The sequence below is a fragment of the Entelurus aequoreus genome, linkage group LG26 (genome assembly GCF_033978785.1).
Source record: "Entelurus aequoreus isolate RoL-2023_Sb linkage group LG26, RoL_Eaeq_v1.1, whole genome shotgun sequence".
Classification (NCBI taxonomy): domain Eukaryota; kingdom Metazoa; phylum Chordata; class Actinopteri; order Syngnathiformes; family Syngnathidae; genus Entelurus; species Entelurus aequoreus.
The window spans coordinates 14,315,346-14,422,845 of NC_084756.1; the positions used below are offsets into that span (position 1 = coordinate 14,315,346).

A 107,500-nucleotide genomic window follows, 5' to 3' on the forward strand; every position below is an offset into this window, starting at 1 on the left:
CCTTTAATACGCACCCTAATGCTTACAATCATTATTGACAAATATCAAAAAGACACCCGCATGCTTTCATTATTGATAATTTATATGCACAAGCATCTACATCTAAATAATTTGTGGTTCTCTTCTCCAACTTCACTTGTTTGGAGTTCCAAGTGTGCTCTGATTGGACGGCTGCTTTCCTTCACCTGGTTCGGGGGGGCCGGCGACAAACAAAAAGCTGTGGCGATGAATGAACGATTTCAAGCAAAAACGGAGAGAAGAACTTACCAAAACGTAAGCGGCTTTGACATTTAGCAAGAGTTGTGGATTTGTTTAATCACATTCGCTGGAGAGAGCAGCTAAAATATTTACTGCTCTGCTTCAGTGTTGTGAAGACAGCTCATGTCGCCCGAGCTCCTTGAGTCACTTCCGAATGTGATGAACTGTATTTCTTTCCTGGGGGGGTGACAGATTCTGCTCTCCCCCAGGAATTGTTCTAGAACAGTGTTTTTTAACCACTGTATTGTCTGGTGTGCCGTGGTAAATTATGTAACTTCACCTAATTGGTCCAAAATATATTTTTTTGCAAATCAATAATTATAATCTGCAAATAATGTGGTGTTGCTTAGAGTCTGTGCTGTGTAGAACTCGGCAGGGTAACCACGTACTACTCCATGTCAGTAGGTGGCAGCAGGTAGTTCATTGCTTTGTAAAAGTCGGAATGTGTCGAGTGAGACGAGGATGGATTGTCAGCACAGAGGGAGGCACGGTGCAGGTAAAAAGGTATGTAACGCTTCAACCAAAAATGAACACAAGGGAAAGGGAAAGGAAAAGGGAATGGCTATGCAAAGCGAAAGTAAAACTGAACTGGCTACAGAGTAAAAAGAAACAGAATGCTGGACGACAGCAAAAACTTACGGCGTCCACAAAGTGCATCCGTACATGACGTGACCATCGACAATGTCCACACAAAGAAGGATAGCAACAACGTAAATAGCCTTGCTTGCTAACACAAAGCAGGTGCGGGGAATAGCTGTCAAAGGAAGACATGAAAGTGCTACAGGAAAACACCAACAAAACAGGAAGGGCCACCAAAATAAGAGCGCAAGACAAGAACTAAAGCACTACACACAGGAAAACACCAACAAACTCAAAATAAAGCACGTTTTCTGCTGGTGGTGTGCCTCCGGATTTTTTAATGAAACAAATGTGCCTTGCCTCAAAAAGGTTGAAAAACACTTTACTAGAAGGCCCTGTTGGTTCCCAAGGAAACTTGAGAAGCGGCAGTACTTTTTTTCCCCCAAAATCACTTAATCTCATCAGATGTTATTTAACGGGTAATCAAACAGGCGCTGACTGAATGTACGTAGTCGTTTTACATTGGAATCCATGTCAGTTGTCGATCTTTTGTGTGTACTCAATTTAGTTAAGAAATGTTCATTCTTAAAAACATTTAACACTGAGTGGTGTTGTTCACTTCTGTGTCTCATTTGCAAGTACTTTACCGTATTATAAAACAGACTTTGCATACCTACAAAGTGTTTAAACTAGGTATGGGAATCAAAAAAAGGTTCTTGTTCGGAACCGGTTCTAACTGCATCAATTAGGGGTGTCAGAAAAACATTTTCAAATGAATCGCGATTCTTATTTGTAACGATTCCATTTTTTTTTTTTTTTTTTTTTGCAGGTTATTATTTATTTTATTTGATTAATCAATCCAACAAAATAATACAGAATAATACCAAATCAATACATTTCCAATTCCAAAGCCAAACCCGGCTCAGCAACATTCAGAATAGCAATCAACGGAGCAATTGAGAGGAAACACAAACATGACACAAAACAATCCAAAAGTAGTCAAACAAAAAATGTATAATATCAACAACAGTATCAATATTAATAAGAATTCCAACATAGCAGTGATTAGAAATCCCTCATTTATATTGTAACAATTCTTAATCGATTCAAAAATATATATTTTTTACTTATTTATTATTATTTTTTTTGTATCTGTCCTGTTCAGCCACAAATCATATTGTTGATGTAGATGATCTATATATCTGCTGTGCAGATTTACTTTAAAAAATAACAAGTATTAACAATTTGTTCGACGCAGAAGATGTAAAACGGTAGGTTACTCGTTTTAGTTATGTCGAGGGAGAGGAGCCGCAGTCACGCTTTATTGTGTACCTCTTGCTGGGCCCCAATTATAAACCGTTTTCTTGCCTAACATAATTGCTATTGTGACATCCAGAGGACACAATTAGAACAGCTACTCTGACTTTATCAGTGAATTTTCAGACTTTGTCGCTGATCCAGTGACGCACGCAGATAATATAATTATAATGGGGGATTTTAATATCCATATGAATACAAACTATCCAGCGGACACAATTAGAACAGCTATTCTAAATTTATCAGTGAAATTTCAGACTTTGTCGCTGATCCAGTGACGTACGCAGATAATATAATTATAATGGCGGATTTTAATATCCATATGAAGACAAACTATCCAGTGGACACAATTAGAACAGCAGCTTCTTTCATGAAAATTTGCGGCTCATTTTTAGCAAACACATCTCGCAGACCGGATCAGGTTTAATCCGCACGCTTGACACCCCTGCTTTAGAAGCTCATTGAGCTGAAGTCTCACAGTTTCAATGCCACACATTTTGCTCAAGTGATCAACCGTCCAAAAAAAGAAAAGCTCATCTGGTCCCACCCCTGTGCCGTAAGCAGCAAATATCAAAAGAAAGCGGTGGTGATAAATAAAAGTTTTCATATTACTTTGAGTACATAAATAGTTCATGATGGCCCAGAAAAGACCTTAGAAGTTAGATACAATTTCGCATATGAGCTAAAAATGTAGCTTTGCTTCGATAACAGAGCGGCAGCATGTCAAACATTCTAGCAGACAATCTAGGAAAAAGTCAAGAATATGGAAGTCGTGAAGTGTCTACAGAAAGTCCACAGGAAGTTTCGACTGATTGACGACGGGGGACATCAGGAACGATGCCAGCCTTTTTGATTTTGCTCAGGCCAGATTTTGAACATAATAAGTAGGACGCCAAGGCCCGCTGTCAGTCTGCATTTATTCAGTTGCTACAGCAAAAAGGAGTGTCCCTTCTCCGCTAATTGATACTCTGTAGAACCACCCTAATTTCCCAGATACGGACTCTGGTCGGTAAGTTTCCTGGCACACGGGGAAGTGAACACGCCTCCAAAGCAACACCGGACTCAGCAACAACTCAAGGGGAACAGACGGTGAAGCCAACGTCGGTTGGAGAAGAATCACACTCAGGTAGACCTACAGATGATTGCCTGATTACGTTTTGCCAAATTCAAAGTTTCAACCTGGATTCTTGCTCTCATCCCGTGGTGGAATGTCTGATTCTCAGAGATCAGGCTGCTTTTCCGTGGAAGAACTCCGCCAACGTTTCACCTTTGAAGTGTTCATTGGAAATGGTGGGAGCCATCTTTGTTTGTGGTTTAGCAATAAAAAAACAGGGGGGCTTTGTACGTTCATCTCCTGGATAACAGATCAAAACAAGTACGTTCCCCCTAAAAGTTGACTGTTGTGTTCTTCATTCAATTCCTTCTTTGATCGCATAAATATAAACACTGCCATTGTTTAGTCTTTTCAAAATAAAGACAATTGATATGATGAATGGAGCGTTGTTGGCAGTTTTTGGATGTTTTTTTCTTCCTGAGAGTGAAAAGCAGTGGTGGTCAACCAAGTCAAGATGGATTGTTTGACCAAGCAAGCAGCGCGTGAACTATCTGAGTACAAACACGTCTTGAATCTTCCTGCAAAAAGCAAATACGAGCAATAAAATCAAACTATGCAAGGGTCCCTATACTTTATTAAAAACATATTTTTCGAGTAATATCAAGGGTGCGGGGATCAGACCGTGGTGAGACAGGTGAGTTGTTGCAAGAGTGATCTGGGAACTGTCGCATTCCCAGACATGTCAACTATTGTGCTCCACACATCATTCTACACAACAAAACAGATGAATCTTGTAAAAGCATGGAGGTCTACAACTTCTTTGTGTGTCTGGGTCAAGGACACTGGTATCAACACTCTCCTGGATACATACGTAAGTATCGTTTTTGTAAAGGTATGGTTGTATTTTATGATTTCACTTTGTGTATACTGCCATATTTGTTGTTGTTGTTGCATGCGTCGTTTACCAGTAGCTTGTTTTCCCGTCTTTATCAAAATATAACATTGTGTATGTGCTGAAAGATTCATTTATGATTGTTTATCAAAATAAAACTATCGATTTCAACATTGTGTATGTGCTGAAAGATCCATTTATGATTGTTTATCAAAATATAACTATAGATGTCAACATTGTGTACGTGCTGAAAGATTCATTTATGATTGTTTATCAAAATATAACTATAGATGTCTACATTGTGTACGTGCTGAAAGATTCATTTATGATTGTTGTCTTTGGTAAAAACTTAACTCTTTTAGGTTCTGCTCACCTTGGATTTATTTTATTTAGACTTGCTGAGTTGGTGCTTTTCGAAACACTCGTAGGAAACATGTGTTTAAGAATTACAAATAATATCAAGATAGAACTTCAATGTTAAATAGTAAAGGTTAAAAGTATATCAAACAAACCTTTAACAAAGTGATCACTGCAAACTCATGCATTCTTTAACTCTGCTCCCTTGGACTGGAGTGTCAGCTACTTTTCTCGTCTTCTTTCATAAAATCTTGCACTCTTTCTCCTTTTTTGATTACCTCTCGAGGAACTCTGAAGAAACGTTTATCCTTTTTGTGATTTGAACGAGTCGTACAGCCGAACACGACGCAAGCATAGGGAATTTTTTCTTCGAGAGAGGAAAAATGGCCCCGAGTACCAATTGAGAACAGAGCTAGCTTGACCACCAGGCGTATTTAATGGGCGGGATATCAGCAAAATCTCGGCAAGAGGCGAAAAAGATGAAGCCCCATTTACCTGCGTTCCATTATGCCTTTTCGTTCATGAAATGTAAGAGTGTAACATTGTAACCGTGCATGTTCAACATGAAATGATACCACAACCATTGTTAGCCGCCAAAGACGTATGTTTTTATCTCACATTGAGGTTGTAAAATTTTTTTTTTAAAGTGCATTTTGTGTTGACTGTGGCGGCAGGCGGTGCCAGGAATTGACCCGTCAGTTAACAATCTGCACAACCGCAACAACATTCGGTGGCATTGAATTAGAACCGCCCTTGCTCTGAAGGCAGAGACTGTTAGGAGAACATGGGTATAAGAAGTAAACCAAGCCTACCTAACGTGACCTCGGTCTGCATGGGCATGGAGAGCGCCGGGTGCTTGACCTCGCAGCTGAACAGGGCGTCGTTATCCAGCTGGGGGTTGAGGGTCCAGGTGAGTCGGGCCTGCACCACCACCGAGCCGTCACTTTGCGGGATGTGAGTGTGACTGAAGTAGTAGAGAGGGTCCGTGCTGTGGACCCATCGGGGGAACTCTCGGCTCACCACCGTCTCGGGGATAACCTCGGTGGCGGGGCTGGGCTCGGAGGCCTGCTGGCCCTGAGTGTGCACGCGCTGGGGCCCCTCGGTGTACAAGCGTGCCGAGCGGCTCTCGGGATCCAGCAGGGAGAGGGAGCGCTGCATCTTGGTCTCGTCGAGGTCCCGGCTGATGAGCGGCCTGGCGCCTCGAAACCCCGCCGAAGCGCCGCCTTGCTGCTCGCCGGAGGAGGGTTGACTGTAGGAGATGACCTCGATCAGCTCGCCATCGCGCTTGAAGTACACCTGAGGCAGCGCAGAACAGAAGACCTTCATTGAGCTTTTTCAACTTGCTAACATTCAAACTGTGAAAGCAACATTCATTTTGGGCTCCGGACTGAGGAAAGCATTTTCCCACAAAGTAACGCTGCTTTGGACTTTCTGGCCCCTGACAAACATCTGTGCATCCAACAATGAAGGGAGGGACAGCATGTCTTGTTTGGGACCCGACTGGGAGTTGATACCAATTTGGATCACACCTGTGTGGAAATGCAATGTGGCTGTGTTGGAACCATCACATTGTGGCTGTGTTGGAACCATCACATTGTGGCTGTGTTGGAACCATCACATAGTGGCTGTGTTGGAACCATCACATAGTGGCTGTGTTGGAACCATCACATGGTGGCTGTGTTGGAACCATCACATAGTGGCTGTGTTGGAACCATCACATTGTGGCTGTGTTGGAACCATCACATAGTGGCTGTGTTGGAACCATCACATAGTGGCTGTGTTGGAACCATCACATGGTGGCTGTGTTGGAACCATCACATAGTGGCTGTGTTGGAACCATCACATTGTGGCTGTGTTGGAACCATCACATTGTGGCTGTGTTGGAACCATCACATTATGGCTGTGTTGGAACCATCACATGGTGGCTGTGTTGGAACCATCACATTGTGGCTGTGTTGGAACCATCGCATTGTGGCTGTGTTGGAACCATCACATTGTGGCTGTGTTGGAACCATCACATTGTGGCTGTGTTGGAACCATCACATTGTGGCTGTGTTGGAACCATCACATGGTGGCTGTGTTGGAACCATCACATAGTGGCTGTGTTGGAACCATCACATTGTGGCTGTGTTGGAACCATCACATAGTGGCTGTGTTGGAACCATCACATTGTGGCTGTGTTGGAACCATCACATAGTGGCTGTGTTGGAACCATCACATAGTGGCTTTGTTGGAACCATCACATAGTGGCTGTGTTGGAACCACACATAGTGGCTGTGTTGGAACCATCACGTTGTGGCTGTGTTGGAACCATCACATAGTGGCTGTGTTGGAACCATCACATGGTGGCTGTGTTGGAACCATCACATTGTGGCTGTGTTGGAACCGTCACATTGTGGCTGTGTTGGAACCGTCACATTGTGGCTGTGTTGGAACCATCACATTGTGGCTGTGTTGGAACCATCACATTGTGGCTGTGTTGGAACCATCACATGGTGTCTGTGTTGGAACCATCACATAGTGGCTGTGTTGGAACCATCACATAGTGGCTGTGTTGGAACCATCACATTGTGGCTGTGTTGGAACCATCACATTGTGGCTGTGTTGGAACGATCACATTATGGCTGTGTTGGAACCATCACATGGTGGCTGTGTTGGAACCATCACATGGTGGCTGTGTTGGAACCATCACATGGTGGCTGTGTTGGAACCATCACATTGTGGCTGTGTTGGAACCATCACATTGTGGCTGTGTTGGAACCATCACATTGTGGCTGTGTTGGAACCATCACATTGTGGCTGTGTTGGAACCATCACATTGTGGCTGTGTTGGAACCATCACATTGTGGCTGTGTTGGAACCATCACATGGTGGCTGTGTTGGAACCATCACATAGTGGCTGTGTTGGAACCATCACTAGTGGCTGTGTTGGAACCATCACATGGTGGCTGTGTTGGAACCATCACATGGTGGCTGTGTTGGAACCATCACATTGTGGCTGTGTTGGAACCATCACATTGTGGCTGTGTTGGAACCATCACGTTGTGGCTGTGTTGGAACCATCACATAGTGGCTGTGTTGGAACCATCACATGGTGGCTGTGTTGGAACCATCACATAGTGGCTGTGTTGGAACCATCACATGGTGGCTGTGTTGGAACCATCACATAGTGGCTGTGTTGCATCATTTCCCATGATGCATTGTTGACTAACCCTACAGCTTGTTACATTTCCCATGATGCATTGTTGACTAACCCTACAGCTTGTTACATTTCCCATGATGCATTGTTGACTAACCCTCCAGCTTGTTACATTTCCCATGATGCATTGTTGACTAACCCTACAGCTTGTTACATTTCCCATGATGCATTGTTGACTAACCCTACAGCCTGTTACATTTCCCATGATGCATTGTTGACTAACCCTACAGCTTGTTACATTTCCCATGATGCATTGTTGACTAACCCTACAGCTTGTTACATTTCCCATGATGCATTGTTGACTAACCCTACAGCCTGTTACATTTCCCATGATGCATTGTTGACTAACCCTACAGCTTGTTACATTTCCCATGATGCATTGTTGACTAACCCTACAGCTTGTTACATTTCCCATGATGCATTGTTGACTAACCCTACAGCCTGTTACATTTCCCATGATGCATTGTTGACTAACCCTCCAGCTTGTTACATCTCATAATGTTGGAGTGTTTGCACGTAAGCAAAGTCACGTTGCCAGTCGGCAACTTTAGGGCCGCTACCTTGAGTGTGAGAACATCCACGGGTGTAAATAAATGTGAATCCATGTGTGCTCCTCCATGTCCAGGGAGTGCACAAGAAGTCCCTGGACCACAATAGCAGCTGACATTGTGGGGAATGAGTCTTCTTTATTGTGCTCCGCTAGCATAAACGTCATCACACTCCAAGCATCGGGATGAAGACTCGCTCTCACCAGAGCACTCGTCTCTCCGCCCGCTTTTGTTTGGCGGTCTCGTCGCCGAGGTCGTTTGCCGCGGCATCATTATTTTGCACATGTGCACCAGCTCGGAGACGCTCAGCACTAGAGGGCCTATTGAGAGTCAGTGGCCATGTTGCCATGGATACGATAACCCCGCTGTTATTTGTACATCAGAGCATGTGTGAATTGTCGTGTTAACAGGACCGGCTTCTGGAGTGTTCCATAACTATTAACTGTGGCTTTGTGGGCGTACGAATGGCGTTTTATGAACGGGAGTTTGTGGAGACCATTACCTCACCATAACATCACAGTGTGGCTTTTACCAGCTTCCCTCCAGCTCTTTTACCATGTCATAGTTTCACTTTGCTGTCACTCTTCAAGATATATTGCTCTTTTCTTCCATTTGCTCTTTTGTGACCTTTTCCAGGCTTGTGACGATGGCAAGAAATGATGGCCCTGTGGACAAACCCTGTTTCCATATGAGCTGGGAAATGGTGTTAGATGTAAATATAAACGGAATACAATGATTTGCAAATCCTTTTCAAGCCATATTCAGTTGAATATGCTACAAAGACAACATATTTCATGTTCAAACTCATAAACTTTATTTATTTTTGCAAATAATAATTAAGTTATAATTTCATGGCTGCAACACGTGCCAAAGTAGTTGGGAAAGGGCATGTTCACCACTGTGTTACATGGCCTTTCCTTTTAACAACACTCAGTAAAGGTTTGGGAAGTGAGGAGACACATTTTTGAAGTGGAATTCTTTCCCATTCTTGCTTGATGTACAGCTTAAGTTGTTCAACAGTCTCCCTTCTCATATTTTAGCCTTCACACATTTTCAATGTCTGGACTACAGGCAGGCCAGTCTAGTACCCGCACTCTTTTACTATGAAGCCACGTTGATGTAACACGTGGCTTGGCATTGTCTTGCTGAAATAAGCAGGGGCGTCCATGGTAACGTTGCTTGGATGGCAACATATGTTGCTCCAAAAGCTGCATGTACCTTTCAGCATTAATGGTGCCTTCACAGATGTGTAAGTTACCCATGTCTTGGCCACTAATACACCCCCATACCATCACACATGCTGCCTTTTACACTTTCACCCAAGAACAATCCGGATGGTTCTTTTCCTCTTTGGTCCGGAGGACACGACGTCCACAGTTTCCAAAAACAATTTGAAATGTGGACTCGTCAGACCACAGAACACTTTTCCTCTTTGCATCAGTCCATCTTAGATGAGCTCAGGCCCAGCGAAGCTGACGGCGTTTCTGGGTGTTGTTGATAAACGGTTTTGGCCTTGCATAGGAGAGTTTTAACTTGCACTTACAGATGTAGCGACCAAATGTAGTTACTGACAGTGAGTTTCTGAAGTGTTCCTGAGCCCATGTGGTGATATCCTTTACACACACTTGTTGATGCAGTACAACCTGAGGGATGGAAGGTCACGGGCTTAGCTTTTTACGTGCAGTGATTTCTCCACATTCTCTGAACCCTTTGATGATATTACGGAGCGTAGATGGTGAAATCCCTCAATTCCTTGCAATAGCTGCTTGAGAAAGGTTGTTCTTAAACTGTTCAACAATTTGCTCAGGCATTTGTTGACAAAGTGGTGACCCTCGCCCCATCCTTGTTTGTGAATGACTGAGCATTTCATGGAATCTACTTTTATACCCAATCATGGCACCCACCTGTTCCCAATTAGCCTGCACACCTGTGGGATGTTCCAAATAAGTGTTTGATGAGCATTCCTCAACTTTATCAGTATTTATTGCCACCTTTCACAACTTCTTTGTCACGTGTTGCTGCCATCAAATTCTAAAGTCAATGATTATTTGCAAAAATAAAGTTTATGAGTTTAAACATGAAATATGTTGTCTTTGTAGCATATTCAACTGAATATGGCTTGAAAAGGATTTGCAAATCATTGTATTCCGTTTATATTTACATCTAACACCATTTCCCAACTCATATGGAAACGGGGTTTGTACACTGCACACCACATCGGATTTTTTTTTTGCCCTCAAGTTGTCTGTGATTATGTTTTGTTTTAGTCATGTTCGGTTTTGTTTTTGGACTTTTTGTGCACTTTTATTTGTCACCATAGCAACCATTAGTGTCACCTGGTTGACATTGTCATGTCACGCACCTGTTTTCACTGATCATGTCACTATTTAAACTTGTCATTTTCTGTTGTTCTTTGTGGTGACATCACATTCCCACTCCTGCCACTCAGTTCACGCTCATACTTATGAGCCATGCTGCTCTTTTTTATGCCCCTCTTCTCATGCCAAGTAAGTTTCTGTTTAATCGTTGTTGTGCCCTTGTGCAAGTCTTTTGTTTTGTCACAGTCAAGTTTTTACCTCCGCTGTGAGCGCTTTTTGTTTGTACTTTTTTTTTAGTTTGAATTAAAATGTACTTAAATCCACGTCTCGCACGCGCCAATTTTCCGTTGCCTTCAGGGAGAACAAACCACGCCAAGGACCAAGTCCTGACACAAGTGACACACATCGTGTATTTCTTGCTGGTTCAAACGCTCCAAATCAGATTTTTTCACAACAGGTCCAGTATGAAACGTGGCTATGAAAATAAAAGACTTGCTCAAAGGCAAAAAACAATGAACAAGAAACAAAAACTTACTTGGCATGGAACTGTGAACATGGCATGAAGAAGAGTGATCATAAAGTGTGATGTCGCCAGGCAGACTAACGGGAAACGATGGACTCGAATAATACAGACATGATTGACAACAGGTGAGTGAGTCAGAACGTGAAAACAGGTGCGTGACATGACAGGTGAAAACTAATGGGTTGCTATGGTGACAAAACAAACAAAAGTGCACAAAGGGTCCAAAAACAAAACAGCACATGGCCAAACAAAAACATGATCAACACAAACATGACAGAAAAGGTTCAGAGAATGTGGAGAAATCCCTGCAGGTAAGCCATGATATTACACACCTTGGATCCCTCAGGTGGTACTGCAGCAAAAAGAGACATCAGTGTGTAAAGGATATCACCACACTTCAGAAACCCACTGTCAGTAACTACAGTTGGTCGCTACATCTGTAAGTGCAAGTTAAAACTCTCCTATGCAAAGCCAAAGCCATTTATCAACAACACCCAGAAACGCTTCGCTGGGCCTGAGCTCATCTAAGATGGACTGATACAAAGTGGAAAAGTGTTCTGTGGTCTGACGAGTCCACATTTCAAATTGTTTTTGGAAACTGTGGACGTCGTGTCCTCCGGACCAAAGAGGAAAAGAACCATCCGGATTGTTCTAGGGTGAAAGTGTAACAGGCAGCATGTGTGATGGTATGGGGGTGTATTAGTGGCCAAGACATGTTCTAGGGTGAAAGTGTAAAAGGCAGCATGTGTGATGGTATGGGGGTGTATTAGTGGCCAAGACATGGGTAACTTACACATCTGTGAAGGCACCATTAATGCTGAAAGGTACATACAGCTTTTGGAGCAACATATGTTGTTACCATGGACGCCCCTGCTTATTTCAGCAAGACAATACCAAGCCAGGTGTTACAACAGCGTGGCTTCATAGTAAAAGAGTGCGGGTACTAGACTGGCCTGCCTGTAGTCCAGACATTGAAAATGTTTGAAGGCTAAAATATGAGAAGGGAGACTGTTGAACAACTTAAGCTGTACATCAAGCAAGAATGGGAAAGAATTCCACTTCAAAAATGTGTCTCCTCACTTCCCAAACCTTTACTGAGTGTTGTTCAAAGGAAAGGCCATGTAACACACTGGTAAAAATGCCTTTTTTGCAATGTGTTGCTGCCATTAAATTCTAACTTCATGATTATTTGCAAAAAAGAAGAAAGTTTCTCAGTGTGAACATGAAATATCTTGTCTTTGCAGTCTATTCAATTGAATATAAGTTAAGTTAAAGTTAAGTTAAAGTACCAATGATTGTCACTTGAAAAGGATTTGTTGTCTTCTCTTTTTATTTACCATTTACACAACTTCACTGCTTTTGTACATGTGGACAGTAGTACTAGTCATAGTTAAGCATGGGGAGTACATATCCTTAACCAAGTCATTTAACAGAATCAATGGGGTAGTCTTTAGGGATGTCCGATAATGGCTTTTTGCCGATATCCGTTATTCCGATATTGTCCAACTCTTTAATTACCGATACCGATATCAACCGATACCGATATCAACCGATATATACAGTCGTGGAATTAACACATTATTATGCCTAATTTGGACAACCAGGTATGGTGAAGATAAGGTCCTTTTAAAAAAAAAATTATAAAATAAAATAAGATAAATAAATTAAAAACATTTTCTTGAATAAAAAAGAAAGTACAACAATATAAAAACAGTTACATAGAAACTAGTAATGAATGAAAATTTGTCAAATGAAGTGTTAAAGGTTAGTACTATTAGTGGAGCAGCAGCACGCACAATCATGTGTGCTTACGGACTGTATCCCTTGCAGACTGTATTGATATATATTGATATATTGTTAATATTAATAACTGTATCCCTTGCAGACTGTATTGATATATATTGATATATAATGTAGGAAGCAGAATATTAATAACAGAAAGAAACAACCCTTTTGTGTGAATGAGGAGGGAGGTTTTTTGGGTTGGTGCATTAATTGTAAGTGTATCTTGTGTTTTTTATGTTGATTTAATTAAAAAAAAAAAAAAAAAAAAAAAAAAAAAAAAACGATACCGATAATAAAAAAAACGATACCGATAATTTCCGATATTACATTTTAACGCATTTATCGTCCGATAATATCGGCAGGCCGATATTATCGGACATCCCTAGTAGTCTTTGTTATTTTAGGTTGATAATAATGCTAGTTGCTAAATAATCTGTCTTTCTCATCAACATAAGTTTAATGTCAACCATCTTGGCCTTACTATAGCTTTATATTCAATTATTTATTATTTTCTTCCTCTGGTGCAATGCCAACTCGTACAATAGCTGTCGTAGTACAGTGTAGTACAGTGTAGTACAGTGTAGTACGGTGTAGTACAGTGTAGTACGGTGTAGTACAGTGTAGTACAGTGTAGTACAGTGTAGTACGGTGTAGTACAGTGTAGTACGGTGTAGTACCGTGCAGTACGGTGTAGTACAGTGTAGTACAGTGTAGTACAGTGTAGTACAGTGTAGTACCGTGTAGTACGGTGTAGTACCGTGTAGTACGGTGTAGTACAGTGTAGTACGGTGTAGTACAGTGTAGTACAGTGTAGTACAGTGTAGTACGGTGTAGTACGGTGTAGTACCGTGTAGTACGGTGTAGTACAGTGTAGTACGGTGTAGTACAGTGTAGTACGGTGTAGTACAGTGTAGTACGGTGTAGTACCGTGTAGTACGGTGTAGTACAGTGTAGTACGGTGTAGTACAGTGTAGTACAGTGTAGTACAGTGTAGTACGGTGTAGTACAGTGTAGTACAGTGTAGTACAGTGTAGTACGGTGTAGTACAGTGTAGTACGGTGTAGTACAGTGTAGTACAGTGTAGTACAGTGTAGTACAGTGTAGTACAGTGTAGTAAAGTGTAGTACGGTGTAGTACGGTGTAGTACCGTGTAGTACGCTGCTATGAAGTAGAAGCACAAGTACAATAGCGAGATCACAATGTTGTGTGTGTGATTACTGCTAAGTTGTAATTGAAGCTGAGCTTCCTTGTCGGGAGTGTCTTATTTACACAGCTGCTTTAATCAGGTCTCCCAGTATTGATCTCCATGGAAATGTGGCCCACAAATATATGTAGTGCTGCTTCCAACACTGGTCCTGGGTGGCTTTGTACTTTTAGTGCACGCCACTTTATCTTTAAAACTTCAACACAATTCAGGGTGTTTGCTTAATGCGATGGTGCCGGAACATTCAATAGCCATCACTGTTTTATCGACTCGGCCCTCGGGTGGAGAGTCCATCCACGAGCAAGAAGCTGCACACTCAGAGAGGAGACACCAGCTCACTGCTTTCATGGAAATGTGTCCAATAGCTTCTTCTATTATTTCTTCTGTTTGTACATTCATGAACCAGCTCGTAAAAAAAACTCTATAGTCAAACACCAGTGGCTGATTTTGACACAAGATTTTGGGGGAAATAAGTCTCTAAAGGGACATAAAAAAGTACAACAGCCAAAAGCAGTGAAGTTGTGTAAATGGTAAATAAAAAGAGAATACAACAAATCTTTTTCAACTTATATTCAATTGAATAGACTGCAAAGACAAGATATTTCATGTTCACACTGAGAAACGTTCTTCTTTTTTGCAAATATTAGCTCATTTGGAATTTGATGGCTGCAACATGTTTCAAAAAAGCTGGCACAAGTGGCAAAAAAGAGTGATACAGTTGAGGAATGCTCGTCAAAGACTTATTTGGAACATCCCACAGGTGGACAGGCTAATTGGGAACAGGTGGGTGCCATGATTGGCTATAAAAGTAGATTCCATGAAATGCTCAGTCGTTCACAAACAAGGACGGGGCGAGGGTCACCACTTTGTCAACAAATGCCTGAGCAAATTCTTTAAGAACAACATTTCTCAACAAGGAATTTAGGGATTTCACCATCTACGCTCCGTAATATCATCAAAAGGTTCAGAGAATCTGGAGAAATCACTGCAGGTAAGCCATGATATTACACACCTTGGATCCCTCAGGCGGTAATGCATCAAAAAGCCACATCAGTGTGTAAAGGATATCACCACATGGGCTCAGGAACACTTCAGAAACCCACTGTCAGTAACTACAGTTGGTCGCTACATCTGTAAGTGCAAGTTAAAACTCTCCCATGCAAAGCCAAAGCCATTTATCAACAACACCCAGAAACACCGCCGGCTTCGCTGGGCCTGAGCTCATCTAAGATGGACTGATACAAAGTGGAAAAGTGTTCTGTGGTCTGACGAGTCCACATTTCAACTTGTTTTTGGAAACTGTGGACGTCGTGTCCTCCGGACCAAAGAGGAATAGAACCATCCGGATTGTTCTAGGGTCAAAGTGTAAAAGGCAGCATGTGTGATGGTATGGGGGTGTATTAGTGGCCAAGACATGGGTAACTTACACATCTGTGAAGGCACCATTAATGCTGAAATGTACATACAGCTTTTGGAGCAACATATGTTGTTATCATGGACGCCCCTGCTTATTTCAGCAAGACAATGCCAAGCCACATGTTACAACAGCGTGGCTTCATAGTAAAAGAGTGTGGGTACTAGACTGGCCTGCCTGTAGTCCAGACCTGTCTCCCATTGAAAATAAATAGCACAAGGGAGACCCCCAGACTGTTGAACAACTTAAAAGTACCAATGATTGTCACACACACACTAGGTGTGGTGAGATTATCCTCTGCATCAAGCAAGAATGGGAATTAATTCCCCCTGAAAAGCTTCAAAAATGTGTCCCCTTCAGTTCCCAAACCTTTACTGAGTGTTGTTAAAAGGAAAGGCCATGTAACACACTGGTAAAAATGCCTTTTTTGCAATGTGTTGCTGCCATTACATTATAAGTTCATGATTATTTGCAAAAAATAAGAAAGTTTCTCAGTGTGAACATGAAATATCTTGTCTTTGCAGTCTATTCCATTGAATATAAATTGAAAATGATTTGTTGTATTCTCTTTTTATTTACCATTTACACAACGTGACAACTTCACTGCTTTTGGCTTTTGAATAATTCATGTCTGCAGTTGTTTCAGTAGTGTGAAGTTCATATTTTGTCTCGTTATTTGCCTGTTAAACAACACCAATTTGACAAGTAATTTATAGTATTACAAATGTGATGTAATATCATTGAGTTTTGCAGTGTGTGTGCGTTCTAGAAAAGAAGGTAACTGGAGCCAAACGTTACGTGGAAATGACTTGTTTTCATCATGTTGCATTTATCCATGTGTAAAACTAGTTTTCTTCTGAGAAACAAACAAGAATGTAAACGGGTAATTGCATTCATTTGAAATATGAGCCGCTGAAGAAGTGAGCAATCAAACAGATGAGGAAAGCTAACGTCCCCGACCAAACCAGCCAGCAGCGCCATACTGTGTGTTTGAAATATTGGCATCCCTCTCGGAGCATTTAATGACCTGTGCACGTTGTTTTGCTTCTTTTTTTTTTGAGCTGTTCAAATGTCAATTTGCAGATATCTCACTTTGACAGGCCACGGTGACACAGATTTAAAAAAAAGAGAGAGAACACTCGGAGTGTGAGAGCAAACACTGATTCATTCTCCTGGAGTGATTATGAAGCTGCCAGAGGATGTCGCTTATTGTGATACGTGTCAAAAATAAACAGTTACATCTCCCACGTGACACGGCCGAGCTGATGAGCGCCGCCTCGCATGAGTCGGCCCCTCGCGTGATCTCGCCGCGTTCAGCGTGTAATTTGTCACCAGTGGAGAAAACACACACAAAGGGAAGAAGCTTCGGTCTCATTAAGTCGCTGCTGAAAATAGAAAAACGTGTAAATAACAAAGAGGCTTCCTTCTCTGGCTGTGGCATACACACTTTGTTGTTGTATTGCGAGACTTGTAATCAACATTATTGTCAACACAATCTCACAGTATTGTGGAAAGTGCTCAAAAAGTGATTTTTTTATAATACCGTATTTTTTGGAGTATAAGTCGCACCGGAGTATAAGTCGCACCGGCTGGAAATGCATAATAAAGAAAGAACAAAACATATATAAGTCGCACTGGAGTATAAGTCGCACCGGAGTATAAGTCGCACTGGCCGGAAATGCATGATAAAGAAACAACAAAACATATATAAGTCGCACTGGAGTATAAGTCGCACCGGCTGGAAATGCGTAATAAAGAAAGAACAAAACATATATAAGTCGCACTGGAGTATAAGTCGCACCGGAGTATAAGTCGCACCGGCTGGAAATGCATAATAAAGAAAGAACAAAACATATATAAGTCGCACTGGAGTATAAGTCGCACCGGAGTATAAGTCGCACCGGATGGAAATGCATAATAAAGAAAGAACAAAACATATATAAGTCGCACTGGAGTATAAGTCGCACCGGAGTATAAGTCGCACCGGCTGGAAATGCATAATAAAGAAAGAACAAAACATATATAAGTCGCACCGGAGTATAAGTCGCACTGGCTGGAAATGCATAATAAAGAAACAACAAAACATATATAAGTCGCACCGGAGTATAAGTCGCACCGGCCGGAAATGCATAATAAAGAAAGAACAAAACATGTATAAGTCGCACTGGAGTATAAGTCGCACCGGAGTATAAGTCGCACCGGCTGGAAATGCATAATAAAGAAAGAACAAAACATGTATAAGTCGCACCGGAGTATAAGTCGCACCGGAGTATAAGTCGCACCGGAGTATAAGTTGCACCGGAGTATAAGTCGCACCGGCTGGAAATGCATAATAAAGAAAGAACAAAACATATATAAGTCGCACCAGAGTATAAGTCGCACCGGAGTATAAGTCGCACCGGCTGGAAATGCATAATAAAGAAAGAACAAAACATATATAAGTCGCAACCGGAGTATAAGTCGCACCGGAGTATAAGTCGCACCGGCTGGAAATGCATAATAAAGAAAGAACAAAACATATATAAGTCGCACTGGAGTATAAGTCGCACCGGAGTATAAGTCGCACCGGCCGGAAATGCATAATAAAGAAAGAACAAAACATATATAAGTCGCACTGGAGTATAAGTCGCACCGGAGTATAAGTCGCACCGGCTGGAAATGCATAATAAAGAAAGAACAAAACATATATAAGTCGCACTGGAGTATAAGTCGCACCGGAGCATAAGTCGCACTGGCCGGAAATGCATGATAAAGAAACAACAAAACATATATAAGTCGCACTGGAGTATAAGTCGCACCGGAGTATAAGTCGCACTGGCCGGAAATGCATGATAAAGAAACAACAAAACATATATAAGTCGCACTGGAGTATAAGTCGCACCGGAGTATAAGTCGCACCGGCCGGAAATGCACAATAAAGAAAGAACAAAACATATATAAGTCGCACTGGAGTATAAGTCGCACCGGAGTATAAGTCGCACCGGAGTATAAGTCGCACCGGCCGGAAATGCACAATAAAGAAAGAACAAAACATATATAAGTCGCACTGGAGTATAAGTCGCACCGGAGTATAAGTCGCACCGGCCGGAAATGCATAATAAAGAAAGAACAAAACATATATAAGTCGCACTGGAGTATAAGTCGCACCGGAGTATAAGTCGCACCGGCCGGAAATGCATAATAAAGAAAGAACAAAACATATATAAGTCGCACTGGAGTATAAGTCGCACCGGAGTATAAGTCGCACCGGTCGGAAATGCATAATAAAGAAAGAACAAAACATATATAAGTCGCACTGGAGTATAAGTTGCACCGGAGTATAAGTCGCACCGGCCGGAAATGCATAATAAAGAAAGAACAAAACATATAGAAGTCGCACTGGAGTATAAGTCGCACCGGAGTATAAGTCGCACCGGAGTATAAGTCGCACCGGCCGGAAATGCATAATAAAGAAAGAACAAAACATATATAAGTCGCACTGGAGTATGAGTCGCACCGGCCGGAAATGCATAATAAAGAAAGAACAAAACATATATAAGTCGCACTGGAGTATAAGTCGCACCGGAGTATAAGTCGCACCGGCTGGAAATGCATAATAAAGAAAGAACAAAACATACATAAGTCGCACTGGAGTATAAGTCGCACCGGAGTATAAGTCGCACTGGCCGGAAATGCACGATAAAGAAACAACAAAACATATATAAGTCGCACTGGAGTATAAGTCGCACCGGAGTATAAGTCGCACTGGCCGGAAATGCATGATAAAGAAACAACAAAACATATATAAGTCGCACTGGAGTATAAGTCGCACCGGAGTATAAGTCGCACCGGCCGGAAATGCATAATAAAGAAAGAACAAAACATATATAAGTCGCACTGGAGTATAAGTCGCACCGGCCGGAAATGCATAATAAAGAAAGAACAAAACATACATAAGTCGCACTGGAGTATAAGTCGCACCGGAGTATAAGTCGCACCGGTCGGAAATGCATAATAAAGAAAGAACAAAACATATATAAGTCGCACTAGAGTATAAGTCGCACCGGAGTATAAGTCGCACCGGCCGGAAATGCATAATAAAGAAAGAACAAAACATATAGAAGTCGCACTGGAGTATAAGTCGCACCGGAGTATAAGTCGCACCGGAGTATAAGTCGCACCGGCCGGAAATGCATAATAAAGAAAGAACAAAACATATATAAGTCGCACTGGAGTATAAGTCGCACCGGCCGGAAATGCATAATAAAGAAAGAACAAAACATATATAAGCCGCACTGGAGTATAAGTCGCACCGGAGTATAAGTCGCACCGGCTGGAAATGCATAATAAAGAAAGAACAAAACATACATAAGTCGCACTGGAGTATAAGCCGCACCGGAGTATAAGTCGCACTGGCCGGAAATGCATGATAAAGAAACAACAAAACATATATAAGTCGCACTGGAGTATAAGCCGCACCGGAGTATAAGTCGCACTGGCCGGAAATGCATGATAAAGAAACAACAAAACATATATAAGTCGCACTGGAGTATAAGTCGCACCGGAGTATAAGTCGCACTGGCCGGAAATGCATGATAAAGAAACAAAAAAACATATATAAGTTGCACCGGAGTATAAGTCGCACCAGAGTATAAGTCGCACCGGCTGGAAATGCATAATAAAGAAAGAACAAAACATATTTAAGTCGCACTGGAGTATAAGTCGCACCGGAGTATAAGTCGCACCGGCTGGAAATGCATAATAAAGAAAGAACAAAACATATATAAGTCGCACCGGAGTATAAGTCGCACCGGCTGGAAATGCATAATAAAGAAAAAACAAAACATGTATAAGTCGCACCGGAGTATAAGTCGCACCGCCGGAAATGCATAATAAAGAAAGAACAAAACATGTACAAGTCGCACTGGAGTATAAGTCGCACCGGAGTATAAGTCGCACCGGCCGGAAATGCATAATAAAGAAAGAACAAAACATATATAAGTCGCACTGGAGTATAAGTCGCACCGGAGTATAAGTTGCACCGGCCGGAAATGCACAATAAAGAAAGAACAAAACATATATAAGTCGCACTGGAGTATAAGTCGCACCGGAGTATAAGTCGCACCGGCCGAAAATGCATAATAAAGAAAGAACAAAACATAAATAAGTCGCACTGGAGTATAAGTCGCACCGGAGTATAAGTCGCACCGGCTGGAAATGCATAATAAAGAAAGAACAAAACATATGTAAGTCGCACTGGAGTATAAGTCGCACCGGAGTATAAGTCGCACCGGAGTATAAGTCGCACCGGCCGGAAATGCATAATAAAGAAAGAACAAAACATATATAAGTCGCACTGGAGTATAAAGTCGCACCGGAATAAGTCGCAACCGCAGTATAAGTCGCACCGGCCGGAAATGCATAATAAAGAAAGAACAAAACATTATAAGTCGCACTGGAGTATAAGTCGCACCGGAGTATAAGTCGCACCGGCCGGAAATGCATAATAAAGAAAGAACAAAACATATATAAGTCGCACTGGAGTATAAATCGCATTTTTTGTGGAAATGTATTTGATAAAAGCCAACAGCAAGAATAGACATTTGAAAGGCAATTTAAAATGTGTAAAGAATAGTGAACAACAGGCTGAATAAGTGTACGTTATATCTGAGGCATAAATAACCAACTGCTATGTTAACGTAACATATTATGGTAAGAGTCATTCAAATAACTATAACATATACAACATGCTATACGTTTACCAAACAATCTGTCACTCCTAATCGCTAAATCCCATGAAATCAATATTATTTTTGATATATACCGTAAAATAAATAATAATAATAATAATAATAATGTAGCCGAGTATTCTGGGTTCGGCATATTATGTGTACTGATATAATATAATATAAAATAATAAATGGGAGTCATAAGAGCAGGTCCGGTCTCCACCACTTCTTTAATGTTAACTCTCCTTTTTCTCTCTCTCTCCACACCTTCTTGCACAACCACCTTTATAGACCTCTTACGTCACAGCCCTACGGCAACTCTGGAGGGACAAAACTCCTCCTTACCTAACATTATCTGCTAATTTGGGACATCCTGAAAAGTTTGTTACATACGTTCCCCTCAGTTAGAAACGTCCCCGTTTCGTCACAAACAAAATAGGTAACAAACAAGGGGAAATAGAAACTGAGAAAAAAAAAAATCACAATCTTAATGCACACAACAAATCAACAATATTTTAACTGATCCACAAAGTATTGCATAAGATAGCACCCTGGCCCCTCAAAACATGCAAAAACGTGCAGATGTGAAGGAGGTCGGTCCAATCGCCCCCTGCGAGATAGTTCAGTTGTGCGCAGAGTCGCCCCAATCGCCCCCTGCGAGATAGTTTCAGGTTGTGCGCAGGAGTCGCCCCAGTCGCCCACTGCGAGATAGTTCAGTTGTGCGCAGGAGGTCGCCCCAATCGCCCCCTGCGAGATAGTTCAGTTTGTGCGCAGGAGTCGCCCCAGTCGCCCACTGCGAGATAGTTCAGTTGTGCGCAGGGAGGTCGGTCCAATCTCCCCCTGCGAGATAGTTCAGTTGTGCGCAGGAGGTCGGTCCCAATCGCCCACTGCGAGATAGTTCAGTTGTGCGCAGGAGGTCGGTCCAATCGGCCCCCTGCGAGATAGTTCAGTTGTGCGCAGGAGGTCGGTCCAATCGCCCACTGCGAGATAGTCAGTTGTGCGCAGGGAGGTCGTCCAATCGCCCCCTGCGAGATAGTTCAGTTTGTGCGCAGGAGGTCGCCCCAGTCGCTCTCCCTGCGAGATAGTTCAGTTGTGCGCAGGAGGTCGGTCCAGTCGCCCCTGCGAGATAGTTCAGTTGTGCGCAGGAGGTCGGTCCAATCGCCCCTGCGAGATAGTTCAGTTGTGCGCAGGAGGTCGCCCCAGTCGCCCCCTGCGAGATAGTTCAGTTGTGCGCAGGGTCGGTCCAGTCCGCCCCCTGCGAGATAGTTCAGTTGTGCGCAGGAGGTCGGTCCAATCGCCCCCTGCGAGATAGTTCAGTTGTGCGCAGGAGGCTCGCCCCAGTCGCCCCCTGCGAGATAGTTCAGTTGTGCGCAGGAGGTCGCCCCAGTCGCCCCCTGCGAGATAGTTCAGTTGTGCGCAGGGAGGTCGCCCAGTCGCCCACTGCGAGATAGTTCAGTTGTGCGCAGAGAGGTCGGTCCAATCGCCCCCTGCGAGATAGTTCAGTTGTGCCGCAGGAGGTCGCCCCAGTCGCCCCCTGCGAGATAGTTCGATTGTGACGCGCCATCATGCCATCAGACTTGGGTTGTAGGCAGTGAAGGAATCAATAAAGTACCATCTGGTGGTGCTGGCAGAGTCTCTGGAAGGGACACCCACCCCGGGAACCCCTTCCCCCCCCACATGGACTTACGGGCCACTCCAAAATGTCCATGACCACCCTCCTGAGGGGCGACAAACCTGTGACCACCCCATGGGAACTTCTGGCCACTCCAGAATATCCATGGTTACCCCTCTGGAAGGGGGCAACAATTCTGGGACCCGCCCACGGGGACTTATGGGCAACTCCAGAATGTCCATGGCCACCCTCTGGAGGGGCCGGCAAATCTGGGACCCACCCACGGGGATGTCAAGGGCACCGGCGGGTCCGACACGCTCCGCACTGCTCACACCACCGTCGGATGTCTCCCAGCATGAAGAGCCAGCAGCAAGACCGCCGGGAACGCCTCCGTAACCAGCCGGCTCACATCCGCAGCACACACCTCCAAGCTCTCCCCCGGAGCACGCACATGCGCCAATAGGCGGGCCCCGAAGCGGTCCATCAATTGTCTCTGCCCAGCTGAGAAATTCTGGCACCGTCGCTGGTGAAGGGAGCTGTTAAGTCCATTTTTGACATTCATGCCGTGTGAGTGTCTGTCAAACAGCGTCTTGCCGAGCTTAAAAGATAGATAGTACTTTATTGATTCCTTCAGGAGAGTTCCCTCAGGGTCGTCGTCACCACACCACGTGTCCGCAAAATAGCCAGGAAGCTTAGCAGCTAACTGAAAACTCACGAGTCCCGTGTAACACTTTCTTCTTTTCTTTTTTTGTTTTCAACACAGCAGTTAAAATCCCACCGCTGCCACCAATGTAGCCGAGTATTCTGGGTTCGCATATTATGTGTACTGATATAATATAATAATAAAATAATAAATGGGAGTCATAAGAGCAGGTCCGGTCTCCACCACTTCTTTAATGTTAACTCTCCTTTTTCTCTCTCTCCACACCTTCTTCCACAACCACCTTTATAGACCTCTTACGTCACAGCCCTACGGCAACTCTGGAGGGACAAAACTCCTCCTTACCTAACATTATCTGCTAATTTGGGACATCCTGAAAAGTTTGTTACAATAATAATACTTTCATTTAACCTAACTTAACTTTATACCAAAAGCACTGCTTTGGAAATCATTTGTCCCCCTTTCAGAGATCACATTTAGTTCCCCTTAAACATCCTCATGTTGCACAATGAAATGTAAGCATAGGATGAAGTGTGCATTCCTGGAACTTTCTCTAGTAACAGCATTCCAGGATTAATATCAATAAATTAACATTAATAATACATGACAGTAGAATAAGCACACGTATGACTGAGGAGTCATAGTGTAACTTTGTGTGGTGTTTGAGTTGTCCAACTTTTTGTGTGGCCATAAAAGCACCAGTGGTTTAGTGGTATGCGTGTTGGTGACGGATGACAAGTTGGTTTGTACGGCAGAAAATGACTAGTTTTTCGAGATAGAAGTGTTTTACTCATGTTTTTGGTGTGGTTATGGCCGAATATAAACAGTTTTGCTCAATAAAGTGATGGATATAATTCCTGGCCTTGAAGCATCTCGATAGACGTTACAATAATTGAACGGTGTTGACGAACACCGTTAGGGCCGCTTGTTGTCACTGTCACTCAGAGTTGCATTGCAAAATTACACAGAATAAATGTGTTTATTTTGTTTAGAATTCAGATGGGATTTGATTTGGTGCGCGGCATATATTTGCTGCGCGCAGCGGACGCTTGAGCAGTGCGCAATTGCACAGGCGCGCACCTTAGAGGGAACGTGGCTTGGCAGTCCATGTCTTGTTGAAAACACGCCATTCCTCATCAACTTTTCTCTTTTAGCGTCTCGGGTGTAAAGCGTGCATCACTTGTCGCTGTGCACCTTCACTCACAGGCTACACACGGACTTACGCACATAAATAACACTTTTCAAAATAAAAGCAGCACAGTTGTATTGCGTGCACGACATAGATGTTTTTTCAACTTTATTTTGTAATTTGTGATTGCTGCTGTTCACATTCACTCACAATCACGCACACGCATACGTCCACACGGAAGTAATACAAATAACGCTTTTCAAAACAAAAGCAGCACCGTTGTATTGCACACTCGACATAGATACTTTTTTAAATGTATTTTGTAATTTATGATAGGCCTCACGCGGGCCGGACAAGGACGTACAAAGGGCCGGATGTGGCCCGCGGGCCGCAGAATGCCCAGGTCTGGTCTAGTCTCTTACGTGAATGAGATAAATAATACTATTTGATATTTTACGCTAATGTGTTCATAATTTCACACATAAGTCGCTCCTGAGTATGAGTCGCACCCTCGGCCAAACTATGAAAAAAACTGTGACTTATAGTCCGAAAAATACAGTACTAATAATGAATAATAATAACACACAACATACTTTACAATGGCAGACGAAACACACTTAAGAGACATTGTTATTTAAGAGTTCAAATTAGGGCTGAAAAATGGTTGAGATATCTAATCGCGATTAATCACATTTTGTTCATAGTTAACTCAAAATGAATCGCAGATAGATATCATTTTTCATCTTTAATAAGTGAACCCCAGACGGATCATTTTCAGGTTTTAACCTCGTGAACGGACAATTAATTTGCTTCGATGAAACGTGTTTTAAACATTATATTCTTTTAAACAGAAGAGAACATTTTAAAAAATTGCCGGGACTGCGTTGGTGTCTTGCCAGATTTTGTATTTTGTAGAAATACATCATTTGTATTCCTGCTGTAGGAGCACTTGCATTGTTTGATATACTTTTAACGCTTAATATTTCCCATTGAAGTATTATCTTGATATTATTTGTATTTCTTAAACACACGTTTGCTACGAGTGTTTCGAAAAGCAACCAACTTGGCGAGTCTAAATATAAGAAATCAAATTTGAGCAAAACCTAAAAGAGTTCAGTTTTTACCAAAAGACAACAATCATAAATAAATCATTCAGCACGTACACAATGTTGACATCTATAGTTATATTTTGATAAACAATCATAAATGAATCTTTCAGCACGTACACAATGTTGACATCTATAGTAATATTTTGATAAACAATCATAAATGAATCTTTCAGCACGTACACAATGTTGACATCTATAGTTATATTTTGATAAACAATCATAAATGAATCTTTCAGCACGTACACAATGTTAACATCTACAGTTATATTTTTGATAATGTAGGCCACTTAATATCTCTTAAGACCAAGTGATGCAACATGTCGATCATGTCGCCAATTATCATCGTACAAACTCTATAGTTTATACCAAAAAAAGATAATTGCTATCATCTGGAAAGGTAAATAAGTTTGTTTGTTTAAAGCAACTGTTTAAACTAAGGTAGAATAAATGCAGATATGAAAGGTGCACTATTTAAATGTATTTATGAGTGTCTTATTAATATACTGTACATAATGTGCAGTCTACTCGGAGTCTCAGTGTGGTTTTGGTGCCAAGAGATCTACCATAGTTATGGTGTTCACTTTGAGAACAACTACAAGAGAAGTGCAGAGAACAACATGTCCCCCTGTACATCGCCTTCATCCACCTCACCAAAGCATTTGACCTGGTCGGTAGGGATGGACTTTTCAAGGCTTGGCTTCTTCATTGGCTGCCCACCCAAAGTCAAGAGTCCTTCCACACAGATATGAAGGGGGCAGGACATTTCAACGACAACTCATCCGAACCTTTTCAGCATCAATAGCGACGTCAAACAAGCCCCCCCCCCGTCTCTGGGCCAAGACCAAAACTTGCGACGTTCTTGTCAGAGACATGCTATTTGCCGACTATGTGGTCATAGCAACACGCACAGAGCAACATTACAGTCCCTGGTGATCCACTTCTCCCAGGCCTGCAAGGACTTTGGCTTAACAATCAACCTCAAGAAGACCAAGGTCCTTGCACAGGAGTCAGAGTCACAGCCAGCCATCTACATCGACGACTACCAACTCGACGTCGTCCAGCAGTTCACATACCTCGGCTCCACAGTCACCGACAACCTCTCCCTTGACGCTGAGGTTGACAAAAGAATCGGGAAGGCAGCCACCACACTTGCTTTGGACGAACCCCGAGCTGACTGTTGTGACCAAGATGGTAATGTACAACACCTGTGTCGTCAGCGAAACCTGGACCACTTATGCAAGACAGGAGAAACCTCTCAACACTTTCCACATGAGAAGCCTACCACGCAAACTAGGCATAACTTGGCAGGACAGGGTGACCAAAGCTGAAGTCCTATCCCGATTACTCGATTACTGTAACGTATTATTTTCATGTCTCCCTATGTCTAGCATTAAAAGATTACAGTTGGTACAAAATGCGGCTGCTAGACTTTTGACAAAAACAAGAAAGTTTGATCATATTACGCCTATACTGGCTCACCTGCACTGGCTTCCTGTGCACTTAAGATGCGGCTTTAAGGTTTTACTACTTACGTATAAAATACTACACGGTTTAGCTCCAGCCTATCTTGCCGATTGTATTGTACCATATGTCCCGGCAAGAAATCTGCGTTCAAAGAACTCCGGTTTATTAGTGATTCCCAGAGCCAAAAAAAAGTCTGCGGGCTATAGAGCGTTTTCTATTCGGGCTCCAATACTCTGGAAAGCCCTCCCGGTAACAGTTAGAGATGCTACCTAAGTCCCATCTTAAAACTCATTTGTATACTCTAGCCTTTAAATAGACCCTCTTTTTAGACCAGTTGATCTGCCGTTTCTTTTCTTCTCTCCTCTGCTCCCCTCTTCCTTGGGAGGGGGAGTTGCATAGGTCCGGTGGCCATGGATGAAGTACTTGCTGTCCAGAGTCGGGACCCCGGGTGGACCGCTAGCCTGTGCATCGGTTGGGGACATCTCTGCGCTGCTGACCCGTCTCCACTCGGGACGGTTTCCTGCTGGCCCCACTATGGACTGGACTCTCGCTGATGTGTTGGATCCACTGTGGACTGGACTTTCACAATGTTATGTCAGACCCACTCGCCATCCATTGCATTCGGTCTCCCCTAGAGGGGGGGGGGGGGTTACCCACATATGCGGTCCTCGCCAAGGTTTCTCATAGTCATTTACACCGACGTCCCACTGGGGTGAGTTTTTCCTTGCCCGTATGTGGGCTCTGTACCGAGGATGTCGTTGTGGCTTGTGCAGCCCTTTGAGACACTTGTGATTTAGGGCTATATAAATAAACATTAATTTATTGATTGATCCCGCGCCAGTCTCCCCAGTATGTACACCATGATAAGACATCGCAGACTCCGCTGGCTGGGTCATGTTCACCGCATGGACGACGGAAGAATCCCCAAGAATATTCTCGATGGGGAGCTGAAGTCGGAAAGGAGGAAGATTGCTGAAAAGAGACATGTAGGCTGTTGGTATGAATACAAACTCTTGGGAAAACACTGCAGCCAACCAATCCGAGTGGAAGAGAACCCTGACCCAACATCTGAGGGCATGGGAGGAGAAACTGAGGCAGACAACAGCAGACAAGCGAAACCGCAGGAAGGACCTTCAGGAGCGCCAGCACTCCTACAGACCAGACACCCTTCATCGCTGTGACCTCTGCGCCAAAGACTGACAGTCCCGCATCGGTCTCTTCAGTCACAGACCATGCTAATCCAGTCGAGCGGTCAGCCAAGACCTTGCAGGTGTTGAAGGATAGCTGAGCAGCCTTTGTAATTAATATAATGTACATATGTGCCTAGTGCGCTATATTATTGCAAATACTTTCAAAATGTGCACTTAATTCTTCCTGTACTTACTGTCACCAAGTTGTGAGCAACTCAATGACTTGCAGTTCAATTAAACATTTAAACAAATGTTCCTGCATGAAATTCTGACTACCAAATTGCATTTGTATCCAAATATTCCGGTGGGTTTTTTTTAAGCAAATTGTATTCATGCACGCAACTAATAACCTATAATTAATCATAGTTCATAAGTGTGATTAATCTGATTAAAAAATGCATCACTTGACAGCTGGAGTAAAAAGCCACATAAACAATGACATGTTAGACGTAACTATCAGTGTTTGTTTATACATAATATTACATTATAGATGGATCGACAAATAGATTCTGCGCTGATCTCGAGAAAAAATTCCAATATAAAGTATAGATTGATAGATAGATAGATAAATAGATAGATAGATAGTACTTTATTGATTCCTTCAGGAGAGTTCCCTCAGGAAAATTAATATTTGTAAAAGTATAACATTCATTTAAAAAAAACAATAAACATACAAAATAAAGATAAGGTAAAAAATAATTTTGTTTTGAAGAAACAGAAGATACAGTAATATTATAGTAGCTAAAGTAGAGTATAGTAGCTTTTCCCCAAGATGGCGCCGCTGTAGTGGCTGCTGGTGGCAGGAGCTCTGTGCTCTCTTTTGTGTTCCTGATGTTTCCCTCTTCTTTTCATGGGTTTGTTGTTTTCTTGCCTTTTGGTTGGGGACCCTTTGGGACTGTGTGACAAGGGGTGGCACATTCGTTACTTCTGCGGTGCTTTTTTGTGGACTTCTGGATCTGCCTCCTGGGAGCCTTTTGGCCGTGGAGACCAGCTGCTGGGTCTTTGCCACACAAGAGTCCGTTTGGAGGGACTGGAGGAGATGTGGATGAAGAGACAAGACTGCAGAGTTTGGAGAGACTGGAGGAGATGTGGATGAAGAGACAGGACTGCAGAGTTTGGAGAGACTGGAGGAGATGTGGATGAAGAGACAGGACTGCAGAGTTTGGAGAGACTGGAGGAGATGTGGTTGAAGAGACAGGACTGCAGAGTTTGGAGAGACTGGAGGAGATGTGGATGAAGAGACAGGACTGCAGAGTTTGGAGAGACTGGAGGAGATGTGGATGAAGAGACAGTACTGCAGAGTTTGGAGAGACTGGAGGAGATGTGGATGAAGAGACAGTACTGCAGAGTTTGGAGAGACTGGAGGAGATGTGGATGAAGAGACAGGACTGCAGAGTTTGGAGAGACTGGAGGAGATGTGGATGAATAGACAGGACTGCAGAGTTTGGAGAGACTGGAGGAGATGTGGATGAAGAGACAGGACTGCAGAGTTTGGAGAGACTGGAGGAGATGTGGATGAAGAGACAGGACTGCAGAGTTTGGAGAGACTAGAGGAGATGTGGATGAAGAGACATGACTGCAGAGTTTGGAGAGACTGGAGGAGATGTGGATGAAGAGACGGGACTGCAGAGTTTGGAGAGACTGGAGGAGATGTGGATGAAGAGACAGGACTGCAGAGTTTGGAGAGACTGGAGGAGATGTGGATGAAGAGACAGGACTGCAGAGTTTGGAGAGACTGGAGGAGATGTGGAAGAAGAGACAGGACTGCAGAGTTTGGAGAGACTGGAGGAGATGCGGATGAAGAGACAGGACTGCAGAGTTTGGAGAGACTGGAGGAGATGTGGATGAAGAGACAGGACTGCAGAGTTTGGAGAGACTGGAGGAGATGTGGATGAAGAGACAGGACTGCAGAGCTGGTGCTGAGCGCCGGGACGGACAAACTTCAACGTGTCTTGGCTGAATGAGCAGGTATCGGACACCTCGGTCTCCTTGGACGCATCCTCGCTCATCCGTGCGGACTGGACACTGGCCGAGAGTTAGTGGGCGGCCGAGGGCGGAGTCGGCTCTCTTGGTTGCTTTGTTGGGTCTGCTCCTGTCTCTGGCCGTGCTCCCCCAACCACAACAGACCATGGCGTGGACCACCGCAGAGGCCACCACAGTGTATATGGGTGCTGAAATTATGTTTTTGTTTTGGTTGCTTGTCTATCGTGTACGCGCATTATATATTATTGGTTAATAATTTCTTGTTTTACTTTTGTAGCAGTGTGTAGAAATGGAGTGGCAGCTGGTTGCATCAGCGCTGCTCTTTTAATGTCTTTTGTGTTCTCTGATATTTCCCTCTTACACACATGTTGATGTGTGCTATGGCTATGAGGTTTCTTTCCCCCCCCTTGGCCTCAGTCTGGACCCCCTCTCCAGGGGCCCAGACTTAGACTGAATATATGTTTTCTCCCCAGCGTTTACCTGTTTCTCACCTTTGTTGTAAGGGGCGCCGAAATTTGGCAGACCCATCAGCGATCCTGTTCTGTCTCGCTGTAATGTTTGATCCTGTTCTGTCTCCCTGTAATGTTTGATCCTGTTCTGTCTCGCTGTAATGTTTGTCTGATCTTGAATGGGATTGTGCTGAAATTCCTAATCCTAATTAATAAAGTACTTCTAATTCTGATTCTGATTGTAAACCATGACTTGACAACTTAAACAAAGCTAATTGGTCATAACACAACACGCATTCTTCAAAATGGATTCCCTTCTTGTTCGCCACAATGCAATTGCATTTTGCAATTCGCTGTGTTTTCTTTGAAGACGCCTGGACCAGGCGGGTCTTGAAGGACAGGTGAGCAGGGTCGCTCCAGTCCAGGTCCTTTGTGCCGCCCACAAATCAAAGCAAGCAGGCCGCATTGAATCCCTAGAGATGGAGACTATGACTACAGGGTGATGTTAATAAACTCTGAGGGCTGCCTCTTGGAATGATACGCTTTTCATTGTTATTGAAACATCCAGCAGAGCAGCGCAGCCAGGAGGCTGTCGATCATGCTTATTGTCACCATTATCAACATCCACTATCATCCTGTTTGCTTCTAAATAGCAGCTGCTATCAGCAAGTCCATTGTCATCCGCCATCTGCGAGCCTATTTTCAAAGTGTTTACGTGCGGCCGGACATATTAGATCCACCTCTGCTGGGAAGAGAGGTGACAGTACATCGTAGAGACGGAAACAAACAAATATTAATAAACTACAAACCCCGTTTCCATATGAGTTGGGAGATGGTGTTAGATGTAAATATAAACGGAATACAATGATTTGCAAATCCTTTTCAAGCCATATTCAGTTGAATATGCTACAAAGACAACATATTTCATGTTCAAACTCATAAACTTTATTTTTTTTTTGCAAATAATCATTAACTTAGAATTTCATGGCTGCAACACGTGCCAAAGTAGTTGGGAAAGGGCATGTTCACCACTGTGTTACATGGCCTTTCCTTTTAACAACACTCAGTAAAGGTTTGGGAAGTGAGGAGACACATTTTTGAAGTGGAATTCTTTCCCATTCTTGCTTGATGTACAGCTTAAGTTGTTCAACAGTCTCCCTTCTGCTATTTTAGGTGCCACACATTTTCAATGTCTGGACTACAGGCAGGCCAGTCTAGTACCCGCACTCTTTTACTATGAAGCCACATTGATGTAACATGTGGCTTGGCATTGTCTTGCTGAAATAAGCAGGGGCGTCCATGATAACAACATATGTTGCTCCAAAAGCTGTATGTACCTTTCAGCATTAATGGTGCCTTCACAGATGTGTAAGTTACCCATGTCTTGGCCACTAATACACCCCCATACCATCACACATGCTGCCTTTACAACTTTGCGCCTAGAACAATCCGGATGGTTCTTTTCCTCTTTGGTCCGGAGGACACGACGTCCCCAGTTTCCAAAAACAATTTGAAATGTGGACTCGTCAGACCACAGAACACTTTTCCACTTTGTATCAGTCCATCTTAGATGAGCTCAGGCCCAGCCAAGCCGACGGCGTTTCTGGGTGTTGTTGATAAACGGTTTTCGCCTTGCATAGGAGAGTTTTAACTTGCACTTACAGATGTAGCGACCAACTGTAGTTACTGACAGTGGGTTTCTGAAGTGTTCCATGTGGTGATATCCTTTACACACTGATGTGGCTTGTTGATGCAGTACAGCCTGAGGGATGGAAGGTCACGGGCTTAGCTGCTTACGTGCAGTGATTTCTCCACATTCTCTGAACCCTTTGATGATATTACGGAGCGTAGATGGTGAAATCCCTAAATTCCTTGCAATAGCTGCTTGAGAAATGTTGTTCTTAAACTGTTCAACAATTTGCTCAGGCATTTGTTGACAAAGTGGTGACCCTCGCCCCATCCTTGTTTGTGAATGACTGAGCATTTCATGGAATCTACTTTTATACCCAATCATGGCACCCACCTGTTCCCAATTAGCCTGCACACCTGTGGGATGTTCCAAATAAGTGTTTGATGAGCATTCCTCAACTTTATCAGTATTTATTGCCACCTTTCACAACTTCTTTGTCACGTGTTGCTGACATCAAATTCTAAAGTTAATGATTATTTGCAAAGAAAAAAATGTTTATGAGTTTGAACATGAAATATGTTGTCTTTGTAGCATATTCAACTGAATATGGCTTGAAAAGGATTTGCAAATCATTGTATTCCGTTTATATTTACATCTAACACCATTTCCCAACTAATATGGAAACGGGGTTTGTAAGTTGCAATAAATGTATGTTAGGGCTGGCCAACGATTACATGTTTTAATCACGATTAATCACATTTTGTTCATAATTAACGCAAAATTTATCGCAGATAGAAGGTTTTATCATTAAGTGTACCTTACACAGGTAATTTTCTCGTTTTTAATACCATTAGTTTGCTTAATTCAAATGTTTCTTTTTTAAATATTATGCTCAAAACAAAAAAGGACATAAACAAAAGGGGTCTCAAAAAAAAAGATAGACCGAAGGAATTTGTCCTGTCCAGCCACTCAGACAAATCATATTGTTGATGTAGATCAGGGGTCACCAACGTGGTGCCCGCGGGCACCAGGTCGCCCGTAAGGACCAGATGAGTAGCCCGCTGGCCTGTTCTAAAAATAGGCCAGCGGCACTTACCAGTGAGCTGCCTCTATTTTTTAAATGGTATTTATTTACTAGCAAGCTGGTCTCGCTTTGCCCGACATTTTTAATTCTAAGAGAGACAAAACTCAAATAGAATTTGAAAATCCAAGAAAATATTTTAAAGACTTGGTCTTCACTTGTTTAAATAAATTCATTAATTTTTTTACTTTGCTTCTTATAACTTTCAGAAAGACAATTTTAGAGAAAAAATACAACCTTAAAATGATTTTAGGATTTTTAAACACATATACCTTTTTACCTTTTAAAGTCCTTCCTCTTATTTCCTGAAAATTTAAATCAATGTTCAAGTACATTTATTTTTTTTATTGTAAAGAATAATAAATAAATTTTAATTTAATTCTTCATTTTAGCTTCTGTTTTTTCGACGAAGAATATTTGTGAAATATTTCTTCAAACTTATTATGATTAAAATTCAAAAAAAATATTCTGGCAAATCTAGAAAATCTGTAGAATCAAATTTAAATCTTATTTCAAAGTCTTTTGAATTTCTTTTAAAAAAAAATTTCTGGAAAATCTAGAAGAAATAATTATTTGTCTTTGTTAGAAATATAGCTTGGTCCAATTTGTTATATATTCTAACAACGTGTAGATTGGATTTTAACCTATTCAAAACATGTCATCAAAATCCTCAAATTAATCTTAATCGGGAAAAATTACTAATGATGTTCCATAAATTATTTTTTAATTTTTTTTCGAAAAGATTCAAATTAGCTAGTTTTTTCTCCTTTTTTTCGGTTGAATTTTGAATTTTAAAGAGTCGAAATTGAAGATAAACTATGTTTCAAAATTTAATTGTATTTTTTTTCGTGTTTTCTCCTCTTTTAAACCGTTCAATTAAGTGTCAATATCATTAATTATTAATAATAACATAGAGTTAAAGGTAAATTGAGCAAATTGGCTATTTCTGGCAATTTATTTAAGTGTTTTTAAACTGGTAGCCCTTCGCATTAATCACTACCCAAGAAGTAGCTCTTGGCTTTAAAAAGGTTGGTGACCCCTGATGTAGATGATCAATAAACAAATAATGAATCCAATAAATAGCGACAAAAACAGCTCTGTTTCCAAACGTAAAAATGAAGAAAATGAGTGTGAAGGAACGTGCTGAGAAGAAGTGGATCTATATTCATTAGGGGTGTCTTATTTGGAACCATTCTTAATCAATTAAAAAAATAATAATAACAATGTTTTTTTTTAATTTATTTTAAATAATCCGTCCTGTCTAGCAACTCAGACAAATCATGCTGTTGATGTAGATGATCTTTATCTGCTGTACAGGTTTACTTTAGAAAAGAGAAGTGTTGGATTTTGTTACTTTTGTGTTTCTGGCTATAAATAGAAAAATCAAATGTTCATTCTGCAAAGCAAACCTGTCGTCTTTTCCACGAGTCAAGTCTTGTTGCCTTATTTGGTATTTGACTTTGTTAAATGTTTGGATAAAATTGTATTAAATAAAACCAATTTTCTTTCAAGTAATATAAAACAATATCAGAGCTGTTTGTCTATTTTATGGAGGAATGTAATTAATCATAGAACTGGCACCCACATTTATTACAAAAGTATTGAATTTGAATTGAGAATAGTTTTGAATCGAGAATAGATTCTGAATTGAATCGTTATCCCAAAGAATCCAATCGAATTGTGCGGTGCCCGAATATTCACAGTCCTGCTATTCATTGACTGAAATAAATTAATGAGTGAAAAACATGTAGCACTCTACAACTTGCACCACACTTTCGCAGAAAGAGTCAACAAAAGGCTATAATGCCAGCCAAGGGAAACTAATATGATTTCTTAACAGCAAACATTTATCCATAAAAAACATTTAGAAGTAGCTCGCAAAAGACACCATCTGAATCCTGTCCAGCGGTGCGTCATGGGAGACGCCGGAGGTTGTTTTCATTTTGAGGATCCAGACGAACGAGGTAGCAGCGTGAGGTAAATAGGAGTATTTATTAATAAACAAACAAAAACGAGAGCAGCGAGGAAGTGCTCTGCCCGGACAGAATATGAAGAAAACAAAACAAAACAAACTGAAACCCAGCAAAACATTCACAGGAAATGTGGAGCAGACGGCGTCCACAAAGTAGTGCGTATTTGGGCTTAGCCTCAAAGGGATCCTCTGTCGTCCAGTGAAACGATAACAACAACAATGTCCCGACCACAAAGGTAGGAAAAGGATCAACTTAAATAGTCTTGATTGCAAACAGGTGAGGGGAAATGCTCCAGGACAGAAGTGAAGAAGCCACGGGAAAACACCAACAAAACCAGAAGAGCCGCCAAAGTGAAAGCACAGGACAAGAACTAAAACACTAAACACCGGAGAACACTAACAAAAGGCAACTTTTGGCACTGTAAAACTACTGTAGTTGTCCGTAGTACATTCTGTTGGATTGTTTTTCATACAATAGTTGTTGTCCAGATTTTCGTATTTAAAAATGTTACGTGTTAAAATGCTGGTGCCGTTTGGGGGCCCAGGGGAGAAAAATTGAATTTCAATGAATTTCAGTGGGCGATATTGACTTGAGATGCGAGTACTTTGGGTTAAGAGCTCTGTCACAGAACTAATTGAACTTGCTAGCTGAGGTAACACTGGACTGTATTCGAATTGTCATATGTTCTTTACAAGAACAACTGTGGTATTAGACACAAAAAAAGTGTCGAGTTGAGTTATCTTCAAAAAAGAACACGTAGTATCATCGACCTTGTCACGGCGCAGGCTCGAACCCCCTTTTCCCCGGCAGCTGGGTCCAACAAGAGGGAGCGGCATAAAGACCAGCGGACCCAAGGAACCTTTGCCAGAACGTAGCCTATCTTCCCAGGAAGCATCACGTCTGGCATTCCCTCCCTTCTTCTTTGCTCGCCTTCTCTGTGCTTCCCTTGTTCCCTAGTTCATGTCCCGCAGTGTCTTCCCCGTCGCCTGTGATCGTGTTTTGCCTCACGACATCCATCCGGATCTCTGACTGCCTCCCTCGATCCTTGACCCCTGCTCGGACACGGACATGGTTGCCTCTCTGCACCCCTCGACTGCCTGCCTCTTCGCACTGCCCCCTTGATTCGACGAAAGATCCATCCAACACGCACAGACAACACACCCTGCTAAAACTTACATGGTTAATGCTACACATAGTCTGCACATATTCACTTGAAGTAGCATACACACTAAATAAACCTGGTAAACCGCAGTTCTGCCTTGGTGTCGCCTCCTTCCTTTCCCCAGTACATGACAGACCTAGCAGTATTTTGGAATATAAAAACATCAGAAATGGGTTTTACGTGGTCTGTGGTACATAATAGTAGATATATATGTCTGCGTCCTATACAACAGAAGAATAGAACATTCACATGAGGGAGAAAAATAAATATTTAAACTCATTGTTCAGGTTGGGAATTGTTTTTTGTTGTTGCGTTTGTGGCTGCAAGAAGACCTTGTGCAAATTGAGCTTTTAAAATAATGTGTTTCTCGCCTTGTTCAGCCATCGTGCGCTCTGACAGAGTGCAGGCAATACATCCAAACACAAAACCTTGGATCATTTGGACGAGACTTGGTGCAGAGTGCATCAGAGTGCACCAGAGAGCACCAGAGTGCAGAGTACCCGTGTTTCCAGCAACATAGAACAAGGAACCCTGTAAAATGTGCACCCTACATTTGGTTTCAAATACTTTGTGGCGGTTCAGTATGCAGTCTAAAGGCAAATAATGTAGTGAGTCCCTTCCACGGAACGCCCTCGTGTTAATGTTTTTGTGCACATTTGAAGGAAGGAGTAGCAGAGAGAAAGCTGTCATTGCGGGCCCTCGTTTTCAATCAGTGAGCACTCGTGCTCCAAAGACGTGCTGTCGAGTGGCACTGGGAAGCTATTAGCGATGCCAAGCAACCACTGACATCACATAGCAACACATCTCAAAATACGAGACTGCAGACTTAAGCATCCAAGAGTATGTTGGCCGTCTCCAGATGGAAAGTCAAGGTGCAATGTTGGAAGTCTCCTTTCACATCAGGCTTGTGCAAAATCGAATTTGAGAAGAATAACTCCAATTTAAATTTGAATTAAAGAAAGTGGAATTGAAATTCCATTGAATCGATTGATCATGTTGGGGTATTACTGAATAATGGTTGCAAGTATGTCAAGACTGTTTTACATAGCTCGTAGATATATTATTACTAGGGATGTCCGATAATATCGGCCGATAAATGCGTTAAAATGTAATATCGGAAATTATCGGTATCGTTTTTTTTATTATCGGTATCGTTTTTTTTTTTTTGTTGTTTTTTTTGTTTTTTTTAAATTAAATCAACATAAAAAACACAAGATACACTTACAATTAATGCACCAACCCAAAAAACCTCCCTCCTCATTCACACAAAAGGGTTGTTTCTTTCTGTTATTAATATTCTGCTTCCTACATTATATATCAATATAAATCAATACAGTCTGCAAGGGATACAGTCCGTAAGCACACATGATTGTGCGTGCTGCTGCTCCACTAATAGTACTAACCTTTAACACTTAATGTTACTCATTTTCATTCATTACTAGTTTCTATGTAACTGTTTTTATATTGTTTTACTTTCTTTTTTATTCAAGAAAATGTTTTTAATTTATTTATCTTATTTTATTTTATAATTTTTTTTTTAAAGTACCTTATCTTCACCATACCTGGTTGTCCAAATTAGACATAATAATGTGTTAATTCCACGACTGTATATATCGGTTGATATCGGTATCGGTTGATATCGGTATCAGTAATTAAAGAGTTGGACAATATCGGAATATCGGATATCGGCAAAAAGCCATTATCGGACATCCCTAATTATTACTATGAACAATAGGGGTGCACAAAAAAAATGATTCACATCCAAATTGCAATTCTTATTCATCCGTTATTCTAAATTGATCATAATTTAAATATTTTTTTTTATAAGAATCCATTTTTAAAAATATGTTTTTTAGGCCATCTCCAAACAACCAAAGGGAGCTTTTTCTAACCTGTAACCGGCTTTGAAAAGCTGTGTTATAATTATTATACACATAATATATCTGTTTGAAATTGAGAATTGTGTCAAATTGATGTCAATTCTTTTTTTGTTTTTTGTCTTGTCCAGCTACTCAGGTGAATCATATTGTTGATGTAGATGCCCATACCGGCTGTACACATTTACTTTACAAAAGAAAGGTGCGGGATACTTCTCTTGTTGCCTTATTTGTATTTGACTTTATTAAATGGATTTAGAAGAGCCAGCAGCAGGCCATAGACAGACCCGCCCGGCAGAGGACAAGGCACGGGAGAAGCAGGGGACAGCCAGCCCCCAAGCCAGCGAGAGACCACGCCCCACGTCGGTAGAAAGATAATCGATTCTGAATCCAAAGATTCACACCAATAATGAACTTTATGTACACAATTATTACAGCAAATATTGTAAGAAAAACATAAAATAATTGGTTAATATAATTGTGCGAAGAAGCATTCACAGAGATCAATTAAATCAACATTTAGCATGTTAGCATTTTACAGAATGATTTAAGCCTACGACTAAAAGTCTTAGATTTTGGTCCTTAGCGCAATCTTTTTATTTCTCTCTTTCTTTTGAACCTGTCCAGCCACACGAGCTAATAATATTGTTGCTCGAGATCCCTGTATCTGCTTTATTTACTTCACAAAAGGGAATTGAATTATCTTGTTGCATTATTTAAAAATTAACTGTATTAAAGGGTCGGTTATATCTATCTTTTGGCGCAGTCAGAAGGGAGAAAAAAAATAAAAATAAAACAAAGATGGAGGGGGGGGGTTGTGGTGACAAGAGGGGGATGTAACAGAGAGAAAGAACACAACTAAAAACAGAACTAAATAACATTTACCAGTGCAGTATGTACACAAATACACATAGAATACCAGTTTTTACAAAGACATAAAAACAATTCTGAAATGAGGCATTAGATAGTAACACAGTATTGACAATGACCATTACACTATAATTGAAACAATAATAATACTAATAGTAGTAACAACATTTATAATTGATGGCAACATTAACCTCTATTTTAACTTCTAGCAAATGTGTAATAGTTACAAGTCAACGTTCCTTTAACGGCACACATTTTAATTTCCCCTCAGGGATTATTAAAGTATTTTTGATTCTGATTCTAATTCTAATTGTTTTGACGCGCGATTAACGCCCACGCGTCCTTTTTGACCCGTGGTGTGGAGAAATGTAGCTGTTCACTCGTTACTGATAAGCCACAAGCGGGAAAATAGCGAGCGGAAATGGTGATAAAAATGGCACGTAATGGAAATATCAGGTCCATTGCTCTCCCGACTAGTCAAAACAATTTTTTTTTTTAAATCTACGATCGCCTTGACCCGCCACATTGGGGGAAAATGTCTGCTTGCATTCAGAGAGGTAGGCGGGGCTTTACTACCGTGTTTGGATTACAGTTAAAAAACAGCATTAAAAAGGTAAAATGTCGATTGTTACTTTGACTGCTTCAGTAAGATGGCATCAAAGCTCAGCAGAAAGGAAAGACGGTTGTCAGGAAGTCTGGAATCACTTTTTTATATTCTTTATTCTTGTCACGTCGTCAAAACATATTTTCACAACAATAGCACGACGTGTCACTGCCGGTCTAAATACAGTAACAACATTAAAAATCGTCTTACATTACGGTCATGCCTTGTCAAAGATGTTTTGTAATGATATTTTTACCATAATAAATGCTAGTACATCATTTGAGGAATATAGAGGGGATATGTTCTGGCATATTGAAACAAAATGTGTATTCATTTATGACCTGTAAACCCAGAATATTTACAGACTGAATTTTTTATTTTATCAATAAATAGGGATGGTTACGACATGTCATGCAGATATATGAATGTAAAGAATATCCGAAGCATTTATTCTATAAGTATAAACATCACAGACAACGTTACCAAACATCTTTGACAACCAAAGCATAGTCGTAACAATCCACATTGTGTGCTATTCATGCGTGAAACTGGTATGGGAACATGTGTAGCTCCTCCTCTGAATGCAAGTGCTCCTACAGCAAGAATACAAATTCTGTATTTCGACAAAATACAAAATCTGTCAAGACACAAACACACTGTGAGAACTTTTTTTTAAATATTTTCATTTAATACATGTTTGTCCTTTTTGTGTTAAGCTGTTTAAAAAAAGCATAATGTCTAAATTATTGTCCAGTCATGGTAATATAAACTTGAAAAACATCTGTCGAGGGTACGTTTATTAATGATGACACAAATATATCTCTCTGTGACTAATTGTGATTAAGTTTGAGTTAACTATGAACTATGCGATTAATGGTGAGTAACTATTTTAATCGATTGACAGCCCTGGCAACAATACATCAATTAAATGAATACGTGGATTATAAAAGAGGAAGAAAGAAAAAAAGGACGGAAATATATTAACTTAAATGATAATAAATGATAAATGGGTTATACTTGTATAGCGCTTTTCTACCTTGAAGGTACTCAAAGCGCTTTGACACTATATATACAGTGTTATGGTACAACTAGATCAAGCTTGGCTGTATACTACACCAGGGGTGTCCAAACTTTATATATATATATATATATATATATATATATATATATATATATATATATATATATATATATATATATATATACACTACCGTTCAAAAGTTTGGGGTCACCCAAACAATTTAGTGGAATAGCCTTCATTTCTAAGAACAAGAATAGACTGTCGAGTTTCAGATACAAGTTCTCTTTTTCTGGCCCTTTTGAGCATTTAATTGACCCCACAAATGTGATGCTCCAGAAACTCAATCTGCTCAAAGCAAGGTCAGTTTTGTAGCTTCTGTAAGGAGCTAAAGTGTTTTCAGATGTGTGAACATGATTGCACAAGGGTTTTCTAATCATCAATTAGCCTTCTGAGCCAATGAGCAAACACATTGTACCATTAGAACACTGGAGTGATAGTTGCTGGAAATGGGCCTCGAAACACCTATGTAGATATTGCACCAAAACCCAGACATTTGCAGCTAGAATAGTCATTTACCACATTAGCAATGTATAGAGTGTATTTCTTTCAAGTTAAGACTAGTTTAAAGTTATCTTCATTGAAAAGTACAGTGCTTTTCCTTCAAAAATAAGGACATTTACATGTCACCCCAAACTTTTGAATGGTAGTGTATATATATATATATATATATATATATATATATATATATATATATATATATATATATATATATATATATATATATATATATATATATATATATATATATATATATATATATATGTGTGGCTCCAGGACCCCCCCGAGACCTAGAGAAGGGACAAGCGGTATAAAATGGATGGATGGATGGAAGTTCAATCAGAAATGTCAAGCAGCTGAAATGCACCAAACATGGATAAGTGTGGAGAGTGTTTTGCTCTTTTCCAATCATGCAATGGATTTAAATGGGTGTAATTTTGAATGTTTTATAATGCTGGGACATTTTTCATAATATCCACAACATTCAGTGAGCAGGTTGTAATATGTGCGACCATGTCTGTTGACATTTTTTTTTTCTCACCATGACTAGGGAAGGTTGTATTGGCACTGTGCATTACTTCCATCAGAGCCTGATTAAAGGTCATTGCCCTGAATCATTCGCATTTTCCAGTAGATGGCGACAAAAAGGCGGTATCACACTCAGTCTTTTAAAGTGAATGCAGTCTCCCTGCGGGCAAGATTCCTTTTGACGTTTTGTGTGCCAAATTGCAGACGTCACTAGTTTGGACACCCCTGTACTAGACAGTGTTTTAGGTGATACTGATATCGATTAGTGTCAATATGTACAATAGACCTGATAGTCTTTAGTACAGGGGTCACCAACCTTTTTGAAACCAAGAGCTACTTCTTGGGTAGTGATTAATGCGAAGGGCTACCAGTTTGATACACACTTAAATAAATTGCCAGAAATAGCCAATTTGCTCAATTTACCTTTAACTCTATGTTTTTATTAATAATTAATGATATTTACACTTAATTGAACGGTTTAACTGTGATGAGATGGCGACTTGTCCAGGGTGTACCCCGCCTTCCGCCCGATTGTAGCTGAGATAGGCTCCAGCGCCCCCCGCGACCCCGAAGGGAATAAGCGGTAGAAAATGGATGGATGGATGGATGAACGGTTTAAAAGAGGAGAAAACACGAAAAAAATGACAATTAAATTTTGAAACAAAGTGTATCTTCAATTTCAACTCTTTAAAATTCAAAATTTAACCGAAAAAAAGAAGAGAAAAACTTAAAAAAAGAATTTATGGAACATCATTAGTAATTTTTCCTGATTAAGATTAATTTTGGAATTTTGATGACATGTTTTAAATAGGTTAAAATCCAATCTACACTTTGTTAGAATATATAACAAATTGGACCAAGCTATATTTCTAACAAAGACAAATCATTATTTATTCTAGATTTTCCAGAACAACATTTTTAAAAGAAATTCAAAATACCTTGAAATAAGATTTAAATTTGATTCTACAGATTTTCTAGATTTTCCAGAATATTTTTTTTGAATTTTAATCATAATAAGTTTGAAGAAATATTTCACAAATATTCTTCGTCGAAAAAACAGAAGCTAAAATGAAGAATTAAATTAAAATGTATTTATTATTCTTTACAATAAAAAAAATTTATTTACTTGAACATTGATTTAAATTGTCAGGAAAGAAGAGGAAGGAATTCAAAAGGTAAACATGTATATGTGTTTAAAAATCCTAAAATAATTTTTAAGGTTGTATTTTTTCTCTAAAATTGTCTTTCTGAAAGTTATAAGAAGCAAAGTAAAAAAAATAATGAATTTATTTAAACAAGTGAAGACCAAGTCTTTAAAATATTTTCTTGGATTTTCAAATTCTATTTGAGTTTTGTCTCTCTTAGAATTAAAAATGTCGAGCAAAGCGAGACCAGCTTGCTAGTAAATAAATACAATTTAAAAAATAGAGGCAGCTCACTGGTAAGTGCTGCTATTTGAGCTATTTTTAGAACAGACCAGCGGGCTACTCATCTGGTCCTTACGGGCTACCTGGTGCTCGCGGGCACCCCGTTGGTGACCACTGTTTTAGTAGATCATGAGTCAACTAAAATGCCATCTCTTCCTATCGAGCGGCTCCAAAGATTCCCAGGTGCCGTGGTCCTCCACAAAGACTGGCGCATGCGTAGAAAGTCCATTCCATTATTATTGAAGACTGTTTTCATCAAAATTGATGCAATCGTACGGATTTTCTCAAGCAGGCGTAAAAGTGTTGCTGCCACCTGTTCACCGCCGAGAATAGATGCCCGCGGACCCGAGTCGCATCATCTCGTTGAAGGATGCACAGGAAATGTGACCCTTCAAAAAGTGAGTGCATCAAACAAACACAAAAAAATGACTGAAAGCTTTTTGTCATTAGAGAAATGAGCAGGATACTCTGGAAGTGTTGGATAAAAAAAAACAAAAAAACAGGCCTGCTGGTAGGATGCGCAGAGAGGTTGCCTAGCAACAAGGAATCATTTGCATAGGCGAGGAGGCCCAAACTCATTTATCAAAACAAAGGCACTCTCTGCATTTTCGACAAAGTAAAACGTTTGAGATTTCTTCTTATTGAGACACGACGTCAAGGCGGCCATGTTGGACAAAACAACTCATTCAGTCCTCATTTTTGTCCCACTTGCATAGCACGGGAAATGATTGTTTTGTTATTGCAGCTCCAAAATGGTAAGGCTAAAGCCGAGCTGAGCAAAGCTAAGAGCGCTCATTGTTTGCAAAGGTCCCCAAACTATCAGTCCCGAGGTAAATACAAATAATTTCAGGGATGTCCAAACTACGGCCCGCAAAACGCAATGAGTGGGTTATATGAGTGGCTTTTAACTAGTAGCCTGACAACTTTTATGTAGCTATTATATGTCGCCCTCTAATGGACAAAGTGAAAACTTCAGGTCAATGACCTTTAATTATGCTCTAGATCAGGGGTCAGCAACGCGGGCACCAGGTCGCCCGTAAGGACCAGATGAGTAGCCCGCTGGCCTGTTCTAAAAATAGCGCAAATAGCAGCACTTACCAGTGAGCTGCCTCTATTTTTTTAATTTTATTTATTTACTAGCAAGCTGGTCTCGCTTTGCCCGACATTTTTAATTCTAAGAGAGACAAAACTCAAATAGAATTTGAAAATCCAAAAAAATATTTTAAAGACTTGGTCTTCACTTGTTTAAATAAATTCATTATTTTTTTTACTTTGCTTCTTATAACTTTCAGAAAGACAATTTTAGAGAGAAAATACAACCTTAAAAATTTTATGATTTTTAAACACATATACCTTTTTACCTTTTAAATTCCTTCCTCTTCTTTTCTGACAATTTAAATCAATGTTCAAGTACATTTTTAATTGTTTTTTATTGTAAAGAATAATAAATACATTTTAATTTAATTCTTCATTTTAGCTTCTGTTTTTTCGACGAAGAATATTTGTGAAATATTTCTTCAAACGTATCATGTTCAAAATTCAAAAAAAATATTCTGTCAAATCTGTAGAATCATATTTAAATCTTATTTCAAAGTCTTTTGAATTTCTTTTAAAAATGTTGTTCTGGAAAATGTAGAAGAAATAATGATTTGTCTTTGTTAGAAATATAGCTTGGTCCAATTTGTTACATATTCTAACAAAGTGCAGATTGGATTTTAACCTATTTAAAACATGTCATCAAAATTCTAAAATTAATCTTAATCAGGAAAAATTACTAATGATGTTCCATAAATTATTTTTTTTATTTTTTCAAAAAGATTCGAATTAGCTAGTTTTTCTCTTCTTGAAGATAAACTATGTTTCAAAATGTAATTGTCTTTTTTTTCGTGTTTTCTCCTCTTTTAAACCGTTCAATTAAGTGTAAATATCATTAATTATTAATAATAAACATAGAGTTAAAGGTAAATTGAGCAAATTGGCTATTTCTGGCAATTTATTTAAGTGTGTATCAAACTGGTAGCCCTTCGCATTAATCACTACCCAAGAAGTAGCTCTTGCTTTCAAAAAGGTTGGTGACCCCTGCTCTAGATGAACGCATGCGCAGCAATTACTTGCATGAACCAATGCAAACAACCTTCCCTAGTCATGGTGGGGAAAAAAACGGAAAAAAACCAACCAACACAAAATGTCAACACACATGGTCACACATAACACAACCTGCTCACTGCACTCGGTGGACATAACACAACATATTTATGCATCATAAAACATTCTAAATTACCCCCATTTAAATCCATGACAAAGCCTAAAGGGAAACATGCAAAACTCTCTCCACACTTATCCATGTTTGGCACATTTTAGCTGCTTGATGTTTCTCATTGATTACAAAACTTTCAGGAGGTCGTCACGGAAGTAAACAATGATGTTAATTATTATATTATATTATTATATTAATGTAATATGTACATATAAATGTATAGGCTATATATATATATATATATATATATATATATATATATATATATATATATATATATATATATATATATATATATATATATATATATACATATATATATATATATATATATATATATATATATATATATATATATATATGCATAGGCTATATATTTAGCCTATACATATATATATATATATATATATATATATATATATATATATATATATATATATATATATATATATATATATATATATATATATATATATATATATATATATATATATATATATATATATATGCAAAAGCCAAAAGCAGTGACGTTGTCACATTGTGTAAATGGTAAATAAAAAGAGAATACAACAAATCCTTTTCAACTTATATTCAATTCAATAGACTGCAAAGACAACATATTTTACGTTCGAACTGGAAAATGTTGTTTTATTTTTTGCAAATATTAGCTCATTTGAATTTGATGGCTGCAACATGTTGCATAAAAGCTGGCACAAGTTGCAAAAAAGAGTAATAAAGTTGAGGAATGCTCATCAAACACTTATTTGGAACATCCCACAGGTGAACAGGCTAATTGGGAACAGGTGGGTGCCATGATTGGGTATAAAAGTAGATTCCATGAAATGCTCAGTCATTCACAAACAAGGATGGGGCGAGGGTCACCACTTTGTCAACAAATGCCTGAGCAAATTGTTGAACAGTTTAAGAACAACCTTTCTCAAGCAGCTATTGCAAGGAATTGAGGGATTTCACCATCTACGCTCCGTAATATCATCAAAGGGTTCAGAGAATGTGGAGAAATCACTGCACGCAAGCGGCTAAGTCCGTGACCTTTGATCCCTCAGGCTGTACTGCATCAAAAAGCCACATCAGTGTGTAAAGGATATCACCACATGGGCTCAGGAACACTTCAGAAACCCACTGTCAGTAACTATAGTTGGTCGCTACATCTGTAAGTGCAAGTTAAAACTCTCCTATGCAAAGCCAAAGCCATTTCTCAACAACACCCAGAAAATACAGTAGCGTAGTACGCCTAAGTAATCATTAAAACCACGTTTTATTTAGCAAGTATATTCAATATTTTTGGCCACTGTAACATGACACAATAGCACTATAATAGTGATTTTTTTTTTTTGGCGTACCACTAGATGGAGCCTGCGTACCACTACCACAGTTCGAGAGTCCTTGGTTTAAAGTTGGCTGTTTATTGTAACTAATGTCTTGTACACTGTAACTAATGTCTTGTACATTGTAACTAATGTCTTGTACACTGTAACTAATGTCTTGTACATTGTAACTAATTTCTTGTACACTGTAACTAATGTCTCGTACATTGTAACTAATGTCTTGTACACTGTAACTAATGTCTTGTACACTGTAACTTATGTCTTGTACACTGTAACTAATGTCTTGTACACTGTCACTAATGTCTTGTACATTGTAACTAATGTCTTGTACAATGTAACTAATGTCTTGTACACTGTAACTAATGTCTTGTACACTGTCACTAATGTCTTGTACCTTGTAACTAATGTCTTGTACACTGTAACTAATGTCTTGTACATTGTAACTAATGTCTTGTACACTGTAAATAATGTCTTGTACATTGTAACTAATGTCTTGTACATTGTAACTAATGTCTTGTACACTGTAACTAATGTCTTGTACATTGTAACTAATGTCTTGTACACTGTCACTAATGTCTTGTACACTGTAACTAATGTCTTGTACATTGTAAGTAATGTCTTGTACACTGTAACTAATGTCTTGTACACTGTAACTAATGTCTTGTACACTGTAACTAATGTATTGTACATTGTAACTAATGTCTTGTACACTGTCACTAATGTCTTGTACACTGTAACTAATGTCTTGTACATTGTAAGTAATGTCTTGTACACTGTAACTAATGTCTTGTACACTGTCACTAATGTCTTGTACACTGTCACTAATGTCTTGTACATTGTAACTAATGTCTTGTACACTGTCACTAATGTCTTGTACACTGTAACTAATGTCTTGTACATTGTAACTAATGTCTTGTACACTGTAACTAATGTCTTGTACATTGTAACTAATGTCTTGTACACTGTCACTAATGTCTTGTACACTGTCACTAATGTCTTGTACACTGTAACTAATGTCTTGTACACTGTAACTAATGTCTTGTACACTGTCACTAATGTCTTGTACACTGTAACTAATGTCTTGTACATTGTAACTAATTTCTTGTACACTGTAACTAATGTCTCGTACATTGTAACTAATGTCTTGTACACTGTAACTAATGTCTTGTACACTGTAACTTATGTCTTGTACACTGTAACTAATGTCTTGTACACTGTCACTAATGTCTTGTACATTGTAACTAATGTATTGTACAATGTAACTAATGTCTTGTACACTGTAACTAATGTCTTGTACACTGTCACTAATGTCTTGTACCTTGTAACTAATGTCTTGTACACTGTAACTAATGTCTTGTACATTGTAACTAATGTCTTGTACACTGTAAATAATGTCTTGTACATTGTAACTAATGTCTTGTACATTGTAACTAATGTCTTGTACACTGTAACTAATGTCTTGTACATTGTAACTAATGTCTTGTACACTGTCACTAATGTCTTGTACACTGTAACTAATGTCTTGTACATTGTAAGTAATGTCTTGTACACTGTAACTAATGTCTTGTACACTGTAACTAATGTCTTGTACACTGTAACTAATGTATTGTACATTGTAACTAATGTCTTGTACACTGTCACTAATGTCTTGTACACTGTAACTAATGTCTTGAACATTGTAAGTAATGTCTTGTACACTGTAACTAATGTCTTGTACACTGTCACTAATGTCTTGTACACTGTCACTAATGTCTTGTACATTGTAACTAATGTCTTGTACACTGTCACTAATGTCTTGTACACTGTAACTAATGTCTTGTACATTGTAACTAATGTCTTGTACACTGTAACTAATGTCTTGTACATTGTAACTAATGTCTTGTACACTGTCACTAATGTCTTGTACACTGTCACTAATGTCTTGTACACTGTAACTAATGTCTTGTACACTGTAACTAATGTCTTGTACACTGTCACTAATGTCTTGTACACTGTAACTAATGTCTTGTACACTGTCACTAATGTCTTGTACACTGTAACTAATGTCTTGTACATTGTAACTAATGTCTTGTACACTGTAACTAATGTCTTGTACACTGTCACTAATGTCTTGTACACTGTAACTAATGTCTTGTACACTGTCACTAATGTCTTGTACACTGTCACTAATGTCTTGTACACTGTAACTAATGTCTTGTACACTGTCACTAATGTCTTGTACACTGTAACTAATGTCTTGTACATTGTAACTAATGTCTTGTACACTGTAACTAATGTGTTGTACACTGTAACTAATGTCTTGTACACTGTAACTAATGTCTTGTACACTGTAACTAATGTCTTGTACATTGTAACTAATGTCTTGTACACTGTCACTAATGTCTTGTACACTGTCACTAATGTCTTGTACACTGTAACTAATGTCTTGTACACTGTCACTAATGTCTTGTACACTGTAACTAATGTCTTGTACACTGTCACTAATGTCTTGTACACTGTCACTAATGTCTTGTACACTATAACTAATGTCTTGTACACTGTAACTAATGTCTTGTACACTGTCACTAATGTCTTGTACAATGTAACTAATGTCTTGTACACTGTAACTAATGTCTTGTACACTGTCACTAATGTCTTCTACACTGTCACTAATGTCTTGTACAATGTAACTAATGTATTGTACACTGTAACTAATGTCTTGTACACTGTCACTAATGTCTTGTACACTGTCACTAATGTCTTGTACACTATAACTAATGTCTTGTACACTGTAACTAATGTCTTGTACACTGTCACTAATGTCTTGTACAATGTAACTAATGTCTTGTACACTGTAACTAATGTCTTGTACACTGTCACTAATGTCTTGTACACTGTCACTAATGTCTTGTACAATGTAACTAATGTCTTGTACAATGTAACTAATGTCTTGTACACTGTCACTAATGTCTTGTACACTGTCACTAATGTCTTGTACAATCTAACTAATGTCTTGTACATTGTCACTAATGTCTTGTACACTGTAACTAATGTCTTGTACATTGTAACTAATGTCTTGTACACTGTAACTAATGTCTTGTACACTGTAACTAATGTCTTGTACAATGTAACTAATGTCTTGTACGCTGTAACTAATGTCTTGTACACTGTAACTAATGTCTTGTACACTGTCACTAATGTCTTGTACACTGTAACTAATGTCTTGTACACTGTCACTAATGTCTTGTACAATGTAACTAATGTCTTGTACAATGTAACTAATGTCTTGTACAATGTCACTAATGTCTTGTACACTGTCACTAATGTCTTGTACAATCTAACTAATGTCTTGTACATTGTCACTAATGTCTTGTACATTGTAACTAATGTCTTGTACACTGTCACTAATGTCTTGTACACTGTAACTAATGTCTTGTACACTGTAACTAATGTCTTGTACACTGTCACTAATGTCTTGTACACTGTAACTAATGTCTTATACACTGTCACTAATGTCTTGTACACTGTAACTAATGTCTTGTACATTGTAACTAATGTCTTGTACACTGTAACTAATGTCTTGTACACTGTCACTAATGTCTTGTACACTGTAACTAATGTATTGTACACTGTCACTAATGTCTTGTACACTGTCACTAATGTCTTGTACACTGTAACTAATGTCTTGTACACTGTAACTAATGTCTTGTACACTGTCACTAATGTCTTGTACACTGTAACTAATGTCTTGTACATTGTAACTAATGTCTTGTACACTGTCACTAATGTCTTGTACACTGTAACTAATGTATTGTACACTGTAACTAATGTCTTGTACACTGTAACTAATGTCTTGTACATTGTAACTAATGTCTTGTACACTGTCACTAATGTCTTGTACACTGTCACTAATGTCTTCTACACTGTCACTAATGTCTTGTACAATGTAACTAATGTATTGTACACTGTAACTAATGTCTTGTACACTGTCACTAATGTCTTGTACACTGTCACTAATGTCTTGTACACTATAACTAATGTCTTGTACACTGTAACTAATGTCTTGTACACTGTAACTAATGTCTTGTACACTGTCACTAATGTCTTGTACAATGTAACTAATGTCTTGTACAATGTAACTAATGTCTTGTACACTGTCACTAATGTCTTGTACAATGTAACTAATGTCTTGTACAATGTAACTAATGTCTTGTACACTGTCACTAATGTCTTGTACACTGTCACTAATGTCTTGTACAATCTAACTAATGTCTTGTACATTGTCACTAATGTCTTGTACACTGTAACTAATGTCTTGTACATTGTAACTAATGTCTTGTACACTGTAACTAATGTCTTGTACAATGTAACTAATGTCTTGTACACTGTAACTAATGTCTTGTACACTGTCACTAATGTCTTGTACACTGTCACTAATGTCTTGTACAATGTAACTAATGTCTTGTACAATGTAACTAATGTCTTGTACACTGTCACTAATGTCTTGTACACTGTCACTAATGTCTTGTACAATGTAACTAATGTCTTGTACAATGTAACTAATGTCTTGTACAATGTCACTAATGTCTTGTACACTGTCACTAATGTCTTGTACATTGTAACTAATGTCTTGTACACTGTAACTAATGTCTTGTACACTGTAACTAATGTCGTGTACACTGTAACTAATGTCTTGTATATTGTAACTAATGTCTTGTACACTGTCACTAATGTCTTTTACACTGTCACTAATGTATTGTACATTGTAACTAATGTCTTGTACACTGTAACTAATGTCTTGTACACTGTAACTAATGTATTGTACACTGTAACTAATGTCTTGTACATTGTAACTAACGTCTTGTACATTGTAACTAATGTCTTGTACATTGTAACTAACGTCTTGTACATTGTAACTAATGTCTTGTACACTGTCACTAATGTCTTGTACACTGTCACTAATGTCTTGTACATTGTAACTAATGTCTTGTACACTGTAACTAATGTCTTGTACACTGTAACTAATGTCTTGTACATTGTAACTAACGTCTTGTACATTGTAACTAATGTCTTGTACACTGTAACTAATGTCTTGTACACTGTAACTAATGTCTTGTACACTGTAACTAATGTCTTGTACATTGTAACTAACGTCTTGTACATTGTAACTAATGTCTTGTACACTGTAACTAATGTCTTGTACATTGTAACTAATGTCTTGTACACTGTCACTAATGTCTTGTACAATGTAACTAATGTCTTGTACAATGTAACTAATGTCTTGTACAATGTCACTAATGTCTTGTACACTGTCACTAATGTCTTGTACATTGTAACTAATGTCTTGTACACTGTAACTAATGTCTTGTACACTGTAACTAATGTCGTGTACACTGTAACTAATGTCTTGTATATTGTAACTAATGTCTTGTACACTGTCACTAATGTCTTTTACACTGTCACTAATGTCTTGTATATTGTAACTAATGTCTTGTACACTGTAACTAATGTCTTGTACACTGTAACTAATGTATTGTACACTGTAACTAATGTCTTGTACATTGTAACTAACGTCTTGTACATTGTAACTAATGTCTTGTACATTGTAACTAACGTCTTGTAAATTGTAACTAATGTCTTGTACACTGTCACTAATGTCTTGTACACTGTCACTAATGTCTTGTACATTGTAACTAATGTCTTGTACACTGTAACTAATGTCTTGTACATTGTAACTAATGTCTTGTACATTGTAACTAACGTCTTGTACATTGTAACTAATGTCTTGTACACTGTAACTAATGTCTTGTACACTGTAACTAATGTCTTGTACATTGTAACTAACGTCTTGTACATTGTAACTAATGTCTTGTACATTGTAACTAACGTCTTGTAAATTGTAACTAATGTCTTGTACACTGTCACTAATGTCTTGTACACTGTCACTAATGTCTTGTACATTGTAACTAATGTCTTGTACACTGTAACTAATGTCTTGTACATTGTAACTAATGTCTTGTACATTGTAACTAATGTCTTGTACATTGTAACTAACGTCTTGTACATTGTAACTAATGTCTTGTACACTGTAACTAATGTCTTGTACACTGTAACTAATGTCTTGTACATTGTAACTAACGTCTTGTACATTGTAACTAATGTCTTGTACACTGTAACTAATGTCTTGTACATTGTAACTAACGTCTTGTACATTGTAACTAATGTCTTGTACACTGTAACTAATGTCTTGTACACTGTCACTAATGTCTTGTACACTGTAACTAATGTCTTGTACATTGTAACTAACATCTTGTACATTGTAACTAACGTCTTGTACATTGTAACTAATGTCTTGTACATTGTAACTAATGTCTTATACACTGTAACTAATGTCTTGTACAATGTAACTAATGTCTTGTACATTGTAACTAATGTCTTGTACATTGTAACTAATGTCTTGTACACTGTAACTAATGTCTTGTACACTGTAACTAATGTCTTGTACACTGTCACTAATGTCTTGTACACTGTAACTAATGTCTTGTACACTGTAACTAATGTCTTGTACACTGTAACTAATGTCTTGTACACTGTCACTAATGTCTTGTACACTGTAACTAATGTCTTGTACACTGTCACGAATGTCTTGTACACTGTAACTAATGTCTTGTACATTGTAACTAACATCTTGTACATTGTAACTAATGTCTTGTACACTGTAACTAATGTCTTGTACACTGTAACTAATGTCTTGTACACTGTAAATAATGTCTTGTACACTGTAACTAATGTCTTGTACATTGTAACTAATGTCTTGTACACTGTAACTAATGTCTTGTACACTGTCACTAATGTCTTGTACACTGTCACTAATGTCTTGTACACTGTAACTAATGTCTTGTACATTGTAACTAATGTCTTGTACACTGTAACTAATGTCTTGTACATTGTAACTAATGTCTTGTACATTGTAACTAATGTCTTGTACACTGTCACTAATGTCTTGTACACTGTCACTAATGTCTTGTACATTGTAACTAATGTCTTGTACACTGTAACTAATGTCTTGTACACTGTAACTAATGTCTTGTACATTGTAACTAATGTCTTGTACACTGTAACTAATGTCTTGTACACTGTAACTAATGTCTTGTACATTGTAACTAATGTCTTGTACACTGTAACTAATGTCTTGTACACTGTAACTAATGTCTTGTACAATGTAACTAATGTCTTGTACATTGTAACTAATGTCTTGTACACTGTAACTAATGTCTTGTACACTGTCACTAATGTCTTGTACACTGTAACTAATGTCTTGTACACTGTCACTAATGTCTTGTACACTGTCACTAATGTCTTGTACACTGTAACTAATGTCTTGTACACTGTCACTAATGTCTTGTACACTGTAACTAATGTCTTGTACATTGTAACTAATGTCTTGTACACTGTAACTAATGTGTTGTACACTGTAACTAATGTCTTGTACACTGTAACTAATGTCTTGTACACTGTAACTAATGTCTTGTACATTGTAACTAATGTCTTGTACACTGTCACTAATGTCTTGTACACTGTCACTAATGTCTTGTACACTGTAACTAATGTCTTGTACACTGTCACTAATGTCTTGTACACTGTAACTAATGTCTTGTACACTGTCACTAATGTCTTGTACACTGTCACTAATGTCTTGTACACTATAACTAATGTCTTGTACACTGTAACTAATGTCTTGTACACTGTCACTAATGTCTTGTACAATGTAACTAATGTCTTGTACACTGTAACTAATGTCTTGTACACTGTCACTAATGTCTTCTACACTGTCACTAATGTCTTGTACAATGTAACTAATGTATTGTACACTGTAACTAATGTCTTGTACACTGTCACTAATGTCTTGTACACTGTCACTAATGTCTTGTACACTATAACTAATGTCTTGTACACTGTAACTAATGTCTTGTACACTGTCACTAATGTCTTGTACAATGTAACTAATGTCTTGTACACTGTAACTAATGTCTTGTACACTGTCACTAATGTCTTGTACACTGTCACTAATGTCTTGTACAATGTAACTAATGTCTTGTACAATGTAACTAATGTCTTGTACACTGTCACTAATGTCTTGTACACTGTCACTAATGTCTTGTACAATCTAACTAATGTCTTGTACATTGTCACTAATGTCTTGTACACTGTAACTAATGTCTTGTACATTGTAACTAATGTCTTGTACACTGTAACTAATGTCTTGTACACTGTAACTAATGTCTTGTACAATGTAACTAATGTCTTGTACGCTGTAACTAATGTCTTGTACACTGTAACTAATGTCTTGTACACTGTCACTAATGTCTTGTACACTGTAACTAATGTCTTGTACACTGTCACTAATGTCTTGTACAATGTAACTAATGTCTTGTACAATGTAACTAATGTCTTGTACAATGTCACTAATGTCTTGTACACTGTCACTAATGTCTTGTACAATCTAACTAATGTCTTGTACATTGTCACTAATGTCTTGTACATTGTAACTAATGTCTTGTACACTGTCACTAATGTCTTGTACACTGTAACTAATGTCTTGTACACTGTAACTAATGTCTTGTACACTGTCACTAATGTCTTGTACACTGTAACTAATGTCTTATACACTGTCACTAATGTCTTGTACACTGTAACTAATGTCTTGTACATTGTAACTAATGTCTTGTACACTGTAACTAATGTCTTGTACACTGTCACTAATGTCTTGTACACTGTAACTAATGTATTGTACACTGTCACTAATGTCTTGTACACTGTCACTAATGTCTTGTACACTGTAACTAATGTCTTGTACACTGTAACTAATGTCTTGTACACTGTCACTAATGTCTTGTACACTGTAACTAATGTCTTGTACATTGTAACTAATGTCTTGTACACTGTCACTAATGTCTTGTACACTGTAACTAATGTATTGTACACTGTAACTAATGTCTTGTACACTGTAACTAATGTCTTGTACATTGTAACTAATGTCTTGTACACTGTCACTAATGTCTTGTACACTGTCACTAATGTCTTCTACACTGTCACTAATGTCTTGTACAATGTAACTAATGTATTGTACACTGTAACTAATGTCTTGTACACTGTCACTAATGTCTTGTACACTGTCACTAATGTCTTGTACACTATAACTAATGTCTTGTACACTGTAACTAATGTCTTGTACACTGTAACTAATGTCTTGTACACTGTCACTAATGTCTTGTACAATGTAACTAATGTCTTGTACAATGTAACTAATGTCTTGTACACTGTCACTAATGTCTTGTACAATGTAACTAATGTCTTGTACAATGTAACTAATGTCTTGTACACTGTCACTAATGTCTTGTACACTGTCACTAATGTCTTGTACAATCTAACTAATGTCTTGTACATTGTCACTAATGTCTTGTACACTGTAACTAATGTCTTGTACATTGTAACTAATGTCTTGTACACTGTAACTAATGTCTTGTACAATGTAACTAATGTCTTGTACACTGTAACTAATGTCTTGTACACTGTCACTAATGTCTTGTACACTGTCACTAATGTCTTGTACAATGTAACTAATGTCTTGTACAATGTAACTAATGTCTTGTACACTGTCACTAATGTCTTGTACACTGTCACTAATGTCTTGTACAATGTAACTAATGTCTTGTACAATGTAACTAATGTCTTGTACAATGTCACTAATGTCTTGTACACTGTCACTAATGTCTTGTACATTGTAACTAATGTCTTGTACACTGTAACTAATGTCTTGTACACTGTAACTAATGTCGTGTACACTGTAACTAATGTCTTGTATATTGTAACTAATGTCTTGTACACTGTCACTAATGTCTTTTACACTGTCACTAATGTATTGTACATTGTAACTAATGTCTTGTACACTGTAACTAATGTCTTGTACACTGTAACTAATGTATTGTACACTGTAACTAATGTCTTGTACATTGTAACTAACGTCTTGTACATTGTAACTAATGTCTTGTACATTGTAACTAACGTCTTGTACATTGTAACTAATGTCTTGTACACTGTCACTAATGTCTTGTACACTGTCACTAATGTCTTGTACATTGTAACTAATGTCTTGTACACTGTAACTAATGTCTTGTACACTGTAACTAATGTCTTGTACATTGTAACTAACGTCTTGTACATTGTAACTAATGTCTTGTACACTGTAACTAATGTCTTGTACACTGTAACTAATGTCTTGTACACTGTAACTAATGTCTTGTACATTGTAACTAACGTCTTGTACATTGTAACTAATGTCTTGTACACTGTAACTAATGTCTTGTACATTGTAACTAATGTCTTGTACACTGTCACTAATGTCTTGTACAATGTAACTAATGTCTTGTACAATGTAACTAATGTCTTGTACAATGTCACTAATGTCTTGTACACTGTCACTAATGTCTTGTACATTGTAACTAATGTCTTGTACACTGTAACTAATGTCTTGTACACTGTAACTAATGTCGTGTACACTGTAACTAATGTCTTGTATATTGTAACTAATGTCTTGTACACTGTCACTAATGTCTTTTACACTGTCACTAATGTCTTGTATATTGTAACTAATGTCTTGTACACTGTAACTAATGTCTTGTACACTGTAACTAATGTATTGTACACTGTAACTAATGTCTTGTACATTGTAACTAACGTCTTGTACATTGTAACTAATGTCTTGTACATTGTAACTAACGTCTTGTAAATTGTAACTAATGTCTTGTACACTGTCACTAATGTCTTGTACACTGTCACTAATGTCTTGTACATTGTAACTAATGTCTTGTACACTGTAACTAATGTCTTGTACATTGTAACTAATGTCTTGTACATTGTAACTAACGTCTTGTACATTGTAACTAATGTCTTGTACACTGTAACTAATGTCTTGTACACTGTAACTAATGTCTTGTACATTGTAACTAACGTCTTGTACATTGTAATTAATGTCTTGTACATTGTAACTAACGTCTTGTAAATTGTAACTAATGTCTTGTACACTGTCACTAATGTCTTGTACACTGTCACTAATGTCTTGTACATTGTAACTAATGTCTTGTACACTGTAACTAATGTCTTGTACATTGTAACTAATGTCTTGTACATTGTAACTAATGTCTTGTACATTGTAACTAACGTCTTGTACATTGTAACTAATGTCTTGTACACTGTAACTAATGTCTTGTACACTGTAACTAATGTCTTGTACATTGTAACTAACGTCTTGTACATTGTAACTAATGTCTTGTACACTGTAACTAATGTCTTGTACATTGTAACTAACGTCTTGTACATTGTAACTAATGTCTTGTACACTGTAACTAATGTCTTGTACACTGTCACTAATGTCTTGTACACTGTAACTAATGTCTTGTACATTGTAACTAACATCTTGTACATTGTAACTAACGTCTTGTACATTGTAACTAATGTCTTGTACATTGTAACTAATGTCTTATACACTGTAACTAATGTCTTGTACAATGTAACTAATGTCTTGTACATTGTAACTAATGTCTTGTACATTGTAACTAATGTCTTGTACACTGTAACTAATGTCTTGTACACTGTAACTAATGTCTTGTACACTGTCACTAATGTCTTGTACACTGTAACTAATGTCTTGTACACTGTAACTAATGTCTTGTACACTGTAACTAATGTCTTGTACACTGTCACTAATGTCTTGTACACTGTAACTAATGTCTTGTACACTGTCACGAATGTCTTGTACACTGTAACTAATGTCTTGTACATTGTAACTAACATCTTGTACATTGTAACTAATGTCTTGTACACTGTAACTAATGTCTTGTACACTGTAACTAATGTCTTGTACACTGTAAATAATGTCTTGTACACTGTAACTAATGTCTTGTACATTGTAACTAATGTCTTGTACACTGTAACTAATGTCTTGTACACTGTCACTAATGTCTTGTACACTGTCACTAATGTCTTGTACACTGTAACTAATGTCTTGTACATTGTAACTAATGTCTTGTACACTGTAACTAATGTCTTGTACTTTGTAACTAATGTCTTGTACATTGTAACTAATGTCTTGTACACTGTCACTAATGTCTTGTACACTGTCACTAATGTCTTGTACATTGTAACTAATGTCTTGTACACTGTAACTAATGTCTTGTACACTGTAACTAATGTCTTGTACATTGTAACTAATGTCTTGTACACTGTAACTAATGTCTTGTACACTGTAACTAATGTCTTGTACATTGTAACTAATGTCTTGTACACTGTAACTAATGTCTTGTACACTGTAACTAATGTCTTGTACACTGTAACTAATGTCTTGTCCACTGCGACTTGCTGCCTTGAATTTCCCTCGGGATCAATAAAGTATTAATCCATCGATTTTACTCAGTATACGACACATTCCTCCTCACTTTCCTCCCATAAAATACTGCTGGCTCAGACTTCATGACATTGTGCTTTATTTCAGCCTGAACACGGACCAGATGAGTGACATTCCAGTGTGAAGATGTCACAAAAGCTCCACCACACGGTGTGACTCAGGCGTCATGGCGGCCTTTTTCAATTCCACGCGGGAGAACAACACCGAGTCCTTCAAACACAGGTGCTCCCACTCACACCGCGGGCTGATTAAACCTCTTTTGTGTGTGTGTGTGTGTGTGTGTGTGTGTGTGTGTGTGTGTGTGTGTGTGTGTGTGTGTGTGTGTGTGTGTGTGTGTGTGTGTGTGTGTGTGTGTGTGTGTGTGTGTGTGTGTGTGTGTGTGTGTGTGAGAGCAGGTGGAGTGAACAACATATTGGTTGATTATCTTTTTCCCCGCTCATGAAGTTGGGTAACTTTTGCCAACTTCCATCCCACAGCGTCTGGAGAGGAACACAACCTGCGTGGGTGTGCACACGTCGCCCAGATGTGGCTTCAGATGATGTGGTTTTAAAAAGCCCTACGAGGCACGTGTGGTTCAATAAATATTGATTGATTTGTGTTTGTTTTGTTATACCAGGGAAGCAGATTTTTTGGAACAGGGAAATGAAGCAAACATGGAAGTGTTGTTATTTGTATGCTAAGCCTGAAGTTGGGCAGTGCGGGCCTTGTCCTTGTTGTCAGATACACACTACAACCCGTCCATCTCATCGCAAACAAATATTACATAATTAGATAATAATAATAATAATAATAATATATTGTATTTTTAAAAAGCACTTTACATTGAGTAAACAACCTCAAAGTGCTACAGTGTATTAAAGGCCTACTGAAATGATTTTTTTTAATTTAAACGGGAATAGCAGATCCATTCTATGTGTCATACTTGATCATTTGGCGATATTGCCATATTTTTGCTGAAAGGATTTAGTAGAGAAAATTGACGATAAAGTTCGCAACTTTTGCTCGCTGATAAAAAAAAGCCTTGCCTGTAGCGGAAGTAGCGTGACGTCACAGGAGCTAGTATTCCTCACAATTCCCCGTTGTTTACAATGGAGCGAGAGAGATTCAGAGCGACAAAGCGACGATTACCCCATTAATTTGAGCGAGGATGAAAGATTCGTAGACGAGGAACGTTACAGTGAAGGACTAGAGAGGCAGTGCAGGACGTATCTTTTTTCGCTCTGACCGTAACTTAGGTACAAGCTGGCTCATTGGATTCCACACTCTCTCCTTTTTCTATTGTGGATCACGGCTTTGTATTTTAAACCACCTCGGATACTACCGTAATTTCCGGACTATAAGCCGCTACTTTTTCCCCTCGTTCTGGTCCCTGCGGCTTATACAAGGGTGCGGCTTATTTACGGCCTGTTCTTCTCCGACACTGACGAAGAGGATTTGGGTGGTTTTAGTACGCAGGAGGAAGACGATGACACAATGATTAAAGACTGACTTTTCATATACCGGTAGGCTGGTTATTTTGATAACGTACAGGCGAGCACTTTGTATTACTTTGCAGCGTTGTATTATTTGTACTCTGCACGAATGCTGTTCGCCATGTCAAAGATGTGAAAGTTTGATTGAATGATTGAAAGATTTATTGTTAATAAATGGGACGCTTTGCGTTCCCAAACAGTCATCTCTGTCCCGACAATCCCCTCCGTGGTAGCAGGAACCCCTATATACTACGCTAATTACACATCAAAACCCTGCGGCTTATAGTCGGGTGCGGCTTATATATGGAGCAATCTGTATTTTCCCCTAAATTTAGCTGGGGCGGCTTATAGTCAGGTGCGGCTTATAGTCCGGAAATTACGGTGTATCCTCTTGAAAATGAGAGTCGAGCACGCGAAATGGACATTTAAAGTGACTTTTATCTCCACGACAATACATCGGTGACACACTTAGCTACTGAGCTAACGTGCTAGCATCGTTCTCAAATGAAGATAGAAACAAAATAAATAAACCCCTGACTGGAAGGATAGACAGAAGATCAACAATACTATTAAACCATGGACATGTAACTACACGGTTAATAATTCTCAGCCTGGTAAGGCTTAACAATGCTGTTGCTAACGACGCTAAGGCTAATTTAGCAACTTAACAACCGGTGTTGTGCCTGAAACCTCACAGAACTATGCTAAAAACATTAGCGCTCCACCTACGCCAGCCAGCCCTCATCTTCCCATCAACACCCGTGCTCACCTGCGTTCCAGCGATCGACGGCGCGACGAAGGACTTCATCCGTGGGTTTGGCGGCAAGCATCGGCTAGGTGTCTGCTAGTCCTTGTTGTGTTGCTGTAAGTATTGTACTTAGCCGCTAATACACCGATCCATCCCACCTACAACGTTCTTCTTTGCAGCCTCCATTGTTCATTAAACAAATTGCAAAAGATTCACCAACACAGATGTCCACAATACTGTGGAATTTTGTTGAAGAAAACAAGAGGTTTCTGTATCGGGTCCGACGGGGTCCAACCACTTCCGTGGATTTTATGACGTCACGCGCATAAATCATATCCAAAGGAGATTTTCAAGCGGAAGTGTGGCGGGAATTTTAAAATGTCACTTTATAAGTTAACCCGGCCGTATTGGCATGTGTTGCAATGTTAAGATGTCATCATTGATATATAAACTATCAGACTGCGTGGTCGCTAGTAGTGGCTTTCAGTAGGCCTTTAAAACAAATAAAATAAAAAAATATTTAAAAAATAATAATACAAAAATATAAAGATAATAAAAAATAAATACAAATAAAAACTAAAACAGCCAAATAGTTAAAACTAGTATGCATATATCTTAAAAAAGGCTTTTTTTTAAAAAAAATAAGGGTTTTTAAGCCTTTTTTAAAAGCATCCACAGTCTGTGGTGCCCTCAGGTGGTCAGGGAGAGCAGAAAGCCCGGTCTCCCATTGTTCGTAGCTTTGTCCTCGGAGGTTGGAGGAGGTTAGCCTGTCCGGAGCGGAGGTGTCGTGTGGAGGATTTGGGGGTGAGTAGTTCTTGGAGGTAGAGGGGGGGCATTTCCATGGAGGCACTGGTGGGTTAGTAGGGAGACTTTGAATTCAATCCTGAGTGGAACAGGAAGCCAGTGAAGGGATTTGAGAGTTGGTGTGATATGGTCATATTTCCGCACTCTCACCAGGATCCTATTCTGTAAGTATTGCAGCTTCTGGATGTTCTTGCTGGGGATCCCCACAAGAAGTGTGTTGCAGTAGTCCAACCATTTTAATGCCTAAACACGCCCACACGCCTCTCCTCTCATCCCGCATCAAACAACTCTTCCCTCAAACACCACCTTCATCGCCACTGACCACAGAACTTTCCTCCACAAGGTCTTATCTTTGTCCATGTGATGTCAGATGGAACTAAAATGGAGCTGTTTGGCCACAATAGCCAGCAATATGTTTGGAGGACAAAAGGTGAGGCCTTTAATCCCAGGAACACCATACCTACCGTCAAGCATGGTGGTGGTAATATTAGGCTCTGGGCCTGTTTTGGAACTGCTGCTTTAAATGGGACAATGAAAAAGGAGGATTAGCTCCAAATTGTTCAGGACAAGCTAAAATCATCAGCCCGGAGGTTGGGCGCAGTTGGGTGTTCCAACAGGACAATGACCCCAAACACACCTCAAAAGCGGTAAAGGAATCAGGCTAGAATGAAGGTTTTAGAATGGCCTTCCCAAAGTCCTGACTTAAAGGTGTGGACAATGCTGAAGAAACAAGTCCATGTCAGAAAAGCAACACATTTAGCTGAACTGCAGCAATTTAGTGGTCAAGTGGTCAAGCAGAAGCTTGTGGATGGCTACCAAAAGCGCCTTATTGCAGGTGAAGTGAAGTGAATTACATTTATATAGCGCTTTTTCTCAAGTGACTCAAAGCGCTTTACATTGAGAAAGCCAATATGTAAGTTACATTTAAACCAGTGTGGGTGGCACTGAGAGCAGGTGGGTAAAGTGTCTTGCCCAAGGACACAACGGCAGTGACTAGGATGGCGGAAGCGGGGATCGAACCTGCAACCCTCAAGTTCCTGGCACGGCCGCTCCACCAACCGAGCTATACCTAAGGTAAACTTGCCAAGGGACATGTAAGCAAATATTAACATTGCTGTATGTATAGTTGAGGTTTATACGGTGCTCAATACCGGGGTAGAGCGGAATATACGTTAGGTCAGGAAAAAAACACAGAGGCTATTTCATCCCAACAAGCCTGTTTCGCAGGTTTCTCTGCTCTTCAAATCCCCTGACGAGCAGGGAAACCTGCGAAACAGGCTTGTAGGGATGAAATAGCCTCTGCGTTTAACGCCTCTAACGTATATGTATATATATAGTTTGCTTCGGGCTGAGAGCAGGTATCTTGGCTGAAAAAGGTTGGTGACTATTGGTAGATACACACTTTCTGCACTTGCGTGGCCAACAATAACAATACGGCACTTTTCAGTCACTTGATTATAGCGAGACGCAAAAATTGTCCCTTTTAGTTAGCACTACTGTGGCCTCCATTCCTGGAAATGTTATTTCCATCCCGACTCATTTGCCGGGTGTCTCGCCGCAAAGTGAATTATCCGCCGTCACAGAGGCCATTCTCCTTTCCTAGCGTCGGAGAAAAGAGGAGGCTTAAGAAGCGTCCCCGTGACATCGGCGGCAGAGTGTTGACCAAGAAGGCACCTGAGAGGCGGAAATCACGTTCACCTTGCGTTGACCTCTCACTGGGCTCATAATTGCGTGCACTGTGCCTCGGGAGCCCATTAGCATACGCCTGTGGACAATGATGGATGACTCAGCGGTGATCCTCAATGATCACTTGGCATGTCTGCACTTCCCTTTCATGTGCATATGCATCCATTTATGATGAGGTAGAAATGAGATGTGTGTGCGTGCATTTATGTTGTAATATTATGTTGCACTGGCTATAAGAGCTGCATCTATTGACTGCATTAGTAATCGAGTCATGTGAAGTGAAGTGAATTATATTTATATAGCGCTTTTCTCTAGTGACTCAAAGTGCTTTACATAGTGAAAGCCAATATGTAAGTTCCATTTAAAGCAGTGTGGGTGGCACTGGGCGCAGGTGGGTAAAGTGTCTTGCCCAAGGACACAACGGCAGTGACTAGGATGGCGGAAACGGGGATCGAACCTGGAACCCTCAGGTTGCTGGCACGGCCACTCTACCAACCGAGCTATATCGACCCCACATCTATTGATTAGTTTGTTTCATGATGAGTAATTTGATTTAATACACTTAGCTTAATTGCAAATTTTAGGGACAATACTTTAAAAAAAAAAAGAATAATAATACAATTAAATATAATAAATATATATATATATATATATATATATATATATATATATATATATGTATATATATATATATATATATATATATATATATATATATATATATATATATATATATATATATATATATATATACATATATATATATATATATATATATATATATATATATATATATATACATATATATATATATATATATATATATATATATATATATATATATATATATATATATATATATATATATATACATACATAAATACATACATATATATGCATACATATAGTATGTACTGTACATATATATACACATACATATATACACATATATAAGCATATACACATATATACACATACATATATATATATACACACATACATACATACACATACTGTATATACACAGATACATATAAATGCATACATATATACACACATACAAATATATATATATATACACTGCATACATATACATACATACATATACTGTACATGTATACACATACTGTATGTATATATATATATATATATATATATATATATATATATATATATATATATATATATATATATATATATATATATATATATATATATATATATATACACATGTATACACAAATATATATATATATATATATATATATATATATATATATATATATATATATATATATATATATATATATATATATATATATATATATATATATATATATATATATGCACATTTATGTATTTATATACATACATAAACACACACACACACAAACACACAAACAATTAATACATATAAATATTCATATACTGTATATAATAAACACAAACTAGAAACATGCCCTCTGCCCTCTGACTGGCTTTTTAACACAATAACATTTCTTTGAAGTTGCATACCGTGTACAAAATGAGGGGAAAACTCTGGAAACTTATGAAATAAAACGCAGTGAAACAACAATTATAAACAAACATTATAATATATACTCTGATGGAGACTTTTCAGCTCAGGAAATATTGACTGTTTCCACAGCAACCACACTGTAAAACTATCAGCTTTGTGGATATCGGGGTGTGCATTTTTGATGGGGGGTAATAGATAGATAGATAGATAGATATATAGTACTTTATTATAGTCGTCTTAGATGTTCTTCAATCTATTCAAGCAGACTTATTATTGAACTTCCACAATATTTACGATGTGTTTTGATACCTCACATTTTGAAATGACCAAAGTCTTCCAGCTTTACAGAAGCCCAGGGTGGGCCAGGTGGATTGGCAAGACAGAAGAAGGGCACTGAGGCCACAAGACGTGTTTTTCCTCATATTGTCAGGATCCACCACTAAAGTCCCAAAGACCAACCTGTGGGTCGCGGATTGTGTCCTTTTTTTGGCTGTTCCACTAAATATAGCGACCCCCATCGATCTCTAGGACAAAAAAAGTGTCATGTTGTGGAGGTCCCAACTCACCGACGGTGCCGGCTTCCCTCCCTTGGCGGTGCAGACCAGAGTGAAGTTCTGGGCCTGGTATCGACTAAACGGGGCCGGCGTGTTCTCCGCCACCACCGAGATGTTGTTTGGAGGAGCTGTGTAGACAAGCAGAGGCCGGGTTCATCACCGCCACTTTGCACAAGACATAAGCAAGAAACAGAATTTGGAAAGAGAGAACTAAGAAATGGATCTAAGTCCGAGTTTACGTTTTGCGAGGCCAGGACCGTATGTCCACACTCCCCACGCCTCATGTGAGTCAGATGAGGCTGATCAGGTAGAAAATCTCATACATATCAGAACACCAGGCCTTCAGTCTCAGCCTCTCCCCGGAGAAAAGAAGAAAAGGTTGGGGTGAAAGGAAAAAAAAATGCGAGCAAGGAGGAGCAGGTAATGAATGGAAATCTCCCCGAGGCCTTCCCGAGAATATCTGCTTTTCAACATTCGGCGTCGGAGTCCCTGGCAAACAGAATGTGAATATTTCATACACAATCCAGTATCAAGCGCACCTTCTCACTGCACACACGCTCCCACAGTCCTGAGAATAAACACAAAGTATTCTTCCACACCGAGAAAGCCATGCCAAGCTTTGTTAAACCCGGGTTCAAACTTCCTCTACCAGTGCCCGTGTGGAGGGCTGCTTGAGCGTGGATATAAAGCCATGCCAAGCTTTGTTAAACCCGGGTTCAAACTTCCTCTACCAGTGCTGGTGTGGAGGGCTGCTTGAGCGTGGACATAAAGCCATGCCAAGCTTTGTTAAACCCGGGTTCAAACTTCCTCTACCAGTGCTGGTGTGGAGGGCTGCTTGAGCGTGGACATAAAGCCATGCCAAACTTTGTTAAACCCGGGTTCAAACTTCCTCTACCAGTGCTGGTGTGGAGGGCTGCTTGAGCGTGGACATAAAGCCATGCCAAACTTTGTTAAACCCGGGTTCAAACTTCCTCTACCAGTGCTGGTGTGGAGGGCTGCTTGAGCGTGGACATAAAGCCATGCCAAGCTTTGTTAAACCCGGGTTCAAACTTCCTCTACCAGTGCTGGTGTGGAGGGCTGCTTGAGCGTGGACATAAAGCCATGCCAAGCTTTGTTAAACCCGGGTTCAAACTTCCTCTACCAGTGCTGGTGTGGAGGGCTGCTTGAGCGTGGACATAAAGCCATGCCAAGCTTTGTTAAACCCGGGTTCAAACTTCCTCTACCAGTGCTGGTGTGGAGGGCTGCTTGAGCGTGGACATAAAGCCATGCCAAGCTTTGTTAAACCCGGGTTCAAACTTCCTCTACCAGTGCTGGTGTGGAGGGCTGCTTGAGCGTGGACAGAAAGCCATGCCAAGCTTTGTTAAACCCGGGTTCAAACTTCCTCTACCAGTGCCCGTGTGGAGGGCTACTTGAGCGTGGACATAAAGCCATGCCAAGCTTTGTTAAACCCGGGTTCAAACTTCCTCTACCAGTGCTGGTGTGGAGGGCTGCTTGAGCGTGGATATAAAGCCATGCCAAGCTTTGTTAAACCCGGGTTCAAACTTCCTCTACCAGTGCTGGTGTGGAGGGCTGCTTGAGCGTGGACATAAAGCCATGCCAAGCTTTGTTAAACCCGGGTTCAAACTTCCTCTACCAGTGCTGGTGTGGAGGGCTGCTTGAGCGTGGACATAAAGCCATGCCAAGCTTTGTTAAACCCGGGTTCAAACTTCCTCTACCAGTGCTGGTGTGGAGGGCTGCTTGAGCGTGGACATAAAGCCATGCCAAGCTTTGTTAAACCCGGGTTCAAACTTCCTCTACCAGTGCTGGTCTGGAGGGCTGCTTGAGCGTGGACATAAAGCCATGCCAGGCTTTGTTAAACCCGGATTAAAATTTCCTCTACCAGTGCTGGTGTGGAGGGCTGCTTGAGCGTGGACATAAAGCCATGCCAAGCTTTGTTAAACCCGGGTTCAAACTTCCTCTACCAGTGCTGGTGTGGAGGGCTGCTTGAGCGTGGACAGAAAGCCATGCCAAGCTTTGTTAAACCCGGGTTCAAACTTCCTCTACCAGTGCCCGTGTGGAGGGCTACTTGAGCGTGGACATAAAGCCATGCCAAGCTTTGTTAAACCCGGGTTCAAACTTCCTCTACCAGTGCTGGTGTGGAGGGCTGCTTGAGCGTGGATATAAAGCCATGCCAAGCTTTGTTAAACCCGGGTTCAAACTTCCTCTACCAGTGCTGGTGTGGAGGGCTGCTTGAGCGTGGACATAAAGCCATGCCAAACTTTGTTAAACCCGGGTTCAAACTTCCTCTACCAGTGCTGGTGTGGAGGGCTGCTTGAGCGTGGACAGAAAGCCATGCCAAGCTTTGTTAAACCCGGGTTCAAACTTCCTCTACCAGTGCTGGTGTGGAGGGCTGCTTGAGCGTGGACATAAAGCCATGCCAAGCTTTGTTAAACCCGGGTTCAAACTTCCTCTACCAGTGCTGGTCTGGAGGGCTGCTTGAGCGTGGACATAAAGCCATGCCAGGCTTTGTTAAACCCGGATTAAAATTTCCTCTACCAGTGCTGGTGTGGAGGGCTGCTTGAGCGTGGACATAAAGCCATGCCAAGCTTTGTTAAACCCGGGTTCAAACTTCCTCTACCAGTGCTGGTGTGGAGGGCTACTTGAGCGTGGACATAAAGCCATGCCAAACTTCGTTAAACCCGGGTTCAAACTTCCTCTACCAGTGCTGGTGTGGAGGGCTGCTTGAACGTGGACATACCAGCAACAGCTGCCATCCATTGAAGGTCCTGAGACCACAATGACCTGGATCAGTGAGAACATTGGTAGACATACAGTACATATAATGATCACCTCTATTCACTTCTTCACGGGTGTTTTGTGCTTACCAAGTGCGTTGGCTACAAAAGAAAAGGCTAGAAAAACACTCACATTAAAACCTGAGGATGGAAACAACCTACTGATGTTGTTTTTATGACCTCCACAACTGAAGTACAGTGCAAATACACACAGCGCTTCACTTTTGACACATTTCCTTATGTTAGAGCAGGGGTGTCAAACTCATTTTAGCTCAGGGGCCGCATGAAGGAAAATCTATTCCCGGACTGGTAAAATCTTGGCGTGTTAAACTTCAAAATAAAGACAACTTCAGATTGTTTTCTTTGTCTCACTTTGGCCACAAAAGTACATTTTGAAAATGTACCTACTACAAATAATCCTCTTGGCAAAACACTTGAGGAAAAAAAATGGTGCAGTTTCAAAAACAGCATGAAGAACACGAGGAACTTAGACTTTGTCTCAGTGTTTTTACAAAGCCATTAAACCAGTGGTTCTTAACCTGGGTTTGATCCAACCATAGGGTTCGGTGAGTCGGCCTCAGGGGTTTGCAGAAGTCAAGACACACCTGACTCAATAAAAACAAATAAAAACGTCTCCTTATTTTGGATACCCCCAAACAATGTTCCCTCTAATTTTCCATCTGATTTGCAGGTGTGTCATTTGTTGTGGGTTCATGCACTGTGTTGGTGTTGTTCTTTGAACAAGGTGATGCTCATGCTCATGTAAAAAAATATATAACTTTGTCTTCAATTCGAAATGTATTTATTTGTTTCCACTAAAGAAGGGTTGGGTAAATGCGCATATGAAACTGGTGGGGTTCGGTACCTCCAACAAGGTTAAGAACCACTGCATTCAACTTTAAACACATCCTCTTTAGCATGCCAACATTGGCAGTTTATTAAAAATGTTTGGAAACGCAACCGACTGTTTCCACAAACCGCCGCATCGGTGAAATCCGCAAACTGCCACAACATATTCATTTATCATGATTCAGATATTACAATTCTAATTAAACATGGTGTCAGTTATCAAAGCGACACCGCAGCTTTGTGATGTGGCTTTTGTGAACGGAGCCTGCTGGGACTTAAGACCTGGTTTTAATTCTTCCACCTTCTGTAGACTTTGTTCCGTGTCTATGTTCTCTTCTTTGTGTTCCTCAGACGTTTCATAGTGCCTTCTTAGATGATATTATTTCATTAAAGCCAGACTTTCTCCACACAGGTTTGCCTTTTACCTCCGTGAACATGTACTCTGCCTCCCACCTGGCTTGAAACCCCCTGTTCTCACCCTCCACCTTCCCTTCAGCCATTATTGGGGAGGGGGTTGCTGAGAATTGAATGCTGATTAATAATAATGAAGCCGAGGCCCACTTGCGGATCTGCAGTCAGTTTGCGGGCTACCGTTGCATTGTGGGGAATGGAGTATTGGTGCGTGCAAAACAGCAGCAGACGGCTGTGGCCTGCGGGCCGGTTCTAATACTAATCAAATATCATCTCGGGGGCCAGAGATAACTAATTTGCGGGCATATTTTAGCTCAGGGGCCACATGGAGGAAAATCCATCCCCACACGCCCCAAACTGGTAAAATTATGGCATTGAAACTTTTTAAATAAAGACAACTTCAGATTGTTTTCTTTGTCTTACTTTGGCCAAAAATAGAACCAACGCATTTTGAAAATGTAAACATTACAAATAATCCTCCTGGCAAAACACTTCAACTTAGTTGAAAACTCTGAGGAAAAAAATGGTGCAGTTTCAAAAACAGCATGAAGAACACGAGGGACTTAGACTTTGTCTCAGTGTTTTTATAAAGTCATTAAACCTGTTTAATGGCTTTTAATGGTTAAAACGTCTCCGAGCGTTTCCTTAATCCGTCGCACTGGGGACATCCGTAACTGCCACAACACATCCATTTATCACCATTCAAATACTACAATTATAATATTGTCAAAACAATCATCAAAATGACGCCATAGCCAAAATGAAGGTAACATAACTACAAACTTGACCAATGTGAACACGCTAGATTTAAACATAAAATCAAATAGAACAAACAAATGCAGACAAACATTTTTAGTTACGTTGGCTTATGTCCTTGCGATTTACCGTTTGGTTATTGAGTGGTAAATTTGCGTTGAAAAAAAGGTAGTCTGCCGCCATCTGCCGCCAACCTCAACAGGAGCAGCTGATTGCTTGCACCTGCGCTGATTGGAGTAGCGGCAGCCAATCAGAGGGCGCTTAAAGTCAGCTGACGCCTCATCTTTAAACACTGTCATGTGTGACACGGGTTACACGGGAATTGCTATTGCGACACCCAGTGGACACATTTAGGACAGCAGTTTCTTTCGTTGAAAAATTGCAGCTAATTTTCATACCTCGCAAACTCTTTTTGCGGATTAAACCTGTCCGTACGTTTGACACCCCTGGTCTAAATCAACAATATGATTTGCCCGAGTGGCAGGACAAGAATGCTATTGATTATGTCAGACCCGTTACTTCAGATCAGTGAGGAATCAGAAGACAAAAGCTCCACGAGAAGGTCCTGTTCTGCCATCTTCAAACGTTCACACACAAGAACCCTACTAGTGTAAGAGGTCAAAGTTTACTCAGTGATTACTCGTTATTATTATCGTCAGAATAATTGTAGGTAAGTTATCGCAAAACGTTCTGTTCCCATGAGTTCCCGGCGAGGAGACAAAAGCTGTCTTTGATCTTACCAAGCAAAAGGCGTGTAAAACTCCACTGTGTACGATGGGAAGCGACATGAAGGTGTCGGTTTCTTTGGTCTATTGTGATCCACAGGAAGATCTTGTCTTGACCCGAGATCTACAAAGCGGAGAGGAAGCAGGACCTGACTCAAGCTCCAGGCATCTTTTCTTTGAACTGTTTTGTGACCGAGTGCAACAGCTTTTTACGACCCCATCGCCCCTCAGAAACAGCTGTTGCTATGTAATCAGGGAAAGTCCAAATAAAAGAGGAGGCGTGCAACCATTTCGTCAGAGCGTGGTGGAAGACTGCACAAGAGTACAGCCCAGGTGTCTCTCCTCATGAGCTACGTTGAATCCTGTCTCTGTTTAATTCCTTGCTTCTTGTCTGTTTAATAGATGTCATCTGTACTTGAAGCTGACAATTATCACTAATCATGTGTATCAGATGCAAAGACTTGGCAGATGAGTGTTTCTATGGCTCATTGTGCACAGCCATGAAGAGCATCCCTGCACATCAGTCAAGCTTAATCCTTTCCCCCAAATTCCAATCAATATGTGAAGAAGGCGTGGAGGGTAACGACAGAAATACTCATTCGCAGCCACGCTTTAAGGCCAGCGAGATAACGGGAAAGGTCAAGTCGGCAGCTTTTCTGCGTGTGGCTTTAATGTGTAAATCTATCAAGCGCTCTTAAACAGACATGTCACGGCAATTAATTGATTAAAGGCAGGTGAGCTTTAGCCGCTGGCCCCCATGCCTCTGTGCTTCCACACCTCTTAATTGTGTATTGATGGGATTCATATGCTTGTAAATTAACCTCAGGACACTCCATTAGCTTTTCTGACAAGTCTGTCCCGACCCGCCACACCTCAACTTGTCCGAGCGCTCAAAGGGAGTCCACGTTGTGGACCGCCAACACGCGTTTCCTGGGAAGCTGACGTCTAAACGGAACATTTACAGGTGGAACTGGAATGTGGCGCAAAGGTTAGTTTATTGCAGCAATTAGCTCTACCAGCTGATATATCATATAATAAGCTTTTACAGCTTATGAAAACCTTGAAATGTGGGGTTTTCAAACACGGCGAGCCACAGGTGTTAAACTCAAGGGTGGGCCAGATCTGGCCCGCCACTTCATTTTATATGACTTGAAAATATTATGCGTTAATAAAAACGTGTGTATTGCACAGGAAGTCCTTCATACCGACAGCCATCAGACTGTATAATGCATATGTTCCTTTTGACTGTACATGTACTATAAATGTATAATGTATTTATATTATTCACATGTGAATAATGCTGTATAATAGACTGTATTTATATTATTCACATGTGAATAATGCTGTATAATAGACTGTATTTATATTATTCACATGTGAATAATGCTGTATAATATACTGTATTTATGTTATTCACATGTGAATAATGCTGTATAATAGACTGTATTTATGTTATTCACATGTGAATAATGTTGTTTAATAGACTGTATTTATATTATTCACATGTGAATAATGCTGTATAATAGACTGTATTTATATTATTCACATGCGAATAATGCTGTATAATAGACTGTATTTATATTATTCACATGTGAATAATGCTGTATAATATACTGTATTTATGTTATTCACATGTGAATAATGCTGTATAATAGACTGTATTTATATTATTCACATGTGAATAATGCTGTATAATATTATTTATTTATATTATTCACATGAAAATAATGCTGTATAATAGACTGTATTTATGTTATTCACATGTGAATAATGCTGTATAATAGACTGTATTTATATTATTCACATGTGAATAATGCTGTATAATAGACTGTATTTATATTATTCACATGTGAATAATGCTGTATAATAGACTGCATTTATATTATTCACATGTGAATAATGCTGTATAATATACGGTATTTATGTTATTCACATGTGAATAATGCTGTATAATAGACTGTATTTATATTATTCACATGTGAATAATGCTGTATAATAGACTGTATTTATATTATTCACATGTGAATAATGCTGTATAATAGACTGTATTTATATTATTCACATGAAAATAATGCTGTATAATAGACTGTATTTATGTTATTCTCATGTGAATAATGCTGTATAATAGACTGTATTTATATTATTCACATGTGAATAATGCTGTATGATGTACTGTATTTATGTTATTCACATGTGAATAATGCTGTATAATAGACTGTATTTATATTATTCACATGTGAATAATGCTGTATAATAGACTGTATTTATATCATTGACATGTGAATAATGCTGTATAATAGACTGTATTTATAGTATTCACATGTGAATAATGCTGTATAATAGACTGTATTTATATTATTCACATGTGAATAATGCTGTATAATAGACTGTATTTATATTATTCACATGTGAATAATGCTGTATAATAGACTGCATTTATATTATTCACATGTGAATAATGCTGTATAATAGACTGCATTTATATTATTCACATGTGAATAATGCTGTATAATATACTGTATTTATGTTATTCACATGTGAATAATGCTGTATAATAGACTGTATTTATATTAATCACATGTGAATAATGCTGTATAATAGACTGTATTTATATTACTCACATGAAAATAATGCTGTATAATAGACTGTATTTATGTTATTCTCATGTGAATAATGCTGTATAATAGACTGTATTTATATTATTCACATGTGAATAATGCTGTATGATGTACTGTATTTATGTTATTCACATGTGAATAATGCTGTATAATAGACTGTATTTATATTATCCACATGTGAATAATGCTGTATAATAGACTGTATTTATATTATTCACATGTGAATAATTCTGTATAATAGACTGTATTTATATTATCCACATGTGAATAATGCTGTATAATAGACTGTATTTATATTATACACATGTGAATAATGCTGTATAATAGACTGTATTTATATTATTCACATGTGAATAATGCTGTATAATAGACTGTATTTATATTATTCACATGTGAATAATGCTGTATAATAGACTGTATTTATATTATTCACATGTGAATAATGCTGTATAATAAACTGTATTTATATTATTCACATGTGAATAATGCTGTCTAATAGACAGTATTTATATTATTCACATGTGAATAATGCTGTATAATAGACTGTATTTATATTATTCACATGAGAATAATGCTGTATAATAGACTGTATTTATGTTATTCACATGTGAATAATGCTGTATAAGACTGTATTTATTTTATTCACATGTGAATAATGCTGTATGATGTACTGTATTTATGTTATTCACATGTGAATAATGCTGTATAATAGACTGTATTTATATTATTCACATGTGAATAATTCTGTATAATAGACTGTATTTATATTATTCACATGTGAATAATGCTGTATAATAGACTGTATTTATATTATCCACATGTGAATAATGCTGTATAATAGACTATTTATATTATTCACATGTGAATAATGCTGTATAATAGACTGTATTTATATTATTCACATGTGAATAATGCAGTATAATAGACTGTATTTATATTATTCACATGTGAATAATTCTGTATAATAGACTGTATTTATATTATCCACATGTGAATAATGCTGTATAATAGACTGTATTTATATTATTCACATGTGAATAATGCAGTATAATAGACTGTATTTATATTATTCACATGTGAATTATTCTGTATAATAGACTGTATTTATATTATCCACATGTGAATAATGCTGTATAATAGACTGTATTTATATTATTCACATGTGAATAATGCTGTAAAATAGACTGTATTTATATTATTCACATGTGAATAATGCTGTATAATAGACTGTATTTATATTATTCACATGTAAAAAATACGTAAGTGTTTATTGTCTATTGTGAGCGAACTGTGGTGCTGAATTCCCCCCAGGGATCAATAAAGTACTTTCTATTCTATTATATTCTATTCTTAACCTTTTAAACTTTAATTGCATCCGATTATCACAAATTATCATACATTCCGAAAACATGGCCAGAGACAGGAGCAGACCCAACAAAGCAACTAACTCTGGGCCAGTGTCCAGTCCGCATGGAAGCGTCTAAGGAGACCGAGGTGTCCGATACCTGCTCATTCATGTAAATTACAGGATTATAAATAATTCAAGTCCTCATGTGTCCAAGGATGCATTTCCAGATTTTACATCCAACAAAAAAAAAATAACAATAGATTTTGTGACAATGAAAAATATCAATGTAATCATTGTAGTATCGACTAGATACGGCACTTGAACTTGGTATCATTACGGTCTATGTCTGTGTAGATCCAACCATTTGTTTACATTGAAGAGTGCTAGCCGGCTGTTAGCAGTTAGCAATTGTATCCTCCTACGGTGCGTAGTGAAGCATGTTTAGCTATTCCTCGTCCTGCAGTGATAATGCTACTTGTAAGAAACGTACTTTATTTGTCACCATGGAGATGAGGACTAGTGATTGAGAAGTAGCTAAAACACTGCCGACTGCAGATGGATGTTAGCCGCTGGCCGTAATGTCCGTATACAAAAAAAAAGTACTGGTATTATTCAGAGGCTAAGGAGCTCCTAAAGAGACATGGGGAATTATTTTTTTTAGATATGTATCTTGTGCGCACGAGAAACTTTTTATTAAAAAAAAAAAAATAATAATGATAATATTTTTTTATTTTTTTTAATAAAAAGTTTGTCGTGCGCACGAAATACATGTCTTAAAAAAAAAAAAAAAAAAAATAAAAAAATCCCCCATGTCCCTTTAGGGGCTCGGTAAGAGGCTGTATAGTATGGTCTTACTTCTTTAGTACCGTGGTACTTTATTAGTAGTTTTGATCAAACAATTGTATGTAATACAAGAGAATTAGGAACTAATTATTGTGTTGATATTGTTAAACAATCAATAGCGCTTACCACAAATTGAAAAATTCTCAGTTGATACATGTGATCAGTATCGGTTTTGGTATCGGCCGATCTCATTCATGGATGATTGATCAGAATCGGGACCATAAAACTCGAATCCAAACATTCACATACTACTTTTTTTGTCCAAATGAAAATCAATAGTTACGTGTGCGGGAATGGAACATATTCAGTAATTAATATCCTATTCTGCTTTTTGGTGGCCTTTAAAGAGCTTCAAGCAGACATTTTACACTCAGAGAAGAGATCATCTCGTGAATCCATCATCATCATTTGAAGTGTTCAATTGAAAGCTCGATGGTTAAGCGCTGACAAGTACCTTCGCAAGAGCGCCAACAATCAGAGTTCTTCACTTGTCTGCAATAAATAATTGATGGCGACCACTCTGGGTTGTCGTCACGCCAAGCCAAAGACAAATCTGACGCGATTAAAAGTCAAACGGCCGTGCAAACGCACACAGATTCTGCCAAGGACTCGGGCGTCCATTTACTGTAGTATACTGTAAAAACGACCTCCAATTTTACAGTAACATTTTGGGGAATAAAAACGGTTACAGTAACATATTGTAAAAACTACCATAAATCTTACAGTAATATTATGGCAACTAAACTGACATTTTTTAGCATAAAAACAGTGTTACTGTTTGTCCTTTAAAAAAACCCCATTATATTTTACAGTAAAATTCTGGTGACTGAGTTCTTAGGTTTTACTGTAAAATCTATAGCTGTTTTTACGGTGCAATAATGTAAATGGAAAAACGGTACCGCAGTTTTTTTACGGTAAAGAACTGGCAGCTCCATTGCCAGAATTAAAGAAACAGTCATGTACAGTAATATGTTGAAAAAAATACCAACATTTTACAGTAAAATTCTGACGACTAAATTGCCATTTTTGTCTCGTTAAAAAACAGTGCTACTGTTTGTCCATTTGCATTAGTATTTGGTAAAAACTACCATCATTTTTACAGTAAAATTTCGGCAACGTAACTTTCCCTTTTTCATAAAAAAACAGTAATAATGTTTGTCCATTGTCCGAAATATGTTGTAAAAAAAAAAAAAACCACTATATTTTACAGTAAAATTCTGGTGACTGAGTTCCCAGGTTTTACTGTAAAATCTACAGCTGTTTTTACAGTGTAATAATGGAAATGGAAAGCTCCGTTGCCACAATTAAAGAACAGTCATTTACAGTAAAATGTTGAAAAAACTACCATACATTATACAGTAAAATTCTGGTGAATATAAACGGACATTTTTTCCGGAAAAAAAAAACAGTGGTACTGTTTGTCCATTTACATTGACATATTGTAAAAACTACCATAAATCTTACAGTAACATTTTGGCAACTAAACTGCCATTTTTTAACATAAAAAACAGTGTTACTGTTTGTACTTTTAAAAAAACAACATTATATTACACAGAAAAATTCTGGTGACTGACTTACCAGATTTACTGTAAAATCTAAGGCTGTTTTTACGGTGTGATAATGTAAATGGAAAAACGGTACCGCAGTTTTTTTACGGTAAAAAACTGGCAGCTCCATTTCCAGAATTAAAGAAACAGTCATGTACAGTAATATGTTAAAAAAAAATACCAACATTTTACAGTAAAATTCTGACGACAAAATTGCCATTTTTGTCTCGTTAAAAATCAGTGCTACTGTTTGTCCATTTGCATTAGTATTTGGTAAAAACTACCATCATTTTTACAGCAAAAATTTCGGCAACGTAACTTTCCCTTTTTCATAAAAAAACAGTAATAATGTTTGTCCATTGTCCGAAATATGTTGTAAAAAAAAAAAAACCCACTATATTTTACAGTAAAATTCTGGTGACTGAGTTCCCAGGTTTTACTGTAAAATCTACAGCTGTTTTTACGGTGTAATAATGTAAATGGAAAGCTCCGTTGCCACAATTAAAGAACAGTCATTTACAGTAAAATGTTGAAAACAACTACCATACATTTTACAGTAAAATTCTGGTGAATAAAAACTGACATTTTTTTCCCGAAAAAAAAAACGGTGGTACTCTTTGTCCATTTACAGTAACATATTGTAAAAACTACCATAAATCTTTCAGTAAAATTTTGGCAACTAAACTGCCATTGTTTAGCATAAAAACAGTGTTACTGTTTGTACTTAAAAAAAAAAAAACATTATATTTTACAGTAAAATTCTGGTGACTGAATTACCAGATTTACTGTAAAATCTACGGTTGTTTTTACGGTGTAATAATGTAAATGGAAAGCTCCGTTGCCACAATTAAAGAACAGTCATTTACAGTAAAATGTTGAAAAAACTACCATACATTTTACAGTAAAATTCTGGTGAATAAAAACTGAAATTTTTTTCCCGAAAAAAAAAAACGGTGGTACTGTTTGTCCATTTACAGTAACATATTGTAAAAACTACCATAAATCTTTCAGTAAAATTTTGGCAACTAAACTGCCATTGTTTAGCATAAAAACAGTGTTACTGTTTGTACTTAAAAAAAAAAAAACATTATATTTTACAGTAAAATTCTGGTGACTGAATTACCAGATTTACTGTAAAATCTACGGTTGTTTTTACGGTGTAATAATGTAAATGGAAAGCTCCGTTGCCACAATTAAAGAACAGTCATTTACAGTAAAATGTTGAAAAAACTACCATACATTTTACAGTAAAATTCTGGTGAATAAAAACTGAAATTTTTTTCCCGAAAAAAAAAAACGGTGGTACTGTTTGTCCATTTACAGTAACATATTGTAAAAACTACCATAAATCTTTCAGTAACATTTTGGCAACTAAACTGACATTTTTTTAGCATAAAAAACAGTGTTACTGTTTGTACTTTAAAAAAAAAAACATTATATTTTACAGTAAAATTCTGGTGACTGAATTACCAGATTTACTGTAAAATCTACGGCTGTTTTTACGGTGTGATAATGTAAATGGTAAAACAGTACCGCATTTTTTTTTACGGTAAAGAACTGGCAGCTCCGTTGCCATAATTAAAGAAACAGTCATTTACAGTAACATTTTGAAAAAACTACCACACATTTTTCAGTAAAATTCTAACAACTAAATTGACATTTTTGTCTCGTTAAAAAACAGTGCTACTGTTTGTCCATTTGCATTAGTATTTGGTAAAAACTACCATAATTTTACAGCAAAATTTGGGCGACATAACTTTCCTTTTCCGTAAAAATACAGTAGTAATGTTTGTCCATTTACCCAAATATGTTGTAAAAAAAAACCAACAACACTGTATATTACAGTAAAATTCTGGTGACTGAGTTCTTAGGTTTTACTCTAAAATATACGGCTGTTTTTAGGGTGTAATAATGTTAATGTAAAAACGGTACCGCAGTTTTTTACGCTAAAGAACTGGCAGCTCCGTTCCACAATTAAAGAAACAGTCATTTACAGTAAAATGTTGAAAAAACTACCATACATTTTACTGTAAAATTCTGGTGAATAAAAACTGAAATATTTTCCGGAAAAAAAACGGTGGTACTGTTTGTCCATTTACAGTAACATATTGTAAAAAGTACCATAAATCTTTCAGTAAAATTTTGGCAACAAAACTGCCATTTTTTTAGCATAAAAACAGTGTTTACTGTTTGTCATTAAAGAAAAAAACCCATTATATTTTACAGTAAAATTCTGGTGACTGAATTACCAGATTTACTGTAAAATCTATGAATGTTTTTACGGTGCGATATTGTAAAGGGAAAAACGGTATTACATTTTTTTTTTACGGTAAAGAACTGGCAGCTCCGTTGCCAGAATTAAAGAAACAGTCATTTACAGTAAAATGTTGAAAAAACTACCACACATTTTACAGTAAAATTCTGATGACTAAATTGCCATTTTTGTCTCGTTAAAAAACAGTGCTACTGTTTGTCCATTTGCATTAGTATTTGGTAAAAACTACCATCATTTTACAGTAAAATTCCGGCGACGTAACTTTCCTTTTCCGTAAAAATACAGTAGTAATGTTTGTTCATTTACCCAAATATGTTGTAAAAAAAAACCCACTGTATTTTACAGTAAAATTCTGTTGACTGAGTTCTTAGGTTTTACTGTAAAATCTACGGCTGTTTTTAGGGTGTAATAATGTAAATGGAAAAACGGTAGCGCAGTTTTTTACGGTAAAAAACTGGCAGCTCCGTTGCCAGAATTAAAGAAACAGTCATTTACAGTAAAATGTTGAAAAAACTACCATACATTTTACCGTAAAATTCTGGTGAATAAAAACTGACATTTTTTTCCCGGAAAAAAAAAAACGGTGGTACTGTTTGTCCATTTACAGTAAGATATTGTAAAAACTACCTTAAATCTTTCAGTAAAATGTTGGCAACAAAACTGCCATTTTTTTAGCATAAAAAACAGTGTTACTGTTTGTCCTTTAAAAGAAAAAACATATTTTACAGTAAAATTCTGGTGACTGAATTACCAGATTTACTGTAAAATCTACGGCTGTTTTTACGGTGTAATAATGTAAATGGAAAAACGGTACCACATTTTTTTTTACGGTAAAGAACTGGCAGCTCCGTTGCCATAATCAAAGAACAGTCATTTACAGTAAAATGTTGAAAAAACTACCATACATTTTACAGTAAAATTCTGGTGAATAAAAACTGACATTTTTTTCCCGAAAAAAAAAACGGTGGTACTGTTTGTCCATTTACAGTAACATATTGTAAAAACTACCATAAATATTTCAGTAACATTTTGGCAACTAAACTGCCATTTTTTAGCATGAAAACAGTGTTACTGTTTGTACTTAAAAAAAACCCATTATATTATACAGCAAAATTCTGGTGACTGAATTATCAGATTTACTGTAAAATCTAAGGCTATTTTTAAGGTGTGATAATGTAAATGGAAAAACGGTACCACATTTTTTTTTTTTTACGGTAAAGAACTGGCAGCTCCGTTGCCATAATTAAAGAAACAGTCATTGACAGTAAAATTTTGAAAAATCTACCACACATTTTGCAGTAAAATTCTGACGACTAAATTGCCATTTTTGTCTTGTTAAAAAACAGTGCTACTGTTTGTCCATTTGCATTAGTATTTGGTAAAAACTACCATCATTTTACAGTAAAATTCCGGCGACGTAACTTTCCTTTCCGTAAAAATACAGTAGTAATGTTTGTTCATTTACCCAAATATGTTGTAAAAAAAAAAAAAAACACTGTATTTTACAGTAAAATTCTGGTGGCTGAGTTTTTAGGTTTTACTGTAAAATCTACAGCTGTTTTTACGGTGTAATAATGTAAATGGAAAAAACGGTACCGCAGTTTTTTACGCCAAAGAACTGGCAGCTTGGTTCCACAATTAAAGAACAGTCATTTACTGTAAAATGTTGAAAAAAACTACCATACATTTTACAGTAAAATTCTGGTGAATAAAAATTGACATTTTTTCCCGAAAAAAAAAACCGGTGGTACTGTTTGTCCAATTACAGTAACATATTGTAAAAACTACAATAAATCTTACAGTAACATTTTGGCAACAAAACTGCCATTTTTTAGCATGAAAAACAGTGTTACTATTTGTCCTTAAAAAAAAACATTACATTTTACAGTAAAATTCTGGTGACTGAATTACCAGATTTACTGTAAAATCTACGGCTGTTTTTACGGTGTAATAATGTAAATGGAAAAACGGTACCACATTTTTTTTTACGGTAAAGAACTGGCAGCTCCGTTGCCAGAATTAAAGAAACAGTCATTTACAGTAAAATGTTGAAACAACTACCATACATTTTAAAGTAAAATTCTGACGACTAAATTGCCATTTTTGTCTCGTTAAAAAACAGTGCTACTGTTTGTCCATTTACACTAGTCTTTGGTAAAAACTACCATCATTTTTACAGTAAAATTCCGGCGACGCAACTTTCCTTTTTCCTTAAAAAAACAGTAGTAATGTTTGTTCATTTACCCAAATATGTTGTAAAAAAAAAACCCACTATATTTTACAGTAAAATTCTGGTGACTGAGTTCCCAGGTTTTACTGTAAAATCCACAGCTGTTTTCACGGTGTAATAATGTAAATGGAAAAACGGTACCGCAGTTTTTTACGCTAAAGAACTGGCAGCTCCGTTGCCAGAATTAAAGAAACAGTCATTTACAGTAATATGTTGAAAAAAACTACCATACATTTTACAGTAAAATTCTGACAACTAAATTGCCATTTTTGTCTCGTTAAAAAACAGTGCTGCTGTTTGTCCATTTGCATTAGTATTTGGTAAAAACTACCATAATTTTACAGTAAAATTCCGGTGACGTAACTTTCCTTTTCCGTAAAAATACAGTAGTAATGTTTGTTCATTTACCCAAATATGTTGTAAAAAAACCCCCACTGTATTTTACAGTAAAATTCTGGTGACTGAGTTCTTAGGTTTTACTGTAAAATCTACAGCTGTTTTTACGGTGTAATAATGTAAATGGAAAAACGGTACCGCAGTTGTTTACGCTAAAGAACTGGCAGCTCGGTTCCACAATTAAAGAAAGTCATTTACAGTAAAATGTTGAAAAAACTACCATACATTTTACAGTAAAATTCTGGTGAATAAAAATTGACATTTTTTCCCGAAAAAAAAAACCGGTGGTACTGTTTGTCCAATTACAGTAACATATTGTAAAAACTACAATAAATCTTACAGTAACATTTTGGCAACAAAACTGCCATTTTTTAGCATGAAAAACAGTGTTACTGTTTGTCCTTAAAAAAAAACATTACATTTTACAGTAAAATTCCTGTTACTAAATTACCAGATTTACTGTAAAATCTACGGCTGTTTTTACGGTGTAATAATGTAAATGGAAAAACGGTACCACATTTTTTTTTACGGTAAAGAACTGGCAGCTCCGTTGCCAGAATTAAAGAAACAGTCATTTACAGTAAAATGTTGAAACAACTACCATACATTTTAAAGTAAAATTCTGACGACTAAATTGCCATTTTTGTCTCGTTAAAAAACAGTGCTACTGTTTGTCCATTTACACTAGTCTTTGGTAAAAACTACCATCATTTTTACAGTAAAATTCCGGCGACGCAACTTTCCTTTTTCCTTAAAAAAACAGTAGTAATGTTTGTTCATTTACCCAAATATGTTGTAAAAAAAAAAACCACTATATTTTACAGTAAAATTCTGGTGACTGAGTTCCCAGGTTTTACTGTAAAATCCACAGCTGTTTTCACGGTGTAATAATGTAAATGGAAAAACGGTACCGCAGTTTTTTACGCTAAAGAACTGGCAGCTCCGTTGCCAGAATTAAAGAAACAGTCATTTACAGTAATATGTTGAAAAAAACTACCATACATTTTACAGTAAAATTCTGACAACTAAATTGCCATTTTTGTCTCGTTAAAAAACAGTGCTGCTGTTTGTCCATTTGCATTAGTATTTGGTAAAAACTACCATCATTTTACAGTAAAATTCCGGTGACGTAACTTTCCTTTTCCGTAAAAATACAGTAGTAATGTTTGTTCATTTACCCAAATATGTTGTAAAAAAACCCCCACTGTATTTTACAGTAAAATTCTGGTGACTGAGTTCTTAGGTTTTACTGTAAAATCTACAGCTGTTTTTACGGTGTAATAATGTAAATGGAAAAACGGTACCGCAGTTGTTTACGCTAAAGAACTGGCAGCTCGGTTCCACAATTAAAGAAACAGTCATTTACAGTAAAATGTTGAAAAAACTACCATACATTTTACAGTAAAATTCTGGTGAATAAAAACTGAAATTTTTTCCGGAAAAAAAACGGTGGTACTGTTTGTCCATTTACAGTAACATATTGTAAAAACTACCATAAATCTTACAGTAAAATTTTGGCAACTAAACTGCCATTTTTTTAGCATAAAAAACAGTGTTACTGTTTGTCCTTAAAAAAAAAAACACATTACATTTTACAGTAAAATTCTGGTGACTGAATTACCAGATTTATTGTAAAATCTACGGCTATTTTTACGGTGTTATAATGTAAATGGAAAAACGGTACCACATTTTTTTTACGGTAAAGAACTGGCAGCTCCGTTGCCAGAATTAAAGAAACAGTCATTTACAGTAAAATGTTGAAACAACTACCATACGTTTTACAGTAAAATTCTGACAACTAAATTGCCATTTTTGTCTCGTTAAAAATCAGTGCTACTGTTTGTCCATTTACATTAGTATTTGGTAAAAACTACCATAATTTTAAAGCAAAATTTGGGCGACGTAACTTTCCTTTTCCGTAAAAATACAGTAGTAATGTTTGTTCATTTACCCAAATATGTTGTAAAAAACAACAACAACACTGTATATTACAGTAAAATTCTGGTGACTGAGTTTTTAGGTTTTACTGTAAAATCTACAGCTGTTTTTACGGTGTAATAATGTAAATGGAAAAAACGGTACCGCAGTTTTTTACGCTAAAGAACTGGCAGCTCGGTTCCACAATTAAAGAACAGTCATTTACTGTAAAATGTTGAAAAAACTACCATACATTTTACCGTAAAATTCTGGTGAATAAAAATTGACATTTTTTTCCCCTAAAAAAAAAACGGTGGTACTGTTTGTCCATTTACAGTAACATATTGTAAAAACTACCATAAATCTTACAGTAACATTTTGGCAACAAAACTGCCATTATTTAGCATAAAAACAGTGTTACTGTTTGTACTTAAAAAAACCCATTATATTTTACAGTAAAATTCTGGTGACTGAATTACCAGATTTACTGTAAAATATACGGCTGTTTTTACGGTGTAATAATGTAAATGGAAAAACGGTACCACATTTTTTTTTACGGTAAAGAACTGGCAGCTCCGTTGCCATAATTAAAGAAACAGTCATTTACAGTAACATTTTGAAAAAACTACCACACATTTTGCAGTAAAATTCTGACAACTAAATTGCCATTTTTGTCTCGTTAAAAATCAGTGCTACTGTTTGTCCATTTACATTAGTATTTGGTAAAAACTACCATAATTTTAAAGCAAAAATTTCAGCAACGTAACTTTCCTTTTCCGTAAAAATACAGTAGTAATGTTTGTTCATTTACCCAAATATGTTGTAAAAAACAACAACAACACTGTATATTACAGTAAAATTCTGGTGACTGAGTTTTTAGGTTTTACTGTAAAATCTACAGCTGTTTTTACGGTGTAATAATGTAAATGGAAAAAACGGTACCGCAGTTTTTTACGCTAAAGAACTGGCAGCTCGGTTCCACAATTAAAGAACAGTCATTTACTGTAAAATGTTGAAAAAACTACCATACATTTTACCGTAAAATTCTGGTGAATAAAAATTGACATTTTTTTCCCCTAAAAAAAAAACGGTGGTACTGTTTGTCCATTTACAGTAACATATTGTAAAAACTACCATAAATCTTACAGTAACATTTTGGCAACAAAACTGCCATTATTTAGCATAAAAACAGTGTTACTGTTTGTACTTAAAAAAACCCATTATATTTTACAGTAAAATTCTGGTGACTGAATTACCAGATTTACTGTAAAATATACGGCTGTTTTTACGGTGTAATAATGTAAATGGAAAAACGGTACCACATTTTTTTTTTTACGGTAAAGAACTGGCAGCTCCGTTGCCATAATTAAAGAAACAGTCATTTACAGTAACATTTTGAAAAAACTACCACACATTTTGCAGTAAAATTCTGACAACTAAATTGCCATTTTTGTCTCGTTAAAAATCAGTGCTACTGTTTGTCCATTTACATTAGTATTTGGTAAAAACTACCATAATTTTTACAGCAAAAATTTCGGCAACATAACCTTCCCTTTTTCATAAAAAAACAGTAATATTGTTTGTCCATTGTCCGAAATATGTTGTAAAAAAAAACCCCACTATATTTTACAGTAAAATTCTGGTGACTGAGTTCCCAGGTTTTACTGTAAAATCTACAGCTGTTTTTATGGTGTAATAATGTAAATGGAAAGCTCCGTTGCCACAATTAAAGAAACAGTCATTTACAGTAAAATGTTGAAAAAACTACCATACATTTTACAGTAAAATTCTGGTGAATAAAACCTGACATTTTTTCCGGAAAAAAAACGGTGGTACTGTTTGTCCATAGTAACAGTAACATATTGTAAAAACTACCATAAATCTTTCAGTAAAATTTTGGCAACAAATCTGCCATTTTTTTAGCATGAAAACAGTGTTACTGTTTCTACTTTTTAAAAAAAAACATTATATTTTACAGTGAAATTCTGGTGACTGAATTACCAGATTTACTGTAAAATCTACGGCTGTTTTTACGGTGTGATAATGTAAATGGAAAAACGGTACCGCATTTTTTTTTTTACGGTAAAGAACTGGCAGCTCCGTTGCCATAATTAAAGAAACAGTCATTGACAGTAAAATGTTGAAAAAAACTACCATACATTTTACTGTAAAATTCTGACGACTAAATTGCCATTTTTGTCTCGTTAAAAAACAGTGCTACTGTTTGTCCATTTGCATTAGTATTTGGTAAAAACTACCATCATTTTACAGTAAAATTCCGGCGACGTAACTTTCCTTTTCCGTAAAAATACAGTAATAATGTTTGTTCATTTACCCAAATATGTTGTAAAAAAAAAAAAAAACACTGTATTTTACAGTAAAATTCTGGTGACTGAGTTCTTAGGTTTTACTGTAAAATCTACGGCTGTTTTTAGGGTGTAATAATGTAAATGGAAAAACGGTAGCGCAGTTTTTTACGGTAAAAAACTGGCAGCTCTGTTGCCAGAATGAAAGAAACAGTCATTTACAGTAAAATGTTGAAAAAACTACCATACATTTTACAGTAAAATTCTGGTGAATAAAAACTGACATTTTTTTCCCGGAAAAAAAAAAACGGTGGTACTGTTTGTCCATTTACAGTACAATTCTGGTGACTGAGTTCTCAGGTTTTACTGTAAAATCTTCGGCTGTTTTTCCACTCTTCTCTGAGTGTAAAATGTGTGCTTGAAGCAGTTTGAAGGCCACAAAAAAGCAGAATGGGATGATAATTACTCCCGTGGCTTGAAAATATCCCATTCTGGCACACATAAATATTGGTTGTCATTTACCAAAAAACAAGTAATATGAATGTTTTTCATCAGGGTTTTATGTTACCGATTCCGATCAATCATCCATGAATGAGATCGGCCGATACCAAAACCGATACTGATCACATTTTTTGGGAATTTTTCAATGTATGGTGAGCGCTATAGACTCGGGCGCTGGTCTGAGTCCTCTCCTGGTCTAGTTGCAGCTTCGTCTTGGCCCGCATCTGAAAGCTTTGCTTAGTCTCTTGATTGTCAAACATGTGCATCTACGTCATTTTTATTTACATACAAATCATGACACGAAGAAATGATGACTTCAAATACCAAACAAGTAAGGGCTACCATGGCCGAGTTTGCCAAACAATCCAAAAAAAACCAACCTCTAAGAGACAACAATTTCAAACGCCCCAGAACTTTTCCAGTCAATACAGAGCTTTCTTTCCCAGACACAAAAGATTGAAGCGCAAACGTAGAAATTCCAACTCCGAGTCTCGCCTTCTCCTCCGTGCCAAATGAAAGCTGCAGTCTGTAAAGGCAGAAACAACTCAGCGCCGCACGGCTGGAGTCATGATTGCGTGGCTTCCTTTTGATTTTGCCGGGGATGAATAATGGCGTTCAGGCGTCAGGTGAGAGTGTGCAACGCTGCGTGAGGACGCAACATTCATTTGTCCCCACGCTTTGCTTCAACAACGCACTTATTCCAGTCTTCTGTCTTTAAAAGTAATTGGAAGGCATCCTGCACTTGTAAAAATGCGGGTCATTTTCAATAAGATATAGAAAGGAGTCAATTTAGGTCCCTCATGCTGCGTATGCTGCTGCTCGAGTCCTGACTAGAAGCAGGAACTACGACCACTTTAGTCCAGTGCTTAGGTTACTGCACTGGCTTCCTGTCGCTCAGAGAATAGATTTAAAACAGCTCTCCTTGTCTGTTCATGGTCTTGTGCCAAAGAACATCTCTGATATGTTGGAACTATATCAACCATCTCCAGCTCTGAGAACCACAGGGAGTGGTCTCCTGCTGGTGCCCAGAGTCAGGCCCAAACATTGTAAGGCTGTAATTCGGGTTTATGCTGCTAAAATCTGGAATAGTCTTTCAGAAGACGTGAGACATGCCTCAACGTTCAAATCCAGCCTGAAAACACTTTCATGTACCATCATTTCCGGACTATAAGCCGCACCTGACTATAAGCCGCACCAGCTAAATTCAGGGGAAAATACAGATTGCTCCATATATAAGCCGCACCCGACTATAAGCCGCAGGGTTTTGATGTGTAATTAGCGTAGTATATAGGGGTTCCTGCTACCACGGAGGGGATTGTCGGGACAGAGATGACTGTTTGGGAACGCAAAGCGTCCCATTTATTAACAATAAATCTTTCAATCATTCAATCAAACTTTCACATCTTTGACATGGCGAACAGCATTCGTGCAGAGTACAAATAATACAACGCTGCAAAGTAATACAAAGTGCTCGCCTGTACGTTATCAAAATAACCAGCCTACCGGTATATTAAAGTCAGTCTTTAATCATTGTGTCATCGTCTTCCTCCTGCGTACTAAAACCACCGAAATCCTCTTCGTCGGTGTCGGAGAAGAACAGGCCGTAAATAAGCCGCACCCTTGTATAAGCCGCAGGGACCAGAACGAGGGGGAAAAGTAGCAGCTTATTGTCCGGAAATTGCGGTAATCGTGCATTTGAAAACTGAAAGTATTTTATCTACACTCTTTGACTTTAACTTGAATGAGGATTGTTTTTAAATTTTATTTTCGAAAGGATAAGATCTGAAATGAGGCAGCACGGTGGCAGAGGGGTTAGTGCGTCTGCCTCACAATACGAAGGTCCTGAGTAGTCGTGAGTTCAATCCCGGCCTCGGGATCTTTCTGTGTGGAGTTTGCATGTTCTCCCCGTCACTGCGTGGGTTCCCTCCGGGTACTCCGGCTTCCTCCCACCTCAAAAGACATGCACCTGGGGATAGGCCCCTCCCACCTCCAAAAACATGCACCTGGGGATAGGTTGATTGGCAACACTGAATTGGCCCTAGTGTGTGAATGTTGTCTGTCTATCTGTGTTGGCCCTGCGATGAGGTGGCGACTTGTCCAGGGTGTACCCTGCCTTCCGCCCGATTGTAGCTGAGATAGGCTCCAGCGACCCCCGCAACCCCGAAGAGAATTAGAAAATGGATGGATGGAAGATCTGAAATGAGTTTCGAGACTCTCCCTGAGAGCTCGGGTGAGAAGTTCTGTCATTTGGGAGGCGCTCACATCGAGAGGAGCCAGATGAGGTGGTTGGGGCATCTGGACATAACGCCCCCCCCCCGTACGCCTCCCCGGGGTGTTTAGCGTTTATTTGCCCCTATGGAGGCGAAGATTGCCGACTTGGACGTGGCGTTGCACTGTGGCAAGACGTTAGCTGCTAGTTGGCTAGCAAACTTGCAAGGTACAGCTGGAACGTGTCACCCAAACATACATTATCGCGATATTAAGAAAGTATTACAAGCTACATCATCAGCCAAATTCATACAAACCCCGTTTCCATATGAGTTGGGAAATGGTGTTAGATGTAAATATAAACGGAATACAATGATTTGCAAATCCTTTTCAAGCCATATTCAGTTGAATATGCTACAAAGACAACATATTTCATGTTCAAACTCATAAACTTTATTTTTTTTTTGCATTGATAATTAACTTTATAATTTGATGTCAGCAACACGTGACAAAGAAGTTGGGAAAGGTGGCAATAAATACTGATAAAGTTGAGGAATGCTCATCAAACACTTATTTGGAACATCCCACAGGTGAACAGGCAAATTGGGAACAGGTGGGTGCCATGATTGGCTATGAAAGTAGATTCCATGAAATGCTCAGTCATTCACAAACAAGGATGGGGCGAGGGTCACCACTTTGTCAACAAATGCCTGAGCAAATTGTTGAACAGTTTAAGAACAACCTTTCTCAAGCAGCTATTGCAAGGAATTGAGGGATTTCACCATCTACGCTCCGTAATATCATCAAAGGGTTCAGAGAATCTGGAGAAATCACTGCAGGTAAGCAGCTAAGCCCGTGACCTTCCATCCCTCAGGCGCTACTACATCAAAAAGCAACATCAGTGTGTAAAGGATATCACCACACGGGCTCAGGAACACTTCAGAAAACCACTGTCAGTAACTACAGTTGGTCGCTACATCTGTAAGTGCAAGTTAAAACTGTACTATGCAAAGCCAAAGCCATTTATCAACAACACCCAGAAACGCCGTCGGCTTCGCTGGGCCTGAGCTCATCTAAGATGGACTGATACAAAGTGGAAAAGTGTTCTGTGGTCTGACGAGTCCACATTTCAAATTGTTTTTGGAAACTGTGGACGTCGTGTCCTCCGGACCAAAGAGGAAAAGAACCATCCGGATTGTTCTAGGGTGAAAGTGTAAAAGGCAGCATGTGTGATGGTATGGGGGTGTATTAGTGCCCAAGACATGGGTAACTTACACATCTGTGAAGGCGCCATTAATGCTGAAAGGTACATACAGCTTTTGGAGCAACATATGTTGCCATCCAAGCAACGTTACCATGGACGCCCCTGCTTATTTCAGCAACAAAATGCCAACTTAATAGTAAAAGAGTGCGGGTACTAGACTGGCCTGCCTGTAGTCCAGACATTGAAAATGTGTGGCAGCTAAAATATGAGAAGGGAGACTGTTGAACAACTTAAGCTGTACATCAAGCAAGAATGGGAAAGAATTCCACTTCAAAAATGTGTCTCCTCATTTCCCAAACCTTTACTGAGTGTTGTTAAAAGGAAAGGCCATGTAACACACTGGTAAAAATGCCTTTTTTGCAGTGTGTTGCTGCCATTCAATTCTAACTTCATGATTATTTGCAAAGTTTCTCAGTGTGAACATGAAATATGTTGTCTTTGCAGTCTATTCAATTGAATATAAGTTGAAAAGGATTTGTTGTATTCTCTTTTTGTTAACGGATTACACAACATGACAACTTCACTGGCTTTGGGTTTTTTATATGTAATGCAATAGTTTTTTTTGTGTAAGTGAACTTGTTATTTTGGACAGCCCTTGTAGAAACTAATAATAATGGACTTGACTTGAACTCACATTAGCCCCTTTAAGTTATTAACTTCAGCAGCTTTTTACCACCTGAAAAACCTTGCAAAAATCAGAGAACTAATGTGTAAATCTAATAATAATAATAATAATAATGGATTAGATTTCTATATCGCGCTTTTCTATTATTAGATACTCAAAGTGCTCACAGAGAAGTGGGAACCCATCATTCATTCACACCTGGTGGTGGTAAGCTACATCTGTAGCCACAGCTGCCCTGGGGTAGCTAAATCTAACTTAGAAAGACTAATTCATGCCTTTGTCTGCAGCAGGTTAGACTACTGTCATGGCCTTCTCACTGGGCTCTTTAAAGGAGCTGCAAAGCAGCAGCAGTACATCCAGAATGCTGCTGCTCGACTCCTGACGAGAAACACGACCGTGTTAGTCACTGCACTGGCTTCCTGTTGCTTTAAAGTCTATTCTCTGTAGACGTTAAAGCAGCTCCGCTTGTGTACAAGTCCTGTCATGGTCTTGTGCCAAAGTACATCTCTGACATGTTAGAACCATATGAGCACTCTCCAGCTCTGAGGACCTCAGGGAGCGGTCTCCTGCTGGCAGGGCCGGCCCGTGGCGTAGGCCGTATAGGCAAATGCTAAGGGCGCCGTCCATCAGGGGGCGCCACGCCAGTGCCACAAATGTTGGAGAAGGGAAAGAAAAAAAAAAGACAAAAAAAAAAAAGTTGGTACTATTATTTCTAAATACATAAAATAATCCCACGTTAATTAAAATGCAAAGTAAAGCCTATTTAATAGAAATATTACTTGTTACAACATTACGCCCCCCCTCCCCCGGCACGGTGCGCCCCCTCCCTTCCCGTATCATGATTCTTTTTGGACGTCACCACATCAAAAAATCAACACAAGATGTCAAAACGGCCAAAACTGTCAGGTGCCCAGGGAAGAAAAAAGAGAAAAGAAGAGGAGAAACGAGAAAAAGACAGAGGTAGCAGGTAGGTAACGTTAGCCTACATGAAATTATTTGTCTGTTACAGAATGTGATAGTAACTTGTCTTTTGAGCATTAAGCTAATGTTACATGATTCGGCAATTGCTAATCAATAAATAGCTAGTTCTATTTTAACGTCGGGTTAATATTGTGGAGGGGGCTAAATTGTTATGGAAAATAATAATGTAACGTTAGGTAATTACAGTAATCCCTGGTGTACAGTCATTTGTAAGTCATTCTAGTTAATGCAATATTAAAAAGCACAAATAGAGAACTCTGTAGGATCCCCTTTTTTTAATATAGTTGTTAAAGTCATACTGGTTTGATATATTGTTTTGTGCAGTGCCTTATTTATATTGTATTTTTAATTTATTTTATGCAACTTGTTGACACGTTTTATTTTGTGTTTATGTATGTAAAAAATATTGTATTTCATATATTCATTTTTTATTTTTTGTATTCATTTATTTATCCATATTTTTTTTAATCTTGTTAACTATTCTGATTGTTAATTTGCTTTCTTTAAGTAAAAAAAAAAGGTCAAAGACAAAGCTATTCGGTTTCTTGTGAGTATATACACTTCACTGCCGATGTGGGGGGGCGCCACCTAAAATCTTGCCTAGGGCGCCAGATTGGTTAGGACCGGGCCTGCCTGCTGGTGCCCAGAGTCCCGACTAAACATGGTGAAACTGCCTTTCAGTTTTATGCTAATAAAACCTGGAATAGTCTTGATTGTGCTTGATTGTATTTTGCGTGATGGAACGAGTCCTATTATTTATGTCTCACTATGTGACGATGACTGCTGGGGCGAAAAAACAGCGTCATTAAACAAACAAGACTGGAAGTATGTCGAGTTAACAGACACATCTGCGGGGACTTGTTGCATCATCTTTGTTACCTTATTATTATTTGTGGAATCCGCGCGCCGAGACAGATTGTGTGCACGGTGCTGTCAATTACGAGGACACTCTGTCAGGGGAATGTGCTGCACCTGTGTGCGCAGCAGGACTGCAGCAGGAGAGTCACCGGCTGTGTTTCCACTAAGAAGACCAACGACCACCAAACAATTACACAAGGCGACTCGGTAAAGAATCTGGGTATTATCTTGGACCCAACTCTCTCCTTTGAGTCTCACATGAAGAGTGTTACTAAAACAGATTTCTTTCATCTCCGTAATATCGCTAAAATGTGTACCATTTTGTCCACTAGCGTCTCTGAGATCAATATTAATGCATTCTTACGTCTCGTCTCCATTACTGTAACCTATTATTTTCATGTCTCCCTATGTCTAGCATTCAAAGATTACAGTTGGTACAAAATGCGGCTGCTAGACTTTTGACAAGAACAAGAAAAGTTTGTCATATTACGCCTATACCAGGGGTCACCAACGTGGTGCCCGCGGGCACCAGGTAGCCCGTAAGGACCAGATGAGTAGCCCGCTGGCCTGTTCTAAAAATAGCTCAAATAGCAGCACTTACCAGTGAGCTGCCTCTATTTTTTAAATTGTATTTATTTACTAGCAAGCTGGTCTCACTTTGCTCGACATTTTTAATTCTATGAGAGACAAAACTCAAATAGAATTTGAAAATCCAAGAAAATATTTTAAAGACTTCGTCTTCACTAACTGACAAAGAAACAGATAACAGATTTGGTGTCCAGTTCAAAGTGTGACATGATTTATTTAAAAATTTGAGAGTTGACTTTTGTATTTTACACGTTATTATTTGTACAAACATGGTGCAAAGCAATTCATTATTTGTTCAAAAATGTTAGTGGCTAGCTAGTTGAAATGGGATATTGTGATTTCACAAGACTGTCTTAGAAGTGATCATTTGAAAATGTTCAATTTGAAAAATGTGCACTTAGAGAAAATATAAAAATAAAGTGTTGCATATTGATATTTATCTGTTTCTATATATATTTATTGTGAGAAATCATTAAGATGATCAGTGTTTCCACAAAGATAAATATCATTAATTATTAATAATAACATAGAGTTAAAGGTAAATTGAGCAAATTGGCTATTTCTGGCAATTTATTTAAGTGTGTATCAAACTGGTAGCCCTTCGCATTAATCAGTACCCAAGAAGTAGCCCTTGGTTTCAAAAAGGTTGGTGACCCCTGGCCTATACTGTATATACCTTTATATACAGATATACAAACGTACATATATACCTATATATATACCTATACTGGCTCACCTGCACTGGCTTCCTGTGCACTTAAGATGTGACTTTAAGGTTGTACTACTTAGGTATAAAATACTACACAGTCTAGCTCCATCCTATCTTGCTGACTGTATTGTACCATATGTCCCGGCAAGAAATCTGCCTTCAAAGAACTCCGGCTTATTAGTGATTCCCAGAACCCCAAAAAAGTCTGCGAGCTATAAAGTGTTTTCTATTGGGGCTCCAGTACTATGGAATGTTCTAGCAGTAACAGTTAGAGATGCTACCTCAGTAGAAGCATTTAAGTCCCATCTTAAAACTCATTTGTATACTCTAGCCTTTAAATAGACCCCCCCTTTTAGACCAGTTGATCTGCCGTCTCTTTTCTTCTCTGCCCCCCTCTCCTTCGTGGAGAGGTTACTAGGTAACCAAAGATGATTCGCTAGCTGTTCAAAGTCGGGACCCGGGATGGACCAATTATCTGTGCATCAGTTGGTGACGTCTCTGTGCTGCTGACTTGTCTCCACTCAAGATGATCTCCTGCTGGCCCCACTATGGACTGGACTCTCACTATTATGTTAGATCTACTATGGACTGGACTCTCACACTATTGACTAGATCCACTATGGACTGGACTCTCACACTATTGACTAGATCCACTATGGACTGGACTCGCACACTATTGACTAGATCCACTATGGACTGGACTCTCACACTATTGACTAGATCCACTATGAACTGGACTCTCACACTATTAACTGGATCCACTATGGACTGGACTCTCACACTATTATGTTAGATCCACTATGGACTGGACTCTCACACTATTATGTTAGATCCACTATGGACTGGACTCTCACTATTATGTTAGATCCACTATGGACTGGACTCTCACACTATTGACTAGATCCACTATGGACTGGACTCTCACACTATTGACTAGATCCACTATGGACTGGACTCGCACACTATTGACTAGATCCACTATGGACTGGACTCTCACACTATTGACTAGATCCACTATGAACTGGACTCTCACACTATTAACTGGATCCACTATGGACTGGACTCTCACACTATTATGTTAGATCCACTATGAACTGGACTCTCACACTATTATGTTAGATCCACTATGGACTGGACTTTCACAATATTATGTTTGATCCACTATGGACTGGACTCTCACACTATTATGTTAGATCCACTATGGACTGAACTCTCACACTATTATGTTAGATCCACTATGGACTGGACTCTCACACTATTATCTAGAGCCACTATGGACTGGACTCTCACACTATTAACTAGAACCACTATGGACTGGACTCACACTATTAACTAGATCCACTATGGACTGGACTATCTCACTATTACCTAGATCCACTATGGACAGGACTCTCACACTATTAACTAGATCCACTATGGACTGGACTCTCACACTATTATGCTAGATCCACTATGGACTGGACTCTCACACTATTATGTTAGATCCACTATGGACTGGACTCTCACACTATTATGTTAGATCCACTATGGACTGAACTCTCACACTATTATGTTAGATCCACTATGGACTGGACTCTCACACTATTATCTAGAGCCACTATGGACTGGACTCTCACACTATTAACTAGAACCACTATGGACTGGACTCACACTATTAACTAGATCCCCTATGGACTGGACTCTCACACTATTAACTAGAGCCACATCTGCGGTCCCCTCCAAGGTTTCTCATTGTCATCTCATTGGCTTGAGTTTTTTCTTACCCTGATGTGGGATCTGAGTCGAGGATGTCGTTGTGGCTTGTGCAGCCCTTTGAGACACTTGTGATTTAGGGCTATATAAGTAAACCTTGATTGATTGATTGATGACTTCGCCACTGATCTTATTCCAAGTGAGTCTGAGGTGATTGGATTTGAGACCATAAGACTCCAACCGTAGGATCCACATTCTGCGACCCTCTGCGTTCACCGCCAGCCCTCCCGTCATGCCACGTTTCGCCTCCTTTTCTGTATTCCCTAAACCCGGGAAAAAGAGCGCGAGGATGCAGAACAAGAGAACATTCATGGCTCCCGAGAGGGAGGGCTTTCTCTGGCCTGGTAATTAAGGGATTTAAAGCTCTAGAGACAGCCGGACTCATTCCTAACATCCCCTCCTGCTAAGCACCCTGGCCCTTGGTCCACGTCCCTCTGGCTTTGATCAAAGTGTGAGTGAATAAAGAAAGGAAAGACAATTTGTGGTTTGTCTTGCAGCAACGTCAGATGATTCACTTAAAGACAGGAATGACCGGGATACATTTGAGCTGAAACCCCCAAATGACAACGCCGACTTATTTACAGGCCAGCCGCAGGGGATGGACAGCGAGCGCCAGAGCTACTTTGTGGTTTTCATTTTCTTCTTTATCTCTTAAATGCGAAGCTTTCATCACGAGAGGAAGTACTTATTTTGTCTGTTTCCATCCATTGCTGACAACCATGCAGCGCACTGGAAACATTTCAGCTTTCACAGCCAGTTGCGTACATCATCTTATTTCCTTGTGTTCACATCCACTTATTACCTTTGGAAAAGGGACTAATGTGTCCAATTTGAGATATCAGCGAGCAGTGATGGGAAAGCTACATGGAAAATGTAGTACGCTAAGCTACAAGTTACTCTCCATTAGATGTAGCTAAGCTACAGGGGAAGCTATCCCCGGAGAATTGTAGCAAGCTACACCAGTGGCCTAGTGGTTAGAGTGTCCGCCCTGAGATGGGTCGGTTGTGAGTTCAAACCACAGTCGAGTCATACCAAAGACTATAAAAATGAGAGCCATTACCTCCCTAGGAACATGGGCGTTGTGGATAATGTCATAAAAATGTAAATGTTGCGTCTTTCTTTTAACTTTGTTTGCTTTCTTGAAGATATTAGGTCTACCTTTGTTGAGAAAACTTGATACGCTGCACTCAGGCTTAAAATAGTTGACCTAAGCACCTCGATCTCGTCAATAGATCTGTGCAAATCTAGGGTCCAAGGTCATCCTGAGTTAAGTGAGTCTTAGGAAGAGGCATCAACAATTGCAGTATCTTGACAAAATGAGATAGGAACCTCAGATTTTAGATAAATTTGAAATAGGTTTGCCAGGACCAGCCCCAGATCAGAACTGGTCATTTGAGCCACACCTCACAATGCTTGATGCAGAGACGACGACATGCCCTCCAGCCAGGTCCGGTGAATTACGATAGGTTCACTCCCTCGGTTTTACGTTGTCCTCGCCGGCAAGAAAAGATTTACACAAAAGGAGACGAGTCCGAAAGTCAGTTGACCGTCCACTGAGGGATCAGAAGTCAGGAGACATGTCCACAGTTGCAACCCTCGGAGATGCTAACGCTAAGTGACAAAGGCAGTGGGGAGTGCTAAGCGTCCTTCAATCACACCATTTCCTGTTGTCTCACTTGCATCGTACGTAACACATACGCACAAAATCCAATTTGTCCTATTTTTGGTTCTAATTGTTCCACCAGTGTCTCAAGCCACTGTTAGAATAATCAAACGTCGGAAGGGAATTGGAAACTTTGGAAGAAAGCCGCCATGTTCTCACTCTCGCCAATGGAAATTGCTGCTGCTCCCAGATACAAAGGAACAAATAAGAGGTCAAGCGTGAAGAGTGGAAACGGAAATACCCATTACTGCACATTAAGCAATTACGAATTCAAATTGGCAAGTTAATTGACTCTTTCACCTAATCCATTCAAAGTTAATTGCTTCAGTCTTGAGTCAGTCGTATGATCTGGGCGTTCGTCGTCGGCTGGAGGATGTGAGGCAACTTTGGACAGGCGGCTGGAGGCGATGTACATTAGAATGTTCCCCGATGGAGGACGACATGCTAATTACCATCCCTAAGGAGAAATACTCCAGCTGTAGTTGGGCTCCAAACCTGATTAATCAGAGCAAAACATAAAACCACGGCCAAGAGGCTCCTGTTGCATATTTGAGGGTTGTACAACTGAAATTCCACCCACATTAACAATGGGTTATGGATGGAACTAGTCCCCAAAATCTCTCGTTGAACGGTGACTGTATTAGGGTTGTCCTGGTACCAATATTTCGGTACCGGTACCAACATTTATTTCAATACTTTTAAAAATAACAGGAACCACAAAAAACCCTAATTATAGGCTTTATTTTACCATATAATCTAATGATACATTAATCATACGTTTCTAATTGCAATCAAAGAACAATTTAGTCCTTAAATAAAATAGTGAACATACTAGACAACTTGTCTTTTAGTAGTAAGTAAACAAACAAAGACTCCTAATTAGTCTGCTGACGTATGCAGTAACATATTGTGTCATTTTGTCATAACGAAGAAGGACAAACGATAAAAAATGTGAATATAATATTAATCTACTTCTTCATTTACTGTTAATATCTGCTTATTTTCTGTTTTAACATGTTCTATCTACACTTCTGTTCAAATGTAATAATCACTTATTCTTCTCTTCTTTGATACTTTACATTAGTTTTGGCTGATACTACAAATGTAGGTATCAGTGCAATACCAAGTAGTTACAGGATCATACATTGGTCATACAGTAATTAAAGCTCTCCCGTGTCCAGGGACGTATTTTCTGACTTTATAAACAATTAAAAAAACAAAAGATTTTGTGATAATTAAAAATATCGATGTAATCATTGTAGTATTGACTAAATACTGCTCTTGTATTTGGTATTGTTACGTCAACGTTTGTATTGATCCAACCATTTGTTTACAGTCAGGAGCGCTAGCTTGTTGTTAGTAGTTAGCTATTATAGGTTAGCTATTATATCCTGCTACGGTGTGTAGTGAAGCATGTTTAGCTATTCCTCGTCCTGCAGGGATGATACCTGTAAGAAACGTAGTTCATTTGTCGCCATGGAGATGAGGATTAGAGATTCAGAGCTAAAACAGTACTGACTGCGGATGGACACTATCCGCCGGCTAGCTAGCCATGTTTCAAAGCGGGAGTGGAAGAAGTGTCAAAAGATGTTGCTAACTGTTTTAATGACATTCACACTTTACTTCAATCAATAACGGAGCAGCATCTCCTCATCCGTGACTCACTAGTGCAACAACAACGCCCGAAATGTGTCCCGTGAAAAACCGTCCGACCGGAACTCTCTAATAACTAAAGTTCCTTGGGTGAATAATGTCAACTCACTACACCGGTATGTTTTAGTGCTTTCATGGTGAGTTTACTGACAGATACAAGTAAGAACTTTACACTACTTGATATTAGAAATGGCAACAGTGGAGGATGAATGTCACATAACAAGAAGATGGAGAAAAAGAAGAAGATTATCCACTACAAAGGCGGATGTGTGCAATTTTTCAGGATTTATGCAGATCTCAAATACAGATCAGCAAGTACTAAAAGGTAAAAAAAGTTGCTTTTGCATAATATTGTGAAACGAAACGCCAGATAATATGTCTTACCTTATACACACACCATAATAATACTCCTATGTTGAAGCACATCAAGCGGTGTGGCTTCATAGCTTACCAAAGTCCTACTAAAACCTTTTCATAGATTTCTCAGTGCCGTGTGTAATGTTCTATATTTTCAATGGAACATATAAAATGTTGGTGTTATTTACTTGAGTCATATTGCCATCATAGTTCAATCTACACATATCTCTTATGTTTGACTGCCATCTACTGGTCACACTTATTATTACACTATTTACCAAGTAAAATTGCTTTGAGGTCGATAAGCAAAACCAGAATTATTCCGTACATTAGGCGCACCGGGTTATAAGGCGCACTGTTGAGTTTTGAGGGGAAAAAAAGGATTTTAAGAGCACCTTAAATTCTGAAAATGACGGTATTGATAAAATACGAAAGCTGTCTATGGGGGCCACCTGCCGATAGAAGCTGCCCCGCAGAAAAGAATGTTATAAACCTGTTTAACGTGGCACGCCGACATAAAAAGCCCACAATGAGCGAGTTGCGCCTTCACCTGGGTCGGCCATTAATCACCGCCATAGAATTCCAGCCTGACTGTAAACGACGAGCTTGAATTCATGTCTTGAAGAAAGGCGCTCATAAGGGAGAGCATATGGTGTCACTGAGGCATTACTGAGCCATGGCAGCTGTCCGCCTCTCAAGCGGACGTCACATTAGGACGACTGCACCACCCACGTCCTCCCGTGTTGTCCTACAGCGCCAGGAAATGTTGCTGGTTGCTACCGCGAGGACGCAACCGTTCCTACGACATGGCTGGATTCGTCTTGTTCTGCCAGCCGGCCGCCATATGATAGCACATATGCGGTGGCGGCGCTTGGCTGACGGTGAAGCACACTTGGCCTTAAAGCGGCGTGTTTGTAACGAGGACGAGGGGGACGGACGCCAGCATTTGAAGGTTGTGACGGGACAAAAGGGAGAGGGCTTTGTTTTTCTTTATTTATTTCTCCCATCCATGCTAGCAGATGGGACTCGCCCTGTTTGCTGCCCAGCATTAATTATGCCGTGACTGGCACCCTCGTCCCTTAAGTCCGTTTGTTGTTGCCCAAGGACTGGGGTTTAGGTTTTGCAATCTGTTCCTATTTGGCCCCTTTACCTTTCCCCGTCTGCGACACGCTCCCCGGCCCCGACTACCTATATTTGGCAGCCGTGTCAATGTTGGCTTCCAATAAGCCTCGGGCACACGTGTCTTGACAAGAGTGCCAGCGAGTCCCGGCTGTGTTGATTGTGTTGGCTTTTTTAATGACCCCTAATTTCCACACCGAGTTGGTGAAATTACACGAGGCCGGAGAGAATGGCCCCGGGTGTTGAAGTGTCCGTCTTTGGCCGACACACCCTACATCAGGGCTGTCAAACATACGGCCCTTACTGAGTTTGCCAAGTATAAAAATGAGCTGCTTTTTGAAAGAAACTGCTATTTTAAATGTGTCCACTGGATGTCACAATAGCAATTCTGTTAGGCAAGAAAATGAGGTACACAGTAAAGGGGGACTGTGGCTCCTCCTCCTCGACCCACATGACACTTCAAACCTGCCGTTTTATGTCTTGTGCGTGGAACACATGGTCACATGACACCCTCCTTTCCCCAACATGGTCACATGACACCCTCCTTTCCCCAACATGGTCACATGACACCCTCATTGCCCCAACATGGTCACATGACACCCTCCTTCCCCCAACATGGTCACATGACACCCTCCTTGCCCCAACATGGTCACATGACACCCTCCTTTCCCCAACATGGTCACATGACACCCTCCTTGCCCCAACATGGTCACATGACACCCTCCTTTCCCCAACATGGTCACATGACACCCTCCTTTCCCCAACATGGTCACATGACACCCTCCTTTCCCCAACATGGTCACATGACACCCTCCTTGCCCCAACATGTCTGCCAAACACCAGAAAACTGAACGTAACCCTTTTGAATAGTTTTGACCCCGGTTTCTTACGGTTTGTTGAGTTAGCACTGGATTGATACGTGGACATGACAAATGAGTTATTTGATACCTTGAAGAGTTTACTCACACTAAAAGATGCTGGGTTATTTTGATAACCCAATTTATGAGTTGCGAGTGTTGGGTTAAATTGATTTTTATGAAGAGCAATTCTTTTTTGGGGTTATAAGGGTATTATTTGAACTCAATTTCTGGGTTTTCAAAACTATGAACCATTGTTGGGTTGTTTTTCAATGAGTACTCATTTTTGGGTGAAAGGCTTTTTTTAATTAAAAATGTACTTTTTTCTTGAAGGGAATTTTATTAAGGATTAATCTCATGAACATGATTTACCATCACACATCTTATGTGCATGGACATATCTGAGTATAGAACTACTACGACCATACACGGCCATTCTTGTAAAAAAAAAAAGATGTCACTCATATCAATGGAATAAAAATCATTTTGGTCAGTATTTGATCATTTTTAACCAACTGTTGAGTCAAGGAGCGCTAAATTGCACAAGCCAATAGTTGGGTTTGTTATGATCCGTTGCCCGGTTCATGTTTTGTTCCGTTAGTTTGACTACCTCAGTTCTGTTTGTGTTTTAGTTGCCGTGACTGCAGATTAGTTTCACCTGCCTCTGATTAGTGTTCGGGACGCTCACCTGCTCCTGGGCACTAATCAGAGAGCGACTTATTCCTGTTTTTCACCACAATCAGTCTGGCTTCCTTCTTTGCACTACGCAACATTGACAACATCTTCTATTTTGCTTCCATGCAACCCGTTACAATAAGTACATCCTTATGTATTGTTCCACATGTTTTTTTACCATGCTTTCATTAACCAACCGGAGCAAACTCACACGCATTACAAATATAGCAGCTAAAATCATCAACCTACCCACACCCAACATTTCAGATTTAAACCACATGTCCATCACTCGACTGGCAAACACGATAGTCCAGGATATCACTTACCCACTACACCAACACATCATCCCGCTACCATCAGGGCGCAGGTACAGAACCATCAAATTCCGGAGGGCTCGCCTCAGGAAAAGCATTATCCCTGCAGCTATAGCCGCCCTTAACAGCAGGCCCGGCCGACCTGTCTGACAAGCCTGTCAATGTGTGTTGGTCATGTGTGATGTCTTTTTGTTATTTTTGTTTCGTGATGTGTAACGTCTATTGTTCAAATGTACGGCAGTGAAAATGAATTCCCCCAAGGGGACCAATAAATCTAAATCTAAAATCTAAATCTAAATTTCTATGATCTTTGATTTCTGTTCCTGTGCTAAGCTTCGCCATAGTGCCCACGCTATCGGCACACTTTTCTGTATTTTTGCATGTTTCATGGACAATAAATCTGTGTCTCACCTGCACCTCGCCTCCGGAGTTCCTGCTGCATCTTGGGAGGAGGATCCGCGCAGTAAAATGCGACCCCGTCGTTACAGGGTTGGAATAACCCAACATTGTAGTGCGCATAACTCAGCTTTTGTAAATAAATTCAACCTTATAGTTGGGTTATGAGTCAACCAACATTGAGTTAGCAGAACTCAACTTTTGGGTTACATAATTCAACCCAATAGTTTGGTTGTGAATAACCCAACATTAAAGGCCTACTGAAATGATTTTTTTTTATTTAAACGGGAATAGCAGATCCATTCTATGTGTCATACTTGATCATTTTGCGATATTGCCATATTTTTGCTGAAAGGATTTAGTAGAGAACAACGTCGATAAAGTTCGCAACTTTTGGTCTCTGATAAAAAAAAACCTTGCCCCTACCGGAAGTAGCGTGACGTTGTCAGTTGTTCACTCCCTCATATTTTCCTATTGTTTTCAACGCAGCTAGAGCTATTCGGACCATTACCCCATTAATTTGAGCGAGGATGAAAGTTCGTGGACGAGGAACGTTAGAGTGACGGACTAGAATGCAGTGAAATACATATTTTTTTTCGCTCTGACCGTAACTTAGGTACAAGCTGGCTCATTGGATTCCACACTCTCTCCTTTTTCTATTGTGGATCACGGATTTGTATTTTAAACCACCTGGGATACTATATCCTCTTGAAAATGAGAGTCGAGAACGCGAAATGGACATTCAGTGCCTTTTATCTCCACGACAATACATCCGCGAAACGCTTTAGCTACGAGCTAACGTGATAGCATGGTGCTTTAACTGCATATAGAAACAAAAAAAATAAACCCCTGACTGGAAGTATAGATAGAAAATCAACAATACTATTAAACCGTGGACATGTAAATACACGGTTAATGCTTTCCAGGCTGGCGAAGGTTAACAATGCTGTGCTAACGACGCCATTGAAGCTAACTTAGCAACCGGACCTCACAGAGCTATGCTAAAAACATTAGCTCTCCACCTACGCCAGCCAGCCTTCATCTGCTCATCAACACCCGTGCTCACCTGCGTTCCAGCGATCGACGGAAGGACGAAGGACTTCACCCGATGCGTTTGGCGGCCCGGAGACGTAGGAAGTCAAGGTGAGGTCGCGGCTAGCGCGTCTGCTCTCCAACAAAGTCCTCCTGGTTGTGTTGCTGTAGTCCGCTGCTAATACACCGATCCTACCTACAACTGTCTTCTTTGCAGCCTTCATTGTTCATTAAACAAATTGCAAAAGATGTCCAGAATACTGTGGAATTATGAAATGAAAACAGAGCTTTTTGTATAGGATTCTACGGGGTACCATAACTTCCGTTTAACTGACTACGTCACGCGCATACGTCATCATACCGCAACGTTTCAGCCGGATATTTCCCGGGAGATTTAAAATGTCACTTTATAAGTTAACCCGGCCGTATTGGCATGTGTTGCAATGTTAAGATTTCATCATTGATATATAAACTATCAGACTGCGTGGTCACTAGTAGTGGCTTTCAGTAGGCCTTTAAGTTATCATAACTCAACTTTTTGGTAGATAATTCAACGCAAAAGTTGGGTTGAAAAATATAACCCAAAATGTTGAGTTAAAATAACTCAAAAAAGGGGTTTGTCCTTTTCTGTACCAGCAGTTGGGTTAAAATTGGGTTATTGTTTAACCCAACATTTTTTTAGTGTGCATGCTGTGTTTTGTTTAATCCCAAAAAGACTTTGATTTAAAGTTTAATCCTGGCGTTGTAGATAGACTGAGACAAAGTCTAAGCTTGTTGTGTTTTTGAAACTGCACCAATTTCCTCTGAAATTTTAACAAACTTGAAGTGTTTTGTCCAAAGGATTACTTGTGGTATGTACATTTTCATCATGTGCTTGTTCTATTTTTGGCCAAAGTAATAAACCTGGAGTTGTCTTTATTTTTAGGTTATCATGCCATGATTTGACCATTACGGCCCACTTGGGAATAGGTTTTCCTCCATGTGGCCCCTGAGCTAAAATGAGTTTGACAGCCCTGCCCTATGGTACAATCTGCATCAGGCGCCCACAGCTGGACAGGCGGCTTGGAGCGCCACAAATGTCGATATAACCTAAACGGCATCCAGGGACGGGGAGGGGGATTCATATTTCAAGCTGACATGCAAAGGTTGTTGATGGGGAAGTTATGACAAAGACTAATAGGTGGCCATGGAGAGGGGGTTTGTTTTAATGGGAGGGGAAATCGAACACTTTGATTACATTGTTTTTAACCTTTAAAAAATGAATTTCTCCATTAGTAGTCTTATTTTGTAGGATATCCATCACCTGTGTGCCATTATTACTATTTATAAGTAATAACCCCTTTTAAACGGTAGCACACATTTTTAATAATAAATGAAAACTTTAAATTCCTTCTGTGTGAGTCTTTTTTTTTTAAGTATTTACCAATCAATTTATGCTATCTGTTGATCCTTAGACTACTTAGCTTCTATGTTTGTCCTTAAAGTAGCAGTAGAGTGGAAAAACAAGTTGTATATTAAAGCTTGTATCATATATATCTCACGTATGACACCAAGAGACTCACAACATTTGCAAATAAATAGACATGATCAAAATAGTATCAGGGAATAAGCGGTAGGAAATGGATGGATGGAAAATAGTATCAACGTCTCAGAGATTCCCCAGCCATTTTGAGAGATGAGGAAGCTAGTCATGTAGAGGAGGAACCACAGATCCCTTCCCCATCAACAACAATGCTAATCAAGCAGACTTTGTGAGAGCCAAAAACGATTACTTTGGGAACAAAATTATGATCCAGAACCTTATATTTTTGAGCCTGAACACAAAGAGGGTGAGCAATAAGTTTTACAAGCCGAGTTCTAACAGATGCAGGTTAATTGTGAGACTATAGCATTAGCAGCATTGCTCGGTGCTAAACATACAAACTAACCATACTAAACCAAAACAAAACCAACACTTACTGTAATATTTCCACTCTCGCTGGAATGTCGACCCACAGGACGCTCACATAATTCTGTTTGGATGAAGAATTAACCACAACTCTCACGAAGGGTTAAAAAGAAGTTCCTGCAACAAGCGTCTTTTTGTGTCTATTTCACCACCTCGGAGACGTGGAAGTGTACCAGCCTGTGGGTCCATGGCCACATGTGTCTACTAGCAGGTGAGAGATGCATGAACGATAATCTAGAACTTACTTTTAGCAAGTTTGAGACCAAGCAGGAGCAGACGCCGCATTACAATGTGTCAACAATAGCAGCGTAAGCTAGCATTAGCTCAATGCTATCAATGCGCCGCTAAAATAGTCCGTCTGCGTTAGCACTTATAATAACAATATCACTCATACTTGGTTCATTTTCAGGTCAGGACATGTAAATGGAGTATTCTTGACACTTTCTGGATGTTTTTAGAGAGTATAATGAGAGGAGCCTCCACCTGTTGACTCAATTGTTCGATATTTATTTACCATTTAGAACACATAAAAAGCTAAGCATGTGTTCTTGCCTTACATAAGGATTGTGAATGATAAACAGCACATCTCTTTACAATGTTAGCATATTTCCAGTATGACTGCTCTACTAATATGGTCAGAGTGCAGAAGCGTACATACTTTGCAGACTGTAAATACAACTGGCTATGGTTGAA

The 107,500-nt window shown here is 38.8% G+C and overlaps 1 protein-coding gene across 1 annotated transcript; it reads right to left on the reverse strand.

Annotated features, from left to right (window-relative positions):
- Positions 1 to 4,836: 4,836 nt before the first annotated feature.
- LOC133643126 (immunoglobulin superfamily member 21-like) lies at positions 4,837 to 66,492 on the reverse strand. Its single transcript, XM_062037536.1, has 3 exons — positions 66,486 to 66,492; positions 66,325 to 66,440; positions 4,837 to 5,753 (listed from the first exon to the last, which is right to left on the reverse strand). Exons 1-3 carry the CDS (start codon positions 66,490 to 66,492, stop codon positions 5,232 to 5,234), a joined length of 645 nt encoding a protein of 214 aa, XP_061893520.1. The 3' UTR covers positions 4,837 to 5,231.
- Positions 66,493 to 107,500: the final 41,008 nt, after the last annotated feature.

Bases quoted from the DNA above. Each gene is read 5' to 3' on its own strand.
- LOC133643126 (XM_062037536.1), bottom strand. The intron at 5,754-66,324 runs GTGAGTTGGGAC...GCGCTGCCTCAG, and splicing joins GAGGGAAGCCGGCACCGTCG to GTGTACTTCAAGCGCGATGG.